The sequence below is a fragment of the Lepidochelys olivacea genome, assembly GCF_965140295.1.
Source record: "Lepidochelys olivacea isolate rLepOli2 genome assembly, chromosome: 15".
NCBI lineage: Eukaryota > Metazoa > Chordata > Testudines > Cheloniidae > Lepidochelys > Lepidochelys olivacea.
Genome location: NC_140425.1, coordinates 17,349,331 through 17,493,509, shown reverse-complemented (window position 1 = coordinate 17,493,509; position 144,179 = coordinate 17,349,331). Strand labels below are relative to the sequence as shown.

General features: G+C 39.7%; 2 protein-coding genes across 6 annotated transcripts; both read right to left on the bottom strand.

The window, feature by feature from the left end:
* Positions 1-11,601: 11,601 nt before the first annotated feature.
* YPEL1 (yippee like 1) lies at positions 11,602-51,427 on the bottom strand. Of its 4 annotated transcripts, none has more exons than XM_084649211.1 (6): positions 50,804-51,427; positions 43,186-43,680; positions 34,659-34,741; positions 19,321-19,364; positions 17,656-17,764; positions 11,602-16,154 (listed from the first exon to the last, which is right to left on the bottom strand). In XM_084649211.1, the coding sequence occupies exons 2-6, from the start codon at positions 43,244-43,246 to the stop codon at positions 16,065-16,067; spliced, it is 387 nt and encodes a 128-aa protein (XP_084505337.1). In that variant the 5' UTR covers positions 43,247-43,680; positions 50,804-51,427; the 3' UTR covers positions 11,602-16,064. The 4 variants fall into 4 exon arrangements, with proteins under 4 accessions (XP_084505337.1, XP_084505338.1, XP_084505339.1 ...); XM_084649212.1 differs by lacking the exon at positions 50,804-51,427 and adding an exon at positions 49,876-50,793; XM_084649213.1 differs by lacking the exon at positions 34,659-34,741 and having other exon boundaries at positions 43,398-43,680; positions 50,804-51,412.
* A 25,012-nt stretch (positions 51,428-76,439) lies between these two features.
* On the bottom strand, positions 76,440-126,146 carry MAPK1 (mitogen-activated protein kinase 1). 2 transcript variants are annotated; one of them, XM_084648877.1, is made up of 9 exons: positions 125,820-126,144; positions 98,821-99,003; positions 96,847-97,036; positions 92,411-92,527; positions 90,269-90,383; positions 89,176-89,307; positions 84,292-84,401; positions 82,683-82,810; positions 76,440-80,447 (listed from the first exon to the last, which is right to left on the bottom strand). In XM_084648877.1, exons 1-8 carry the CDS (start codon positions 125,960-125,962, stop codon positions 82,694-82,696), a joined length of 1,107 nt encoding a protein of 368 aa, XP_084505003.1. In that variant the 5' UTR covers positions 125,963-126,144; the 3' UTR covers positions 76,440-80,447; positions 82,683-82,693. The 2 variants fall into 2 exon arrangements, with proteins under 2 accessions (XP_084505003.1, XP_084505004.1); XM_084648878.1 differs by lacking the exon at positions 76,440-80,447 and adding an exon at positions 82,302-82,414 and having other exon boundaries at positions 125,820-126,146.
* Positions 126,147-144,179: the final 18,033 nt, after the last annotated feature.

Genomic DNA, 144,179 nt, shown 5'->3' with positions numbered 1-144,179 from the left:
TCAGAAATCCACAGGAATCATTGTATGTTACAGTATGGACAGCTTTGGTGGATTAGACCCAAGATTAAAGGCCTCAGGAAGGATTAGAACCTACTATTTTGAGGGTTCCCCCCACCCCCACCGTATATACCTTGTAATCTCCAACCTAAGCTGGATGGATTTTACTGTTTGTTTCTGATACTGAGACAGCTATAGGTTCCCTGACCTCAAAGAGGCCCGACAAGGCAGTAGAGAGTTTTGCTCTCCTGAAAGGTATTTGTTTATATGTTATGTGGAGCCTGTAGATGGATAGTCACAGCAAGTAGAAGCAGGTGTCTGCTTGCTCAGTGTCTCAGGATTAATGTAGGTGAACACAAGGAAGATAGTAATAAAAGTTAAGTATTAACAACAATGTAAATTTTGGCCAGTAAGAGGTATCAGATCAAAGTCTATGTTTAGTGGCCATTGGAAGAGTGCTAGGGTAGTACTGGTTCTGTTTAACAGAGAGGAGCAAATAGTTTCGAAGGAATAATACGAAACAGATTTAGCGTCATTTTCTATTTGGGGGTTTCCTGGCTGATAGCCCACAATTTCTTTAAAACTTTGTGGACGGGTTGCAAATTTTCTCTTGATGGCAGTGGCTGTTCCAGCTGTATTGTTTTAGTTGCAACTGGTCAGATATGTATACGAATGTAAAATTCACTTTCCACATAGGTCACTTTGAAATATTGCTCCTGCCAATAAAGCTTGATTATTGGTGGAAAGTAAGAGCACAAAAAGAGACGAACGTGAGGCTGAAACAAGTACATTAAAAACAGGAGGAAATATTTGCAGAAGAAATTTTTGTAGCATTAACCCAGCTCAGTCATTTAGTTTAGAAGTTGTAGGTCATTCTAAATCATCACCCTGGCTGGGAGACAAGCAGCTGATCCCCAGTCACAGGGGCCACAGAGAGAGCACATTAGTAGTGTTGACAAAGAGCACAATAAATTATTTTCTCCATCTCCTGTTAGCTAAACAAGCAACTCTAGCACAGCAAATACTTATACTTTTGGACTATTGAACATTACAGACCATCAAGGCCATATCAATAAACATACCTTTAAAATATTTATTTACTGTTAGAACTGTAAAAAATAAAAATAAAAACCCAGACTCTCCACTCTCATAACCTGAGGCTTTGACATAGCTAGTTAAAGCATACTGCATTGCCAATAGTTGGATAATTCTCAGAATTCCAACGGCAACCACTAACTAAAGAAACATACCCTCTCCTCTATTTGATCCAGAGTGCTGCAAAAGGCCTGACCATTGGTGGCCCCATCTGGGGCACTTTGTTTCAACTGTGCTTCAGGGCACCACAACTTTGAAAGCTCTCTCTCAGCTTAGATTGAGAAAAAGGGCTGCCTTTGGACTAATGGGAGGGGAAATAGGAACAGAGCACACCATAGATGTATGCCATTTCCAGGGGATGGAGGGCCATTGTTTTGACACTACAGTAGATCTCACTTTGTTTGATTATGGCACGACAGGACAACATTCACTGTATAAATGATGGGCCTGAAAGTTTGCAATAAGATTTTAATGACACATCAGCCACAGATCTGTTGTAACTGTGCGAGCACATTGCTACATACGAGACAGGAATTCCGGTCATAAAGACAACATTGGGGCCCCTGGTGCTTGGGGCTGACTGTGCTCAGCTCTGGCATGGATGTGAAGTGTTTCTTATCCACTGGGGGCAGAGTGCAGATAGCGCATCACTCCCCATCACCTACCATCAACCAGCTAATGGACCATCATTAAATTCTGGTCTCACAAATATCCATGAATTCTGTCCTTGGTATGACAATGGCGTGAAGGAGGATGATCCAGGAACAGCAAGGAAGTGGAATGTTGCAGACCTTGGATTATTAGAGACAATGTCAAAATCCGTGAGGGAAAAGCTAGATGAAACCGATAGAAACACAAGCAGATTTCTAGTCATAACCGCCTCGTTAAGCAGACCATCTCATCCAATCAGAACACAAAACCACTAATACATATTTGCCTGCCAGTGAAAGACAGATGATTAATTCAGGACTATAAAGAGATTAAGTTGTGTACGTGTAGAAATGTCTCCAGCCCAAAAGGCAGATGTTCGGAGAGTTGTGACTTTATCAGGCATGCCAGGTTCAGCCATTGTAAAACAGTCAAACTGATCTGAAGCAAACATTGCCTAATTTTCCAGTGTGAGCCTGTGTCAGCATAGTTACCAGGATATGTGAGCAGTGGGCTACACCCTTCTGTGCAGGGTATACACAAAATACACACAAGGCTTGGTCTTGTGTTTAAAACAACTGTGATATATCACTGTCTGGGTTTGTGTGTGTATTTAAAATTGAGGTAAGCTTTTTTTAGACAGTTGTGGATTTGGTCTTGCAAAACACCCCACAGCACTGAACGTCTATATATGGTAACATTCAATAGCCTGTCCTGACTTCTGGAATTTGCTCCCACCAGAATTACATCTAATCCCCAGCCTGGCCATATGCAGAGAGTGCTGTGAATGCACCTCTTTGACCAGGACTTCTGCCAGGTGTCAGCTCCACCACCCCTACCCTCCAGTGCATTTAGCAAGGTTTGCACTCTATCTACCCCTCTAGGTGCTTAAATATTTTTGAAAGTCTGACCCTATGTCACTTAAGAGCTTCTGAAAATATTACCTATCATATAATATGAGCAACAAAAATGAATAAAGGTCTGGAAAACATGACCTATCAGGGAAGATTGAAAAAAAATTGGGTTTGTTTAATCTGAAGAAGAGAAGCCTCGGGGGGGGGGGGGCATAAACAATTTTCAAGTATGTAAAAGGTTGCTATAAAAAAGAATGTGATAAATTGACAGGACAAGAAGCAATGGGTTTAAATTGCAGTAAGGGAGATTTAGGTTAGACATTAGGAAAAACTTCCAAACTGTAAGGATAGTTAAACACTGGAACAAATTACCTAGGGAGTGGAATCTCCATCATTGGAGGTTTTTAACAACAGGTTAGACAAACACCTGTCAGGGATGATCTGCAGAATACTTAGTCCTGCCTCAGGGCAGGGGACTGGAATATATGACTTATTAAGGTTGCTTCCAGTCCTATATATCTATGATTCTATAGATTTAAAAAAGAGGGCTGAGTTAATTCTTTTGTAATGAATGGAAACAATTCAATGGCCATTGCCACAATAAATACTCATTTCAGCTGGGGAAAGTACAGTGCATGACAGATTTTTCTTGTGCATGACAGATTATTCCGAGAGGGAAAGAAGTTAATATTTGTTTACAAAGCAGAATGGTTTTGTGCACATCTATCTGTGGTCCATTCTACAGCTACAGCCATCCACTCAGATTGTGAATAAGGAGCAGTCTCCAGACTATTTCGAGAAAAAAAGGTGAGAGAGAGTGAACAACAGTTTGAGAGTGCTCTGGCAGACGCATTCCTGCCATGGATCAAAAGTCTTGGGACATATGACCAAGGGGCCTTCTATTGCAAGACGGAAAGAAGCAGCTGGCTATGGCATACCTGCTATATAATTCCCTAAGCCCCTTTTGCATGTGCCTAATTACATACAGGGGAATAGCCCTCTTGGGCCCAAATTTTGTTGAATTCATACTAGTGCATAGTGGGCACAAAATGCTTATTCTCATTTGGGAGTGTTTTACACCCATTTTGCCCTGGTGCAAATGACTGCATAAAGTGTCAGGTGATAATTAATGGGGCTCCTTGAACTCAAGGGGACTACACATGTGCATCAAGTCAAGCACCTGTTTGAAAGCTGGCATGACTGAAGCGTTAGCTAGTGAATGGCAAATAGATGGGAACAGTGATTATTTTGCTCCCCTTAGGCCATAGCCCGTAGGGGTGATTGCTGAGCAGTGAGGGATGCCAAAACACTACCAACAGTACATTATTTTATGGGAGTCTGGAGAAATACTGTAGCACTTTTCCTAAACCACAGTGTGTGCTGAAGTAGGGAAGGAGTCTGAGAACTACTGGGAAGTAATGGGGTTTTGAGCTGGTCCAGAACTCCTAAACAACATTCCAGTCTCTATTCAGGCAGGGGATGGGTCATTTTTCTAATCTGAAGCTAGGAATATGGCTGGCTGCAGGGGGAAGCAGGATTAATAATATGGACGCTTTCACCTCTCAGCCTGCAGATGAACAAGAGAGTGGGGGACCTGTCTCAGAGATTTAACACTGTCCAATTATTCTTCCCACTAATGCTCATCACACTGAACAAATTCCCTTTGTCGCACAACGGGGTTTAGAGTCCATAACACACCAACTCCTGAAATACAACTGGTGTGCGGAGACGGCCGTCTAGCATGCGGATTGTTCCAGGGTCACTACATCCACAGCATGCCCCTCAAACTGCAGTACCCCTACCTTCAGTTTCCCCTTCTCAGAGCTGTTCAGTAAACTCTGCTCCATTCTTCTGCCCACCCTCTGGGAACGGACTCAAAGGGACTATTCTGAGTCTGGCTATGTCTGTTTCCAACCTAAATGTATGTTGTATGATCAACATACCTTTATTATAATTTTGATCACAGCCCACCTTCCATAATAGAATGCAGGGGAGAGGTGATCAGTTGTATATGTTCACACACCAAAAGAAGTACAGACCAGAATAAAATCACTAACTAAATACTACTGCTACTTAGATGATTGAGATCTTACGTATACAGCACACTTGAGACTTTAAGAGCAGGAAAACCCTGTTTGTCAGAGGGAAGTACAAAAATCCTGAACAAAAGGTTGTCAGATTCTGAGGAGCAAGTCATATTATGGATAGAATCGGCATGTTTATATGCAACACAACACAGAAAAGGGAATATCAACATAAGCTGGGCATACTGCCGAAAGAGTGGTAGCTCTTTGGAAAAACAGCTAATTTCTCCATCTTGGTTGAATATCAAGAATGCTCAGCGAGAGAGTGACAGATGGGTGGAGGGAACGAAGATGCTTACTTGGGTCTTGTTAGAGAGATTTCTCCAGTTAGGAGATTAGATCAGACCACACCACTGTATTTTCCCTATGCTTGATGATGGTGAAGTGCCACGAGCACACTGAGTTCCCAAATTGTGATCTGAAGCACCTGTGCTCCACACAGCACTTGCTGCTGATCAGTAGAGTCCTGGCCAGTCACATGGTTCTGGTTCTTTCTGAGTCCAGCCATTGTATTCATAGGTGCCAACTTCTTCTGGCGCTGGTGGGTGCTCAACCCTCCTCTGGCTCTGCCCCTGCCCTGACTCCACCCCTGCCCTGCCCCCTCCCACCCCATTCCAATCCCTTTCCCAAAGTCCCCACCCCCACCTCCTCCCCTGAGCCTGCCACGTTACCGCTCCTTCCCCCTCCCTCCCAGCGCTTGCTACAGCTGTTTGGTGGCAGCAAGCGCTGGGAGGGAGGGAGGAGTGGAGACACAGTGTGCTGGGAGGAGGTGGTGAGGTGGGGTGGGGAGCTTGGCTGCTGGTGGGTGCAGAGCACCCACTAATTTTTCCCCATGGGTTCTCCAGCCCCGGAGCACCCACGGAGTCAGCACCTATGATGGTATTGCATTAAAAAGTTGCTAAACATATATTTATTAATATTACTGTCTAAGCAATTGCTTTAGTTGTCATAGGGATGTTATTTGATTGCCAGTGGAAAAAGAGGTGGTCTGCTCAGTCATGAGTGGGAGACAAGCTTGCTCAGTCTCAGTGGAGGAAAGCAATCCACAAGCCAGTCTTTAACAAAGGGTGATCCACGTTATGGAAAACTGTGAGAACCCATGCACTAAGGGATTCTGATTTTTGCCAGGCTTGTGTGAAAGCAGAGTTATTTAAGGGACGATCCCAAGGGTAAGCAGATGAATCAGCTTTTCCAATACCACAGGAATAGCTAATACACAGTGAAGTATGGGATTGTCAGCAAGAGCTAAAGGTGAACTTGAGCTTCTGTTCTGTGACTCGGATTACAATTTAGGAGACTTCCTTGAACCCAGGAACGTATCATTTGCAACCCTATTGGCTCTGGCATATGGTTTATATTCAGAGTGAGAATGGTGGCGAACTTTAGAGTCTGCCTCCTCTCCAGTATACTAAAACACACAAAATACTTCAGAACCAAGAGACCGTAACAGCACAAATGAGCAAATATAAACCCAAATAATAAGAGACAGGTCAAATGCATAAAAAGAAATATTGCTTAAAATATCATGACTAGCAGAAGACCCTAAGAACTTGTACATTTTTGCTATTAAAACATTTCATATTTCTGAAGACTAGTAATGCACTGCAAGTAAAGAGGCTGAGTTGGAAGAAAAGGACAGGGAAAAAGAAACCCATGTTTAAGCCTGGCTCTGACATCAATTCCCTATGTGATCATGGGAAAGCCACTTATCTGCCTAAGTTTCCCCATGTGGAAAATGGAGATGGTAATCATTCATTTCTATCTTATAAAGGACATTCTGAAGATTGTCAAGTTTTAAGGTCAAGTGATACACATGCTATGTATTATTATTTATACATACCTTTCAAGGCAGAGCTCTAGAAATCTCTAACCTAGATGCCATCTGGCCCAAGACTGAAGTTAAGTAGTAACATTTATCTATAGAAAATTTAGATTTAATGCTCAGAAGCCAGAATGTCCACAACAACAGCACATTATTTCATGCAATCGTGACATGAAAAGAGGAACATATATTACCTATCTCCCACAATTATTAGTCTGTACTTAAGTCAAATTTTTTGACTACTCTAGTTTGTAACTTAACTTAACCACAGACTAGCCTGCTTCTATGTCTGTAGAAGCATCCCAGAGCCTAGTCTGCCTTCACTGTGCTCGGCCTCGGAGTCCCAACCAGTGACATCGCCAAAAATGAATGAGCAAATAACCTTAAGTGGGACAGTCTTTACAAGAGAAGTAGCAGTTAATATCACCTTGTTCAAGAGATGCTCCACAGCCAAAGAATTACACTGCTCAGAGCCAACAACTCCACAGCTGTCTTGCTCACCAAAGAGAGGCATTTATGTCGGTTGCAGACGTAGTTGCACAGCCTGTGGAACAGCTGAGTAAGATTGGGAAATCAACAGATTAAGGCAAAAAAATGGTAAACAACACACTTGGACAAGATTAGCCTTTGAGAAGGGCTCTGACTGGGTTAACTGCTTAAGCTGTACTGACACTACTGACACCCCATTTAGAATAATCAGACCTTGTCTGTAAATAGAGACCTTGTCATATTTTACCATAGGGTAGCCTCATGGCTGAGATTTTTAATGTGTAAAGACAAGGGCTTTCCACCAAGCGACAAATGCAGGGGTTCATTTCTTAAGATGAACAGTCTGCATTCTCATAAAAGTTAGTGAAAGGTGATTGAGTTCCCTACCCTCTAATGGCTGTCCAGCTGGAAATCAAATATCCTATGTGCACTTTTCAAAGAGAATAGAGAGTAACATTCCAGTTCTCTTGGTGAGGTTGATCTGATTGCCAAAGTGTACTATAGCACATTGTTGAGCATATAATGACTGGTGTAGCTGCCTATATAAAGTCATTGCACTATCAATATGTAAATGTGTTATTACTGTGAGGTGCCTGGAGTATGAAAAGTCCTATATTTGCTCCAAATTCTCTTCCAAATGGACCCTTCCATCATTTGGTAACATGTAGGTAGCTCAGATTCTCTCTTTTGCCAAAATTAGTATACATTCTATCAACTTTTATCATAAAATTCTGTTGCGCCCGTACAAATAGTGAAAGTATCGAAGTTTCAAACATTAATGGCATTTCTAAACCAGTTTCTCAAAACACAAAGGTACTTTTTCTCATTGAGGACTGAATCCAGGAAAAGTTATAAAGAAGCTGTTTGAATTACTCTAAATTATATATGCAGCAGTGAAATAGTTTTTCCATTATGAGATCAAACAGAATTTTACTCAAATGTAAAGAATCCCACACCCTTTTGTGAGACAGAATGAGAGATTATTGGAGAGGTGCAGAGTGAAGCTGAACTGAATTCATGGTAAGTAGACATTACTCATTCTTGTGCAGTTCAAAAGGGGTTATATCCTGATCCAATGTTGTAGCATTCAGCTATCACTGTACTTTCAAAGTTGGCAAAGCTACATACGGAGAAAAAACATCTATGTAAGAGGTTCTGGCCTCTAGCCTCAGCAAGGACACAATGTCACTTCCTTTCCACCACCCAAAGGAGGATGCACAAACTGGAATAATTGAAGGATGGCCGATAGCTTTGTATTCAGTAATATGCACTATGCATGATGACACTAACAGGTTACATAGAGCCATGGAGTTTAAAGCCAGAAGGGACCATCCGATCATCTAATCTGACCTCCTGTATATCACAAGCCGCTAGCAACAATTTACAATGCTAAGGAACTAGAACAAGTGGGTTCAACTGTATATTTTCGCCTATTTCAAATGTAGGCAGTTTTCCAGAAAGGATGGTATTTTAAATCCTTCACACTCAAAATATTTGCATCTAGCACCATTGGTGTGCATCTCCCCTAGTAATGAAAAACAAAACAAAACAAAACACCCCACACCAGAACAAAACAAAATAAACATAAAGCCCATTCTTCATAAGCCTTGAAGAACTGGTAGCTTTCTTGAACCATCCACACTTTACATTCTAGGAAGCATATTTTCCAATTCCATTAATACCTTATATAGATAAGACTCAGTCAATACATGAAGGGAGAACCCATTTAGAATACATAGAAGAATGGACAACTGTTCAAATCAGTTGATGCATTTTTGAAAGTTTAATTAGTTTAATCAACTGGTTGATTAAAGGAATTTTAAGAGATTTCTTACTGACTGTGGGTAGGGCTCTGCAATAGGACAGCCCTGCCTTGCGCGCCCTCATGTCAGACCCTGCCATGACAGGTGTACCTGCCTTAGTTTCCCCTTGGTCCAGCCACAAAAGAAGCAGTCTCTCTCCATGTCCAATTCTAAAGCTTGCCTTTAGGGATGATTTATTCATTCCTCTGCCTGCTCAATAATCCATAGAACCCTTGTGATAAAACCATTCTCCTGAAATTCTGAGTAAAAAAGGCTCTAAATGGACCCTTTTCTGTTCTCCCACCTGCAGTGTCACTTACAGCTCATCTTTTGCAGAGTCATTAACCCAGCAGTCCCCAGATTCTTTCTGTCCTAGTCCCAGACCTCCACTCTCCAGGCCATTGCTGGAAAGCTCCCAGAGTTGCTTTGTCCTTGTGACACTTTTCCAGTAGCCCCAAGTCAGGTTTCCCACAAGAGAACTTCCCACAATGTACCACTTACCCAGGCCTCCCTGCCTGTGATTCCTTCCCCTGCTTTGGGAAGAGCCTCTTGTTCTGGGCTCCCATTCCCACAGTCCTCCACTCAGGCCTGCTGCAAGGAGACTTTTCACAGTGTTCCACTCATTCAGGCCTTCCTGCCTGTTGAGTCCTATGCAGCTCTTAGGATTCACCCTCCAGCTCCCCGCTCTTGTTTCAGGCTTGGCAGTTTCTAACCAGGTGGGGTCTTCCCCTTGTTCCTAGAGGCTTTTGCACAAGCTCTCCTGTAAACCAAGTCTGGGGAACCCCAGCTGAGAAGTCCTCATCAAAAATGTTCTTTACCTTTTGTTCTTCACAATGTCTTTCTATACTAGATCTCTGCTGATCCTGTTTCACCCTTTCCTCTTCAGGCAGCTCTCTCCTTCTCTTCTCTGTGTTTCTGCCCCTTTCCTGACTGAGTCTTTATATAGCCAGGTGCCTTCTTTTAATCCCAATTGGAAGGCAGCTAATCAATCACAGATGCACTGGACCTGCTTCCTCTGAAAGAGGCCAGTAGTCACCCTAGTCCAGAATCATCCTCAAAGGTATTTAACATACCTAAATACCTTTGAGGATCTGGGCCTCTGTGATAGGCTCATTTTGATGAATACATACTATTTATTTCAATTAAGGTGTTGATTTTAACCAATAAAGCCTCAAATGGGTGGGGTCCTGGTTTCTATATTTGCTTTTGTGGTAGCCATTGAGATGATGGAGCTAACCAGGGTCAGTTTAATTATGAGGGGAGAAGAAGCTGGACACTTTCTGTTGGTGTCCTCAGTTAATTAATTTGTTTTCCTTAACAGTTTGCCAAAACCTAAACAACATCAGCTGACCTCCAGACCACGCTATAGGTCCTATTTAAACTCCTAAAATTTTCCCATGAAGGAGAAATAGGGGTTTGATGAGTGTCAGATTATAATCTACATCTACACATCTAGATTATAATCTAGATCTACATACAGCATTCTAATCAACTATTGAAATAACCTCTGAATACTCCTTCCATAGAACCCATAAACAATGACTGATGGGAAACTCTGAATGATTTTTGGGATCAAACTCCTATAAATCCCAAAGAAGCTCAGACACTGCCAGGGCATATTCTCAAAAGAGAAGCCAGGATCTATCTAGGCACTGGTATAGCCCCTTTACCATAGAATAAGAGTGCCTCAGATATGTTAATTGAATTTATGCTGACAGCACCCCGTGAGGCCTCATTTTGTAGAAGAGAAACTGAAAGAGTGACTTACCCAAATTACAAAGACAGCCTGTGGATAAGCCAGGAGCTGAAGCCAGATCACCTGAGTTCTAAATGAATTTCTTTCATCACAAGACTACATCTTCCTCTCCAGTTGTGTGGTCAAAACTTTCTCTTTGTTCAAACAACTTTTCTGCTGGAGCTCCTGAAAAAGTAATCAACCACCATCTCAGGCACCCCAGAAGAGATGGTGGAGGGTGTCCTGCCAGCACCTGTGGAGGTCTAGGGAAAGAGATTAGCAGTTAATGGCATTAATGCTTCAGAGTCCTTCATTACTAGGAGATGCAGCATACTTTCCAAGTTCCTTGTACATACATGCTAGCTTAGATTTATACTTTCCACAAAGTCTATGATGGCATAAGCCCTCAAATGGAGAAGTCTGAGTTGCATTTCACAGAACTCCATCATACCCGTTACTGACTCAAAGTTGAGATTTTGTGTAATGTATATATAAAAAAGTGACTCCACTCCAATGATTAAGTGCAGAGACATGTGAACTCCTTCAGAGGTGTTTTCAGCGGCTGTCTAAATTAATGTTTACTATTTAAAAACTTTTCTGATTAAAGAGGAATCACAAAAGCTCCTCCTGACCAAAGAAGAAATACAGAAGAAAGTGTCTGTGTTTACTGCACTTCCCTGAAATTCATGACTGCTGTGTCAGGCTGGCCAAATTTACTAAATAAAATAAAGAGGCATCATCAATCTGTTTAGATCCCCAAATTATCCTCCTTCAAAAAGAAGGCAATTCCTATGCAGAATCTTTTGAAAATAAGTTTGTTATGCTTTTAGCTTCTGAAAGTGCCATTAAGCACTCTCCACTGTTGTAAGCAAGAGGTTTGAGACTCACTGACTAGGGACATATCCTAACTTACCTTTAGAAAATATATTTTTATGAAGAAAAAGCAAACGTTTAGCTTGACATTATAACTAAAATATGTATTCACATAGCGTAACACAATTCCCATGACCACAAATAGCACAAAGTTAAAAAGTAACTCAACAAAACCATTAAAACTTTTATTGTGATACCTCAAATACAATATAGTGAAACAACAAATGATATACAGTATTGCTAGGACAAAACAGCAAAGCAGCCTGTCATCTTTAAAAGAAAGCATTTTAAAGAGTTTAAGAAACAATATGAGGCACAACTCAGTTGCCATTTATGACTCATGCTTTAGGCCTTAAATGATTTATAACAGTCCTTCTCAAAATTACCTCTGAAATTCCTGTTCCTTTACAATAGATACTGCTGATTGGCTTACACTAGTGCTAAATGAAGTACAATACAATATCCTACAAGTTTAACAATAATTTGACAGCTTCCTTCCACTCTTGTCCCATTATCATACAACTGGGATGTTAAAATTTGTCTCTCTTTGTGGCACTCTGTTACCTCAATCTAGATACAGGTCTTGCAATCTGACTGTATGATCCTCTTATCTGGAAAAAAAGATCTGAGAGAGCAATATATAAAGGAAAATGTTCAAGTCCATTGGAAATGGTACCAAGCACCCTACGTTAGCACAAACGTAGTTTACATTAGGGAGCAATATGGATATATTACTATTCCATAATCAAAGGATTAATTGCTTCTGTTTGTTACTTTGAGGTATCGTTCACTTGAAATAAAATTAATTTCAATTCATGTCTTCCACAACCTGCTATAAGATTAGATGCATGAAAATTAAGCCAGTTACAGAGAGGCTGCTGATTATTTTTAAACTTGCCAAATATTTAGTTTGCAATAGGGCATCAGGACTTTATTAGTACCCTGTTACATTAGTACTGTTACAATTCAACCTACATCACTATATAGTTTATAGATAATGAAAAAGCTCACATATTCCAGCCGCATTGAACAACAGGCAGAAACTAGTCAGAAGAGGTTATGGATTGTTAGGAGGGTAATGAAATACTGTATATTAAAATGGCAACACAGTGAAAGAAAGAAAGAAAATCCAAAACAGCAAAAGTGGTAAGGCTGATGTGTCAGCAAGCCCTCCCTAATTCTGTCAGACAGTTTACAGGAACTTTTACAACTTAACATTTTGTAAATGACAGTATTGCCTTTCATTGGTTAAAAAGGTGTCCATAGTTATAAACCAAGGAAAGAATACTGGCATTTGAAGCGGACTCTCAATATTGTAACACCAGTGTTACAGCCACTATTTAGGGCCTAGACAATGAAGAATGTGTCACCAGATTCCAAAATCATGTCAAATTATGATGCTTAATTATTTTTGGACAGCCATTGCTTTTATGGGTTCAAAAGAAAATCCTTTCAATACATGTATATTTTTCGCTAGCATATTCTTATGTATCCCAATGAACATTCTTTCCAAGAAGCCAGCTCGTAGTTGGTTCATTTGGTCCAAGAAAGAGCTAGCATGAAACAAGAGTTCACAAAAGCTTTTTGTTACACTTTATAAAAAAAAAAATACAAAATAAATGTTAAGACCAACAATAAAAATAACCAGTACAAGTAACAAAAGTGCTCAAGTGGGAGAGGAAGTAAACTTGCCCAGATTGAACACACAAAACCTTTAAATATAATCTTAATATATTAAAAAAAAATAAAGGTTAGAGGGAAAATGCTTTGTAGAATTCTCTTCAAGTAAGTTTTTCTTTTTAATGTACTGCTGGAAGGTTCAGTGACCAGACTGACCTCTTCACATCAACCAGCAGCCATTAATATCTGGAACCAACTTTCACCAAAACCATTAGGCGTAATTCTCCACATCTTTACAATGGGAGAATTGTTTCAAAGAATCACTGCTCAAGTCAAACAATAAGAAAAAAACGTTCACATACTCCCAGATATCACAGCAAGCATAAAGAATTATTACATAGTAGTGTGCAGTAGGAATTTTGTATTAGTTATAGCTCCTTCTCTACTGCCTCTTACCCCCCCCCCAAAAGACTAATAAGAATATTGCTTCATTTGGTTCTCTTAAAAGCCATAACATTATACATAACTCACATCAACTCCTTATGCCAGTAGCTGAAGTTTTAGGTGCTAAGCACTTAATGAAATCCCAACCTTTGGCATCAAGGGTAATTAAGGTTTTGGTGAAAATGTCCAGTTTGAAATACAAATAAATAATGCACTGAAAAAAGAGGTTGAGCATCTAAATAAGAAAATCTTTTCTAGTTTAAAAAAAAAAAAAGCTCATTGATATGAAACACCCAAATCCACTATTTAAAATATTACTACAGATTGTTCTCTCTTGTAAAAAGAAAACATTAACCTTAAATTTGTACTCTCATTTTTATAGTGAAGGGTCATGGTGTTTTTTCCTTCAACTCAGTGTAATTCTTCTTGAGTCTGTAGCCAGACAAAGAAAATATACATTTTCTATAGACATCTCCATGGGTGTTACATTTAGGCTTTGAAGCCAACACAAACCCCTTGTTGATGGCTGTTTCGGTGCTTTCATTGTTGGCAACGGACATTATACTAGAGGAAAATTGAAAAATAGCCCAAACAAAACAGAATTCCAGGTTCTTTCAGATTGAACAGATGGCAGCAACAGATGACCATCTTGTGCCAATGCCATTCAGATAAAGGGGACTCCTGGGTCCAATCTAATTCTTGATTATGGAGGAGCAATATAAGCCACCCCACAAAATCCATATTGGACCCAGTTGTACTAGACCAGTTCTTTGGACTTAAGCCCAAGGGTTTTTCCTGTTTCTACTTTTTAAAATTTAACTTCTGTAGGTTCATTATCACAGCTCCTGATGGACAGCTTCTGTATCGCTCCTAGCCATTGGCATGCTTGTAAATGAATGATGTCTGGTAATAAAGTGCAGTAGAGTTTTGAAAGCCTGTCAGAGATTTACCCAAAATGTAACAGCAGCAGCAGCAATGGCACACATTGCAAACTTCACAAATGCCATGTTAAAATAGTTATTAAAAGAAAACTAACCTCTATTCTATTGTAAGGCTTTCATATTGTTCATTCCATCATAGTACTTATGTAGTGTTAATGTAAAAGACGCTACCAACCATTTTGTCCTCAAGCATTAAGGGAGCTAAGTACAAAAGGTCCTCCACAAATACTTTTCATTTGATAACAAAGTTAGCAATGAATACAAGACACAAGATTAATTTTTTTAAAAATTTCTCTGAAAGTGCATGCACAAAACCCAATAGTAAATTTTGTGGATACACATCTACAGAAGGCTTTCTTACTAAGTCACTCCAGTTAAGAAGCAGCTGGAAAAAAACAAAAAACAGAAAGGATGTGAGCTTTATATAAATTTTATTATGAAAATGTCTTTGGGGATGATTTATCCAGCAAACCAACAAACCCCTTTTTATTTTTTTTATTGTAAAAATTATCTTGCTATTCTATTTTATGAAGAAATGAAGTCAACTTCACACTTTCCTGCCCATCTACCCACCCCCACTCTTCTGCAGGTACTGTTACTAACTTCCATCTCATAAGCTCTGGCCTCTTGTCACACAAAAAATAACTATATTTTTGTTAAAGTGTAGCAAAAGCAGAATATTTCAATGAATTTTCTTTATAACAACCTCTTTGTCCAGTGCATTAGACTACACAACTACATGGAACCAGCCATAAAACTTCACTGATGCACAAGTCCTTGTTACTGTTAAAAGGTGCATTACCAAAAACTTGTTTACACTGACTAATTTTTTATAAATACAAGATGCATATATTTTTGTGCCCTTTGATCTTGCAGGCTGTAATTTTATCAACTTCTCCCTTCAAGACAAGTTTGCTGGGTAAGGAATGCAATTATGTTGATTAAATACATTCTACAGTATCACTGCCTTAGTATCCTTGTAAATGAGTTGCACTAAAAATATTGAACCATTAATGTACTCATTTTTGCAAAACTTAAGATCTACTAAGTTGAGTCAGTGCAACTGAAAGATTTCTAAATGAGCACTGTATCTTTAATTTACTTGCCTGCAAGATGTACACAGATTATGGTACTCCCAAATTTTAAAAAGCAATTAATGAATACTCTAATACTGCATCCCTTTTACTGCCAGAGATCAGAAATTGCTACATATAAAAAGACACCCGCAGCCCATACATTCTTCAGGACTACTCATATCAGTCTTCTGCTAGATTTGGTGTAGGTGTTTAGGCAAGAAGCATGCACAGCAAAGGTAGCATTAAAGGCATAGGTCAAATAAAGATGTTAACTGGTAAAATTCATTTGCAGATAGTGAACTGTTTCTCTAGAACTTGAGAGTTTAGAAAAAGGTCATCCAAAATGTTCCAAAACAACTGTTCACACAAGAATACATATACAAAAAGAGGGAACTTACACAAGGAGAAAAAGGCAAACATGGCCTGAAAGAGCCACATAAACTACACTATTCATTTGTGAGGTTGCAAAGTTCAGTGATATTCTCAGAGCCACCTCAGCCAAAATCCTCCTTTCATTTGCATTAGTCTGTATAAAGCATGTTCCACAGAATATTGTCCAAACAGAGTGAAAAAATGCTTTTAATTTACTCCCAGCCATTGTCTTTGATCATATGGGCAAGTTCAATGATAAATTTTCCTTCTTTGTATTTCTGACTGCTCTCAAAAGCATGTTCCTAGAAACAAGAAAATAAAAATATTTAAAATACTGAGTTAGAGTTAGGTTTTCACATTATTTCATTACCAATTTTGACATGCAAATAAAAATGAATAGATAATTAACATCTGTAACATATATTAAGGCTTTCTGGTGATATTTTATTTGTATGGATGTTTTCTCTTTCCTGCTTGAAATATCTAATTTTTAGCACATATGGTGTCCTTTACATAAAATCCACACTAAAATGTTAATATAAAATTGCACGTGCCTATGCATAAAACTATAATTCAACATTTATAGTACATACATATATCTATTTACCTAGATATTACTATGACCTCCATCAGTACAATATCTTGAGCAGCTCTCAAGGTACATTAGACATTTAACATGACTGTCATTTCTATGGAATGCCAGGATTATCATGCTGATACTTTATTTCAGAGCCAAGACAGAGTGAGTGAGAGAGAGTGTGCGCGCGCACACCTGTTTTTACATATTGTCAACTACAGGTCTGCTAAGGCCAATCTTTCCTCAAACTACCCTTGGGATTGCTGGATTCAGACTATGATTTTTGCCATTTTTTTGTATTTTGTTAAGCCACAGCTTAATTGTAGGTGATTTCCTAGAAGCAATTTAAAATTTTGGACAGGTGTTGTTTTTCATTACTTTAAAGAGTGTGGAGTGTGTTTATCAGAATATCTTAGGTTCTTCTGAGTTCCAAACCAGTCTTGCATGGTAAGAGAAGGAATGACAGAAACCAAAGTTGGTATCTGGAAATAAAACCTTCTAATGTAGCTGTTTGGTTTCTTTCATTCCATGACTGGACAAAGAAAAATCGTCCTTTTACAACCTCAGCTCTGGATGTTCATTACTACTATGAGAGGGAACACATGTAGCTGTTTTCCAGAAGATTGTGAAATTCAGCTGAACCGAGTACATCCTACAAGTGGAAATATGTAAAGGTCACCTCAAAGAAGAATTCAACATTTTTACAGTGCGAAAACTGTAGCATGTTAGCAGTCTGGATTACTTTTCAGCCACAAAATTGAGTTAATTATTGTGATTATTTGTAGCATAGAGTACAATATATTCACCATTTATCACTATAATTATCTGGCATTTTAAGAAAACAAAGAAGAAAATAAAGAAATCTGAAAACTTGACATCCAAAGTTTTAATACCAAAATGTGTGTGGCACTTAAATACCAAGGTAATAGGCACTATAGAAAAAAAACCCACCCTACTATAATGGGGCCTACAGCTTATACTGGCTTTATTATTCTCAAAATGTGAGACATGGAACCTGCTATAACATTCAAGTAATATAGTTTTGTTTGTATTACGCACACTAGTTATAAACGCAGTATTTTTTTTCTGCTAGATGTGGATATAATGGATTAAGAGTCACTCATTGTCACAATAATGAATGGTGCCTCAGTAGATTAAGGACAACTTCTATGGATTGCTACATATATGAATGTTTGATCAAGAAATAAATTATATACATTACTTACATATTTCCATCCAAGAGTAGTTTTACAGTTTTCACAATAGATATCTGCTACAGCATGTAAACCTGTCAAAAGAACTCTCTCCTCTGCTGGACCACAGCCCACATTTACCCTATAACAAACAACAGAAATAGTAGTATCTTAAACCACAAGACAGATCTTGCTTTTTGTTTGACAACATCCTACTTTCCTCCTGGAGATGAAATCTGAGACCAAGTCTCCAAGATATATATGCCACTATTTTTAGTCAAACATTTGTGAAATTAAGTTTTAGGGTTATATTTAAAGAGTCAAGAGGAAAAAAGTGTAATCATTTTGTTTTTCATTTTCTACCATGAAATGGTGTCATTTGTAGCATGAGTTAACTGTCACCCATATCATCAAGTAACATAAAACAAAGCACAATAAATGGGAAACTATTTAACAGTACTTAAAACAATATATTAATAAAAGTGACAGATGGCTAATAACTTAGGCCTTGCCTATGCTGGGAATTAGCTGCTTTCAAAACAGGGGTAAGGTCCACCAGTGCCAATTACAGCTTTCCTTTTCTACGCTAGGGATTTGTAACAATGCGACTACATTAATGTAGGAAAGGCTTTAGCAATATTTCTATGCTATAGACCATAGGTTAAAATACAATAATCACTGACAGTGAATATTAAAAAACAATGGAATGCCTCTTGCATATCTAGCTATGGAGTACTGCTCCAAAAGGAAACTTTCCCAAGTAAAAACATATGCCTAAAAGACTAGTCAAATAGTCATTCTAGGAAAATCAGGCAACATTTGGTTAAAACTGTTATACTACCCAGATCAGTGGTACTCTTAACTATGCCTGGCATCTCAATTCTACATGAAGCAACTACAGATAAAAGAATAAAGATATCTGTAAAAGGCAGAGTCACATCTTTCAATCTTCACCATAATTACCTCGCCTATAAAAATAAAACAGACACATCTGACTTGCATTCTACTTATGAATTGCTCCGAGCAATTCAGCTAGTTAAAAATAGAGATGCAATCCAATGACAGCATATTACAAAATCAAAATTAGTTCACGATCTATAAAAGCAAGGTAACAAGCATGTATGTAGGACTGCAGTGTTAAGGGGCTACTGCAAACATTGGACCCTCTTGAGATAAGTCTGGCTTCTTGCTTCTGACAAATCTGCAATTTTCAAGGCCAATATTCAAGCATCCTAAAGGTTAACCTGAAAAAATAATGGCTTTGCTTTGGGCTATAGTGATGATGTCCACCAGAGTAAAGTTACAGTAACATAATTTACTTGAATGTCAAACCTTACATGGTTTTCTGGAATAAAACAGTTTAGTGTCACTTGCCTCAATTCAGTTAGAATCAGATGCAGCTGAAAGTTTTATTTCTAATTAAGAGTTAAATGTGACTAATGATAGGATTTCCTAAATAACTGTAAGGAAGGCTCAGACTACGAGTTGCACAATAGTAACGTTCTCCTGAGAAAGGCCAGTTATTCCAGTCACACTTATCAACAGGGATTGCCAGTATAAGGCCATAGTCCATTAAGAAAAGAAATTGAAAGAGCAGATGAAAGTGACACTCTTACCAATGTTGAGTATTTTGCCCATTTGAGGAACATACCAAAAGATGATACTTCATAGAAAGTATGTAATTGTAATAATACTTACACAGAATTAAAGAGGTAGGCTCTTCCCTGGCTTCCCTGAAAAGACTGTAAGAAAGAGAAAAATATAACTTTTAAAATGAAACAGTTTCAGAAGTGATGCATCATAAAATAATATAGTGTTGCCTTTAAAGACATTAAGGTTTATACAGAAATTACTTTTATTGCACAACAACTTTTAACCACATCTGTATGTAGTATGAAAATAATGAAATATTTTGTACCAGCAAAGAACAAGGAAACAAATAAAAAAGCTTTACCGTAAAGGCCTCAGTTTGAAAAACACAATTTTTTCTCCAAACTTCACATTTTCCATCTTACATTTTTTTAAAATTGAAAGGGTTGCATAATGTATTGGCTAGAAATCCCCTTAAATGTCCACAAAATGTATTTAACCAAGTTCCATGGAGTGTGCCAAATTACAATTTTTGTTAGGGTCCATAGACTGGCCTATGTTAGGGCCATATGCTACACTTGACCCAAAGGAAATGTCTCACTGATGTCATCGTGAGTTTCCCATCAAAAGTGCAGAATATGACCCCTTAACCAGAAGGTAGAAAAGTCTAGCAGAAGCAGGTTTCCTTCCCCAACCATTCCTGGGTAGGGACTGTCAGAGGCTGAGAAATTTATCAGGCTAATCTCCATGTTATTCCCCAAGCATGCCTGTCACAGAAGAAATTCCTTCATAAAAACTATGTTAAGATGTTGTTAAGATTGCATGGTTAAGCCCTCAAAAGTCTAAAATTATCAGAATTAAGATGGCACGCACAACCCTTAACTTTGTCCCCATGTGTGTATGCATTACAATTCAGTCTTTTGTTATGCAGTTACATGCCATTTCTCAATCATCATCATGTGATTTTGCAGTCTTTTCTACAGCCTTTTAAAGTACCTTTTACACGATGGGCAGTGAACAAGGTGCATCACACACACCCACACACACACACCCCCACGCTTCATTGCTTCCCTTTGATATATAAAGTAATGGACTACACTGTACATTTGTATATCTGTTTGTAGGGAAAAACGTATGCAACACTATTTGAGAAACAGTATAAAATCCTACAAAGACTGTAGACACACTAAGAGGCATGCAAACTTAACAGGTTTTTGGATGTAATATATATTAGAATTACCTTTATGGTCAGGTCACCTACTACTGAAATGCAGCCACATTGGTCAAAGAATGAGACAGAGTTTAACAGCTACAGCAACGTTACTGCTCTGTTTAGATAAGGAACTGAAGAATATGATACTGAAGTGAAAGTATAGAGGGAATTTAGAATTGAGAATGTAATAATCCAGGTTGGATGTTATTATCCCCAATGTCCTGACCAAATTTCCTTTTCTTGGGAAAAAGGACAAAAATGACTACCGTACTCAGGATCTTGATTTTAAATCTCATAAAAAACAGTACTTCCAAAAGTACAGTGCACACATCCCTCTTACACTATTGTGGAACATCTATTCAGCACTCATTCTGTATCACCAGCACAGCCTTCTGGGTACTCTGTGTTTTCTTGGGGTCTAGCCAAAAAACAACCAACTCATCTCACCACTTTCTATTTCAAATGCAGGAAATAATTCTTTTGACTTTGCTCATATAAACCCATAGCACATCATACATACCAAATCCACCCCCACTCACTAACTTCAACAAAATTCCATATATAATTCCTATCCCTATCCCTCCAAGGGGGAGAAGAGAAAAAGAAGGAAAGAACCACAGGACAGATGCTATTCAGATCACTTACTGCACTTTGGGATAGTGCTCAGATACTACGGCGCTAATGCACTATAAAAACTTGAATAGAATAGATCCAACACTATGTAGTTCACAAGATTACAGCCCAAGATGGTATGACTACAATCATCATTTCCGCCACCCCCCCAACAACAACAAAAAAAGCATTCTCATGAAAGGTTTTACCTGAAAACTTGAGTACTTTTTATTATTCCTTGAAAACTGTTTTATGGCAACCCATCATTCAGTGTACAATGAAGTATTCAAAATGCTCAGATGGAAATGCATTTTTCCACTTTTTAAAACTGCTAAATCAATTACGTTATCAGGTTTTATGGGCCATCTTGAGAAATATGGATAGGGATAAATATTGTAATAGTAGAGATTTCATTAGTTATTGAAACAAGTTGGATATTTTTGTTAAATTATCCTCATTTTCCCTTACATATATTACTTCAAAAGAAAATGAATCATAATCATGCAGAAACGGCAGTGCAATTTGTTTGCAGATTGAGGGATTTTTAAGAATACTCAGCACTGACTTAACTTTGCTCTGACTGAATCAATGGTAAAACTCCCACTGAACTCAGTGAGAGCAGAATTAGGTCAGAGTGCATTTGAAAAATCCCACTGTAAATATTTTCTTTGAAAGACTATGTTCATGTAGATTATACATAACACCATTGAAAGGATTTCCTGTTACACAGGATCTTTTCACAGAAATTTGCAGTACAGATTATTTACTTTTTATAATCTGAAACCATTTGAATTATAGGTATCACAGACAAGTCTCCCAGCCCCTCCCCCAACCCTAATAACTCATGGCATTTCCTGTATCATTAAGGCTTAAGACAGAGCGTTTGTCATGAAAGTTCTAAATTATGTGCAGTAACGTTGAGACTTTTTCCATACAAATTGTTATGCACTTGATCTAAAGTTGACACCTCTATATACTGTGAAAGAGCAGAAGCCATTGACTAAGTCAACGTAGTATATGTATGTTCTTACACACAGTCTGAAGATGACACAAAGCACTGATACTAGTATTAGCTTTGAAATAATCTTGCCTCATACATCCTATTAAAATACAGTTAGCAAACTAGGATGTCAGTCAAAGGAAAAGGTAAATGTGAATTATACCATTTTGACCAGGAACGGCCAGTGATTTGGGATGCAATTGTGGCCACCTAGCAATTGAAAGGAGAAATCTGCCACTTTGGAACACTATGGACAGTAGGCCTGTTTATACCTGCTCCCATGGTTGCAGGGACAGATTACAGAGCACATTAGAGAGGCAAGGAAGAGAAGCCATGTCAGAAAACAATCCATACTGAAGTAGATGTAAAACTAATCACAAAATACTGAAAGGAAATTAGATTTTAAAAATACTGTTTTTTAATATAAGGTGACTTTGGTAACAAAGGTTTGCTTACAAAACAAAAATCCTCCTATCCTTAGCAACTTTTTGCCATTTTTTTAGATTTATACTGTCAATCAAAAGGAGCACCAAAGCAACTCATTTTAAAAACATACAACTACATACAAGGAATAAAAATGCTCATTTTATCCCAGACCACGAATACCAAAGATATGGAAAGAAAGATGAGCTCTCCAACAACAAAAAACATCTGAATATCCTGCCACTAACCAGCATCACAAATCTCACCACTCCTCATGAAAGAGAGGAGAGAGGCTGGGCCTTAGAGCATACAGTGAAGGTTGGCAAACTCAAGCCATTACCATGGAGAGGAGTGTTCCAAAAAGGTCTGGGGGCCTAACAGAGAGCTCTCCCTCTTTTGTACTAATTGGACTCCAACTTACTAGTTACCTCTGCTGACCACACCTACGGCAATATAGAAACAGAGAAGGGTTGTCTTTTTGTAATGGGGCATGATGATCCCAGGGCTTTTTAAGTTAAAACCAATACCTTACAACCCAGAAACAAAAAGTACGTAGTGAAGATAAAAGAGTATAACGTATTCACAAAAGGAAACAATACTTAAGAAATGGTTGCCAAATACTGTACCAGCCCTATTTAAAGTGCACTGCAGTACTCCAGTCCTAAAGTGACAAAAAGCATGGCCAATAGTGGCAAGATCCACATCCAAAAGAAACACTTATGAGCCCAGCTGTAAGTAGATTTAAAGAAATAACTACCTGGCTATTGCTGCTGTTTGATCTTCTAGTAGCAGCTGCAAGTTTAACCCCAAGTCAACCCACAGCAGTCACAAAGCCTCAGTCTGAGGAGGAAGACTATTATTAAATCACACCATGCAAAATAGTATTTTTTAAATTACCATGAAAGCATTTAAGAGCTAAGTACATTTTTAAAAAAATCTCATATTAAAAAGGGAAAGCATTGCATGCATTTTCCCCCATTTTAAAAATTGCAGTTGTGCTTACAATTTTGTGATTTAGAATTGTGTGGAAAGTTCAATAAGAAATGCACAATGGATAATAATTCATTAAAAGGGTATTTTTTGTCTCTGAAAATTAGTTATTTTTGCTGCTTGCCCATAGTTGCCACTATGCTTTGACAAACATAAGTACCACCTCAAGACATTGGAATGATTTTTAGCCGTATTGATGCAGCACTGGTACTAAGATGCTCTACCTCTGTACTTAGCTTCACAGTGAAATGGACTAGAACAGGTTGTGTGATTTGAGTAATTTTGACTACACCTCCTCCCATTCCTGGCTGTCTCTTCAGCATTCATGCATGTTTTAATATCCCTATCCTTCAAAAATGACCCTTGACTTCAGTAAGAACAGTCCCATCTCCGATCAGTAAGTTTCTTGAATCCTGTATACAACCGTTGCTTCTACTTCTCCACTGGATTCTCTTTCCACTTAGCTTTCATTCTTTATGCTTCATCAAAACTGTCCTCACCAAGGCCTCCAATGACTCATCATAGACACATTTCAGGGCCTTTTCTCTAACCTCCTCGATCTTTTCCCCTTCTTTAACAGATTGTCTCATTCCCTCATCAACTCTGACCCTCCCTGGTTCTTTTCTTCCCTCCAACAAACCCTTCATTGTCTTTCAGTGGTCCCTCCTCCTTCCATCTCCATCAATGTTTCTCAAGACTCTATCTTTGGTCTCTCTTTTCCTTGTAACCTAATAGCAGAACTTCTATCACCATTTTAGTCTGTTTCTAAAAATCTACCTCTTAATTATCACCTACTGTATTTCTGACACAGGATGCTGTATTGCTGTGTCACAGCTTAAGCTCGATATGGTGAAAACTAAGCTCTGCATCTTTCCTCTCAAAAACTTTATTCTTCCTCTCTTCACGCTGCTCCCTGTACCTTGCACTCATTCCTGTACCAGTCATCCCACAGGTCATTCAAATCTCTCTTTAAAAAACTCATTTCTTTTGTGAAGCCCACAAACATTAATCCAGGATGGCAAAACATAAGTGGGTTTCTAGCTAGCCCCATCTTCCAGATCTTCTAGTACATTTGTACTGGATATGTCTAGGCTATATTTCTCAGGGCATGACCATGTCCCCCTTCCTCCTAGATATGAGGGTAAGGCACAACTGACAGCAGCAGGGTGGATGGCAGCAGAGCCATACTGACCAGGCTGAGGGCAGGCATCCCCAGAGATGCTCCCCAAAGTTTAATGAGTGTTCTGGTGTTTGGACCCTATTACCACAGAGATCCTTAGATTCTTTAGTTTGAAGTAGCCTCTACTCTCCCTTATCCAAAAACCCTTTGTGTGGTAGTGGTAACTCAGAAGTTCTCGCCACTTTTCTACAGCAGGAGAGGATCTAGGATTTCTACAGGAGGAAAGGATCTAGGCACAATCTCCAAATGTGGGTTTCATAAATTCTGCTAATTTATCCTATATACTCAATCATGTGTCAGTCATTTTAAGGCTAAATTTCATAAGACTTTAGCAAGAAAGGTACAACTTAAGTAGATAAGTATTACTGCATCAAAGTCAAATAAATAGACTAACACTTGTATTTAAAGAATCCATTTATTGATAATCTCTAGCATTTACATAGTGCATTACAGCTTCAAAACAGCATGCAAACATTATGTAATTAAGCCTCACGATACCATGTTTGACAGGTAAGACATTATTATATGGGTGAGGAAAGAAATGTCATTACTTACCCAAGCCACACAAAAAGACAATGGCAAAGCTGGGATTGGAACACATCAATTACTAACTTCTAGTTCCATGGCAAATTAACTAAACTATATCATCTTTTCCATGAACAGATTTTGCTGAAATTATTTTAAAAAATAACTAAGCTAGATTTAAACTGAAGGGGTGAAACAAGCAATTTCATATAAACATTGTTCAGGAAATTTTACCTATTCAGGAACTCACTCTTAAAGTTCCTGCTCTTCTCTTTCCTCCTTATAGCAGAGAAGTTCAGACAACTGAGATAAGCAGTTGCCAACCTCTTCATCCTATGATAGCAGTCTTTCTGACATCACCCTCAACCTGACTGCAATTAGGCCTTTTCCCCAGATGATGTAGCAGCTTTCTTGAGATCAAGACATGGCAACATTATGAACTACCTATGTGGCAAGTACTGTACCACAGACATAACTTGTAGATTGTTACTTGATTCTTAATGTTTGACTAGTTTTTAATAACCAGAGAATGGGAGTTGCAAGGTCCCTTAAAACAGTACTATCTTACAATTGATTTCCCAAAAGTAACAGCCTCAAACTACCATATATTTAAGAAATATTGTGCTGCAAAACTGTAAGCCCCATCAAAGTGCTTGGATATATTTTGAAAGCAGAGTTCCAGAAAATGAAGTTTACTTACCTACAACTGGAGTTCATTGAAAAGGACTCTGCATATTCCCACTCATTGGATGTGCCAGCACATGCAGCTCTGACAGTGAAATTTTCTCACAGCAATGGCTATGGGAGCACTCCTGCCCCTCCCTACTCTGCCGTCTCCCTGAAAATTGTGATGGCAAGGTTATAAAAGGGGTATCTGGCACTCCTGGTTGCTTTTGTTCCTTCCACTCTTTTCTCAGGCATAGGATTTCATTAGGACTGTGAGGAAGAAGGGAAGACTGGGTTGGGAGCATGAATGTGCAGAGTCCATCTTGAAAAATTCTGATTACAGGTAAGTACCCTTAATTCCTTCTCTCTTTTGTTTACTGCCACTCGTGGGATAGTTTGAGAAGCAGTACCTTACGTAAAGAAGGTAGAGCTCAGAGTCCTGACTGAGTAAGGTTTGAATTATTGCTCTAGCAAACTGAGGGCCTGATTTGGACACTAGGTCTAGGGAGTAATGTTTTGTAAATGTATATATAGAGCTCCAAGTAGCAGCTCTACAGACTTCTAAAATAGGAAAATATCTAAAGTAGGCCTGTCAAGCGATCAAAAAATTAATTATGCTGTTAAACAATAATAGAATACCATTTATTTAAATATTTTTGGATGTTTTCTACATTTTCAAATGTAGTGATTTCAATAACAGAATACAAAGTGTACAGTGCTCACTTTATATTTATTTTTGATTACAAATATTTGAACTGTAAAAATAGAAATAGTATTTTTCAGTTCACCAATACAAGTACTATAGTGCAATCTCTTTATCATGAAAGTTGAACTTACAAACGTAGAATTATGCACAAATATAACTGAATTCAAAAATAAAACAATGTAAAACTTTAGATCCTACAAGTCCACTCAGCGCTACTTCTCGTTCAGCCAATCACTCAGACAAACAAGTTTGTTTGCATTTACAGGAGATAATGCTTCCCGCTTCTTGTTTACAATGTTACTTGAAAGTGAGAACAGGTGTTCGCATGGCACTGTTGTAGCTGGTGTCGCAAGATACTTAAGTGCCAGATGCGCTAAATATTCATTTGTCCCTTCATGCTTCAACCACCATTCCAGAGGACATGCGTCCATGCTGATGACAGCTTTTGCTCAATAACAATCCAAAGCAGTGTGGACTGATGCATGTTCATTTTCATCATCTGGGTCAGATGCCACCAGCAGAAAGTTGATTTTCTTTTTTGGTGGTTTGGGTTCTGCAGTTTCCGCACTGGAGTGTTGCTCTTTTAAGGCTTCTGAAAGCATGCTCCACACCTCGTCCCTCTCAGATTTTGGAAGGCACTTCAGATTCTAAAACCTGGGATTGAGTGATGTAGCTATCTTTAGAAATCGCACATTGGTACCTTCTTTGCGTTTTGTCAAATCTGCAGTGAAAGTATTCTTAAAACGAACAACATGTGCTGGGTCATCATCTCAGACTGCTGTAACATGAAACATATGGCAGATTGCGGGTAAAACAGAGCAGGAGACATACAATTCTCTCCCAAGGAGTTCAATCACAAAATTTAATTAATCATCAGCATGGAAGCATGTCTTCTGGAATGGTGGCCAAAGCATGAAGGGGCATACAAATGTTTAGCATATCTGGCACGCAAATACCTTGCAATGCTGGCTACAAAAGTGCCATGCAAATGCTTGTTCTCACTTTCAGGTGACACTGTAAATAAGAAGCAGGAAGCATTATCTCCCGTAAATGTAAACATACTTGTTTGTGTTAGCAATTGGCTGAACAAGAAATAGGACTGAGTGGACTTGTAGGCTCTAAAGTTTTCCATTTTGTTTGAGTGCAGCTATGTAACCAAAAAATAAATAAAAATCTACATTTGTAAATTGCACTTTCACAATAAAGAGATTGCACTACAGTACTTGTATGAGGTGAACTGAAAAAATACTATTTCTTTTGTTTATCATTTTTATGGTGCAAATATTTGTAATAAAAAATATAAAATGAGCACAGTACACTTCATATTCTGTGTTGTAACTGAAATCAATATATTTGAAAATGTAGAAAAACATCCAAAAATATTTAATACATTTCAATTGTTTAACTGTGCAACTACAACGGCGATGAATCATGATTTTTTTTTGAGTTAATCGCGTGAATTAACTGTGATTAATTGACAGCCCAAGTCTAAAGACATGTTGTGGAGTTGCCATTGATTTAACAGAGCATGACTTAACCCCTACAAGTTGTGGAATAAATGCTACTTTATAGCTTTCCTCTATGGCAGTGGTTCTCAAAGCCGGTCGCCACTTGTTCAGGGGAAGTCCCATGGCAGGCCGGGCCTGTTTGTTTACCTGCCGCGTCCACAGGTTTGGCCAATCGCGGCTCCCACTGGCCGCGGTTCACCGCTCCAGGCCAATAGGGGCTGTGGGAACGGCGCCCAGCACGTTCCTCAGCCCGCGCCCCTTTCTGCAGTCCCCATTGGCCTGGAGCAGTGAATTGCGGCCAGTGGGAGCCGTGATCAGCTGAACCTGAGGAAGCGGCAGGTAAACAAACTGGCTTACCCCGCCAGGGGGCTTTCCCTGCACAAGCGGTGGACCGGCTTTGAGAACCTCTGCTCTATGGACCGTGTAACTCATCTAGAGAGCGTCTGTGCAGTGACTGTGTGTCCCTTATGGTTGTCTGAATATGAAATAAAGAGATTAGGAGACTTGCAGCGTTCCTTGGTTCTGTTAGGATAGTGAGTGAGCCAAATCTCCTTTAACATTCATTTAAAGTATGCAGCTTTGACTCACCCATAAGAGCATGAGGTCTTGGGGAAAAATACTGGCAGATTAATAGTTTGACTAAGATTAAATCAGATACCATCTTGGGGAGGAATCTAGGATTAGGATGAAGCAGTACTTTATATTTGTGAAAGACATTGAATGAAGCATGAGCAATGAAGCATGTAATTCAGTCATTCATCTACTATGATGGCTATGATGAAAGCACTTTTAATAGACACGTAAAACAAAGAATACTCTCAAAGAGATTTCATTAACTACATAAAGGACTAAATTGAGATCTTGTGATGGTACTGGACCCTTTATCAGTGAATACATATTGACAAGTCCTTTAATAAATTTCTTTACTGTATCATGCACAAAGACTTGACTTATCTACCAATGCAGTGTGCAGCAATAGCTGCTAGGTAGATTTTTCAAAGAGGAAATAGACATTTCTAATAGCTTTAACTGAAGTAAGTATTAAAGAATAGATTGAACTGGTACAAATGGTGGATCTATAAACATATCATTTGCCCACTTTACAAGGCCTACTCCATTTGAGATCATAGCATTTTCGAGTTGACTGGTACAATTAATCAGTATTTGCTGCTCTTCTAATAGGCAAGATTTCTCAAAATTACATCCAGATACCCCCACACAGTGAAGAGCTTGTCTATCACTGATTTCTTTAATGACCATTCATTCAGTTCTATTATATCCCTGCTATCAGGATGCTGGGTATGGGGCATGGGTAAAGGCTGGGATCTGAGTTGCAGGGGACTCAATGTAGTCCGAGTTCAGTCTAGATGGTCAAGACCAGAAGCAGCAGCCTATACTAGTGTCATGCAAGAGGATCAGGTCAGAGTAAAGGTCAATGAGCTGCATCAGAGTGGAGCCAAATTAATCAACCAAGGTAGGGTTAGTGGAAAAGAGACCAGGAGAGGTGTCAGGAGGAGAGTGGGGTCTAGGAAAACATGAACTGGGATCAGGAGCAAGGCAAGGTATCAGGAACAGGGCAGCAGGGTCCGTCTTCAGCAGCAAGCTGGGGATCTGCCTAACTGTACAGACAGCCTCCAGGTGATTTCCCTAGGCTTTAAATACAGTAGAATCTCAGAGTTACGGACACCTTGGGAATGAAGGTTGTTCATCACTCTAAGCAAGTCATTATGAGATACTCCTCAGGGTAGACTGCTCAGAGTGGGGCTCACAGCTGTGCCTGCAAACCTTAGCATCTTCCCCTTCTACCTGATTGTGGCTGCCCAGCAAATGGGGATGGGGACAGGCAGCCGGTTCTAGCCCCCTGGCTGCAAGGGTGATGAGTGAGGCACTCTGGGGCACTGCAGCGTCAGTGGTCGCACAGTGCAGGCTATAGCCCTTTAAAAATGAGCCACTCCTCGAGAGCGCAATATACAGGCAGGAGCTCAAGCTCTGGCTCCAGCAGATCACGCTCCAGGCCAGGTTCCAATAGCAGCTCCCACCCCAGCACTGGCAGCTTCCTTGCAGCATCAACAGCTGGGCTGGGGAAGTTTCTTTCCCGGACTCGGACTGAGCTTGTAAGCTTATCCCCTTCCCAGTGCAGGAAAGCGGCACAGACCCAGTGCTGCTCCTGCTCAGGCGCTCAATGCTGTGCCTGTGAACCTCAGCATCATCACCTCCTACCTGTAAGTGGCTGCCCCACGAGTGGCAAGTAGAGGGTGGGGGTGAGGACAGGCAGCTCAGATGTGCCTACCTTTAAGATGCAATACACATACAGTACAGTACTTGCTGGTTTTGGGTGGTTTTTTTTTTCGTCTTTGCTGCTGCCTGATTGCCATGTGTCCAGTTGACCAGTCAGTCTGTAATTCTGGTGTTCGCATCTTAGAGGTTCTACTGTAGCATGAATGGGTTAAAAAACATTCATAAATGATCTGGAAAAAGGGGTAAAACAGTAAGGGGGCAAAATCTGCATATGATACAAAACTACATGGCAACAGTCAAAAAAGCAAACAGAATGTTGGGAATCATTAAGAAAGAGGTAGATAATAAGACAGAAAACGTCATATTGCATCTATATAAATCCCTGGTATGCCCACATCTTGAATAATACGTGCAGATGTGATTGCCCCATCTCAGAAGAGATATACTGGAATTGGAAAAGGTTCAGAAAAGGGCAACAAAAATGATTAGGGGTATAGAACAGCTGCCATACGAGGAGAGATTAATAAGACTGGGACTTTTCAGCTTGGAAAAGAGATGACTAAGGGGGGATATGATAGATGACTGGTATGGAGAAAGTAAATAAGGAAGTGTTATTTATGCCTTCTCATAACACACGATCTAGGGGGTCACCAAATGAAACGAATAGGCAGCAGGTTTAAAATCAAACAATAGGATGTATTTTTTCACACAACACACAGTCAACCTGTGGAACTTCTTGCCAAGACTATAAGACGGTTCAAAAAAGAACTAGGTAAGTTCATGGACGATAGGTCCATCAATGGCTATTAGCCAGGATGGGCAGGGATGGTGTCCCTAGCCTCTGTTTGCCAGAAGCTGGGAGTGGATGACAGGGGACAGATCACTTGATGATTATCTGTTCTCTTCATTCCCTCTGGGGCACCTGATATTGGCCACTGTTGGAAGACAGGATACAGGGCTAGATGGACCTTTGTTTTGACCCAGTATGGCTGTTCTTATGTAATCAGAGAATGCAGTAGGGACCAGTTCATCATGATCTCCATGGGTAGGACACCCAGCATGCTTGAGCACACAAGGGGCACAGACCATTGTTTACCACTTCACCGGGGCTGTCAAGTGGCAATGTGGACCCAGGCTCCAGACCTATGGATCCTCACACTTGCTCAGCTGGTCCACCAGGCTGTTGTCTCAGGCACAGCTAGGAAGGGTCAATCTCTCCCTGTTTGTTCATGTAACATATTGCCATTATATTGTCTATGAAGATGTGCACTGCCTTATTTTGGATCTGAGGTAGAAAAGATTTGAGGGCACAATAGATTGCTTTCAACTCAAAGATATTTATATGCAGTAACTTTTCTTGAGAATTCCAATGGCTGGCTACAGCTGTTAATTTGTTGAAATGTGCAGCTATCTCTGGTTGAAAGCACCTGAGGCAATTTTCTAACGGGGATGGCGGGTTTAAAGCTACCCCTCTTAGACTGTTGCAACACCAAGTCTACCATGTCATGTCAAGAACAGAAATATCTTTTATGGGATGGTCAATGACGTATATATGTTGTCTGCGTTTGGTCTGTAATTTAATGCTGCGTTTGATCTGTAATTTAACGTTGAAGACTTCTCATCCTGAGCTGAGAGTAAGAAGTTATCACAAGTGATTGAAGCCATAAGGCCCATGAGAACTGTAAAAAAATAAAAAAAATAAAATTTTTTTTTTCGGAGTAGGATTCTGGTAATGCACTGCTATAATGCATTGAAGCTTCAGAAATCGGTCTTCTGGCAGAAAGGCTCTGCCTACCCTAGAACTGATCCTAGAAAGTGAATCCTTTGAGTAGGCAGCAGAATTTTTTTTTTAAATAAGCTATTAACATCTTGAGGAGGGAACAGGTATAAGCTATGTGCTTGGAAAGGCCTTCTTCTGATTAGGCTTTGATCAGCCAGTTGTCTAAATAAGCATAAACAGATATACCCTGGCATCTTAAATGAGCTGCTACTATGGATAGGAACTTTGTAAATACCCAGCGAGCAGCAAAAATGTCAAAAGGAAATGCCTTTGTACTGGAAACGGTCTTGTTCAATCAGAAAATGAAGGTGCTTGTGGTGCCTGGGTCTGAAGGAGATATGGAAGTATGCATCTTTCAGCTCACAAGCTGAAAACAATCTTGGGTAGTTAGCGAAAGTATAATGGATACTAGTGTCAACATTCAGAATTGGTACTTTCTGATAAAGAAAATGTGCTTCTATAGATCTAATATGGGATAAAGCCCTCCAAATATTTTCTGATATGGAAGAATGAATTTTGACCTCTGAATTCCCTTGGCACTTTCTCTATGCCTCCTGCTTCCAAAAGGGAGTGAACCTCCAATCTTAAAAAGGTCTTGGGAGAGGGGAAGGAGGAGGGAACTGAATTGAATGACATATCCATCTTTTATTAGCACCAGAATCTATTTGTCTGATGTAGTTCAGAAACGCCAAGTGTTGACAAAGTGGGAAAGGTGGAGACGAGGGTTAGCTAAAGCTCCCCAACCTCACATAAAACTTGAGGGTTGACATTCAATCCTGAAGACTAAGCTGAAAGTTCCTTCCCTTTCATTCTGGGTTTAAAATACTTTCTCCTCTTCTGTGGCTGTGAAGAAGGTGGTTACTGTTGTTGAAACTCATGCCTTTGGGAGAAGTGAGACAAGGAATCATAAGGATCTATTACGATATCTGAAGACAGATCCTGAGGTCCTTCTTCTTGCGGGTTGGGAGTCAGCTAATGATCTTGCATCTTTAGTTTTCCATCTGTTTTATTACTAAACAAGCCATCACCATTAGAAGGGTGATGGACAAGAGGCGCACCTCTTGAAATCAGGTCTTTTAGCTATCATATCCTACCATGGATCTGGGGAGCGGAACCAAAGATATGAACTAAAATATTAAACTTTTAGAAACAAACAAGAAATAGACTAACTAACCTTAACACCAGAACTAACACCTAAGAATATTAAGCTATGGCAATGGCTCTCTCTTAGAGAGAAGATCTAGATCTGATGGATCTAGTCCAGTTTATAGCCATCTGCTGCTGCTGGAATGAACTGAGGCAGCTGGGGTACCAAGCCTTCTTTTATAGCCTCACACTAAGAATATTCAGGACCTGAGAGGTAAAGTGTGGGAGGGGCACACAATACTCCAACAACCATCGCTACGAGACGGCTCCATCATCAGAGCTGCACCTCCCAGCACATCCCAGGAGTGGGAATATGCAGAGGACACTCAAAGAGCAACTTATTTTAGCACTGAAACTGCAGATAAATTACAACTTTAGCAATTAGTGTGTTTGCTCACAGGTAGTAATTTCATTATGCATAACACCATTAATTTTATTCTCTATTGTGTTATCTTTTTTCATGTTTCTATTTCAAATATACAACAATTTTACAGACTGGGAAGCTGAGATGGAGGGAACTGAAGTAACTTGCCCATGGAGAGAGAAATGACACTTCAGTGGCAGAACTAAATCTATACCTGTAAATGACTAATCAGTATATAAACCTCACTCTATGGAGGATACTGTATCAGTGCACTGTAAACATATAGTCCGTAATGCTTGTTCAGCACTTTCAAGATGTTAAGTACCATACATATGCTATTCTAAACAACTACAGTATTTCCTGTTCAGAATGGTCATGTTGGCATGTTCAGCTTCTGATTTATTCAGAAAAGATGGATTATAAGTGGCAGGAATAGATGGGAGCAGAGATTCATGGTAAAGTGTGCCATCAATTATGAGATAGTACTCAAAATCCTGCCAAAGAAGTCAGCTATTTTACTTTGCAGCTGGGAAACTGTTTTTATTTAAACATTACTGAAGGTTACTGTGTAAACGTATTGCAACACTGCTTTCTGATGGTCCTAGACAAGGACAACCAAATTTATAGTTGGAGAACTTCCAAAGGAGATTGTGGAATACCCGTTATTGTAGATTTTTAAGAGCAGGTTAGATAAACATCTATCCTGGATGGTCCAGGTGTACTTGGTTCTGCCTTAGTGCAGGGGGATGACCTCTTAAGGTCCCTTCCAGGCCTTCATTTCTATGATTCTATACTGCCAAAGCTTTTTCATGTTTTGTAGAAAGTCAACAAGAGCACACTTCCACACACAGTAACTCCATTCAGTTCCCTCTCTCTTCCTGTTTCATAGTATTTGGAAGGCCTAAGATATGTCCATTAAAAATAAATGTTCAATCAATAGTAAGATTTTTAAAATATATTTAGCAAGCCTACTACAGTCTAATATAACTGCTTGTTGTAGCCATGTCATACAACTGGTAAGTACTGCACTACATAGTCAGTACGTTATAAAGCAGTTCTAAATGTTTTCACTCTTTAAGAAGGGTAGGTACATACCTTCAACTGAAGCTCTTTGAATGCAGAATTAGGTATGAGATGCACTCCTAAGTCACATAACCTCTGTTGTAGCATCAGGTTAACTATTTTTGCCCAGGAGAAAAGGAAATTGCAGTTAAGCAAACAATTTTATGTACACCCCTCAAGGCAGGCCAAGTGGCTTTATCCTGATGCAAAAAGCATATCAAGCTAGTTATTGCTCCACAGACAACACACACTAGACTAGGTCATGTGACTAGAGAGTTTGGCTGCACAGAAAATGACTTTAGGGGAATGACAGATGCCGACCAGGTCCTACCAAGGACTACTGCAGGCATTATGAACAATTCTGAAGTTTGACAGAGGAAGTCATTAAACATAGTGGCACTATCTGATAACAGTGTACTGTTAGTTATTCATACGTACATGTTCCTCAATTGTTATGCAGAATTGTAAAGAACAGGCAGATAAGAAATGCAAAATTTTAATCTGTCACATTATTTTAGGTGGTGATCCACTAAACTAGGCAGAGTCAATGTTCTGATACAACACAATCCAGAGAAAAAGCATGTGTTGCAAGAAATGAAACTTGATAATTCAGTGGGTGGTACTCTTCCCTTTGAGTCAGCACTGGACCAATAACTGACTGATCCTGGAAGCAGTATCTTCTGGGTAAGCTGTAAAACAGAGGTCTTTATCACTTTTGGATATTAAAGATTCCTTGGCACTTCACAGAAGTAGTGAAAGCTACTCAGAGGATTAAAAGTATTAAAAGTCTATAAATCAAGTTGTTTGAGTTATGAGGGGAAAGGAAAATGTGTCATACTGGTTAATTTATTCTCTTATAAAGATTAGTTGCTAGTACTCTCTAGATATAACTCTTTCTTCATACTATATCGAGGCAAGTGGAGATAGCTCTGTTCTAGCTGCTTTTCAGGGCAGATTCACCACAGGACTTCATATCAAATGGATATACTCCAAAGATTAATGATTGCTTAATAGAACAGTAGATGGAATTACACTGAGAACTAAAAAAGTCTAATGAAAAGCTGATTTTGCAAAAATGAATTTTAGAAGAGGTCCACCCTTAAAAACTATCAGTGTACACAGGGTTGGCAGACAGTATTTCTAGAAATAGGCAAATTGATAGGCAAGACAAAATTATCTTCTTAAGCTAAAACATGTTGGCGTCTTCAGAATTAGCTATGACAACTCTCTCTCGAACCTTCAAAAAAAAAAAAAAATCCTTGAAGAAATAAACCAAAGATTGATTTGGGGATTTAAAGTCATGCCTCTGACAAACAGCGGTCTCCCTTTCCCCCAAAAATAGTGCATCCGGGGAGAAAACTCCAGTTTAGAACGTTCTGAATGAGCCCTTTATGGATTTTTTTAGTAGGTGCAAAAGGTCTTTTCAGCCCACAAGGTGACCAATTATCTTTTAGAATATTTCTTATACCATAAAGGAGGGGGACAGATAAAACTTCCTGGCTTGGAACATTCTAAAATGTCACATTTACTTTGTAATAGTAGAATTGGGAAAATTCTCCTCCCACCCCCACCAGCCAAAATGCAAAGGATGAAGAAAGCAGCCTTTTAAAATAACTTGGGATAAAACTGTTTTCCTGATATCCAGTTTATGCCAAGACTTCTCCTTCTCATGAACCATAGTAAGGTAGAAGTACTAATTCCTTGGAAGAACTGAATTCTGTATTCACATTGGGATAAAATCCAGGGGCTCTATTTTCCCAACACAAGATGCAAGTAACTTCCACTGAAGTAAATTAAATGTGTACTGATTCCTGGAAATGTACATATCACTGTCTTGTCGTCGTGTCTTATGCAACAATGATGTTCAACCAACTGCAAGAGCAAAGCATACCTGAGCAAAAAGAGAATCATAAAGGGCAGTTTGGATAGTCAGATGATAAAGTAAAACTGAGCTGATCAGCTCAAACGGATACAATTAGGAGGATTAAAAACAAAAATTAAGCTTCCAAGCAGAGTACTCAAAAAAGCTTTTGAAGGCTTTTATACTTAGTCTTTCAGCAATGCTTCACATGGGGATCTTTGCTTAACTTTGCTGGTCTTGAACAGAAAAGGAAAACATTCAACCCATAGCAGAACAGTATTGAGGCCCCATTTGAATCATGTAAAATTATCAGCCTGATAACTGATCTGTCAGCAATCAGGCTTGTCTTTATGGCAGAAAAACAAAATCTCCAAATCTTAGTATAGTCTGGCATTGTAGATGATTTTCTAGAAACAAAGATTCTAGATTTTCTATTATGTAATCAGAATAATCTTGCTTTTCCCCGCCCCCACTGTCTCTCTTTCAACAACCATGCAATCATTTTGAGAAAGATTAGCTTCTGATGAAGTACTAGGTCTTCCATGAGTAGATTTCATCTGTCAGTCATCCTGAACAGCTTTACTAAAAAAAGTCCTATTTTCCCAGAAAGCCTTATCTTTTAAGCAAGTGGAAATCTATTGTTACCCTCAGCTCCTTCTTCCTGGATGAATGAAAAAGCATACATAAGTTGACATGACCTTTTCAGTGATAACTTGTCCTTAAAAAAACTCATCACATTTTCATTTTAATCAAACAAGTCTACCTAAGGTTTCTCCTACAGATAACTATCTGATTTAATAGTGGTCTGTTGGGACATTTCCCTTACATTATAATCCTCCTCCTTAACCAGTCTGCTACTACGTTGGTCTTCCCTTACATGTGTACTGCCCTTATGGATGAATTTTATTGCTGCCTATTTAATTAGAACACTTGCCACCTTCAGTAGACAAATGCGCTAAGGCCCAGATCCTCAAGGGTCCTAACTCCCATTGATTTCAACAGAAGTTTGGAGTCTAAATACCTTGAGGATCTAGGGCCAAATACTTCCTACTGGACAGTACATCCAGTGTCGTATGTGAATGGATATTATCATTATAGGTTTTTGGTTTTTTAACCATAATGGACGGTCATAAAAATGACCATGAATTATTGATTTTCTTTCAAGGAAATAGGCACTTGCTATCTTCTGGACAGCTCTTTCAATGAGCTTCCTCACCCTATAAGAATGCACTGGTTGAGCTAATGATCCTTGCTTTGATCTACAACAGGAGAACTCTTCAGAATACTCCCCTTAATACATCCAAGAGAGCACATAGATGACCTGTTCTATAATAGCAACAGTTTATGAAAGGTCCACGAAATTATCTATAGCCCCATAATGATCACTCTCAGAAACCTTATGAAAGGCCAAATTAAGGCTCTAGGAGACTGACTGGTCTTGTAGATTCCTTCAGCTCCTGTTCTATTGATAGGAAGGCCCTTCCCCTCTCCGAAATGTATCAATATTCCAAGCTAAAAGTATAGGTTACGGTTACGGAGCTTTTTTTCCAAATTCAGAACAAATACTGGAGCTGTTTTCTATGAGCTTTGCTTAGGGGACCAATAAGTGTCTGCTACGATTATGGACCGATAGAGATGAGGGAGACAGACTGTAGGATGACTGAAGGGGTGTTAACAGGCCACTTCACCTTGAACAAGCCCTTGAAATATGTGCTACTTATACTAAACAATCTGTTCCACCTTACATTTAGGAGTGACAGCCTGAGTACGTTTCTGAGACCTGAAGAAGAACTGTTTAAGCTCGAATGTTTGTCTTTCACCAACAAAAGTTGGTCAAATAAAAGATATTACTTCACCCACCTTGTCTCTCAAAATTTTCATCAGGAATTTGTACCTCTTCGTGCTTCTAGTGAGCCTTCCACTTTTGTTTGTGTATGTGTGAAATCCAAATCACTTGTGAAATTCCAAAAGAGTATGACCCCACAGAATTTCTTATTCTTGTGCCCTCCATCAGCAAAGATTTTAAAGTGTTTTACAAAGGTGGGAAAAGAAATTGGAGATTCCAGGAACTTCATTCTTGGAGGATTAATCATTACAAAACATTAACGTAAGCTTTTACATCCAGTATCTGTTAGTCTGATGTAATTTAATTCACTGTGCAAGTTAATCAGATAGCTCAGTTCCTACAGCTACAGATTGAAAGCCAAGGACAGCCCAATTAGTCTCTTGTCTTCCTACTGAAGTGGTTAGAAGAGTGCTTGAAAAACCTTTAGTCACTTCTGTTCTCCAGGTGGCTTGTGGTAATTTGTTTGCCACACTGGCTGACAGGAAGATCTGAGCTAGGTGTATGGTTTGATTACTCCATTTGATGATGGCGAGACATGCTTACCTAAATTTCATCTAGGTTTTCACCAAAGTTCTGCCTACTATAATCTTAGCTCATGCTAGAAGCCATTCTGTGCGGTCATCAGCTTTTCAAAGCCACACCAATAAGAAAGTTCCTCAATAAAGCTTTATACAAAGCATCTTTGCACTCAGTCACCTTTCCTCAATTGTCTGCAAAATGGCATTTAGGTACTGATCTCCACATTTAGTTTAAATCACTAGACAAGATGAGATGGTCTGTAACTAATCTTGTGGAAGCCACTGAAGTTTAAAAATCTACAGCTGAAGCTTAAAGTTTTGAAAGACCTCTCTATTGTGTCAGTCTAGTCTTTTGGAAGATTATCCCTGGAGAAGATCAGCATGTCCTTGACCGAAAAAGCAAGTCAGTCATATCTACATTACCTAGAATGTGGTCTAACTTGTTTTTAGATTTCTTTGGCTTTGCAGAGATTTTCCTTGTTTGTGTGTGTTTCCAACACCCACAGTATAGCGAAAGGACTCATTACTGTAGGAAGGGAAAGTGTTTAGGTCTTTTAGCTTTTCTATCACAGTGGGGCTGAATTTAAAAACAAAAAACCAAAACTACAACCACCACCAACATGACACTCTAACACCTTAGAGTAGGGATCCCTAGTTGTTTCATAGCATGGACCACCTTCCCTCCCATTTTGTATGAAGAAGCATAACTGTGGAAGCTATAACAATTGATTACCCAGGAAAGAGTAAGAGGAAATTAACTATAGCTGTCTTTAATCTATTTGATTTTTTAAAAAGAACAAGACATTTCACAATCTCCTCTCACAAGTATTTCTCTCTGCTGGAAACAAGAGCCACCAGCACCACATAGCAGTTTAGAAATTACTGTGTTTTGATTATCGAGTCTCGCTTGTCCTGTTTTCACTGAGGAAGCCTTGGAAAACTAGTGATGTGGAGTAGGATTGTGTAGCCCTCAAAAGAAGCACCAGGGAGACAGAATCTCTTGCTAGGCTAGCTTTTCTCTAAAGTTAAAAATAAGTCTCAAGAAAAAAAAAAAGAAAGAAAAAAGTTCAGCTATTTATCTTCTCCCCACCACCAATTTCCTTGTTTCAGTCTCTTGAAGCATCATAATCCCATGAGTTCTAGTACTTAAGGAACAGAAAGTCACAACCAGAAAATTTCAACACCAAAAAAAACAGCAGGGGAGGGTTTACAAGGTTTCATTTACAGTCTTTTTTTAATACATCCTAAGACAGCACAAATATCTATATGTTTCCCATGGATCACCTTTAAAATATGTTCTCAGAAAAGAAATGTTAGAGTAGACAGTATAAGGGTTAAACTACTATTCCTTCTACCTAAACAGTCTAACATCTCTAATGTTATATCCACAACTGAGTAGTATTCATAAAATGATAGCTTACATTTAGTTTTCTATGAATGAGGAAGTGACAATTTTAATGGTTGGCCTTTAAGTCATGCACTCTTTTCTTAGAATTTCAATCAAAGTACTATTCTTCAAGGCAATTCATAGTCTGCAGTACAGCATATTTATTTATTGCAATTGTATACAATCAAGGTCAAATGTATACCAACAGCCTCTGGAGTACAGTGTCACCCCTGTTAACTTTTTGTTTAAAATATCTTCACTGTTGCCACACATACCAGATATATTCATGTTCCCATTATTTTAATGAATACATGTTTTAAGAGGGACTACACTGGAGAGGAGGGACGGTTTGTAAGAATGACAGAAGAAAATTCAGAATTACAACTATCAATTATGTTTGGGTATAATTCTAAATACAGTGCCTTAATATATAATTCAAGTATGTTAACGGTCTGTTTTAAGATAGCATCGAAGGTTTAAAATTCTAACAGTACAATTACAGGGGTTTTTGTTTGTTTGTTTTTGTTTTTTAAAGTTAGTAGTGAACTCTTCATTTTCCTAGTGGGTGCACTGTGTGTCGTAGAGGCTTACAGGTAGGTTACAAGATTCCACATTAGGAATTAATACTCTGTGCTGAAAGAAACCCCCCACCCCAAATGTAGAAGCGTTCTCATAACATTATATTTGTCTATGCACTCTTACAAAGTCTCTCTCTCACACATGCTGAGCTTTAAATAATTGAACGTTTTCCCTTTCATTTGCCTTTATTGCCCAGGTCCCAACTATAGCAGTACAGTAGGTCAGAAAGCAGCAAAGACTCAAGTACATTTTTATTTACAAGCAAAAATACACCTCACATTTAATGCATTTCTAGATTGGACACACAACATTTACCAACATATTATGACAACATAAAGGCAGGAAATTCAGAGTTCACGGAATGTTGGCCATAAATGTGATTTTGCTGACTTGCCAATCTGCAAACATTTGAAAGTTTGGTAGCTTGTTTTATGAGAAACCTTCACTGGAGAATAAGAAACCAGTATTAAACAAGAGACTTTATATTATATACCCGAATCCTTCCTGGCTGGAAGACATTGCTTAGGCTAAATTTATTTGAACACATGGGACTTAGATCTTTTATTGAAAAAAAAAATCTCTATACACTCAATAACCCCTCTTCAAAGTTTTACGGTCTCAGGTTTTTAATCCTTTCTAGACAATTTAAAGTTGTAGTACGAACCTATGATCCAACTGGAGCATATATTCAAGAGATATTCTTATTATCAAGACCTCTTTCAAAACCTTTATACATATCTGCCTGTCTGGGAATTATGGTAAACCTTAATACTGTCAAACTAAAGAGCTTCTTGTATCACATTTAGATGACTCTAGAAAAGTCTACTGGATGAGAAGTTAGATACCAACCACATGTGGGGGATCTCATTTTTTTCTTGAAAGTTCAGTGTTCTAGCTTTCTTTCTGAACTTTGCTGGTAAAGTTTGCCATATTCCTCCTCCATTTGTTTAGTATGAAATGTGATTCCCAGTAACTCCATAGGTCTGGAAAACATTCCCCCGCTCAATTATTCAAATCTAACCTTCCACTTACTTACAGTGTGTGTTGAATAATGAAGTCATGTCTCCTTCTTGAAATTTATAGTGGAGTGTTGCTGAAGAAAAGGTGATTCTTACCTTAATATTTTTCTTTGTGATTAAAAGAAATTTGAATCACATTTCTGCCTGTATTTTCCTACAGTTTTTTTTAAACCAATATTTATGATTACTAGAACTAAAGAGCTTGCATCTTTTCTGAATTTAATAAACGTATGCTTTTGACAGCACTTTGTATATAGTCAGTTTCAATGTTTTGCATTTGATCAGTCACACTTCCTGCTTTGTGCATTAGCACAGCACATCACTCACCCTTTCTTTTGTTTTTTTTTTTTTTTTTGGGGGGGGGGGCAGAGGAGAGGAGAAGAACAGGAGGAAGGGAAGAGAAGAATAGGCCTGCAAGAAGATATCTACAAGCAATACTGCAGCAAAACTGCCGACATTTGTGTGTGGTGCCAGAAGTGTCATCTCCTCCCAGGAGATGAGGAGTACAAAAGGTTGAAGTGGAAGTTAAGGGGTGTGTGGCCCAAGGAACCTCCTTCACTCCTCAGGCCTCTGCACAGGACTAGAGAACAATGAAGGTACTTAAAAGGAGTGGCTTCTTTACTTCCTGGGACTCCTCAAGGAAGCAGCTTTACTTCAATGCTGCTAAAGATACCAGCAGGCAGGAGCAACAGAGGGTGATAGCAGGGAACAGAGAAGATGGAAATAAATAAGGGATGGCCCCAAGAAAGCTGTTCTCTGGCTCAACCACTCTACCCCCATCCCCAACACACACCACCATTAAAAACAAAAAACACCAAAGTTTGAAAATTGAATTGCATTTTTTCCTTAGAAAATATTTATAGGGTGCTCCATCAGAAACCTAATTTGACTTAAAGCACCAACTGTCACTTTATATTTTCCCCTGGATATTAAATTTTACTAACTGATTATGGAGTCTTAGTTTCTTTCCACAATTGATATAAAAGGACAGGGCTAGATCATTTCAAAAGCTTCAGAATTTCTTTTTGAAATTTAAACTTGAGACTGCTTGAACATTCCACAGAGTAATCCATTTTTTAAGCTCCACAAATTAACCAGATGGTATATAATAATGAGAGCGAAGAAAGGGTTTAGATAACGTAGTGATGAACTTCATGTTGATCCACTGGATTGTGTAATACAAGCTAATTTTGTGACCTCTACTAGATTAATCTTTTTAATCAATTTAACAAGAATAATTTCCCAATCCTGAGCTCTGTACTTCCCTCAGACAGTTTCCTTCCTTAGCAAACTTATCACATCTAATCCTGGTCTGATAAAGACCAGGCACATCTCAAAAGTAGCACCTACCTCTTATTCGTGGGGGGTTACGAAGATGGGGCTTTACACGAAGTTTCCAGAAAACATCCATTCCTTTGTATAATGCACCTATGACCCAAGAATGGAGCTCTTGGGAAGATACTTTGAAGTATGCATCAGATTTATACCACTTATGTATTGGAAGTACTGACAACAATTTTGGTTAAAAAACCCCACATGAAGTCTCTAAACAAATCACTTGCCTTGGAAATCAATTCATCATGATTGGCTAGGTGGGCTCTGCAGTGGATACAGCTGTAGGTTCGGTGACAGTTTGGCAGGTAAGCCTGGAACGTTTTTGATTTTGTCATTTTTACCATCTCTGCTGGTGGCTCCTCACTCAGCTCAGGGCTGGCACTTGAAGAATTACAACTTTGCTGAACTCGCTGACAAAAAAAACACTGGAAAATGCAAGCAAAAGCCGTTGTTGTTCTGGAGCGTGTGTGGCACTTTCCACACAGATGCCACAAGAGAAACAGTCACAACCTGCAAGTAAACAAAGAAGACAACTTTTAAAAAGCCAGGAATACAGTACATTCAACTATTCTCTTGGATTTCAGAACTTTAACCTCCCTCCATCTCCCCTTCAAAAAACTCCACAACCCATTAACACAATGGACATCTTTGTTTAGCAGCCTCAGCAGAAAGGCAAAATATTAAAAGGAATGGAGACTGAACTAGCTTTTCAACAACTTTGGTAGACACTAAAATAAGAAGTGGAAATAGTGTGGGAAACCTGCACTTGCTAAACTCATAAACCCATGCTAAACTCCAGAACACACAGGAAGTGGGGAGTTGTGTCTATTTTTCAATTTCCAGGGCATTTCACAAGCACTGGACTTGAAGTCAAATGTGATACATACACAAAACAAAATCTTGACCAAAAATTTGCACTATTTTGAGATCAGACTATTTCCCAGCTATAAAGTTCAAGCTTTTTAGACCAGTCTCCTGTCCACTCCGACTATTCAGTTCTTTCAGCTATTTTCCCCCCTTACTCTACCAAAATAATCTTAATATCTAACAAATTTCAGTAGTGGAGAACAGATTCTACAACCTACACATAAATATTAAGAATTCTGTTTTCTATGTTCAAAATGCTGTACACATTCTTGATCCTCAGATCTCCTTGGAGGAAATAACATATTACATACACTGTGACATTTTATATAAATATACAAAAAATGAAGGCTTCACTTTTCTATCATCCTCTACCTTGAAAGTCAAATTTGCACCTGCACGCTACAGATCTGTTTACTAAAACATTACTTAATAGATTACGTGACTCAAAGCAACTGAACAATCCAAGCATGAAGACTACTACAGTAATTCAGTGATACTGTACAAAAGATCACCTATTATGCCACCAATCATTATGCGGCTGGTATGGTGGATCAATAACAGAAGTATTGAAAGAAAAGTGCCAATGTAATAGTTCACTGTATTTCTGGTCTTTTCTATTGGCTTTATGAAAAGTGAGAATAAAAAGCACAGGTACGGTTTACTAGCTAGATAATATGAGAGTTAAAGAAAAAAAAAGTCTACTCTTTCCTGTTAAGCAGTAGCCTATGTATAGCTGGTAACTAAAATTGATTTGTTCATCTGAGTTGATGAACCAAAAAAACCCAAACAAAAAGTTTAATGCTGCTATATGGAAGAAATAATCAACCACCTAGAACTCAAACTATTTTTGTATAGGTTTAAATGAAATTTGGTTTGACAAAACAATGAAACAAAAGATATCAAGCATAAATCATGTGTGACCACCATGACAACGTGCTTTCCATTTAAAGCCACCCACCCTTACATAACTTTGCATTTTATTTTCCAACTGCTTTATTCAACAACTGGAAAAAAGAGGCACCACCTGAAGTATTGTTAACACTTCAAAATGCAGAAAGGTGATTTACTTCTCATATTGCCACAGAATATAAGTTTAGCTATGAGTTTACACTCCTGAATTACATGGATTCCACTGACTGCTTTGAGGAAGCAATTTATAAATAAATCATCACAAATCTTGAGAAACAACCATATGAACATATAATGCCTGCTTCAGGAGGCATAAAGACCACATGCATCAGCTGTTTTTGAATTTTTACCTCAAGCTAATAAAAGGATGGGTGCATACTTTATAAAAATTAAAGAACTTCAGTGAATTCTATTTGTATAGTACATAATTAACTGTAAGGAAACAGTCCTCAACTAAAACTTAGAGGGATGTGTACATTAAAAAAATAAGTAAGTAATGGGAACATGTTGCCAATAAGGGCACATCCTCTGTTCATAACAAGGCCTACCTGCTTTCCCCAAGAGTTTTTAAGGGGGGGCAGGAGTGGAGAAAGATGAAGTATGAAGAATGGAAAGGATCTGGCAGGTAACTAATTTCACAGTTTTTGAATGTTCACCTAATATGCACGGATTTTAGAGTGAACATGCATCCAGAGCCCAAGATGGGTACATTTGAAATCAATCTAGACAAATAAGACACATGGATAAACACCAATATTGTAGACCTAACCCCAAAGGAAAATGTTTTACTATAAACCTATTAAGTTGTCATACATTTTTATATTTCCTTTCCCCATCCTTGCCAGCGACAAGGACGTGTGTCAAAAAATTCTTTATTGTAGGCTGCTACTCCTGTCAGTTTCAATACAGGATGAATTACAATGCACATCACTATGGCATCATTATATTCTCTTGGCATAGCCATCATGAAATATCATTGCATTTTAAGATCTAAGGATAGTATTAGAAGTATAAAACTACTATGGAGAAATGCAATGTATATGCAAAGAAAGAAACCACCCCTCAAAAATCCATCAGGGCTTGAAAAATCCACTACCCAGGTAGCAGGGAGAGGACCAAGCCAATTTCTGCAGATTTAGTAACCTGCAAATGGAGGGCAGGGGGGCTTCTGCTCTCTCATTTCTCTATGACCTCTTAAGAAACCCTGAAAGTTGTCCATATCCCTACCCCCTCAGGTTTGGAGACTTTAGACCTAATCCAAAACCACTGTCTGGGCTTTGTATCAGGTCCCAAATCTCCAAGACTAAACAGGATCTTAGTTTCTAAAGTAAAAAATACACACAGAAATTGTAGGGCTTTGGATCAGGCCTCTTAGGATGATGACTGAAGAACTAGTGAAATAATGACATTACAAGAGGTAATCAAGTGAAAGTTAACCAATTTAAAATATCCCTTCTACTCTAAAGTCAGACTGTTTAAAACTCTAGTTTGAGTTTCATTTAAATCCAAGTGATGGAAACTTGAGTAAAGGAAGTCTTTTGTTAAAGACTTGACATTTTTACCCCTTCAATTAAAAAGTGTTGACCTCAAACATTCCCAAGACCTCCCAGAGCTCCTTTGGCAAAGCCACATTCTCCTCATCTCCAAGGAGAGAGACCCCACAGGTTTTTGCACATCATAAAGCAGTCCTTCCTATGTTGCTTCAAAACAAAAAAAAAAAAAAAGGGGGGGGGGGAGGGAGGCAAGCAAGCTTCCAAACCTGAACTAAGTCAATGCAATTTTCTCTCCCTAAGCCTGCAGATAAAAAGTGCCAGAGAAAAAGCATTACTGCCCATAACTGTGCTAAGAAGTAAAAAAACCAAACTTGTCCAGGGTCAGTTTCCAGAGCTGCTTCCCACAGGGCTCTGAACTGCGGTGACTGTCAAGAACCATGACAATTGCATATTATTGCTACTTAGACCACAAATGTCTAGCCAAGACCATGACCCACAGGTTGCCCTGAAAATCTGAATTTACACAGAATTCTGAAGTCAAAAAATGAGAAGTTTTACACAGATTCCAAATTGTGCAATTCAAGATACCAGCCTCTATGTGCCCTTCTCTTCAGCAATATGAGTTTAGGGAAGGAATAGCAGGAATTTCTGATGGAAAGGCTTGCTACTTGCAGGCCTCTGGGAAGCAGGAGCTGCAGCAATACATTTTCAGTTACTGGACAGCAGTGATGTCATCAGATCTGCACTTTCAGTCTCTTCTGACTGGCTGTTTGCCTTCTCCTCCTTCCAACTCCTCCCTCACTATCTCTCTATTAACAGCCTTATTTCCCCTGCCATCCTTCTTTCTCTCTCCATAACACCACATTCTCCTCCTCTTCACCCTCAAGAGTGTTGTTGATCTATTTCCCTCATCCATTCTCCCTCACTCTAACACATAAAAGTAGCAAAGGCACGTAAACTATCATGATATAGCCTGAACCTCCTCCCTCCCCCCAACAATTTATCTGGTCTTGTGGCTTTTAGGCTTTATGCCCTTCCAGGCAGGAACGGTCTTCTTGAATGTTAGTACAATTCATGACCCAGTGCTCCCCACATCCTGACTGGGGCCTTGGGGCACTCATTCAATATGTGATTAGTAAAGAATACCATTTGCTCCTGATTTATTTTGGGTTTCCTCATTAAAAAAATTATACACAGCTCATAACTTCAGTGTTAGGTGGAATTAATTTTTTTTAAATTGGCAGATTCCTTTTATAAGATGTGTCATAAAAGAACTTTATCAACTCAAGCTCCTTTAGCTGTTGTCCAAAAGGGAACCAAACATTAGGTTACAGGCTTACTATCTGTATCCCTGAAGGCATTAACTGAGTGACTTAGAAAGTTCTGAATTTTACTATCACTAGTTTTCAAAATATAAATCATGTTGGGAAAAGGGAGAGTTAAATAACAACACTCAGAGCAAAGCCTTTTATTTGCTAGTTAAAATAGAAATTGTTTCTCTGATGCCAAGATGCAGAAACCACATGACTTCAGTGTATTTTTTCCCTGTTAAAATAACTCAACACACTCTATTTCACTGCTGTCAAAAAGAAAAAAGCCACTAAATAATAACGAGAAAATATAAAATTGTATCCATGACACATGATGAAAATTAGAAAAAACAGCTCCCAGTCCCCCAAAAAGCACATAATCCAAGAACATATTGGAGTACTTAACCTCTTTTCTTGATTGGAAAGCAAGAGATTACAGAATAACCACAAGCATAATACATGAAAATAAGTCTGCAAATATGTGCAGTCTAACCATCTTTTAAACTATGGCATATATGACTCAAGAAGTACTAGCCTTAAAGATACTCCAAAAGTTAGTTGCTTATTCTAGGTTACTAATAATTATATTTATAAAATTCATCAGGATCAAAGATGTTCAGCATTGTACCTTCCTCCTTGCAGTGTCAAAAGTTACAGCTCTTAGATACCATGCATAAACTAGCTTCGTGTTGAGCACATACAAACACCATGACAAAATCTAGCAGTCAAACAATCTCAACAGTATCCAAATTTACTTTAAATGTCTACTTATGGGTTAATATCTCAACTCTGCACAATCATCTGGCAACAGAAATAAGAGGGCCAGTTGCAAAAGGGTTCAGAGTTAAGAGGAATGATTCTTACTATTCAAAAGTATTAAAAACAAAATAAATTTCCGTATTAGAGTGCATGTTGGAGGGTGTGGTATAGGAGATGGAGCTTCAGAAACTAACATTTTAAAGATAATTCTCAGTTTCACCTTGGTACACTGCTTCTTGATCCCTCCATTATTGGAGGCTGACAACGTTTACAATTCTTAAAACATGCTAACTATTTGAACAAAGAAACTTAGCATTTAAATCTGAACTTACAATTCATAGATTTCATCATGTAATTTCAGTTCTGCTGCCATCTAGCAGCATGACATCACTGAATGGGATGTCCAAATATGGTAGCCAAGTATCAGCCAATCCTAATGAAGTGGGCAGTCCCCAACCATGCTCCCGGATGTGTAAACAAACAATGAGAGGAAGCATGTTAAAGCAGATGTAGTCTAAGGACAGTACGATTATCCACCAGGTAACCGACATTAGTACTGGAATTTCAGATCTATGTAACTGAACATTTTAGTCTATCTTGTTTAAGAAGGATAGCAGCTGACTTGTAGCTCAAAGCTTTTAACATTTAATAAATATGCCATCTTCGTAACATTTCTCATTGTTATTCCTAACAGCTTATTTTTTGGAGAGGTTACCTTATAGAGTTGTGTGTAAACCTTTGACTCCCTTTTCATGATTTAAAACAAGAGACTTCTCAAACCTATTCCTGATTTGAAATGTATTTAAGTTTGGCACCTAACTCAGCAACAAGGCAACTACAGACTAAAATTCCCAGTCCTTAAGAAATTCATAGCTAAGTTAGATATATTAATTCAACCAAAATATATCGGTTTCTTGACAACTTAGTAGTTAATTCAGTTGAATAACTGTCTAGGCTGTTTTCGCACCACTCTTAGTAAGCTCAATTCAAGACTCATACCGGGAATTGTAATGACAAAAATAAAATAAAGTAGAAAATAGTTAACTCAAGGCTCCTGACTATTTAAGGGGCCTCTCTCCTAATCCATTCAATACAAAAATGCGGGAAGGGGGGAAATGAACGTTTTGTCTGGCACCAACAAGCCTGACACGGTTTTTTGTTTTAAATGCACAAACTGCCATTCGAGTACACTTCCTTTTTAAAAAAGAAACGCACGAAAGTCAATTTAATCAGATACGGTTCCATGTTTTCAGCTCAAGCAAAACACACTGCAATACATCATATCGACAATTATTAAATCTCATTCCTGATTTTTAGTAGCCAGTGTATAGATAAATTAAAACAAACACAATTAAGCTGAAAGTTACCTCCACAGATCGATCTTGGTTTCCCCCCTGGAAAGTTTTAAATAGTAAGCGATTATTCTTCTGTTCCCATTTCAAGCTCGTTTTGCAAATGAGTTTTCAGCCTCAGTATCAGCGCGCAAAGTTACCTGTGTAAATGCTGCTGCTTTTCGTTTGCAACAGTATCTACGAGGCTTACAGAACAATGTAACTTTTCATAAAAGCCGCAGCAGCGAAGAAGGCAACAGAGATCAGTCCCTTCAGCCTGCCCGCGCCTGAGCCCTGGGCACGGTTGTGCAGCAGCAGCAGCCGGGGGAGGGGGAGATTTCACAGGGCTTTGCATGCAAGGTTGGGGGGGGACCCTGATCCGTCAGGGCTCTGCAGTCCGGCCAAGCGACCTCCGGCCCCAGCAGCGATCCCTGCAGCCTCTGTGCGCCGCGGCCTGCCCCGGATCGCACCGCAGGACCTCGGAAAGGGCTCGCAGCGTCCCCACTGTTTACAAACAAAGCCCCGCGCCTGGCAGGCGCCTGCCCGCGGGGGCTGGCCGAGTTAGCCCGCTCCAGCCGGGGAGGCGGGTCGGGCGCTGCGCTGGGACAGCTAGAGGCGAACTATCGGGAATCCGCCGGGCTGGGAAGGGGCGAGCCGCCCTCTGGAGCCGCGGCGCCCTCTGGTCTGCTACCCCCGCAGCCATGCAAAGCCTCACAATCCGCCCGGTAACACGGCGGCTGCAGCCGGTCGGGCAGCTCTGCCGTCACTTCCAGGCGCTATAAATAGAACCCGAGCCCGCCGGGCCAAGCCAGGAAAGTTGCCTCGGCTTCCCGCCTCACCAAAAGCCGCCGCCGGGTCCTTGAGGCGCGGGGAGGCAAGGCCACGGCTGGCTACGGACCGGGGCGGCGGGTCCCTCGGGTTGGGGGAGCGGTTGCCGGGTTCGCTGCGCGGGCTGGGTACTCACCGGCGGCTCGGCTGCCCGGGCCGGACCCCCGCGGGCTCCGCGCAGCTGTGGGTCCCCCCGTTCCCTCCCTCCGCGGGGGGCTGGCTTGGCGCGGGGAAGGCGCAGCCTCCGTCGCTGGGGCCAGGGGCGGGTCTAGTGTCACTGGCCCCTCATGCCCCGCTCAGGTGGCGGCTCTGCGTGCGCCGGGGGGGGGGGGTCCGTCCCCCTCCCCAGGCTCAGGGGCGTCTTCCCCGCGGCGGCGGCGGCGGCGGCTGCAGCGCCCAGGGTCATCAGGGGAGCCGGGGGCCGGGCCCGAGTCTCCTCCCCTCGGGACCGAGAGGCGGCCGAGGCATCCCGCGCCCGCTAGGCTCCTTTGTTTTGTTTTCCTCGCCCTGAGCCTCGCTGCCGGGCTGCTGCAGTTAAACCGTCTCCGAAGAACGGTGGCTGCGGCCAATCAGAACGCGCGTGCCGGGAGGGGGAGAGCGTGAGAGCCAGCGCGCTCCACCAGTCAGCCCCTAGGAAAGCGCGCGACGCCAAATCCCTTTCGGGGGTTGGGGGGAGGAAGGGGAGAGCGCGAGACGAGGGAACGCGTGGTCGAGCCGTTTGCGACCTGCGTTCCCTACGTGCAAAGAAGTGGAACGCTGTGGGTGTCCAATGGGAATGGAGGCCCCGCGCCAGAGCGAGGCTGCTGCGCGCAGTCTGGCCCGGGAGACGGGGATTATAAATAATAGGCGGCGCGTGCGGGGTCCTCCGGCGACCGCGAGCCCCGCCCGGGGACTCCGCCTTGCTACACTGTGTCCCCCTCAGCTCGCGTCGCTGGGCGGCTGCCGTCTGCGCCCCCGAGCCGCTTCATTCGCGGAGCGGCGGCGGGGTTAGCGGTGCGCGCAGAGCCACGCTGCCGGGCTGGGACTGGGGGCAGACAGAGCCTGGGGCCCTGGGCCATTGCCACGGAGGGCGGTCTTGGCCCAGGCTCAAGGAGAACGTAACCGCCGCGAACCCCCGTCCGCCCAGGGAGATCCCGCAGAGGGCCGGTGGTAGCAGGCTCGGCTCGCCAGAGGGACGGTGGCGACCAGGACCAAGGGCCGCAGCCCGCGGCAGCCCGACAGTGACAGCCGCGCTCTCCGGGGCACGGCGGAGAAGTGGGCTCAGTGAAAGAGGGCGAACACAAGAGCTGCCCAACAGGGCCCCTGCCACACGCAGCGACTCCTCCCTGGGGAGCCTCTCGCCGGCTCTCTACAATACTAATGGTTGTTTCCACAAAGCCCCAAAATACATCCTCCCCCATACTAACACTTGTTAAAACTTCCAGATTCAGTAAGATGAGGGGTAGGTTGGGGATAAGAGTACATCGGGGCCCCTGGAACTCCTTGGGGACAGAAGCATTCTGCCACCGCTAGTGCCAGGAAAAGGGGATCTTAGCCCCCTTCATTTCTCATTTCCCTTGGTGCTTGCCATGGCCTGACCCCTGAATTATCGTTTCTGGGGACAGCTCCACCTCACTCCAGCTGACACCCTGCACGCTTTCTCGCAGGCAGGATTTTTTTTAATCTTTCCTTTTCCTGTCTTGTTTTTGTTTCTGATTAGTACACACTATTGTTTAAAGGAGACAAAGGAAAACAATTACATTTCAATAGACAGCGAGAGATAAGAAAAAGGCAAGGTAATCAGTAGTCCAAATTCTAATTCTAAGGTGGCCCCAATAATTATGATGCTAATTACAACATTTTGCATAGAGAAAAATGGGTGGGAACAGAGAAGTTTGTTTTGACACAGGAAAGAAAAAGCAGCAATGACTTATGGTTGATTTTTTTTTTCAGAGCAGTCTGAGGGATTTAGATACACATCTTCCATTAATTTTAATGGAAGATTTGTCTAAAATGCCCTGTGCTATTTTGAAAGTTTAAACCTATTCCTCCTCTTTGTAAATTGCTTTGAGATCTAGAGCTGGAAAGTGCTCTAAAAGAGTTAGGTATGATTTTTATCATTATTTATTTTTGCCTTCGATCTTCTCTTTCAAGAGACAAAATAAATACAAAGGCTGGTTTGCTTTGGTTCTGCACTCTTAACTCCTGAGGCCAGCAGGAGCTGGGAGGCGTGTACTCAGACTAGGAGGAGCACTTCACCATAACAAGCTAAGACTGACCAGAATCCCTCATTCTCCCATTCATGGCTTTAACCCTGAGTCCCAACCTATGTTACATAGATACTTCACAATAGTATTTGCCCCCCTCACCTCATTTATTCCTAACCAATACTGAGTCATTTGTTTCTTAGGACCTCCTACTGTACATCTTTAATTCTTACTGACTTCAGTGGGAGGTAAGGGGGGCAGTAGAGTTTACGAATTAGAATAACATAATTCACTTTTATAGTTGCCCTTGAGATGATGGGTTGTAATCAATAAATCATGTGTGAGTTGTGGTTAGTCATAGTTCCACATTTCAATATCCAGAAAACTAGTGTGCATTTTTCCTGTTGTATATTTCCACCTCCTCAGTGCTGATTTAAGTGTTATTCTCAGCTAGTTGTAAGTACAAGGAAAAAATCAAATTTCCATGATAAAAAGTTAATGCAATGAGAAAAACACTAGGAAACAGCCCTTTGTAAACATTTATGGGGCCCATACAGTAGATTTTTTTTGCCAAACATTTCCTATTCTTGATATAGTAATTTCAGCTCCATCATGGGTAGCAATGGTGCAAATTTCAGAGTAACAGCCGTGTTAGTCTGTATTCGCAAAAAGAAAAGGAGTACTTGTGGCACCTTAGAGACTAACCAATTTATTTGAGCATGAGCTTTCGTGAGCTACAGCTCACTTCATCGGATGCATACTGTGGAAACTGCAGAAGACATTATATACACAGAGACCATGAAACAATACCTCCTCCCACCCCACTGTCCTGCTGGTAATAGCTTATCTAAAGTGATCATCAAGTTGGGCCATTTCCAGCACAAATCCAGGTTTTCTCACCCTCCGCCCCCCCCCCCCAAACTCACTCTCCTGCTGGTAATAGCCCATCCAAAGTGACCACTCTCTTTAAAATGTGTATGATAATCAAGGTGGGCCATTTCCAGCACAAATACAGGTTTTCTCACCCAAATGTTAGCATTGACAGGGCACAGATGGTTACTTTTTATTTAAGCGTCTTGATGTCTATCCTCTGCCACAGTGCCCCAAACCAAGCACCCTAATCCTGTCGTCAGAGGAATCAAATAAGAGAGGAGAAAGGTAACAAAAAAGAGGGGATAAAAGAGTGATATATAAAATGAATGGGACAAAGAAGGTAATTTCGGTGTGGCTCTTTAACAAGAACAAGAGGACAGCTGATTAACTTAAAGGCAGAAAATTTAAGAGATAAAAAGGAAATACTTTTTTTACACAATGCATAATTAACCTAGATAACTCATTGCCTCTAGATACCATTAGCTAGAATGTAGCAGGATTTTTTTTAAATGGATATATATATATATATATATATATATAAAATCTCCATTTAAATTTATTTTTTTAAATGGACATTATATATGGAGAATAAAAATCATAAGGTATAAATCCTCATGCTTCAGGTCTAACTGAACCAGTAGAAAGAAATTTCCTCCCACGGGATGGTTATTGTAAATTGTCCATGTCGTGTTTCTTGCACTTTACTCTGACATATCTGATACTGGCCACTGTCAGCCCGATAGATGTCATAGATTTTCTGGTTGTCATAGTAACCATCAGATACTGGATGAGCTGGATCACTGCTCTAATAGGTTATGGCTGATCTATGTTCCATCCACTCAAACTCAACTGCCACTCTGAACTACCCAAAACCAACTGCCATGGAAAGTTTATATTCCAACATTTGCCCAAAACATTTTGTTGAGTGAAAAAATATCCCTCCGTGTGTACTCCATACATGCACATTACTCAGCAGTGACCTCTCTGCCTGTTAATACTACTAAACACTTATGTTGTGCTTTACCTATTCAAAGCACTCTACCAGTCTTGAGTCATTAATCCTTAAAACACTTCTCTGTGAGATAAGAATTTTGCAGATTGGGAAACCAAGGCAGAGACATCAAGTGACTTGTCCAAGATTACGCAGCAAGTAAGTACAACACTGATCAATAGTTCTGAAGCAAGTCCCATCCAGCCCTCATCTTGGAGAATATGGTTCTGATGCTAGGTATTGAGGGTTTGTTTCAAACGTCAAGTTCCATCAGGAGGCTGAAGACACACACCCCAGAAAAAATACCAATTGCAATGAATCTCTCTCTCTTTTGTCTCCATCTCTTCATGTAATTGTTGTGATCTGGATGGGAGAACAATTAGTCACAGGGGACTTCATCGTATGCTCATTGAAAGGAGCAGCCAAGCTCCCATTGACTTTGACAGTACAGGATCACGGGCCATAATTTAAGGACAAGGCACAATATTTCATACATACTTGAGTTAGAACGCTAATCTTGCACTTACATAGTACCTTTCATTGACAGCAAGTACACAGTGTCCCAATTTTGCATCTCATTTGAAATATGGCATCTCCAACATTACAACATCTCCCCTCCTAACGTCCAGCTGATGCATGTTTCCAATACTGACTCACAGGGACGAATAACACATACTGAATCACCACCAACTCCTGAGCCCTTCTTATATAGCATAAAGAAGCAAAAGAGGGCACAAGGCCAACTTCTTCCCTTTGCAGGTCACCTTTAAAAGTTCCTTTGTATCCCTTACTGCCCACCATGCACTCATTTTAAGTCCAACTCCTCTTTACCGGTGTCCAAAAATACTTATTAGCTTCGGCCCTGATTAATATGAGACATTTACCGTGACCACAGTTTGGGGGCGTTGGAATTCATTGGAAGATGGGTGCATTGCACACTGCCCAAGGATTAGAAAATATCAATGGTTCTCCTCTGAATACATAACTGAGTGGCTCTCCTTATGAGTGACAACATGATGGGGAGAAAGATATGTCTGTCATCCAGTGAGGACAGCACACAGCCCTGAAGGCAGAACAATGTCTCCATTATTTTAACACAGGCCCTGTTTCTAGCTGAAAAAAATCTAAATGACAAGAACACTGAGGGTTCCTTTATTTTTGCTGTTTGTTTCCCTGGTAACACAGACATGCTTCCCTGGTGGATAGCCATCCATTCCCCTTTGTTTTAAGATGTGGACAGGTCAAGGATGCATTCAGTTTTTCCCTTCAATGGTAAGTTAAGGCTTTTACGAATGGACCTGCATTTCTGTACTGATACATTACTTGGTTGAAAATACTGTGGATTTTCTAATGAGACTTTGGCAATGAACAGGAAATAGTCTGAATAAATGGAAAACAGGGAAGAGACGAAACTCTAAGTAGTATTCATTTCTATACTAGTTAGACTATGAGTGCTTTAGGGCAAGGTCTGTCTCTTACTATGTTTTTGTACAGTGCCTAGCACAATGGGACCCTGATCTTGAGTGGAGACAGTAGGTGCTACTGCCAAAAAACAAAAATAATAAACTCCGGTGGTAATGCTCTAGATATACCACAGCCACCTATTATCTTTGCTATGATAATACTCAGTGTTTTAATGACAAATATTGATTTCTAGAGTGCGGCAGCTCCTGCCTCTATATTTATTATGGACTCTGCATTGTGAGAGAACTTGTTAAAGGTAAGTTTAGAGAAGGAGGGTCTCTTATTTTTACCGGACTCTCATCAGTGCAGTAGGGTGTGGTTTACAGCCTTGAAATTCAGTGGGTGCAGGACTTGGAGAGATGCCATGCAGTCATTACACTGCAGTGCGGATAACGCTTTAGAAGTAGCACTGGTTTGTGATTTATAGCCAAAAGCATAGAAAGTCCTTCTATAAACAAGAATAATAATAAATAGAATGTGGTGAGGAGGAGGGATGTAAAGGAACTTTAAACATGGCCTACAAGGGGAAGAGAATTGGGCTTGTACCCTCTGCGGCTTCTTTATGATATGTGAAGGTGTCTCAGAAATATTGGGATTTTTAAAAGTTCTACTTTTTTTTTTTAACTTTACAAATATAAAATTTTGTCTACCCTGTTTTGGGTAGAGGACTCTTTGAAGGACTAAAGAATTGGAGTAAGAGCTTTCTTAGCCCACTATTGAAAAAGGAGGGAGAGTTTGTTTGAATGTTTAACAAAAAGAACTTTTCTCCAAATGTTAGTCAATCATTAGTGTTAAATAGGTGTTAACAAAAACAAAGCATCTGCCTAAAAAATCCCATGCTCACTTGCTCAAATTTATGATACCATAATCTCACTAGTTCATATTGTTCATGGAGTATTTCAACAAAAAAAAGTCCCTTGAGAAGCAATATGAGGGGAGTCAGTGCACAACAAGCCACGTGCATAGTGTTTGTTTCTAAAGTGGGTGTGCGGAACAAAACCAACTGGTTCTTCACAGTGGCAGTAGTTATAGAGGGAAGGAAGCTAATGAGTTATCAAACTGTTTATTACATCACAAAGAGAAAATGGCTTTGTACATTAATTGTAAATCTGTTTATTCTCCCTTGAAGCGGATAAATGAAAAAAAATGAACTGAAATGTCACTTCTCACATTTTATTCAGTTGAAAATGTGTGTAAAGTAATGTTAAGGGTGACTCAGTAGATCAACATTTTAGCACGTTAGATAGCAATGATTTTTTAACAAGTTCTTCCTCAGCTTGATGTATCAGGAAAAGAAATCTTAAAATGCACCATATAATACTGAATGAAGACTTTACATACCCCAACCAACACAATGATGCCATTACATATGGGGAATATGACCAGAACATAATGCAACATTAAATGTCATTCTAATCTGTCCTGAAAACATGATGGGTTCTCACAGCTATCCTGAAATGGGGTAGTGAAATATTTGCAGAGAAATCCATTTGCTGTCTATAAAAGTAGCAAATGAATGTTGTAAGGTGACTTTTAAATGGGCACACATACACATCTGCCCTTACACCCACACTATATATACTAAAATGCTGCTGAATGTTGACTGAATATTTTGCTTGTCATTCAATGAAGTGATTCTTTGGTAACTTTACTTTTATCTCTGTCTGAGGCTATGCAGTACCAAGAACATATTTTAAACTGTACTTTCTTGATATTCAAATTGACAAATACATGCAAACTTAAAATAATTTTGGCAAGGGAAAATGTCCCACCTAATGCAAAGAAGTTCTCCAGAGTTAACCAGCCCTGTACACAGAGATGTGTTGACAGCTTAAAGGCTTCTTAACTATAATTTTTTCCATACATCAACTAATTTGGCTCTTGAATTTGTTTTTGTAGCACTTACCAAATGTCTAGTTTAACTAGAAAAATCTAGACATTGCACTGACCGATAATGGTAACAACTTATTAGAGCTGAATGTTTGTTATATACAGTGGGATATGACAGCTTCCTGCAATATCTTTGGGAGACCTTGGTGAATTAAATTTAAGTATCTTTGGGGTCCATTGTATTAAATGAATTGTTTATATATTATTGTGGGCTAGCATTGTATGTAACCTCCAAGGGGGGGGGGGGGAAGATGTGACAGATGTGAGACCTGGGGGGTTCAAAGGACTATATTGAACAACGTGCCAGCTAAGAATGGACTTTTGGAACAAAAAGTGTTAAGTGGCTTCCATGGGAAATATCTATGGGGTGATGAATGAAAACCTAGACTTTTGAAGCTACACCCTGAGGAATGGGCCTTTGTCTGCTGATCACAAAGCTAAGATCAAAGACCCAAGCTGTATAAAGGAAAGACTAAACTATTCATGGTTGTTCTGGTTCTGAATATGAGATAGTTGTGAACTTGATAAAAATCCATTTGTGGGTTTTGAAGGACTGACATCTACCAGAGCTCATGGTTGGAGGTGGAGTGACTTCTAGTAAGATTTTTAACATGCAGACAGGTTCTTTAAACATTTTTAATATGTTTTCTCTATAATGCTTTCACCTTAAGAATAAGTGTGCTTGCTTATTAAGAACGAGGTGCTAACTTTTAACTATGGGATATTTATGCTATTCATAGTCTCTGGAGAGAAAGCAAAGCGCAGGTGCTTGCCTTTTAAGTGGTCTGGCTTTCGGAGGATATCACAGTGTAGGCAAGGAAGGCTCCTGGTGAAGAGGGAGTCAGACAGTGGTCTCTGCCTAAAACAGTAATAGCTGAAGATCAAAGAATCAAGATTGCCCTTGAAGAATCACAGAGGAGAAATCCAGGTACAGTTACCCTGAACTGTGACACATACTGTAGTTGCCTTTCTGTAAAAAAACAAAAACAAAAAAAACCCCCAAAACAAACCCTTTATATCTGCAATAATTGTCTCCCTGTGTCTTTTTGATCTAAATACATTAATGAGGGGGTACTATCATTAGGACAGGTGACAGCCTTAGTTCCTAGAGTTCATCTGCAAGGTGTGGGCACTTGCCTCTTTTAATATCTGATCTTTGGAAAGAATGAGATAAATGGATCCATAAAGATCTAATTGTCCTTAAAACCCAGGACAGGTGCAGAAGCCACAAGCAGCTGGCTGGCTGAGCAGAAGTGGGAAGCCCTGCAGTTGATCATTTGTCTGCCCTCCCTGGTGGTTGACATTGGCATGCCAGACATTCTTTCAAGGGACACAGGAATAATTCAGACATTACTTAACGAAAGAAAGCTATCAGCAATTGTTTTCCTAGAAGAGAAGCTATGACAGGACTTCGCTTGTGTCATATGTATCCCATAACCTTGTATGATTAAAACCCACGTGTACTGTAGGATTCACTTTCATAGAAGACAAAAAGCTAGGATAAAAATGTTAAGTCATAATAAAGGTAAAGGCCAAAAGTTAAAAAGTTCTAATACACTTCAGAATGCTAGCAAATGAGATACAGGAACAAAAATAGTTGTCAAAGCAATAATTAAGAGTTGACAAGCTTTTCAATCTTAATTGGCATTATAGATTTAGAACGAGATCTAGTCTGAACATAGAACTCCGGAGTTCCTGACTCCCAGTACTAATCCTGACTATCCTTGAGCAAATCACTCACATTCTCTGCCTGGATTTCCCCCTCCATAAATTGAGAATAAAAATATTTATCTACCAAATACATGTTTGTTGTGAAGATTAGTTAGGGTTTTTTTTAAAAGCATATTAAACATGGACAGCATCATGTAAGTGCTAAGCATTTTTAACACATTTTCTGTGGTCTTAATTTCAGAATTCAGCATTTGGAAGTAAATATTTTAGTTGTGAATGTGGATTAGTACAACACTGGAATTGGAGCAAATTTGTGTTTAAAATGGAGGTCCTCTCTCATAAAGAAAGGAGGTGGACTAACTAAAAGGTGTACTAGTGGCACCTTAGAGACTGACCAATTTACTTGAGCATAAGCTTCCGTGAGCTACAGCTCACTTCATCGAATACAGACTAACACGGCTGCTACTCTGAAACCTAACTAAAAGGTGCAGATTTGGTTAATCTGTCAGAGGGGGGAGGGATAGCTCAGTGGTCTGAGCATTGGCCTACTAAACGCAGGGTTGTGAGCTCAATCCTTGAGGGGGCCATTTAGGGATCTGGGGCAAAAATTGGGGATTGGTCCTGCTTTGAGCAGGGGGTTAGACTAGATGATCTTCTGAATTCCCTTCCAACCCTGATCTTCTGTGTGTGTGAGCTAGAGTCCAAGTCTTGCAGTTCAGGGAATTTCCCTTGCAATGGTTGTGTGCTCTCTCACCTGGAGGAGTAGCTGACTTCATGCAGAACTTGAGGATGTTGTTCCCAGCTGCAGTGTTGCTTGGAAGCCGTGGGAGTGGCTGTGTAACTTCAGAATGAGGAAGGAGATTTTTTTCTGTAACCCTATGATAAGCTAACCCTGACACTGCAAGGATCAGAACTCCCTTCACCGTGACAAGAATGGACAAAATCTCACCAGTTTTCCAATTATTCCCGTATAGAGTGTAATTTCACTGTACAAAAGAGCATTTGGACCTCAATATAGTGTGCAAATAACTGAGTGACAACATGCAATTAACTAGAGCAACAACATGTGCACACTAATTGGGCCGTAGCAGGACCATGATATTTAATGCACATAAACAGATTACAGCATGCACTGTAGTAAAACTAACAATGTATTTAGTAATCATAAAGCAGAAACCAAGCACTTTAGTTCAAAACGAAAAGGAAAAAAACCCAGCATATACAATAGACACATGCCCATTATATAATCAATATTACACTTTATAGGGACTTGCTCTTCTTTCTCCAGCTATAGCCTGCCATTGCTTGCTAAAAGTTAGGCTTGCAGTTTGAGAGACATGGAACAAAACTGGTATTCATTTTCTGTTGACATGTGTCTTGTATAAACGTGCCTCAAGTATATGTGCACAGGTAGATATCTGGTATACGTAGCAACAGGCTAAAGGCAGGGGAGTCAAGTTTTGTTCAATAGTTATTCAGAAAAAGGTGTGTTTCTTGGTCATTTTAAAACCTAGAACAAAAACTTGTTACCTTTCCCGACATCCTGTCCTGGCCAGGAGGAAGCACTGAAGTATTTTACGTGAAACTCATATTGTAAGAGTTGAATATTTTCATCTTCCTGTCTTTATGTCTGAGCAAACAGATCTCCAAAGTTAAAGGATTGGAGAGACAAGAGATAGCGTTGTGAAGGAGAAGTTAATGGAGATGAAAATGAAATCTTGGAGAGACTGAGTTGCCTCCCCTGCATCAAGCATATCTTTTAAGTCAGAGAAGCCACTCTAGTTTTTAAAAGAATTGTTATGCTGTCTCTATTGATGTAATGTATGAAACATGCACAAGGGCCTGCATAAACATTAAAGGTTAGATTTGGAAGGACACTAATGTTTAAGTAAATTTATTTTCCTTTAGTCTACCTACCCCACGGGCAGTATTTATTTTAAATAAAATGTGTTTACATTGTTTCTAATTGAATAATATTAGGAATAAACAGTATTGGAAAGATAAAGCCACCCTCACAGAAGCTGTTTAGCTATTCTTTTTCCTCAAAGTGTTACCAGTTATGCAGTAAGATTACATGTAAAAAGAGAATGAATACATTCCCAGCTCAGCAAAAAGTGTACAAGCCGTGACTGGTTTGTTCCTAAATTCACCAATACTTTCATGCTGGCTACTGCTACTGAGAATTTGATAAGGGGAAAAGAAAAAAAACAGCAGCTATTTGGCTGGCCATCAAAAAATGTCTTACTAGACATGCCTACACCTGGTGTAGTACACCAGTCAAAAGCTCATCCACCACCTGTAGGCATCAAAAGCAGCTTTGGCTTTTCAAACCAATCGATGAGTGACGAGCTGCCATGAATGTCCAACAGGTCATGTGGATTTCTTATCAGGAAGGTAGTTTATTTACTTCATGCAGCTAGCTTATGCATGAGTTTCCTTAGCAAAGCTGTAGACAACTTATATACTAGGAAAAAGAGATGACAGGTATTTTTACAAAGAGATAGCTAACACAGCATAGGATTTTACAATGTATTCACTAGTGCAGACAAGGTAGTTTTACCATTGATGGTAAACATTGTAATTTTACCTTGATGAGTTCACTTTGACCAGTTACATCAAGATAAAACTACAGTGTGCCCTGTCTATGCTAGGATTTTTCATGTTAATCTTGTTGTTAAAAATAATAATAGTAATGATAATCACTTTCCCCCTTGGTGTGGCATGGCCAGAGAAGGTGCTAGTATGTGGAATGTTCTGCCAGTTCCTCATTCCCTGTCCTCCTTTTGGCAGGAACAGACAGAAATAAGATCTATGTACAATTACTCTGAGTTAAGTAGGACTTAAGCCAATTTCTAGATGGGAAAACAAACACACAAGCACTCTAGACACTGAATGGTAGAAATGTGATTTGATGCTCAGGCAGTCCATAAATGGAAGGTTTTGTAAATTACATTTTGTCATCTGAAGGGTCCACAGCAACTCTTCTCTGTTCCAGTGCCCTGAAATATTCCTCTTTGACTTTTACACTGGCAATAATTTCTGTTGTCCTCCGAGACTGCTACCAGATTCTTTACTGTTCTCTCTCATTTCTACTGATCCACCTGATTTTAAGACTGACCAAACCTTCCTAATTATCAGCCCTTTTTTCTCTTCTCTCCTCCTCTTTCCCTTCTGCTTCCTAATTTGACCACTCAGTCTACTTTTAACTTGGTGAGCAGAGCAGAACCCAAAACCCAGCTAAACATAGAAGGCTATGAAAGAAGCATCACTGGACAGGAGCTTTGTGATCTGATTATCTGAGAGGTTTTAATTTGTAGGATAGTGTGATTTATATACAGAAGTTGTAGGAAAAATGGATTTCCAAATGTAAGAAGATATTTCCTCTATTTCTTTGTCCTTTGTGCTTTAGCCTATACTTTGTCTCAGGTAGGTTTGGGAATGTGACCTAATAAATGGGGAGAAACTAGTGATCAGCGCAAAACCCCTATCCCTTTTGAGGATGCCAGAGAGAGAGAGAGAGAGAGAGAGGTGCAGTAGTAAAAATGTTTCATCAATGAAACACACCTCTAACAAGGTGTGTACAGCATTATTCTAGCTCCATCTTGTGGCTGAATCTGTAATCTCTTTTCAGTACTAGGTCTGATCCTTACATTCTTATTATAGTCCCTATAGACATTAGTAATATTAAATAAATAAAAATCCTTGCTTTTAAAAAAATGACGTGAATTTTTATTGGTAATGAAGGGATGACGACATTGGCAAAAGACAAACCTAGTGCAAATCGCCAACACACCACTATCAATTTTACCTCAGTCACATCACACCCCGGCCATTGCTGTACAAGCTAAGATGAGCATAGTGTAGGGAACCAGTCAAAGGCAGATCTGTCAATGTATCTTAATCCCAACCTGCAAACACCCCAGTGTTCCAATCTGGGGGCTTGATATCACCAATGAATTGAGCCTAAGGCGTCTACTTTAACATCAAGAAAATTGTCACACGCTGTCAAAACCTGAACAATGATCTACGGTTGATTTTGGTAATGCTTATTTGTTTCTCTAAAAACAAAATTCTGGGAAGTTATAGAATAGATATAAATCATGCTGAAGAGTATCAAGATTCACAGAATAAAAAAGACCACCAACATGCATTACTACCCTTTGAGCTGTAGAACTCCCCCTCCCAGACACACCCTGAGAAGTACTGTCACCAGCCATCCCATTCCAAGGCTCCACAAACCAAAACATGATCTCACCCTGGAAAGGAAGAAGTCACTGCAAATTTGCAGAAATCACACAAGAGAGCCCATATCCTGGATTCTATGACAGCCTGGCTCAGGCAGGTCTATACGTATTTCCCCATATATGTGGGTCCACATTTGGAGCATAACACAGCTACGGTGCATATACGTTTTTGAAGTTTTTAAAAATGAAAGTAGTCATATGATTAAATATTGCTAAAGCTAAAGAAAAAATGTCTGAACGTATAGAACACAATAATACTTTACACTTAAATACCGCTTCCAACCAAGAATCTCAAATCACTTCACAAGGAGTTGTCATTGTTATCCCCATTGTTTTACAGATGAGGAAGCTGATGCCCTGAACTTGCTCAACAACCCACTAGTTGGGGTAGAGCCAGGAATAGAACCCAGGTCTCCTAACTGCCATTCCCCGGCTTGAATTATGCTCTCTCCCAAACAAATACATAAGGTGGTAGAATATTTATACATCGAGAACTGCTATCTCACCCCTCTAATCATATTTTCTTCACCTCCTCATTTTGTCAATGTACTTGCCTGTGGGAGATTCCCAGATTCAAAGTTAGGGTGACCAGATAGCAAGTGTGAATGGGGATGGGGGATAATAGGAGCCCATATAAAAAAAGCCCCAAATATTGGGACTGTCCCTATAAAATCGGGACATCTGGTCACCCTAGTCAAAGTTAGCTCTGCATCTTTATTCACTTTCTAGGAGTTCTTTAAACGTTTGCCCCAACTTTCACATTGCTGTTAGATACAGTAATTTTTCTTCCCTCTCATCTCCAACTCTCTCTTCACCCCTGCCCCAAGACTTTTAATTCCTTTTCCCTAGTTCAAATAGTCTCCCCAGGCCTGAGTTTAGCCTCTTTGATTCACATGCATTTAAGAATAAGGTGAAAAGATCACTTAGCTCTGCAGTTAAATTTTGGCTATGTGCCAAATCACATGCTCTGCCACAGAGTAGCCCCAGATGTGATTGCATTGTGTGAATTTGCAAGGTTTGAAGAATGCGTGGGGTGCTGTACTCAGGGACTGTTGGAATTGCTAAAACCCATTTAAGATCTCAGCAATGGTGATTGGGGCAAGGAAAGGGGGCACATAGTGAAACTAATCCAAACCAAACAAAGATTTAAGTTTGGGATAATTCTTATTTCTTTCTAGCTTGGCTACTCCTACTTCATATGTGCAAAGTGCACTCAGTCTGCTTCCTAAACCCAGTACAATCACGTAAACAAATCTTTCTCCTGAAATTTCAATATGGCATCCTTCACTTCCTGCACTAAATTGTTGTGGTGGCATTTCAGTGATGAGCTCTAGTTTATAGAACATTTTGCAAAACCCTTTAGGAGCTATTTGCATGAAAGGTGCAATAAAAATAAGTGATTTTGTTAATTAGCTTAATTCAGCCATTTTACTGTTTAAATAAATTGCATTAATTGTAACTTTTCACCAACAGATGGCATAGTAACAGACTGCAACCTACACTAAGATGAATTCTAATAGTTCTGACATCATTGAATACACTAGAGATTTGTTGATCACAGCCGTAGGACACACAGTATTTTCCTTCCTTTGACAGGTGTATTCAGATTTTTTGGGGGAAGTTAAATAAAAGCCTTCATTATATGCTTAGCTGGTCCAATCTGGGTTCTTTTGCCCTTTGAGGGCTGCATGAATCTGTTGATGAAAACTATTGTCTACAGACAAAATTAACTAACAGCAAGTGCTACATGAAACACTTCTCAGTCTTCATACATTTTCTTGGTTTCTTTTTATAGTGCATGTGAAATTTAGTGCTTGTGAAAGGTGGTAGATGGACAGTCCTGGAAGAATAAAAATCCTCTTGGCCACAGAGCAGCTACAGTATAAGCAGAGGGAGTGTCAGCTTCTCCATTGTACTCAACTCCTGGAAGGACTACTTATACAGATGGGAGTATATTATTTGTATTTCACTAGTACCCAAATGCCTCACATTGGGACCAGGGCCCCATTGTCTCTAGACACTGTACATACCATAAAATAGAGTCTGTCCCCAAAAACTTACAGTATACACAGACAAAAGACAAAGGGGGTGTGAGAGAAGGGAGAAGGATGCAACACAATCAGAGTGATCAGCATGATAGGTGGCCACTATCATGTTAGTTCCACATTAAAAAGAAGATATTTAATTACATAGTGAGAGATCAGATGCAGAAAGGGAAAAGAGGGGAGATGAGTTAATAGAACAATGGGCACAGGAGAAAGAAGGGCAACGTAGAATTGGAAGGGATGACAAGATAGATGGAATGGGTGGAGGACTGCAAGAATGAAGTTGCAGCAAAGAAAATGTGAGGAAGAGTGGGAGACAACCACCAATGATGAAGGAAGAAAATATGTTCGGAATCAAAACATAAAGGGAGAAAATAATTCAGTCTCCCTGCCCATTCAGTCCCTGGCCCTCTGCCAAGATTGCTAACCAGATTGCCAATGAGCAATGATGATTTTGATGTAGGATTAGCAGAACTGGATTTTTTTTTTTAATGATTTTGATGGATATCAATGTTTATTTTTAAGCATTTTTTATTTTTATCAATGTACATTTTCCACAGTTGCATGAAATTTTGGGTGTTATTCCCCATTTTAATTTAATTTTAATTGATTTATATTTTAACAGTTGCAGGATATTATGGGGGTGCTAGACAATTATTTAATGACAGCCTTTATGAAGCATTCAAACAGCATTTTTCTTACTTTGCCTATCTCTAAATTTTTATTATCGATGGAAATATTTTTTCGTTGGTTTGTGGGTGTCTGGCAAAATCAATGTTTATCGACACTCATAAAAACTGAATCCTTCCTAGCCTACTTATATATGGTCATTTGTCCATGCAAACTAAAATGAACCCACCATATTCACTCTACCTCGACCACTGACTAGCTACCATGTAGAAACAAATTTTGCTTACTACAGCTCTAGGCTTACTTGAAGTGATGATAGAGAAGCAAAAGGGTCTAGAATAGATCCTATTACCAACCTTCTGAGACATTCAGTTGCCCTGTTTCTGAGGAAACTCCATTTCCCATACAAGCTCCTTTTGCTTCAAGCCTCTGAAGAAGAGCTGTGGGAGGTAGAAAAGCAAACTGGAATCAAGGATCTTCATCTTCTTCTTGCTAAGATGAAGGACTGCTTCTCTCTTCAGGTAGCAACACTACTGTTGATATCATCATCTTAGACACATAAGCTGAGAAGCCCTTGGTATAGCTGCAATGGGCTCTCAGGATGTTTTCAGGAAAGAATCATAGAATCATAGAATGTCAGGGTTGGAAGGGACCTCAGGAGGTCATCTAGTCCAACCCCCTGCTCAAAGCAGGACCAATCCCCAATTTTTGCCCCGATCCCTAAATGGGGAATGGGAAAGGTTCTTCCATTTTGGAACTTGCTTCCTTCCTTGGTCCAACACAGAGACCAAGACTGTTGTCCTTAGAGGCACACTGCAAGACTTATTTTCCCAGGCTTTTGAGACAGGAAAGCGGTATGGAGAACACAAGTGGGTTCAAGGGGTGTGAGATATTTATTACACCTGATAAGCTATTGGAGGGGAATATCATTTGTTATTAGCTTATTTGACAGATCTATTGTTCTTAGGACACATGTGCCCAGAATGCTGAAGGGGGGAACTTAAAAAGGGGGCAAACATGAGCAAATCTATTTAATTAAACACTATTTCTCTCGAGCGCAAGTAGAGGTAGCAAGTAGTTGCAAAGTATTTTCACCGAAACCAAATCATGCTCCTTTTCATTGTGAAAATTACTAGCTATTCGAGTGATTCATAGGTTTAAGTAAAAACAAACTACATACATGCCAAATTTCAGTTAACAGAAAAATGTCATTATGAATCCATCCTCTGAAGAAGCTAATGCCAAGGCAATACTTGCATGTTTTGAGTAAGGCACCTTAGAGGCTGAAATGGACACCACTCGTTAATTGATTGCTGCTATCTTTCTTCAAGGACGTGTATGACAATTTGCAGATATGAATATTTATACAAGTGCCACAAACTTCATTGTTGTTGCCTAGTCCTCTATCCAATCTAGCCTAATTTGAAAACTACAGTGGGAGGAGAGGCTGCCTCCAAGGGAATTTGTGGGTAGTAGGTCAAGACTTAAGAAAAACTCCACTTTAATTGGGATTGCTTATGGTCAAACAGGGTGCAATTTTCCCCATCAAAACAAAAACCAATGGGAGGTAGCTGCATGGGCACAGAGGTGAAGACTGTCAAGCCACTACTAGCAAGTGTCTATGTCAGGTTTTAAGGACTGCATATTTTGAACAGTACAGCCTCCGCTCCGGCTCTCATGAATCCATGGTGAAGAGAACTTGCTTCTGTTCGGAGGGTCAGTGTGCTCCCTATATATGCACACATGGAGATCCCAGGACCAGGTAGCTTTGGGTGGGATGCAGTTTATCCTTCCTCCATCACTATGGATGATCTACAGACAATTCAGCCTACCCTAATACCATATTTAAGATATTAGATAGCTTCCCCAAGGCAATCCTGTCTCATCAAAGCACCACCCTCAGAAACTTAGAATTATTAATTATTAGTACTGTGGTAGTGCTGAAAGGCTGCTATTGTAGTAGGCCTTATAAACATACAGAAGGCAGTCTCTGCCCCAAAGAGCTTAAAATCTACTTTAGGCTTATGCTAGTTCTTAATGCAGTTTTTTTCTGGAGTTAGAGGTGATCTAGACCGTAGACACCTCTCCGTAGGTCCCACCTTTCTTCCTGCTACCATAACTCTAGCAGCAGCCAGACCTTCCGGTCCCCTTGTGGGTACACAATAGCAGCCCCGAAGAGGATAAAAGGAAAATAGCACTGCTATATTTGAACTAAAATGGAGTGTTTTATTTTTCTGAATTCATTACACAGGTCGACCCTTTTCTCTTTTCTGCTGATCCCTCAACTGTGTAGAAAACTAACAATACCCTGCTGCAGCTGCCAGGTTCCAAAGACAATATGCTACCACAGCAACAGATTGCTAACCACAGCCTCCATCCATAAACTATGTTGAAGTATATTCTCTTTCTATACAGAAAGCTGGAGATAAATAATAAAGAAGTGCAACTGCTACATCGATGACCAGTTTGACATTAGTGTTGATGTGTTGCATCGTCATCTAGCAAATTACGTTACAAAATTACTGTCTATAGAAGTGATTGTTTTCAGTGTGATGACTGCCTGGAATCTATTACTGACACTGGACTGCTGTACAGGCAGCAGTCATAGAAAGATTTTTTTCGTAAGAGCACAGTCCTCATGCTTCATATAAATTTCTTAGAGCAAGGTACACGCCCCAAACAAGAGGTTACAGTGTGGCGAGAGCTAGGAGTGTCCCAGCAATGACAGATATGAACAGGGTCCCCAAAAAAGCACTGTACTTTGTGTCAGACTTTATTGTCTCACTGACATCACCAATAACTTGGCCATGTACATGGTAATTTGGTTTACAACTCTACTCCAAGGCACTTGGAATACTACACTATTTAAAATGCTATGAGCAGCAAATATGAAAAAAAAAGTGAGGTGAAAAGAGGGAGGTAGGCAGGCTCACGGTGGATTCTATGGAAGCTAACTGGTTAAAACTAAAAATTTCTCTACAAAAATAGTTTTCAGATGCATTTAAAAGTAGTGAGGAAGGATGTGCGGAGGCAGATGTGTAGGGGGAGCAATTTTCACACCCTGGAAGCTGCTACAGCAAAGAAACGATCATGAACTGACCCTTTGATACAAATGGCAGAATTACAAGATGTAGGAAGTGGGGAGAAGATACAATCTCTTTCTCTCTCCCTTTAGAGCAGGGCGTAAAGTGAAAACAAAACCACCCATCATGTAGGAAAATTACACAGGACTGCCTTGCTACATGGCCAGAAGCAAGTCAGGAATAACTGGAAACAAAGGGGTGGAATTATATAGCAACAGAGAAGTCACAAACACAATCAAATAGTTACCTGGCTGAAAGAACATCACCCCTGTGACAGAGAGTCATGTTCCATATTCGCAGGAAACCAGATGCTCAAGCTGTTTATATGAGGGGCTATTTATTGGTTCAAACAAAGAGAAGTGCAGGCATTGATCACCGAAATAAATACTCACAATTACTGCATAAAATTATTCCTTTGGGTAATTCTAGGCTCTCAGAACTTGAGATAATTCCTAGCACTCCATATTGCCTGTGCATTTTCCTCCAGTATCAGTCCAACTGAGATTGTTTACAAGCTTGTAACAATGTCCCATGACCTTTTACAGCCCCACTACTTATACGTTTGGAGTCTATGTTTAATGCAAGCGGAATCCCAAACCAAAGAAGAGCAGATTCCCCCCTCTTAAAGTAAATCCAAGGCCCACCAGTGCTGGGCCTGGCCTTCTTGCAGAGGAAAGATGGGTAGGTACAGGTCTGGAGAAACTCTACAGACCCACTAATAAAGTTTAGTAGCTACCTTAAGACTGTTATACCAGGAGAAACAAATTTAACATAGCACCAGAAGCCACCACTGTGTGCTGTTAAACACTATTAAATGGTAGTAGTAGCTCCCTAAAAACCAAACAAAAAAATGACAGTGAGGACACTCTCTCCCACAGCTGTAATAGCCTGGAGAGGCTGTCAAACCAACATAGTCTGCACTGGTGACAACCAACTAAACAATGGAAAGGCAACTTTTAAAACAGAATTTGCACAGTAATTATTATTTCCACTACTAACTGCATGCAGAATATCTTTGCACTTTTGCTTTTGGTACCATACCACTTATTGTCACAAGGAGAAAACCAGTGATTAAGTTTATCACACTTGAATCATGCAGACCTTTGGAACACTAGAACACCACATTATGCCTGAAGGAATGTGCAGTGAAACATGTCAGCAATTCAACTGTAAATAGTTAATACAGTTCTCCTAAAATACCACCTTCACCAAGCTACTCTTTTCAATGACAGAAAAAAAAAAAAAACTTTTGCAGCTGAACTCAAAGTTATGACCTGACTCTATTCCCCCACATTTGGTCACAGTTCCCCTTTCCCCATATGGAGCATCTTGTGACCTCATGTTTAGCTTCATAATGTTTTCCATAACAATCTACTTATAGCCAAGTTACCTGAAGTAAAAACAGAAAGCTATCCACTTATACTAGCAGAATTTAGCAAAACTCATCCAAATATTTAAGCTTAAAAAGTGGCCTACAAAGGATTTTTTAAAAATTTGGCTTATGAGTTGTTTTATTTCTTTAAAGAAAGCCTGAAAGGTTTTTATGTTTTAGAAAAAGGCTGAAGTTTTTGCTTAAAAAACCCTAGAAACAGTAGGAGTGTCAAGTTTGGCCTTCCTTTGTTTTGCTGGTGAACATCCGAGAGGTCTCAGAGATGTTTGTTAGTTTTAATACCTTCAACTGAAGAGCCAAATGAGTTAGAGCTTTAACCAACACTTCCTTTACCAAACGTGTCAGTCACTAAAGCGAAACAAGGGTCAGTTAAAAAAAAAAAAGTTTTTAAAAAACAGTGGCCACCTGACTGTTCAACTCATTTTTGTGGTGTGTCTATTTCACTAGTTCTCAAGTCAGTATACTCCAGCCTAGACAGAGTCTGACTTTCTAATTTTTTTTTTAAAAGGTAGGAAAAAAGGATCTTTCACGCCTTAATACATCACAACGAACCAAAAAAGGCATATGCCAAATCTTTAAGTGATCATAAATTCAAGTTTTAACATATTTTGCATGCTTTTATATTCCCTTTTTACCACAGAAGCATGGTTTTCAAAGGTCATATATCAAACATTGTGGCTAGATAGGAAATGCACTGACCTGTCTTCTCTCTGACTTGAATAGAAGCCCAGCATTAGCTCTAATAAAATTAATGATAGCTGCAGCTCATATTCCCCAAGTAAATAAGGTATAATTAAATGTCTATGCTAAAGAATCCCTCCGCCACCTGACACAGAGCCGAAGCTACCTACCATCAAAAGAAAGGGCAATCTTACCAGATGTACAGTGGAAACAACTGTCAATAATACTCGGGACTAGTAGTATTTACTTCCATTTTAGAGATGAGGAACAGAGGGCAGGTGAGTTACTCAAACCTACACATCAAGTTCTATGAGCAGAGCTAGAATCAAAATTCTATGTTCCCATCCCTATGATCTATCTGTCCACTAGATCAAGCTGCCTCTATCTGGGACAAGTTTTCAGTGCAGTGGCTTTAAGCTATTTAAGTTTCTATGGCTATTCAGTCTTTCACCTACACAATAAAATATTAATTTTACAACAGCGCCATTTAAAGCAGCTGTAATGGCACAGTCTGGACTATGCTAGTGTTGTGATTTCTCAAGAGTGATCAAAACAGACTAGTGGTGTAGGAGAGACATATTAAAAAATGTATTTATATACATACAAACACACACAATAGTGATCTTGGGGCCAATGATATCTTTTTGCATGGTAGGGCATAAGAGTTTGAATGTTAACCACACTAAGAATTTCAAACAAAGAAAGTTCCCAAATGTCACTCAGCATGCATGCTGCTGTGTCTCTTCACATTACTGATGGATCACAAAGCATTCTTTGCTTCCCAAAGCCTCCATTTCAGAGCTTTGTGACACCTAGAGGAACATTATGCGGTTTTTAACTATGCTCTTCAGTGACATACTGTTTGATCTAGGAGGAATCTGAAAAGCTATTTTGTAAAAGCTTTAGCCACCACCTTTACCAAGATGAGTCTCAAACCATCAAACAACAAATTCCCCCTTTAACAGAAGTGGGAATCCATCAAAATGTCTTTAATGCAGTACTAGTGGAAAACAATTCACCACTATTCAGAGGTTATAAAAGTGTTAGAGCAGAGGCTATTCTGGCACTTGGAGAAAGGAAAACTACTTACCAACAATCTAGCTAGAGTTCTCTGAATGCAAAATCTCTGCAGATCCCCACTGTAGGAATTGCATGCCATCTCTCAAGTCTTGGAATCATTCAATACACTTGTGGGTCCTAACTGCAGATCATAGTATTCTGAGGCAATAATAGCCTGTGGCCCCAAATGCCCTCAGTTTCTCTTTGTCTGTTTGATGTCTAGGGTGAAATCCTAGTCCCTCTGAAGACAATGAGGGGGACAGGTTTTCACCCTTAATCTTAAAATGCTGAAAGAGCATGGAGCAAAAAGGTCAGTGTAGCTCTGCAGAGAGCCTTCACAAAACTCACTGCAGAGAACTCAGAACTAGTTACTGCAAAGTAACCTTTTCTTTTCCGTGTAATTATCGCTACCAAACTCTGCTGTAGAAATTGGTAAATTGTAGAAATCCTTTGGAGGACTGCTGGTGAGAGCTTAACTGAATAGAAACAGGACTGCCCTTCCAAAATAAGCCCCCAATCTGGCTCTACCATTATGAGTAATGTAAAGAGCCTCCTCCCAAATCCTTTTGGGGAAGGGAGTTCTCCCCGCACCCGAAGCCCCCTCCAGAAAGGTGGCGGAGAGCTCTTCAGAATTTTTTCATCTGAAAGAGCCTGAGTGAGAAAAACATAAGCAAAAGTTTCTTACACATGGTCTTCATTGTCTTTTCCTTCTGAAGATGCTACGGCTTTCCAGATGACTAGTTAAATATCCTCCCCTCTTTAGTCCAACGTGACATATCAAAGGCCATGTTCACGAATCCTAATGAGTAGATTTGTCCTTTGTCATGACAGTAGTGAAGCTCTTGCTCTGGATGGATACCAGTGGGAAAGCTCACCCTGTTCTGGAATGATCTAAAAGTCCTGCCTTTGGCAAGTAAGGTGGCAGCTGTAAAAATTCTCCGATAAATATGTTAATCAATTTTTATTAGCACAGCTCTAGCTATGAAGATATGCATGTAATACCAGTCATTATGATTGCTAGGTGCTACTGGCACCTTATCTGGGGTGGGGGAGAATACGCTTCCCCAAAAGGAAATACAACCTTCTTGTGACCACGAACTAATTCTGCACATCTTGACATATGAAGCTGCAAGGACTGTTTGCAAAGCTACAAGGACTGCATGTAAATTGACTTGTCATACCAGTACCTCACAAGGAAGGGGGAAAAACAAGGGGGAGAAGATGGGTCGAGAAGATGGGTCTTGAAAATGCAGAGAAAAGTGAGAGGTGGTGGTTAGGAAATGAGCAGCTATTACCATTTTCATAGTTGTTCATTACACACAGGATACTCAAAGATTTGAAAGGGGAACATTTGAAGCAGAAGGCCTTTTCAGAGTCTAGTTCCTCAGAGGCTAAAGTTCCCAACAGCAGTGGGGAATCTCCCAGTGAATAGGAGTGCTGAATACAAGGACTGCTCCAAATTCAAGAAACGTTAGAAGGTTCCATAATATTCCTACAGAACATCACCTCCATCTGTTGAGTTGGTTTCTCAATCAGAACAGAGATGGATTTTGGATCCAAGTGTCTTACCTGAACTTATTGGGTCAATAAGTATGCCAATATTGACCTGTGGATCTGAATTGCTTGCAACTCAGGGAGGCTCTTTGCACTAAACTCTCCCATTGAAGGGTTTGTGTGCATTAGGGTGTATCAGGATTTGTCTATAATCCTTTTCATATAATGAAGACCGATTCTGTATGTATGGATCAGGATAACGAATGTTCTGTCAAATTGGCTAAAGACTTCAAAATACTCTTTTTAATGAAGAGGACAACTGTAGAGAAGATTTGAGATTTAATGGAAATAACCAAATTCAAATACTTTGATTTCAGATCAGAATCCTACTGTACTGAAGACACTGATCCTACTGATATCAAAAGGTAATCAATAAAGCTTCCTCAGAGGATAACTGAGCTTGTTCTTTCCCTTACTGCATGCCTGATGAGTAAAACTTGTGCAAGCTGAACAGTCCTGAAGGAAATCCCTTCTAGCTATTTCAACCATCTGAAGTGCTGATTATGGACATCAGATTTACAGAAAAGATAGCGCACCTCTGAATCTTAAATAATTCTTTGGGTCTTTCATCTAATTATCTTGCTAATACAAAAAAGAACAATAAATTAAGATTTGATTTAATTAATATACTGCCTATTTCACCAGCGTACACTTCTAATTCTTCCCATTGCCTGACTGCAAATGGGACGTTACCTCTCGCTCCCTGATCCCCTGCTGTCTGCTCCATGGAACAGCACAAGGAGCATGCACGGTAATTCAGCTAACTACTACTTATGGAGATTATCTTGTTTCAGGCTCTCTGCTGACAGTCAGGCACAACTGCATATTTATACTCATGTTTTCTAAGTTATCTGAACAAACTAAAAAACAAGAAGTGAAAGCTGGGATCCAGGAGCGGCTTCCATGCAGATTCCTTTGCTAGGTAATCACAAAATACACTGTGCCAGTAGAGCAGGCCAGGTCTGCACTACCGAGTTATGTCGATTTAAAGCAGCTAAGTTCACACTGCCCTCACCAATGTATTTCAAACCATGACCCAACTCAACTCCCTTTTACACAGGTAAAACATTAAAAAATATTAATGTTAATAAAGTTAAACTGTATGATTAACAAAGAAAGATTAAAAAATAAAGCAGTAGGCATTAGGTTAACCAAAACAGGCTGAAGATAAGAGATCTGAAGGAAAATGGAATTGGAATATAATTACAACTCCTTTGCAACATGTCCATGATCACAAGCAGAATTACAAGCCTGGCTCTAATTCTACATGGAAGCCAAAGAGTGGAAAGCAAAAGTAACCTGGATCTGTTTTTCTTGTAACTAAAGCTAGTTTGAATAACTTTCACCCCAAAATGCTAGGTGTTGAATGTAACAACAAATTCCTCAACAGAGTTTCTTATATAAGTGTAAATCATGTATTAATATCAAGTATCTGAAGGACTAAAGAATCCTCATACATTGGAATTTATTTGCACCACCATGTATTCAACATTTACTTGAAAGCCCCGTTGCCTTTTTAACCCTATTGCTGTAAGCATTAAATGAAGGTCTGCCTACTGCTGGGGAATTTACCCTATCAACTGTTGGATGGTCACAAGTTCTCATTTCAACCAGGTAGATAGTACTTATGTATTGGGGGGCCCCCAAAAACCCAAACATCAGTTTCCTGTATATTTTAAACAATATTTGATTAATGTAGGTTACAGTCATCAATTAAACGCTTAAACTGATAAAGTCAATTTTTAAATAATAAATAGCAATTAGTATTAAAAAGTGAAATTCCAGTCATTCTATATATGCACAATACTATGCTACATTGGTAATACAGGGACACAATTTAATGATTTTCTTTGCATTTGTTTTTACAAGAGTCAGATGCCAGAAAAAAACAGAACATTCAGTTAACTGATTTTGAAAAAAATTATGCATGTTTACAACATCAAAAGAATCAAGACAAAATATAAACCTTTGCTACTTACAATTGTTCTATACAGATTAACCAAATCACAAATCTGTCACAATATAAATGTTTAATTGTTACAATATAATGAATAAGAACATACAGAAAATGATTTTTATAAAATTTTCCTTTGTTGTGTCTTTTAACGTATCATTGTAACTAAGTTAGCTATGCAGGACTTTTGGGGTACATGACTAAGAAGGCACCAACAGTACAAAGCAAATACAAAGCAGTTTGAGTATTTTTTTTTGTTTTGTTTTTTTTAAAGAGTGTTCTACACTGATACAACACAAGAAAAGGCAACAAAGTAAGTAAATCTCCTGGAAACTTTACAAATTTGTTCTGGATTTACAAAGATATTCCAACTTTTAAATTTCTTCCAATGCATCACATAGTTTTGATCGCAGCACATGCTACAAGTATCACTGTAAGCTTAATTTTACTAAATGTAAACTTTTCATTATTTTAGCGTGATGTATTTCAGTCACCACCAACTAAACCATTTGAAAGACCAATGTGTTCAAAACTTATGCAAAAGGATTGTTCAGTGCCTTTTTTAAGCCACTGCATTTACAAAAATATTTCCCCTAAAATTTGGGATTGCTCGAAGACACTGTTGTATAAATATAAAAGTACTATGCAAGGGACCCAAATCATGTGCGTATCTGTGTCTGCGAGGACATATATTTATACCATATCACTGGCTGTAAAATCAATCAATAAGTTTATTGATAATCAGGGGTCTACATAAGCTACACTAACATAAGCAAATATATTAATAAAAGTGTATATCTACGGTATAGTTATTCAGCAGATTGTTTGTGACATGGTATAAATATATTGTAGCACATTACGGTGGCAGCAATAACAGGGTTTCCCCTCATTCATTCACTAAGGATAACCATGCTTAACTCATCTATGGTTTCATTTGGCCATGTAATCATCCCCAACTCCTGAAAGCAAATAGTGCATTACACTGTTCACCCTGTATTGTGGATTGCACACTCCAAATTTTATATATTATCTAAAATATTGATATGAGGAACTTTGATGCCAAAGTCATGAAAGCAGAGCTCAAAAAGTTTATCAGAGCCACCAAAACAGAATTTCCTTGAATTACATGTTTATGTATTTGCATTTCTTTATCTATAAAGGTTGGAATGTTTTTGATAGTTCCATTTACATTCCTTATACAAAAAATGTCTTTACTGTTAATAGGCATATCATATGTGTCACATCAATAACAATATGCCTTTCGGTTCTCTACTAGTCTATGGGAATTTCCGGAAATATAGTCTACAAATACACAGAATAGGCAAGAAAAATCAAGCATGAAATGATGAAATAATTCACATAACAGTGTTATTATAGGCACCTTCTTTTAAAATATTCTCCAACCTGACAAAATCATGCTTCTGCAGTTGAGACAATGAGTTCAACTCAACATCATCCAATGACATTTTGATGAAGCAGTTAGTGGTTTCATGCCAATCTGATTCAGCAGTAATAGCTAAGGAAGAAAGAGCCAAAGCACCAGATGTTAGTAAATCAAACCCATGGCTTCTCTTTTTTAGGGATGCAACTTGATGGTAAATTCGTAAATGGTAAAAAAAAATCTAATATTAAAAAGAAAATAGTCAAAAGATAAATGAGAAAGGGGTGCATGAAATAAGCTGCCAAAGCTCTTCCTTAATAAGTTAAAGTTGAGGTGTTACAAACTAAATGTTTCAATAACAGTCTTCTTTCCATATTTTTCCAAATCAACTCCTGTAGTGACCATGATCATGCAAGTGACCAAGAATCTAGATATAGTTTAGCTTTTAGAAACTGAGTGAGGAAAGTGTTTTGGTAAAGATATAACGCGCAGACACGTCAAAAGAGATTTTTACACTAGTATCAACAGTCGAGTGCAGTATTGTAGAAAAGTTGTTAGCATAGGCTCTATACCAGCAATTCAACGATCAACTTCGCAGTGTTCTGATACTGCTCCTAATATATATTGTATTCATGGACCACAGAATTTTTCTAACAGAAAATGCCCTTTGAAGATGAATCCTTGTTTATTAAAAATTAGTTTTGGCAGACTACCACCACCTACAACAAATAAAAATTCAGAATTCTATATCTGGTAAGCACCCTTATAAACTGAGAATCTAAGTTAAAGGCTTTCTAAATTATCTTGAAAAGCAGACAGAGAAGTGCTATGAGGAAGCCTGGGATAATATACCAGCAAGCATCCTTATATACTACAGTAACAAACGGAACCTGATTTCCATTCAAACACATTATCCAAAAGGAAACCAAAAACTAATTCTTAATATTAATGTGAAGATGTAAGATTTAAATTTATTTCCATGAATTACAAGTGCATTTTATTCATATTAGCAGGCAATCTTTATACAATCCATTCTTCACTGCTGCCAAAATAAAGTGAGAAAAGACAGCAGAGAAATGGAAAGCTAAAAATAGAACTAGTTTTCCTAAGTTATTTGTTGAATAGCATTTCAGTTGAACACAATTCAGAGGTAACAATAGATTTTTTTCAATCATAGGCATGTGGCACTTAGACAATCATCTTTGCACAGAAAGCTTTAACAGTCATGCGAGGGCACAGTAATTATTTTAAACAAGGCAAGTTTCTCACCACAGAGAGCAGTGGGGAAAGAAAAGGAGGCACTGCACTGGAACAGAACATCTAAGAAACTCCACATTATACAATTTCAGTAACAAATACTTGAAAATATCATTAAAAAGGTATACAGTTTTAAACATGATTTAGTGCTAGCTTTGTTTGGCTGTCCTAACTCAGCATCATCAGAAAAGTTTGATAGTACTTGACAAGAGAACAGTACTTCACGTCACGAGCTCACAGAGGCTTGATTACAAATCATCATAACGTAGGCTGCAAGAAATTAACTTGAGATGGTGAAGTGCAGTAGTAGCAAAAGTAAATTCAAACTTTCTCATTTAAAGATGCAGTGTTTCTCTCAGCAAGAACCCTGAATGTTATTCGTTAAATTCAAATGTTATATAAACTAATCACCCTCATTTGAAGTGTATATAGTACATTGGTATATATAGTAAGTAGACTGAGTTTAGTAACAGCACATTTTGGTTTCTCTGCTTACTAATGCATATGGATGCCTTCTACTAAGGAAAACATTCATAATTAGGTAAATATGCCATTGTGTTCTTTATTAATCTTTCAACACACAGTGAATAAATATATTAGTGAGCTGCCACTTTCATTCTTTTTGCATAAATCTTGTAAACACTACATAGAGCATGAACTTTGGAAGTACTATACCTCCAGAATGGTACAAGTATCCACGATCTTTTTAGAAAAGGCAGGGGAAATGTAGGATTTTTTTCACTACATAGGAAAAAATGTTCTAGATGGGTAGATGAATTCTGTTAGCTAAGTTGTATTCCTAGATATTCACTAATATGCTGTGCAGAATTTATGTACAGAATAAGAAACCTAAATAAGTGCATAAGCAAGATTAATGCAAATGTGGCCTATGCTGTAATCTGTAATTGCGTATATATGAATGAGTTCCCATTGTGAGTAAACGATTACTGTATAAAGGTGAAGTGCAAAAAAATTGGGATGTCACTGACTTAAAGTGCCCTGAATAGTAGCTTTCCCTAAAAAATGCCAGTGACTTCAGTAAATCAGAAAAACACAGTTCATGGTGCAAACTTCTATGGGTTAATGAGTTATCTGCTTGGTTAATGATACAGGAGTGAAAGGAACTACTGCATCTTTCAAACCAGAAAGCAAGCAGTTAAAGTATGGTCAGCAGTGGGTGCACTTATAGTACAGTACTGCAACAGGTCAACAATGGGCATTATGGATAGGACTGTCAATAACAATTCTTCAGACTTAAAGAATTAATTGAAAGCATAAAAAGCCAAAACTACCAGTAACTGCCCTCCTGAATGGCTCAAAGGAGTTAGTGGATAAGCTGAGATAGGCCATAAGACATGACCAAGGATACAAGAACTGGGAAGAGGAACAGCAACGTTTGAGCATGCCCAGTCCTTTAAGTCCTTGTCCTACAAAAAACAAAACAAAACAGGTTTTAATGAAGCAGATCTGAACAAGAAATTGTAATTTAAAGATAAGAAAAATTACCAGTGTTTCTGTATCTCACACACATAAATTCGGACTGACAAGTTGCAGCTAATCACAAAAGTCAAAGGCAGCAGTACCAATATATTCGTAAGATTTTCAAATCCCACCCTCTTTTGCCCTTGTTCTATAGAAGCTTTCCAGGGGTTCAGACAAACTGTCTAAGAGAGAAAATTTTCAGAACTCTTAATATGAATTGATTTATTACCCACAGGAAACATACTAAACTACCAGGAGGATGTTCTAGATTGCTGTACCTAAGATGCAAAAATATTTACAAATAATGAAAGATTAAGAGAATCATATTTCCGTACCCTCAGATCCACCAATCCAAACTGATGGAATCTTACTAGCAGTACTAAAAACAGAATAGGGAGGGAGTTCAACAGGAACCAACGTTCTTAAAATGTATCACCTAACTGGAGGCAAAGCTATCCAAGCTTGCAGTACTCGGTTAAAAGGCAAATATGGGGAAACTATAGTTCTGCCGAGTTCTTTCAACAAGCCATTGCCTTGGTGGAATGTCCTAACATTTGCAGGACAGTCACCTTGGTAAACCTTCCTCAAGGAAGTCTAGCATGTACAGCAGAGAAAAAAGTTGATAATGACTACTACACAGGAAGAAGATTTTTTCAAGTAACAAACTACGTACATTCTTTTGTGAATTGAAGAATATCAGCTACTTTTATATAGGCTGTCAATGCCAGAGACCAGTCTCAAGACAGTAGATTTTGAATCTCAGGGAGTAGTGTAGGCTTGAGAGAGAAATTTAGACTCATCAAGACCACATACATTACAACAATGGGACTGGATTTGTCTTTCTGAATCATCCTTACCACTTGGCAACAGATGCACAGACACAACTGTAAGGGAAAGATGCCTCTCTCATTGCCACTGCCCCAGACAAGCAGGGACTCCCTCTATGGATAAGGATAGTGCTCAGGCTCAATAAATCCTTGGACTCTTTTTTGAGGCTACCAACAAGGATGCCAGTTGTGGTGGACAGCTGTTGAACTGGACTCAGATCAATACACTCAATTTTAATCAATCAATACCCTCACAGGAGCACAGAACAGACAATTTGAGCTGTATTCACATGTTTGATCCAGAGGTAAAAGTTTGTGTTTCATTTCCACTTCCATGATACAATCCAAATCTTCATTCAGTGGCCTATTTAAAAGTACTTTAAATTATCAGTATCAGAGAAAAATTTTAGTCAAGGATTCTGAGTAAATCTGAATAATTTTGCAGGAAATTGAGACTTGCCAATTTCAGGGTATCTAAAGAAAGGTTTAAAGTATATTAATGTAAAACTGTTAAAAAAAAAAAAAGGACCATTACAAAATAAGTCCAAGCAAGGAAAGATGTAGATAAAGGAGAGTGGGCAAGATTCTATAAACAAGTTACACATGAGGTGGATTGTTCCTGCAAATTTCAGTTTGGGTGGTTTTGGGGGGGTTTAATGTGCTATTAAAAACGATCAATGGAGAGAGTGAATAGCAATCAGCACAAAAGTACTTTGGACTAATCTTAATGATTTATACCGTCTTCATTTAATCAAAATGAAAATATAAAATCTTTTAGATGTCTTTGAATAACATACTCATATATTTTGGAGGTATTTTCAAACAAACTGGGATGACTATCAATAAAACGGTCTTGTTGTGTTTAGGTCAATAATCTCTCCTCTTTACATTATATTACAACAATAGAAACATTAAATGTTTATTTTAAAATAGAAACAATCTAGAACAAATTTTTGAAATATTTTAAGTTTACATTGATATTATGTTTTAAGAGATCTTTTCAATAACATTTGAATATCAGTGTTGCCATAGCTTTTGTTCAAGCAAGCTCCATTTCAGTTTTACTGTCACTCTTCTAATGTAATCTAGAAATTAAATAAAAAGCATGTCAGAAATTGCTTGGATTCCCAGTAGGCATTTTAACATTGCAGAGAAAATTAAACCCATTTCTTTAAAACAGTATGGCTGAGGTCAAATCAGTATTCTAAAAGCAATGACTAGATGCTAAAGGGTTGCTTTACAATAGTAATGAAATGACAAGCTACGAGTTTTGCATTAATGATAACTACATGGAGTTCTATCATTCCTCTTTATCTCTTTTACATGGTTCATTATGATTACGGCTTTATGTACCTATGCACAATTTAAGATCGATATCCTGGCTGGAATCTAGCAGTTTCCTCAAAAATTAGTTCTTTCAGTTTTTCCTTCGGCAAGTCATCCAATTCCATGTCAAACTTGAAGGGTGCTTCAGCTACAGGCTTTGAAAAAAAAAAGACAGACATTAATATTTTTTTTAAAAAAACAAGAAATTGTCAATAAAATGTTAAGACAGCAATTAGTCTGAAGTGGGTAGCACAACACACAGTCTCAATTAATTTTTATATCAGATTCTACCAAGATTTAAATAATTTCTTAGTGAACAGCTATTCAAAACTTAAACCATATTGAAATATTTGAGTAAGTGAAAGCTTATAGCTGAGTAGCTACCTGAAGACAAATTACAGAGAGACACTTAACCTTCCATTATAAACCTAATTTTGACTTCCACTCTCCCCTATGTCACCAAAACTAAGCTAATCTTTCTGAAATTTCTCTGGCAAGGTCTTATGACGAGGTAGAGTTTTTTCTGGAAAGTTGAAGGCAAATCTCAGCTACCTTGTTTCCCACCCCTTGGATGCATTGTAGTTCATTATGGGATAATAGTTCATAGTAGGGGTCTTAGGTCTTTTTTCCTACTGTCTACCCAATATATGTTTTTCATAATACATCTAGAGAATGTGACAACACCACTGAAAAAAAGCTAAAATAAATGAAAGTGGGAAAGTCATAGAAAAATTAGATTGCAAAAAAGTTAATCTAACTTTTTCCAAGCATTAAATATAAGTTCTAAATTAGGATTGAAGTTAAGTAGATCTTCCATAATGAAAAGTTAGTAATACTACATTTCTCTAAATACAAGCAAATTTGCTTTCATTATAGCAAGATTAAATCTGCAAATATACTACACATACTATGAATGTGCTCACTACCAAGACACCATCCAATTCAGAGTAAAATGAGTGAAAATAACCAAAATCTAACAGTCCTTTTGTTGCTTTTAATTTTGTTTTGATAGAAAGAAATACAGACACTACCTTGAAGGGTAAACTTTAAACTCAATTTGCAAGTACTCACCTAAACGATGAAATAGCAAGGGATTTAGTTAAGTGTCATTTATGGCTCTGTTTCTGTAACTATACTTTAACACAAGCCCAATATAATTTTAAGTTTAGGGTTTGATTTATCAGACAGTGTTTTTCATTGTCTAATAAAGTCATGCCTAAGTGTGACCAGACTCACGTAGTATTTAAAGATTTCTGACAAGCTTTCAAATTTAGGTTTCCAGAATTAATCTACTAAATCCATACTAAGATCCCTAAAGAAAAATACCCAATTTAAAGTACCCACGCTGTAAAATTTTACTCTACATTATTCGCCATTTATCCACAACAAAATATGCTTGTTCTAAAGTCCCAAAGGAAACTGCAATTCAAATATTTCCTGGTATAAGCATTGTGATTTTTTTATCTACACAAACAGTGTACACACACAATTATAACAATTTGTAATATAGAACTGATTTATATAATTTAACTATTGGCAATTTTTCAAGATCCAACTATACAAACTGTATCCTTAAAAGGGCTTCTCTGATTTCTTTAACAATCATCTACAGTATTTATGTTAAAAAATCCTTTACCTCATCACTTGGATCATAATACTGCTCCAGGTATGGATGGGCCAAAGCTTGCTCCACTTCAATTCTCTTGTGAGGATTAAAGGTCAACATTTTATCCAACAAATCAAGTGCTAATAGGAGAAATAATTTTTTAAACAAAAAGTCAACATATGCTGCAAGTTCTATCATATTAAAAATAATACATTCACTGGTGTTTGGGATCTAACACAAATATTGCCCTTTGTTTTAAATGCTAATTGTAATGTGAAGATGTTTCAGCTTACCCTTAACAGGAGCAGAAGAATAGTCAAATGTAGTTAACAGGAATGCCAATATTTTTATTTTATTACCCTTTCCATATCCTCAATTTCCTATTCTCTGATCACTGACTTCCTGTTCACATTGAGAAGTCTCAGAATGCATTAGGTTTGCAATATTCATATCATCACAGGCCAGTACTAGAATAAAGAATGTGTCTCTAGGGATTCAGGAAGTCAACTTTATTCAGCACTGAATTCTTGAAGTCTTCCCCTCTCCGCCCACCAATGTTTTAGGAGCACAGATCAATGGTTTTATGGACTTCACAAACCTAGCACATTCTGTACCACTCAGAGGGAGTGCAAAGCCAATGAACGCGGAACAACCACTGTGAGGACATGCAAAACAGAGGGATAAAAACCCCTGGGTTTTAACTACAAATTTCTTCTGTAAAACAGTATGTCTGAATTCTGTATGCAAGTGGGTCCTATCCCTGAAGGAATGTTAAGGCAATTAGAACTGAATTATATGGCAGGCAACATTAGAAATTCCTACCAACTTTATTTCAGATTAACTTAAATAGCTGGTGACACTATAAAAACTGGTTAATAACCTAAATACTAGTCCTTTGGTAACACAGGCCCAGCATGCTTTCCACTTAACCAGTTCTCTTCTCAAAACTATGGTTCTGATTCCTGATTTGAGGGTGAACCAGGAATTGACCAACATTGGTTCAACAAAAAATGTACATGTAATGACCACATTTTTCTCGTAATTGCTCTGGCAATTATGTACATGTGGGATGTAACTAGCAGGATTCAACAATAGGGAGAGAAAGAATCAAATGGTCTTTCTACAAAACTAATTTTAGGACTTTTACCAAATGAGTCAGATAAATCAAGCTTAATATTTGGTAAACATATGGATTGAAACATGTAGCAGTTTTGCTTATTTCCATAATTAGTGCATGTCAGCAATCTTATGAAGCATGCTTTGAGCTCTAGTGAAGGATAGTTCCTTGTTGATTGAATGTCTCTCATATACATATATTTTGTAGTTCACCTGGTCACTTTGTCATTAGCTACTTTCTTTCCTTTACACCAAGTGAATTGGATAGACTGAAGTTCAATTGCCCATACTACATCCAGGTTACCAAAATTTTGGGGGATGTGATTAACTGGACCAACATATAACCTCCTGAGCTGTACTAGGATATTGGGCTAGAACATTTCTAGAGTTCCTGTGTGCATAATTGTCCTTGTGAAATATACCTGATTCAATACTGAGAATATTTAACTCAGACAAAGTTCTGGCAAAAGTTAGGGGAGCTAGATTCCATCTTCACAGTTAAAATAGGGGATTGGCGCATACTTGTAAACCCAGACTTAAATTCTAAAATGGATACAATCTCAACTAGCTATTGCACTGTGTTCCATTTTGGGAAACTAGCCCTACACAGATGCCTGGAAAATGCCGTTTCCTGTACCATCTGATTATTGTATTCAGAGCTGTTAATCGTAACCCACGGTAACTCAGTTTCCTGTCTGCTGACACTGTCTCATAGAAATTTGAATCTGTGGTCTGGAGGGTTTGGTGATTCATTCTGCACTTTGTGAACTTATGCTGAATCTAAGCTATATCCACAAGGATGCAACTGATTATTTCCTACCTTGCCCTCCAAATTTTAGAAGCATGTCAGTTATCTGTCTAAACAAAAATCCTTGACTTTTCAATATTACCTTTAAAGTAGCTGGACTGCTAAACTTATGAAGAATGGGTCTGGATGACAAACTGGTCTCAGCAGTGGTAAATACGACCATCAAGTTATTAACCATTAAACACTTTTTTTTGGAGTAGGACCTACCCTACCTGGTCATTGTCAGATAAGTGTAACTTCTCTTCATTTTAAGTCTTCTTAAACTGGTGGAGACTTGGATGGCAGTTGCTAAGCCCAGATCTGCCAGAGCCTGTGTTCCCTCATTTAAAGTAAATATTTATTTGCTTGCTGTTTTGGGATGATGCAAAATGAGTATATCTTGGGGTCCTCTCGAATGGATATTATCCTTTGTAAGGTCTCATTCAAGTCCCAGTCCCCTTGATTTGTGGATTACCTGCTCTACTAATATGCTCTGTAGTTTAGTCTGCCTTTTAGGACACAGTGTTTCTTCTGCTTCCTGCATTAGAAACTGGCTTGTTCTCCTTGTCTGTTTACTTATATAACCTTGAAGTTGTCAGGTATGTCTGAAATCATGACAGAGCCTTGCTGCCAGTAGCTCCATCCTGTTTCTAATTCTATTGTTCTTGTGATTGATTCACAACTCTTGAACAGAGTATCTTCCTAGATGGACTCCCCCGTGTGCAAGTTTAGCACCCATTGTTACATTTTCTTTCACTGAGATTTGGGAGTGGAAACTGCATAATCTGCTGCTCTGATGGCCAGTCTGAAGAGGAGTGTACTGGCAGCGAAGCAGCTATTCCTTTTTCCAGATGCTCTTAAGATGGATCCTAAAGGTCAAAATGAAGCAATGCAGTTTTTTCAAATGAAGAAACACTCAGGGATGCTGAGGGAAAAACTTCCAGCACCTGTGCATGTGGCAAGCAGACACACCTAATATGGAATGGACATGAGTAAGTACTCGAAAAAGAAAACTTCATTCTGACAATGCATCTCTATCTTGAAACACAAAACAATAATATTTAAGGTATTTTTAAGATGCCTATCACTTTGGTAGCTAAGCAGTTCTGGGTCAGACAAAATCTGCCAAACTGTACAATGATTTTGTGATGTACACAAACATCCAACAGGAACACAGATGAGATTACCAAAATCCCTTTCATTTGTGACCTCCAGTGAGTTCTTGAACTGGGGTCTCTGGGTTCAAATTCAATTCCAACACTTAGACAACTAACAATTTTTAGCATATTAACTCCTTGGTGATGGAAAATTGGGATTTCAATTTTATATACTGAAGTCAAATTCATTGAAACCAATTTTGGGAAATATGGACTGCTACAGCCAATGAGTTTAAAAAAAGAGGTCATCATCATCATGTTCTTATTACGCTTCTGGCTTTTAGGGCAGCGTTGAAGCTCCTCCACTCCTGCCTGTTTCTGGCAAATCTTTCAATGGTTCCCCAACTGTGCCCCAGGTTTTCCAGCTCGGCTTCCACAGCTCTTCGCCATGTTGTTTTCGGGTGGACTCGATTTCGCTTGCCTTCAGGTGTCTATCATATTGCTACTCTGGTGATGGAATCAGTTTCCATCTGAAGCACATGACCGATCCATCTCCAACGCCTCCTGGCAATGATGGTGCTCAGATCCTCTTGATCTTGGTTTGAGATTGTTCTGGGCCAGAAGATGCAGAGGATTTTTCTGAGGCAGGTTGTATGGAATGAAGACAGTTTTGACATGTCATACTTTCTCATTCCCCAGCATTCTGCACTATAAAGTAGTATTGCAAGTACGCAGCTCTAATAAACCTTGAGTTTGGTTTTGGTGTTGTATTTTGATGCTTTCCAGACTGTATTTAACTTCCTAAAGGTGTTCCTGGCTTTATTGATTTTGTTCTGGATGTCCTGGCTTGTTCCACTGTCCTGGCTGATGGTGCTGCCCAAGTATGTGAATGTTTCTACATCGGTGAGAACATAATCCTCTATCCGTGGTGATGGTGAGGCAATATTAAAGGTCATGATATTGGTCTTATTGCGGTTGATTTTCAGACCAATTTGCTGGCTGAATGTGTTGAGCTGAGTTGTTTTTTCTTGTATATGGTGTTGGGTAGGTGATAGGAGAGTGACATCTGCAAAATCCAGGTCTTCGAGGGATGAGAAGCATGTCCATTTAATGCCTCTTGGCATGTCTTCTGTTGTACACTGCATTCCCTAGTCGATGGCAATATTGAAGAGGGTTGCAGACATGACACACCTGTGACGTACTCCTGTTTTGACTTCAAAACTGATCTCACTGTGATCAACACTGCATGTAAAGTTGAAATACAAGCTTTTGATGATGTTGATTATATGGAAAGTAATTCCATATGCCCGCAGAATGCACCATTGGCTGGTCCTGTAAATGCTATCAAAAGCCTTTTCAAAGTCTATGAAATTTATGTAGAGTTGCCGTTGCCATTCTAAGCACTGTTCTATTATGTTTCATAGAGTGAAGATCTGGTCTGTGCATCCATGCCCTTTCTGAAAATCAGCTTGCTCTTTTCTGAGAAAGCTATCAACTGCCTCTGATATACGCTGGACTATGATCTTACACAATACTTTGCTTGGCACAGATACAAGTGTGATACCACGCCAGTTATTACAATCACAGAGTTCCTTTCTTTGGTATCTTCACTATGACCCCATTTCCTTTTCCCAGACTGATGTAAATAGAGGGGCCAGGATAAATGCTGCTAATTTAAGATTAAAAAGGAGGTAAAAGTTGATAAAAAAACCTGTCATGCTTATCTAGAACATTAAAATGAGATTTTTTTCAAAGCAGTTTAAGAGATTTGGATGCCAAATTCTCATTAACTTTACTTAGAACTAGTGTACAAATCCCTAAGCAGTTCTGAAAATCCCACCGTTGGTTGCTTTTTGTGCTGCTTTCCATCTTTAAAAATCAAGACAAGTGTAAGGGAGCAAAAATATAAAATACCTTTGGGGTCTGCATTTGGAAACAGCCTGTTCCATGGTACCTTATTTTTGTGTGGCAGAGAAAGCAAGTAGTTTCTGGCCTTTAAATTGATTATACAATTCAAGTCTTCTTGAGAAGGAGATCCAAGTATACCTAAAAAATGCAAAAGAATTTCATTCATATGGAAAGTACATTGAAACAGCCACATTACAAGCTTTTGATAAGACTAAAAGATTTCTGCTTTTACTCTAATATTACTGCTCAGATTTATTTAAAAAAAAAGTGATAGATGAAGTAATTTGATATAAATAGCTTTCACAAACAATTCTGACCAGGTTTCATCATCACCCACAGACATTTTTATATTAGACTTGTATCAGTCTGTGATGGAGAACTGATTTTTGATCAGCTTACAGAAAAACAGGTACTATCAAATATGAAATGAGCTACATTTGATTCTCAACAAATGAACTAAAAATGAACCTCAATTTTGTAATATTCAATTTAATATCATCATCAATACAATAAAGAAGAGATCATCTCTTCATTCTCCAGAAAGGTTATCTGACTTAAGCAAGTGGCTTGGACTGTTCACTAGTAGAGCGATACTGTATGAACCCTTCTTTATAATTATTATTACTAATTTATATATGTGATAGCACTGAGAGGATTCAATCAGGCTAGAGGCCCATTACCCTAGATACCCAATGTGATTATAACAAATAATGGGAGGGAAGAGAGAGAGGGAACAAGGATAACAATAAAAATATCCCACATTTACATAGGCTTATAACATGCAGAACTTTATGTCTGTAAACCTGTTAAAAGTATTTTCCGATATAAGTAAGATCTAGCTATCCTCAACTGCCCTTCAAACTAGGTTGATCATTTCTAGTAGGCATCACAACAGAAGTATGTAGATGGAGAGAGTAGTGGTCTTGCAGAACACTTCAGGAAGAGTATTCCATACATAAAATACAGTGGAAGAAAGCATGGAGACAGCTGTTGGAAAGGTGGATAAATGGGTGGCCAAGCCTGGTATTGTTGGTAGGGATCCACCAATGAGGTAAGAGACAACTGTGGAAACAGAAACTACTTTTTATAAAAAGCTTACCAAGGATATGGTTCAGCTGATCAAGGTAATGTTTTCCTGGAAAGATGGGTCTGTTGGAGAGCATCTCTGCCAGAATACATCCTACAGACCAGATATCAATAGACTTGGTATAACCCTGAGGGGGAGGAGAAAAGAAGCCCTTTTGATATTTCATTGTATAATTAACACAGTAACAGGTTATATGTGCTAAAGTACTGTGGTTTTGAAAGATAGGGTACCAGTGTAATTTAGTGATTTAGATGAGTCATGCTTAAGACATCATACTGTTATATAATTATTCTTGTTCTAATAATTTAGTTGTAGCTGTTGCCAATTCAGTTTGAGAACTGTGAGTGTATTTTTGTGAATTCTCTGATTTCAGGGCCTGTCTACATAATAGATTTTAATAATGTTTAGCTGTCATAGAACACCTTGTATCAGTAGATCATACCAAGTTTGATACTACCACAATTGTAAGTAACTTACACAACTACGTATCGAAATGTAAGAACCACAGTGCCCAGAAGCATGTTGCATACTTCAAATACACACACACGGTCCTTTCCCCAAGCTTCTACAATCAAAGTATTAGGCCACAAAATACTCAGAGTAACAAGCCTTTGGGATGTGAGTTGGTAAAAAGAATAAGGAAGGACAAAAGTTACAAAAATAAGTTTACCTGGTTACTTTAGAGCGTATATCTGGATAAGCGCCATAGTATATTTACATATATATACACAAACATGTATAAATGTTTTGGGTATATAGAATTTTGTAAAGAAATCATGTGAGATGTCTTACACCATTTAAAAATTAATTAGCAGGCTTTTAGGAGGGTGAGGTGTGAGAGGCAAGAGGAAATTGGGAGGATATGGCAACAGATAATCAGACAGCTATTGTGCCTTGAAGTGTCCTGTGAGGTGCTGATATCAGCAGGGTGAGCGGCAAGGATCCAGCTGTTCTGAAGCTGTGCTACAGTTGAACTACCTGCTTCTATGAGTCACTTGGAGAATTTTGGGTTTTGAAATACCAGCCTTTGATGGCTGCTAGGACTGGTGCAGGAGAGATAATATGGGACATGGTCTCCTCAGCTCATGGGGGAAGGGCACTGAACTGGTTCCACTCACACATCGCTACTTCACTTCTGCTGTGAGCCACGAGGGAAGTGTACCATGTGTTTACTTTGCTAGTGATCTTGACAGATTTCCATGCTCTAGAAAGCTTCTGTTATGTTTCTTCTGCTGTGTATATAGGACCTAACCAGGTTAGTTAGAGCTAACTCTCAGGTGTCTGCTTAGGAAGACACCACAAAAATGTGAAAGACCACCTACAACCCTCTGCCTCTGGCACAAGCAGATGGGACAAGAGGTAGCCCAGACTTACCCAGATTGCACTGTTACAAACATGGCTGTGCAGCATAGGAGGTGTGGGCAGTACACCATGGTTGATACATAGTTGTGCCAGGAAAAGTCCTCCTGCACAGACATATTGAATCATGTTAGCTGTAACCGTGTCAGATAAACATATCAAAGCCTGGTTACACTTAACATGGTTCTGTCTACAGAGTAAAGTAACTAATGTGCTAAGCAATTAAATTCCATGAGGAATGTAATATGTCCAAGAAAAAGTGCTATATGCATATTTAAATTGGAATCTGGTAATCCTCTTGTTATTAAATTGAAGTTCTCTCTGACACATGCTAACACAATTCTGCGAAACCTCGACTAGCAGTAAAAAGGGTAAAAGGAGCAAGTGATCATTTGAAATATTTGGTTTTCAAACTTAAAACAAAAAGGAACTGAAGTCCTACGGCCTTGCTGCTGATATACCAAAATTCTAACAAACTCTCACCTTCTCTCTTGGAAAACTAGAAAAAATGTGTACTGAACTACATAGAATATAAGCACTTCATATATAAAGCAGTACTGTATACATTCATGCAGGCGTTTACTAGCCTGCACAAACAACCAAGTCAAACCCCTTACATTTAAAATCTTCTATTGGTTCTGGCAGTCTTCTTGGTGAAGACATCTTAACCACTATTTAAGTTGCTCAGTAGCCAGCAATGACATGAACGATATGATTTAAAGGGAACTCTACTGTAATACAAATCTAGGCTATCTTATAGCATACTTTTCTTGTTGGTCCATCTACAGTCCTTACCTTAGAATTCAACATAATTTCAGGTGCTCTGTACCAACGCGTGGCTACATATTCTGTCAGGAACCCTGTGTGATCATGATCTGGATCTGCGACACGAGCCAGTCCAAAGTCGCAAATCTGGTTTTAAATTTAAAAAAACAGTATTAGAAATACAAATTTTAGTGTTATAATTCACCTTGGTTACTACCCAAACTATCTTCCCTCAAGCCATTGTAAAGCTGTAAGCCATGCAATGATAGGGTAAATTTAACATGTAAATTTGTTTTCTCCATATCTAGAAAAATATATAGATTAAAAACATAATTTAACTAATCTAAACAAAGAAATTATGAATATTTTGCATTCACATGCTGCCCGGTCATTAAAAGATTTCAAAGTGCTTTATAAAAATTGAGTTAAGCTTCATAACTTTTGTATGAGATAGGCAAGTATCCCCATTTTGAAGATGAGGAAATCAAGGCACAGATGTTCAATATTACTTGCTCAAGTCACACAACAAGTCTGTAGAAAAGCCATAAATAGAACAGAAATTGACTAATTCCTGAATTTTAGGTGCAGGCCTATTCTTATCTTGTAGCTGGGTTGGAAGAGAGAGAATAGTTGGATATCAGCAGAACCACTTCCTGCTCATTAATGGTTTTCTATGATCTATCTACTGCACACTGCTACTACTTCCCCTGCACAGTTCAGTACTTCTCTTTTAAGAAACTACTGCCACCACAATGCAGTCAATGCAACAGAGGGATACTACTGAGCCATGAGATAGCGGTAGACTGAGGAGAATGTAGACTGCTGAGGAAGAGAAAAGCTGTAAAAAGATGATCAACCCTTTGGGCAGACACACCCAGTGCTTAATTTGTGCCAGGGCTAAGCCCCAGTACCTCTAGGCTTGGCATTTCACAGCCTTGGCACCTTTGGGCTTGCCACATCAGTGATGAAAAAAAGATTGCTTGAGCCCTAGTACCTCTTTCAAGACATATTAAGTATTGGACACACCTAGATCACAACAATGGGAAGCAATTCTTATCCAGACTGGCAAATTCAGCAGAAAGCGGGAGATTGCTTTTGTCTATCCTCTGGTGAAGACACTGTAGAAAGTTGAGCTCTAGCTGATGGAGGGACTGGCAAGCCTTAGGAATGGGGGAGGTCATTCCAGGCACATTTTGAAAAGGATGGTGCTTGCTACAGACTTCTTCCCTTTTCCAAGGCAGGGGAGGAGAAGAAAAAAAAGTGAAAGGGCCACTTTTTGTTTTTGTAAGAGAATATGGAAGAAAATGGAAAATTTAGAGACAGACAGTTCTCTGGGAAACTGGCCAACTGCTAATGTCTATTATCTCACTGGGCAAGTGGCTGGCTCATTGAGTGACTTGAGATTCAGCCACATGAGTAAGCTTTCACTTCTCCTTCATGAGGAACAGTTTACAAAATGGAACAGTCTACACAAGAAGTTTATCACAGAGGAACTTTCTCTCCATCAGAAAACCACTATGGCTATGGGTAGAATATTTCCTCCCAGATAAACTACCAAGATACAGAACGTGTAGGATAATGAAATAAAGATAAATATAGACAATGAAGTGGGATTTTTCCCTAGAATTGTTATAAAGGGATAATCATGCTGTATACTTAATTGTGAATTCAAGAAAAGGAAATGGCAATTCCTTACTTTATATCTTGTAGTCAAAAATAGATTATGTAGTATCATGTAGAAACTCAGGAGGCCTCATCAAGGAGAAACATCTCCCTCACCAGATGCAAAGTGTCAACAATAATCCTAAGAGTATTTCTTCTATCCTTTATTCTGCTTTTCCATTTTCTGATGGAGGCAGATTCTTGACAATTTAGATTTTTTAAAATGTAATTCTAAATGTATTCACCTACAAAATTCTCCTTTTAGGATTATATCAAATGTTTGTAATAGGCTGGTGACATTTGGAAGTAAATAGTAAAGTATGTCAGGAGAATCACATATGGTCAGTTACAAAAAACAAATTAAATTACGCATTGTGGCACCACAATACAGACCCTAAGTTCTCAGCAGTAAAAACAGAAAGGAGTTTTTCAAGTAAAAAAGTTGATAGGAAAAAAGAATGGTTGCAGCAATTGAAAGTCTCACTTTCATCGATTAGAGAGCCTTTGGTAAGATGCTTGAGCAAACAGTATAAATAAATAGGATTGTCTCCAAGAGAAAAAAGCCGCAGTTAAGTTCAATGGCATGAGTTAAACCATATTTAAGGGCTCAATGAAGTTACTTTGCTAGCATAACCTGAAGAAATGGTAACTGCTCTAAAAGCTTCATTTCACATTGTTAGAACCCCAGTTCCCGAGAGAAGCTACTAAAGATGTCTCTCCCTCCTTTCGCTATTCAAAAATATCCAAACACTGCTATCTCCAAAGGGGATACCTTATATGTCTTATACCCTCCACCCTAGAGGGAACTGTTCCTCTAAAAAAGTTTGATTTTTTAAAATATAAAATTATTCTATTTCATTTTATCCATGATTTAAATCCATCATTTTACAGATGTTTAGATATAAAGACACAAATAGGCCAAGGGTCAAACTGTCCAACAGTCATGCCCATGATCATGCTAGTCTGCTGCCAAATAGTTGTTTTCTTTCATGGCCCCGTTGTTCAACCATATACATAGTAACTGTAAACATCAAAGCACCCTTCTAGTTCAGAAGCATGCTCTTTGGAGCTGGACTGTCTTCGGTGTTTGGAAAGCACATAACAGTTAAATAGTCCTGTAGTGCCTGAAGTACCACTGGGAATAAATAGGATTAGTGCTCACAAAAGTCACATTCCATGTATTTCTCTTGGCTCATGCCTCTCGATTTTCTTTTCTGTGACTTTCTTTCTAGGGTCAAAATGGCACCTGTTATCCCTTGAGGATATACGCATACACACGGACTCTTCTACTGCTGCCAACCTCTACCTTATAAGAGGCTGAAGATTTTTACCAATGCCTGTTACCTTCCTTAAAGGAGAAGGTGCCTCCAAGGGCTGCTGAAACCCCAGAGCAGGGGGTCAGAAGACACGGGCATAGGACCAATATTCCAGTATCACTTGCCTCCCATGCATTATGGGACTGGGAGGGGCCGGCCAACAAAAGCAAGAACTCAAGGTAAGCACTCCAGTAACCAGTGTTTGGGATGAGCAAGTACACAGCTGAATGGCAGAATGATTTTTCCTAAAACTAGTTGTGACAAAGTTATAAGCCTAGTTATTGGGCTTATATTTTGAAGACTGCCTTTATAAGACAGCTAGAGACATTTTCAAAAGAAAGCTTAATTAGGTGGAGCAGAGCTTGTAACATTAGACCGACAGTTTAACATCAAAATAGAGGCTTAATTTTTTCTATACTCCCATAATTCTTGATGGAAAGGGCATTTTAAATTAAACTCTTTCCGAGAAGTTATTTTCTAGGCATAGACTACTCATGAGAGTTTCAGGTGCCAAAAAAAGAGTTCCTTAGGAAGTTAGTGGGAGAGTCAAAAATCTGCCTCAAGGTGGCAACAGTTTTTTGGCCTTAAATATATAGTTATTACTTGTGGTTCTACAAATTGAGGACTTCAATAGCACAGATATAGGTGTGAGGTCTTTTTTTAGGAGTGGTGGGTGAAATTCTGTGGCCTGCATTGTGCAGGAGGTCAGACTAGATGATCATAATGGTCCCTTCTGACCTAAATATCTATGAATCTATGAAAGTGGCTGTCACAGTTTTCATTTGATAATTTTAAGGGGAAGTGAGAAAAAACAAATCAGCGCATCTCTGTCTGTATACTACAGGACACATTTAAGATTACACTAATTAATAGGGGTTACTTGAAAGTAAAATGAATGTGTTTATGGAAAGGATAGTCGATTCACAGGTGAGAAAGTTACAATCTATTACGCAGAAACCAAGTCTTGCACTAGTTTACAAAGACTGGTCTTTAACAAAAGCTGGTTTAGCAATGTTATCAAGAAAAGCTCACATTATTCACCACAAAAGTTTCATGACTACAGCAAGTAGTTTATTAAGTCAGGGGTTCTCAATCTTTTTCTTTCTGAGGCCCCCACAACATGCTATAAAAACTCCACAAACCCGCTGTGTCACAATTTTTTTTCTGCATATAGAAGCCAGGGCCAGCATTAGGGAGTAACAAGCAGGGCAACTGCCTGGGGCCCCACACCACAAAGAGCACCACTAAGCTAAGTTGCTGAAACTTCTGCTTCAGCCCCAGGGTGCAGTCCTGCGCAGGAGGACTTCAGCTTTCTGTCCTGGGCCCTAAAGAGTCTCGCGCTGAACGTGTTGGCAGACCCTCTGAAATCTGCTCACGGTGCCCCAGGGGGACTCAGACCCTTGGATGAGAACGACTGTATTAAGTCATTGTACAAGGGAGTTTAATTTGGCTGAAAAATGACTAATTTGCAAGAAGGTTCCAACTAACCTTGAGATCACAAGTGGTGTTAAGCAGCAAGTTGGAGGGTTTGAGGTCACGATGCAGCACATTGGCTGAATGAATATATTTTAACCCTCTCAGGATCTGGTAAAGGAAATAACAAATGTGGTCGTTGCTGAGGTGTTGAGTCTTTAAGAGCTTGTAAAGATCTGTTTCCATGAGATCTTGCACAATGTATCTGTAAGCCACTGGATGTAAGGCAGCAAACAAATCCATAACCTCATTTTAGATATCCATGTAACGTGCTATATGAACTACTCATTTTTAATTTCAGAATTTAAAATTACTGCCAAGCCACAAATTTTGTCTCACGGTTTCCTTTATTTTCACTTTAACAATCACAAAACAATTTGGAAATTTTCGATTTTAAGATTTGGTTCAGATCAATCTGTTCAATGATTCTGTTGTTACAGGATTAAGAAACTGGTACATAATGTGTCAGCTAATCATAATAAAACTCCTTCATATAAGAAGTTTATTTTATTTGGCTCTGAACATGAGAAACTGTATGTCTTCAGAGGATTCTTCTCTCTGGCAAAAAGTGAATACTATAGTTTAACAGGTGATAAAACTATGAGGAAAAAAAGACGTTTGTATTCAGTATTAAATAAATGTCAAAGAAATAAAGCTTAGAAGATACCAATTTCTGACCTAGGCTTCTCATGTCCAGAAACCAAATTCCCTCTTGTATTGTATATTTGTCATGCTGGATCAATCAATCAAATACCACATCTTTTACACCTAGTACTGCATTTTCAAGGCAGATTCTTCCATCCCAACCTGAATTGCATCTCACCTGCTCCCAGTTCATCCCCCCTTAAGGTACCTCTTAGAGAGAAATATCTGGATTTGTAGATCAGAACCACATAATCCCAGTGCAAAAAACTGGCCTTTGTGTTACAACAAACACAAGGTCAAGGTAAATCAAATAGCAATAATTAGTTTTCTTTCCCTAAATCAACATATCCCTTTGAATTCTCAGACCCAGATGGAACACTACCTGCACTCAAAGTACTGTCATTCTATACTGCTTAGAGGAGAACTGAAGACACTTTATACTGATGTATAAGTCTTCCAACTTTGGCTTCACCTCATACTAAACACATTATTAAGCCAAATTTTCCAAGGGGAGGCAAACTGGGTATAAACAACAAAATCCAGTTGCACATATCAAGTACATTTAACTGCCTGTGAACAGATGCAGAATTTTTCATATACAGCAAGTACAGCTGAATTTTTGCAGACTTATCCTTTCAGCTCACCTTTGAAACAGTCTAGATCATTTAAGGCAGGGGACTCAGGGGACTTTCCCCACCACAAAGTATACAGCTACTCTGCCATTTCTGTTCCAGAGGTACTAGGCTTTATTTTAGGATCAATAAGGGTTGAACCATTCAATCTAGTTTTAAGATAAAGTGGCTAGATAAAATAAAGACAGATGGCAATGCCAGAATCTCTTGATCTAGGATTTAAAGGAAAACCATCGGAACACTATTTTTGGACCTGTTCATGTAAACGCTGGTGTTCCCCTTAGGAATGAAACCAGAGACTATTTGAAGACTTCTTACTGTGTAGTATCAAATATAAAATGCAATGCTGGATATTTTGACATTTTCTGAAATACTCTAAACTGGCCAGAGGCACACTAACACTACAGACTGGAATAAATAAGTCAACTTGAAGAAGATATTTAACTATTTTTATATTGGTTGTAGGATGAGATATATATATTGGTAATAACGTCATTACAGATTGCAAACAGAACTCAAGTTTTACTAATGTGACAAAGCTTTCCTTTCAGTTTACCAGAGCACAGCAGGTAAATTCTTATCACAATTTAATAGCATGATGAAGGATGAATGAAAAATAAAGTGTAACTGCCTCAACATGTAAAGCAGAGAACCAGAACTATCAAAGAGAAAAAAGTGCAATCCATCATTATCTTACACCTTTAAAGGATACACATCTTTCATTTGCTCAATAGTTGGAGCTCTGATAATGTCATTAATTCCAATAATATTCTCATGTCTGAAGCGCAGGAGGATTTTGATCTCTCTCAGAGTTCTCTGGCAATACGTCTGGTGCTCAAAAGGGCTGATTTTCTTTATAGCTACTCGAACTTTGTTGATGTTATCATAGGCAGAACTGGAAGAGAAATTCACAACATTAAATTGCACAGAATATTAAATCCACTTAGTCCACAAAGTAAGAATAAGAATTCTGCAGAATCTAGGGACTGCACATCCCTTTTACATTCATGAAGTGTATGATGGTCAATATGACATGCATTTTAATTTTTCAACAAATACTTGGTTGTATTGCAGCAACTGTTAGATAAATCTGGGTTCTCTCACCAGAATATCTGATATCAGAGGGGTAGCCGTGTTAGTTTGGATCTGTAAAAGTGGCAAAGAGTCCTTGCTGCTTTTACAGAGTATCTGAATTATTCCCATGTATTTAAAATTATAATCAACACCAGGAAGTATCTTACTTTCTTATCAGCCTGTAAGAAAAGTAGGGTTAGGGTTATTTTATTTTGTGAGCATAAAGACCTTACTGAAAGAAAGGTCTGTCAAAGAGTTGAGGTTTGCATTTAGTTCTGAACACGGAAAGGCCTATGGCAATTCTCTCTTGAAGCAGTTACGAGTTTTACAACATAGGTCCAACTTCTATAAAAAAATATCTCCCACACTCACAAGCCTCTTTCACTGATCAAAATTTTCACTGTTCCAGTGAAATGCAGCTGTCATGGAAGGTCTTGATTGTAGGAGAGAGATGTTTTCACACGCAGAAAGATACAATCCCAAACAAGGCTCTGAGTAAGAGGAAAAAGTTCTTGGACTTCATTCAATAGAGAGCCAGAGCATGAATCAGAGAACCCCCGTAATGTGTTCAGTGACTTATGTTTCTAAACAGGTAAAGTGATGTAAATACACCAGCCTGAGCTTTTGAGAGCATGTAGCTTCATTTGGAGATGTATCTATATAGAGTGTCTGTATTCCTTTTTAAAGTGCCTAATGTCTACAAATTATGCTTTATGTATTGAGATGGCAAACAAGAAGTCTCAGTGAAACTTCCATTATTTTCTAAAACCCAGTTTTATATTACGTTGCAAAAAGATATACGTTTACGAACATCAGGATGCTTTCTATGCTCCTATTATAAAAAATGACAAAAAACAGAAGTGTCTTATTACAGTTATTTTTGTGTGAAGAAAATGTGTAATCAAGGGGGACAGTTAACTCATAATTTGGTCAAAAATTAATTTTGTAAAAACCTCTGAAATCCCTAAGACAAACAGAAATGGTTACACAGTAGGGTTTTTTGTTTTTTTTTTAATTCCAATTAAAACAATGAGGGGTTAAACAAGTTGTGTTACATCAGAGAGAGCTGCTAAAATTTAGACCACCCAATCAATAGGCGCAACAAATTTTTCATAAACAAACAATCAGAAAGTTCCTTGTGGTTCTCATCAGTAGGCCCACTCTGCTGAGAGGCCTGAATATCTTTTGATCAGGTAGAGTAGAGCTACATAGAGGAGATGCTCAGGAAAAAGGACCTCAAAAGGAATTCCTGAAAATGGCTGGCTATTTGAACCACTCTCCTACCCCAAGAGAGATTACTTGGAAAGGAGGGCGGGGGGGACGAGACGACACATTTCAGACACTACAGTACTATTGCATATAAAACACTACATGAAATGAACATTATGTTTGCAAAAATCAAGCACTTACAAGATATTCAGTTTAGGTTACCATTACCAGTACAACCTTAATTCAGCCCTCTTGTGTGAATACATCAGACTGAACCAAAAATTTTGAAGACTGAATGAGCCTATTTAGGAATGAACAGAAGAAATCTTAGGCTGGTTCATTTCATCACTGTACACAGACCACCTACTTCCCCCTCTGTATTTGTTCTCTCTCAATAAAGAGCCTACGCTTATTTCACAGCTCATGGATGGCAGATATGTGACAGAGAAAGAGGAAGCAAGTTGTTTTACGAATATTTCATGACCAGTATTAGGCAATTGATGTTGCTTAAATATATAACAACACTTTCTATTTATGAAACACACGTTTCACTCTCAAGCTTTAAAAAACAGTACTGATGTTTTTGCTTTTTCAAATGAATACAAAGTCAGTTATTTGTGGGATAACGATATTTATTCTCCCAGAAAGCAGAAATTCCTTCTTTCCTTTCACAGAATCACTAATTTTTATCAATTCAAAATATCAAATTTTGATATGTTGTAGTTCAATAATTTCATTTACATTTCTTGAAAATTTTCCTAGCAAGTTGGGCAAGAAGTTTAGATTAGATTTAAAAAAAAAAAAAAAAAAGTAAAAATACAGTTCTGCCTTTCAGACAGTACTACCTTGTACTGTATGAAGGCAGGGTGGAAAAAGCAGGGTATATGTGGTATAGATGTAATCAGTTTCCTCTTTAGTGTACATCTTGCATATAGTCATTTTTCTCCCTTCAGATCAAAGGATCTCATCACACTAATGTAATTACTAAGTATTCATTTCTGTTATTGCCACAAAGCCTGTGTAAGCTCACAAAAGCACAAATGTAGTGGAAGCTAGTGATAAAGGAAACTGACTTGTGAGCAGTTACATTGTCTCAAACTTTGTTTCATCCCTGTGCAATTCAGTGTAGCAGGATTTTTTTATTTTTATTTTTTTCTTACATTGGCAACCTGAGTGATAACGCTACTCTAGTTGTACGAGTGGGTGCACATTTGCCTCTGCAGCATATTGGTAGTAATGTGAATAATGTAGCTACACAGAGAATCTGTTGAATGCCAAGTTAATACTACGTCTCTCACACAGAAATGTGTCCCCTTTGAGTGATTATTGCAAAACAAAGAGTAACAGAACTTACACAGGAACATACCAGAGCCTCTTTACTAGACATGTATTCTAAGACAATGAAGGACTTTAATATTAAAATTGTTGAAATAGGTACATGGATTTTCCAGTCCCTTAATGTTTTCACCAACAGCTTATTTGTCAGCATATACAATAGAAGACAGAGTCCCTACTTTAAGGAGCTTGCAACTTAAGTTATTAACTTAATACTAGTAAACAAAGCTCTATCTTGGGGCATTGGATTGAACACCTGGCCACTTTCACCTCTAAACTGATTCAAACACAGCTTGGGTTGGCTCAAGTAAAAATGGATACCTACTGCGAAATAAGATGGTGGTCTCCGTCCATTGCACAGTGGACTAGCATAAACATTACAAAATTACCATAGTTGGAATTCTTGTTGGGAGTCTCAGAAAATAGGCCAAGGACTGAAACATCTCCTCAGTTCTTAAGATGGTCTCTACCCCTTACCACAACTACCTCATTCCTCTCTCAGATCATTACTTAGGCACAAATTGGTGAAGAAGCTTATGCTGATGATGCCCATGCTGTCTATTTTAGTGGATAAGGATCATCATCTTCAGAAATGACAGTCTACAAGTATTAATTAAATTAACAAAAAAATTCCATACAGCAGCTCACTTCTTCAGTGAGAAACCACCATCATCATCAACTGTTTACATTTTCTCCAGACTAGATTTACTGAGACTGCCTTTTGAAGAAGAGAACTTGTAGACCACCACTAGCTTTCATCACAGGAAAAACTAGGATGCCTACCTGCAAAATGGGGGCAATATTTAGCATACCAATTCTCACAAGGGTTCTGTGAGCAATAATAAGTGTTCAAAGTTTTTTGGGGATTCTCAGGTGAAAACTGCTAGTCTATACCCTTGAGTTCTTAAGATAGTTTATCATTGTTAGTAAACTGGAATAGAGTTCATCTTCATTACATGTAGTGCAAACCTTCTTCCTGTAATGGTTTGTATGTGTTATTCATAGTTTCAATGAACCTAGTTATTAATTCTTTAAACACATTCAAAGATGACAGATAAACAAACCTTTTTTTCCTGTTAATGTTCAGCTTTACAAGTTGATGCAAGCATATGGCTGTGAGTGCTCTTTAACTGTATCATGATAATTTTAAATACAGATATTTTGCAACTACTGAACAATGTTCCTAATTTTATACACAATGTTATTCCAATTTCCAGCTCTGGTTGGATTTGAATACCTTTATATATTTAACACTACATTCCTTAATATTAGAATCTTTTTTAAAAGGTGAGTATTAAGTATTTTGCAAATATCTAATCTATATTGATCTCAGTTGAAGAAGCAAGTTTCAGTTAGACAAGTAATATTTATAACCCAAGTAGTTTTATAATGCCATTTTTTAAAACAGACTTTTCACCTTTTACAACCTTTAACTTTTTTTTTTTTTTAAAAGCCTAGCCTTAGGGCACCCCTCTGACAATGTACTGCGCAAAAGCATACACAGCTCCACATGCGGGGCTGACAGAACGCATCCTCACTACTAAGCTGGGCCTCTGACATGTACCCCATTCCTCATTAACTCCTGCTCAAGTAGGATGGGCCTACTACTAAAACTTAGCTCCTTCCACCACCAGCAGTGGCAGCATGTTCACCCACCATTTCTACTCCTCACGTGTTTCTTATGGAGCAGAACTGGAACAAGTGAGAGCACGTTGCAGCTGCCACTGGGAAGGAAGCCAATTCCTGGCAGTGGTCTCACCCATACAGAAGGTTGTTTCCTCCCACAACCAGAGATAAACTGCCTAGTCTGTCAGCACCCTCAGTCCTCCTTCCCCAGCTTCTTCACCTCACCTTGCCTTTCAGCCCAGCTTGGATCCTTAGGGAAGACGGTGTGGGAAGAATATTCACCCCACACAGAGAGTTTTGCAGCCCGGATAGTTAAGAAGTTATATACACACAATCTACAAAGCTACAGGTGACACACACTGTTCTAAACTCCCAATCAGCCTGTCATTTATTTAAATAATTATACAGAAAACTAAACAAACAGCTGATTGGGAGTTTAGAGCAAGATCTGTTTTATCTGTAGCCTAGTGCTACCTTGGCAACAAGACTCCAAGGGCATGTCCAGTGATAAGAAACCCACTGAAATATAGAATGACACTGCTAATAACTATGATAGGAAAACTGAAAATAATTCCAGCGGGTCAAGCCATTCTTGGGAAAAATGGAAACTGATCTTTTACAAATACATTTATCCTTTTGATTCAGTCTTCATTTAACTCAATCCTAGGTATCTCTGCAACACTGACATTTAGGCCAACTTTCACTGTAAAAAGATTAAACTTAAGACTCTGCTTGTAAGAAAAAAAATAATACTGTATTCTACCCATGGTACCACACAGAGTTGTTTCATGGATTTGCTACAAAAGTTACTCAAAATTTTTAATTTAGATTTGTCAGCCTTTTACACTTATTCAAAATATTTTATTTATTATAAAAGGAGCTAGTTTTTATTATTTGTCTGTATACATATTTCCTCCTCAGAGAGTAATGAATGGAAGATGACAAAAGTGTCATGGAAAAAAATATTTCACACTTCTGAAAGAGTATTTGCAAACTTTCTATATAAAATTGAATAAAGTTTCATTATATCACTGAATGTGCTTTTTTGTCCACATCCCTAAATGTCTAATGTTAATTAATGTTAATTTCCCACCTGTTCATATCAACTTTGAAGATAAAACTTCAGTGTGAAGGATTATATTACTTAAACCATTTTTATAAGCATTGCTTTATAGAATCAGTGTCTGCTTTAGAAGAAAGGAATGTCTGAAAATGTTTGGATTTAAGATAAACTTGTCTCATTTAAATGGACTTCAGTTTGTAGACATCAGCCACACAGTGTTCACTTAAGTTTGCATTTTAAAAACTTTAATAGGTTATTTTTAGAGATAGCTAGTAAGCTGTCCTTTAAGCTCCTTTGTGAAATTTGAAATTAAATACTGTAGTTTTGCATTCAGAAAGAAATTGACTAATGCTAAACTATACAGTTAACATTAATCTACCCTGTTTAGATTTAAAAAGTAAAAGGAATTGTTGTGAGAGAGAAAGTGTTTTCATAATAAATTTTTTTTTATCCATTGCTTATATAAAGCTGTTGGGAAAGGACAGGGAAGAGACGAACAGATAGCAGCAGAGAAAAGTTGGTAAATTCATATTTAGAGAAGCAAGTTTAAAGTTCACCTTTAGATATTTACATTTGTTTCCAGATTAATGCAAAAACTTTCAATACTATTTCATAAATATATCTGGAGCATAAATTTTCAAAGGTGTCAAGCACTCACAGTTCATTAGCTTCAAGAAGAGCAACAGGCGCTCAGCACCTGTGAAACAGGATTAATTGTGTAACTATAGAGCAAAAATAAAACTGACTAAAGATAAAAACATTAGCAGTCTAGTATTAACTAGAAACTTTTAATATAGTATATTTAGTATTAGCACCAGTCACTTCTCCAGAGCAACAGAGCACCACCAAAGCTGATGTTTTTATTGCAAATATGAAAGTATAAAAACAAAAATATTCTAGAACTGGAGCATTGGTTATTTGATACAGTTCTGCTTCTTCCTCTTTGAAACTGATATCTAGGCATACCACGTGGAAATACTAATAGGCTAATCAATAACTCTGAAAACGGAGCCATTGAAGAGTACTAGCTTCTAAAAAATCTCAGGCTTGAGGCTCCAGTTAGTCCAATTACATATACATATTACATAACCACAGGAACACACATCTCACATAATTTTACATTTCTTCCAGAGGATACAAAATCAAAAAAATTATAATTCAGCATATCTGAATCATCTATTGATGTGTGTAATTATTGCAGCTCCCCCTTCCACCATCCTCCACACAGGTTACTGAAAGCCAATAGTATATAAACCGGATTTTTTAATTCCAGTGAAAAACGTATACTGAATATTTACTAGCACTTGCTGGAGAAGTAAACACTAGAAGCATGAGAGCACTTAAAATTCAGACTACGTTTAAGCCCCATACTTTTTTTTTAACAGAAGTGATTATATTTTTTGAATTTCTAAAATGAAAGTTTTCAGAGTAGCAGCCGTGTTAGTCTGTATTCACAAAAAGAAAAGGAGGACTTGTGGCACCTTAGAGACTAACAAATTTATTTGAGCATAAGCTTTCGTGAGCTACAGCTCACTTCATCGGATGCATTCCAAAATGAAAGTGTGTTTAAGGAGAAAAAAAGTTCGCTTTTAATCATACAATCATGAAGTATGTAAGATTTTCTGCCCTGCAGCAGTAAAGTTTTCAATACTGAGCCAGCACAAACATGAATGCACATTCCATAGGCCCTCCTGAGCATATCTATTAATTCAAACATTTGTCTTTGTGCAATTTTGCATTACTACAAATACAAATTACCATGCACTACTTGAAGTATTTACATTTTAATAAGATAAGGGCCAAAGATTTATTTTAACTCTTATCCTACACGGAGCCCAACCGGGGCCAAGGTTTCTCACTACACTGGTAGCTCTACCCCACAGAAGATTGCTAGTCTTTGGGTATTCAGCAATCTACCCATCTTCTGCTATCTCAGGGTGAAACAGGAACTTTGGCTGCAATGATGGCAGCAAAGGAAAGCTGTAGCACACAGAGCTTCAAAGTAACTGCAAAGCAGATCTGGTCCCTTCTGTGGTAGTCTAATCTGGCCCCGCTTGTCCCATACAACTTTCAACCTCAAAAGTCAGGAACATGCCCAAAAGAAAAGCCCTCCTCCCCAGACAGGCAGCCTACCCTACAAAGAAGTACCAGAAGCTGAGGAAAGTGATCAAGAACAGAGTATCCTCTGATTTGGGGAGGGAGGGGAGAAACAAGTATTCACACTTTGCTCCTGGTTTAACCCTGACTCAGTTACCCTCCTGAATTCTGACCTGGAGTTTAAGAGAGAGTGACCAGGCCCTTCTCACCCCTCTTCCAAGCTCCAAAACTACTGTGATTTTAGGCAGGTAGTGGGGCTTACTACTCCCCCAGCAGGGTTTGTCAGGCATCCCCCATAACTGCACAAGGTGTCACAGTCAGACTGAGTTGGAAGAGACCTGCCTCTTGAAGCATTAGGGTAGTTGGTCTCAACTGTCAAATTCTGGGCATGCCTCTCTGCTTTCCCCAGAGAGCTCAGATCTGAAAGTTAGGGCAGTCTTTTGCCTTAAGGCATCCAATGGTTCTACAAAATTAAGAGGAAGAAGGAATATACGACTCAGTAGAAGATTCCTCCCCTTCCTCCGGAGTAGTCAGGGTCTTTGCCAAAAAGACAACTTAGGCACCTTTGCGGAAAAGATTTCTTCTACGCTGGATTTGTCTGGACAAAACAGTACTAGCTGACAATGGGTAGGTAGGTGACAAGCCATAACTAATGTTTACTGTGCTAAGATATGGTTGTTTTACCGTTACCTTGCCCCTCACCTGTCCTCCTCTCCATTTCTTTCATCCACTTATAGCATCCAGTTGTCACCTATTGTAAGATACTTGCCAGTGGTGATTGTGAAGCTTTCCCTGCAAATGTGGAGCATAGGAGTTACCATGCTGGATCAGACCAGTGGCCCATGTATTCCAGTACCTTACCTCCAACAGTGACCAGTATCAGCTGCTTCAGAGGAAGAAACTCTGCAGCAGGCAGTAATGTGATAATCTGCCCCCAGGGAGAGTTATTGCCAATAATTAGAGATTGGGTTACTCCCCAAAGTTTGAGGACTTATATCCCTTCCAAATCTCTCTTTTTAATATTTACTCTTACAACAGCAATAGCTAGTTATCTATAAAAATGTCTAATCCTTTAAAAAAAAAATTCCCGCTAAACTCTTGCCTCAATGATTTCTTGAAGCAAGGAATTCCAGTCTGACTGTGCATTATGTGCAACAGTATTTCCTTTTATGAGTTTTGAATTTACCACTTTCTAATTTCATTGATGTCCACCTGTTCCTATACTGGGAGAAAGAATAAATAGAAGTTCCCAGATAAATCTTCTCTATATCATTCATTATTTTGTATCCTTTTATCATGTCCCCTCTTATTTGTCTCCTCAAGAACAGTACCAATATTTTACTCTCTTCACATGAGTTTTCCCAATACCCCTAATTCTTCTTGTTGTTCATCTCTAAACCCCCTTAATTTCTGATCCACCGTTTTTGAGACGGGATGACCAGAATTGCACACAGTATTCCAGGTGATTTTATTCTTCGTCCCATTCCTTATGCACTCTACCATTTTGTTCATTTTATTGATTACTGATTCATTTTATTTGATTACTGATGCATTAGTCCAGGTGTATTATTCTTCATCCCATTCCTTATATACATTCTACCATTTTGTTCATTTTATTGATTCCTGTTCCCCCCCCCCCCCCCCCGAATTGATGCACATAATTCAGAACCCACTAAGGTAAGCAGTTCAAATAGTTTCCCCACAATGGGCATTACTCTGAATTTCTCAACTTTGAATTTCATCTGCCGTTATGTTGACCATTCACCTATGTTGACCATTCTGTTAGACCCTTCTGAAGTTCCACAGTATTCTCCCAGTCTGGACGAACCTAAATAATCTGCGAATTTTGCCACCTCACTGGTCTTCCCTTTTTCCAGATCATTAAACACCAGTTCTAGTGTAGAAACTTCTGACACCCTTCTGATGACATTTTCTCATGATAGAATTGACCAATTATCTTTACTCTGTTTTCCATCTTTTAGACAGTTTCTGATTCATTATTGTATATTGTCTTTCAGACCATGTCTACTTAGTTGCTTTACCCTCTTGTGAGGGATTTTATTAAAACCCTTTTGAAAGTCCATATAAATTGGGTCAGTAAGTTGTCTTTTATACACTATTTTATTGTCCTGTTCAAAAAAGTCTAAGAATTCTAGATTCAGTAGGCAGGGTTTTCCTTTACAGAAGCTGTGCTTGTCAGGCTCCATCAGAGCTGGCTCTTCTAGCTGTTAGAATTCTATTTATGATTATTATTTTAACCAATTTATCAACTACAGAAAAAAGCTTACTGGTCTAATTCCTCAGATTGCCCCTAGCACTTTTTAAAAATAGAAGTGCAATACTGGCTACCATCTGAGATAGCAGCTCATTTGAATGAGAAATCATTTTTACTAGTAGCTCAAGCATTTACTTCTTAAATTCCTTCTTAACATTGGGTGTCTGGGACCAGGTGACTCGTTGCTTTCAGTTCATTTGTTCCAGAAACTCCTTGACATCTCAATCTCTGAATGTGCCTTATCACTGCTACCAGAAAAGAGTTACATCACCTCACCATTCTGTTATGAAGACTGATACAAAGAAATCAGTTAGCTTCTCTAGAACGTTTGTCTCTTTCTTAGTTGATCTCCTTTCTCCAGGAGACATATCAAATTCTCATGCAAACTTCCAGCACCATACATAAATAATTTATTTGTTTCTATACCTTTAGCTATTTGCTATTAAAATTCCTTCTTACTTTTTGTCTGCTGTAGCTTATACTCCTTTTAACTGATTTCATTAGGTTTTCCATTTTCTGAAGGATACCTAGCTTTAACCTCCTGAACCTTTCTATTTAGCCATACTGATTTACTTATTGCCTTTTTTGTTTAGAGGTTTATATGCCTTCTGACACTATTACTGCTTCCTTAGAGTAGTACCTATGCCAAACTTAAGTGTTTCAACTTCTTTACATTTGATTTTAGGGCCTTTTGCCTAGTTTCCTCTTTTTAAAGACCCCGTTATGAAGTTAAACATAACAATACTATATTTCATCCCTCAATGAAAGCCGATCAGTTTCTGCAGAAATTAAGCTTCCATTAAAAAAAAAAAGAAATTAAGTTTCTCACCATTACAGTTGTAAAGAACACCTTCCAAATGTGAAATGCAGTGCTGACTTCCTCCGCCTGCGTAAAGATTGCTCCAGTGCCTCTGCTGCTTTTCTTAGATCGGCCAAGTAGCAGAAAAGTGATATCAAGTCACTGGTCAGTTTCATAACTATGATTCCATACCCATGGAAAAGCTGCAAGCAGAATCAAGGGCAGGCACTGGAGTTACTTGGAGGATGCCCACACACAAAAAGGGTTAGAGTAGTAGAGCTCTTCACCTCTTGCACAATCCCCATCATCTTTTCTATCTACCTTCAGCTAACAGGCACAGTTCTTCAGCTGATACGTCTACTAAATTTTCAAGCCCAACTGTAACATCTCCTTGGGGTAGCACACACATTTTGGAGTATCCAAAAGAAAAAGGGGACAAGATTAATTTGTATATTCTATTTTATTTAGGTCTCATAACTGAATTGTGCTATTTAAAATCCAAGAAAGTCTTACTATAGCAATTTTTAAAACTTAATTCTATAATTACACAATCTTTTTACATTTATGTGTAAAAATATTCACAGCAATTCCATACAAAATGACATTACAGCACAAGTATGTGTGTTCTGTGAATAATGAAAAAATTCCATTCAGTAATTTAATTTACGAGAGTACTTGGGCTTTCCCCTCACCCCATTATCATTATCTCAGAGTAAGAGGCTAGACATCACTGAATGCAGCCTAAGAATGAGTCTGCCATATCTACACTGACAGGAAAGAAAACTGTGTATTACTGAATTAGCTGTGAAATAACTGCCACTAATCTTCCACCTGCAAAAATCAAGAATGCCTACAGTATTTAAAATGTATCTCTCAGCATTCGTCTTTGACAGAAAACTTATTTCCTTTTACTATATATTTCACTGTTTCAAAGCAGTCAGATATGCAGAGACATTCAAAATACAATATTTAAGAAATGTTTTACTGTGTCATGTGGTACATTCAGGGCTGTTAAATTCCAGAGAAAACTGGGCATGCTGATTTGCAGTACTCAATCTACTTCATGGCACTTAATTCAGGATACTACATCAGTATCTGCCAGAAAGGGAGCTACTTGCCCTCCAACTAAGCAGGAGGCAAGGTGCTGCAATGACAGCTGCTAATTTAGAGAAAAGGGAAAACTGGGAGATGAACTAATTACATATTGTACACTGCATATCTAATTGCAAGTTGCCAGTACTTAAAATATACCCACAAAAAAACCTCAGATGAATTACTTTACCATGCAACAGAGATTCTAACTCAATTCTATTTACTTTACTAGCAACAAAGTATTTTTCAATATTTTGTGAAAAATATCAAAATAAGTAGACTGAATTTAACAAATTCCAGAAAAAAAACTTTATTTGTATATGATTTTGGTACAACTGAACAACTGAGTCTAAAAACTTGAATACTTTTTTTATTTGTTTCCAAATGAACAAGAAGATAAACTTAAGCTATCATGGAAAATTCTAAAACTTGACTATCTGAAATCTGCTAAAAGAAAATTCTATTAATGTCCTATTACAAGCTATACCTACAAACACAAATAATTTTATCTACCACTGAAGTGCAGCCAGCTCTGAGGAAGAGCCCAGCAACTGTTTTATGACAGTGCCCCTGGATCAGTATGAACAGCATAGTAGAGCACTACAATCATCTATTGCACAAAACCACCCATGCTCTTATTCTTTAGGAGCCTCCTCTCTCCGCATAAGCCTCACAAGCCACCATTATTAACCAGCAACTTGAGACAGAAATAAGAGGACACCGGAATGTTGTAGACAGATGTACGAACATGGAATATGAATAACTGAAACAGAACATTCTTATGCCAGAGCCGCAAGGAACAAGATGTCTTGCTTCTCCATTACTGCATCCACAAAATCTTGACAAGAGAAACTATTCCATGTGATTAGTCTGATTAACTCCAGTTGTCTTCACCAGGTCCAAGTTGAAACTATCTCACAGCAAGGGGCTTTCAATATATCTCAGAAACGAGAACAATTTGTTTAAGGACAGTCTCTCCACAGCTGGGAAGCTATGTCAAAGGAAAGAAACAAAAACAAACCACTTTCCATCCCTTACTATCATCCAATTTTGAAATTGTGGAGACACTAAAGTCCACCCAAACATCTGAGTTAGAGCTATAGTCTGTTAGGCCAGAGAAAGCCAGTGAAGAACGTTTGAATTTATTATTTGGAGGGATAATTATGGCCTCCCTAGGGGAGATAAAGTTTCCAGTGAATAAACATGCTTTCATTTGGCATGTACTCAAAGAACTATTCTTTGTTATTCGTGTTCTTGCCAATTATCACCAAAGATCTGACCTATTCTTTCTGGAAGTGGTCACTGAGAAAGTGATGGCCGACCAAATCCAACAGATCTTAATCTTCCAAGCGTTTGGATCCCAGACAGACTTTAGATCTGGCCACAGCAGAGAAACAGCATCAGTTTTAGTGGCAATTAACGGGCTTCTTTACACATACTACTAGATCTTTCAGCTGCTTTTTATGGATGGGATTTTCAAAAGGGCCTAAGTGATACAGAAACACAAGTCATGCTGACTTACAATGAGACTTACCCACCTATGTCACTTAGACACTTTAAAAAAAAATCATACCCTATATTTAGGCTTGGAAAGATTACATTTTTATTGGTAAACGTTGATTTCACTGTACAGAAACAAACTGATGAAAAAAATATTTCCATCGATAACAGAAGTTTACATATTGATGAAGTAAGAAAAATGCTGCTTGAGGACTTAAAGAGTTTGAATTAAGGATGCTTTGTATATTTTGACATATGATGTTACCAATGTGTTTTTTAATGGTTATAAAGCTTTAAATTTTTTGAATCTTGGTGTCTACTGTCATTAATTAGCTGATTTCCCATAATTTCCTGCAACTGTAAACATTTGAATTGATATAAAGAAACAAACATTGATATCAACCACTGAAATTACAAAAGAACACCCTCCAAAAAACAAAACAAAAAACAAATTATGCCACGCCTGCCTTTATTGTTGAACATGACGAACACTGACGACCATGGGACAAAGGACAGAACAGCTTTAAAAGTTGTTCCATTCATTCCTTACCGGAAAAGCCCAGCAACTGCTGAGCGGAAAACTGGCCTTCTGCCTGAAGGCTGTAAGTTATGATGTACCTCAAGAATCAATCTTGAAACCTCCTTTCTTCAATGCTTATATATAACTAGGGATTGAGAGATGTAAGAGGATCAATTTGCTGATAGCTCAGCGCTATATCTTCTTTTCACCTCAACCACACTAAGTGGTTCCCTTTCTCTTTGGATGTCGGAGATAGAAACCTGGATGAAAGATGGTTGGTTTATGCTCACCTTGGTTAACAGAAGTGAGGCTGAGCAGAAGAGGAAGAATTCTGAGAACTTGAGGTCCACGACTATTCTCTTAAATATGGCCCTACCTCAGGGGTGGGCAAACTTTTTGGCCCGAGGGCCACATCTGGGTATGGAAATTGTATGGCAGGCCATGAATGCTCAAAAAATTGATGGTTGGAGTGCAGGAGTGTGTGAGGGCTCCAACTGGGGTATTGATTCTGGGGTGGGGCTGGGGATGAGGAGTTGGGGGTGCAGGAGGGTGCTCCGGGCTGGGACTGAGGGGGATCAGGGCTGGGGCAGGGGGTTGGGGCACAGGAGGGAGTATGGGGAGCAGGCTCTCAGCGGTGCTTACATCAAGCAGCTCCCAGAAACAGCAGCATGCCCCCCTCCGGCTCCTATGTGGAGGCACGGCCAGGTGGTTCTGGGCACCTGTGTGCAGACACCACCCCTGCAGCTCCCACTGGCTGCAGTTCCCTGATGATGGGAGCTGCGGGGGTAGCGCTGGGGGTGGGGGCAGTGTGCGGAGCCCCCTAGCTGCCCCTACGCGTAGAAGCCGGAGTGGGATTGTTCCGCTGCTTCCGGGAGCTGTGCAGAGTGGGACGAGACCCTGACCCCGCTCCCCAGCTGGAGCGCCAGAGCAGGGAAAACCCTAGACCCTGCTTCCCAGCAGGAACTCGAGGGCCAGATTAAAATGTCTAGAGGGGCAGATGTGGCCCCGAGGCCGTAGTTTGCCCACCTCTGCTCTACCTACTACTGAGAGTAGTTGTATATTAGGGAGAGATTCCTGGCTGCTACTAGACTGTAAACAGATGCAGTGACTAAGGCCTGGTCTACACTACCAGTTTATGTCAAATTTGGCAGCGTTAAATTGAATTAATCCTGCACCCGTCCACACAACGAAGCCCTTTTTTTCAACTTAAAGGGCTCTTAAAATCGATTTCTTTACTCCACCCCCGATGAGGGAATTAGCGCTGAAATTGGCCTTGCCAGGTCAAATTTGGGGTACTGTGGACGCAATTCAATGGTATTGGCCTCTGGGAGCTCAGTTGTGACCGCTCTGGACAGCGCTCTCAATTCAGATGCACTGGCCAGGTATACAAGAAAAGGCCCGCGAACTTTTGAATCTCATTTCCTGTTTGGCCAGCATGGTGAGCTCACCTGCACAGGTCACTATGCAGAGCTCATCATCACAGGAGATCATGCAGTTCCAGAACCGCTGAAGAGCTCCAGCATGGACCAAACGGGAGGTACGGGATCTGATTGCTGTATGGGGAGACGAATCCATGCTATCACAGACGAAATGCCACAATATTTGAAAAAAAACTCCAATATCATGGAGGACAGAGGCTATAACAGGGACCCGCAGCAGTACCGCGTGAAAATTAAGGAGCTCAGGAAAGCCTACCAAAAAAACAGAGGCAAACGTTCAGAGCCCCAGCCATGCTGCTTCTATGATGAGCTGCATGCCATTCTAGGGGGTGCAGCCACCACTACCCCAACCCTATGCTTTGACTCTGTCCAAGGAGTGGGAGGCAACACGGAAGCGGGTTTTGGGGGCTAGGAAGATGATGATGATGAGGAAGTTGTAGATAGCTCACAGCAAGGAAGTAGAGAAACCAGTTTCCCCAACAGCCAGGATCTGTTTATCACCCTGGACCTGGACCCAGTACCCCCCGAACCCACCCAAGGTGGGCTCCCAGACCCTGAAGGCGAAGAAGGGACCTCTGGTGAGTGTACCTTTGTAAATATTATACATGTTTAAAAGCAAGCGTGTTTAATTATTAGTTTGCCCTGGCATTCATGGCCAGTACAGCTACTGGAAAAGTCTGTTAACGTGTCTGGGGATGGAGCAGAAATCCTCCAGGGACATCTCCATAAAGTTCTCTTGGATGTACTCCCAAAGCCTTTACAAAAGGTTTCTGGGGAGGGCAGCCTTATTCCGTCCTCCATGGTAGGACACTTTACCACACCAGGCCAGCAGCACGAAGTCGGGAATTATTGCAGAACAGAGAATTGCATCGTATGGTCCCAGTGTGCGCTGGCATTCAAAAAACATCCATTCTTTATCTCTCTGTGTTATCCTCAGGAGAGTGATATCATTCATGGTCACCTGGTTGAAATAGGGTGGTTTTAGTAAGTGGACATTCAGAGGTGCCGGTTCCTGCTGGGCTGTTTGCCTGTGGCTGAACAGAAATCTTCCCTGCTGTTAGCCACGTGGTGGGGGGAGGGGTGAAGCCATCATCCCAGAGAATTGTGTGTGGGTGTGTGTGTTGGGGGTGGGGGGGTTAGTTGGGTTTCTGCTGCACGTGAACCCGGAAACTGCAGCCCCTCCTTTTAAATTGCCAACCCATTTTTAATAGCCAACCCAATGGCTACTTTGTATGGGAAATGAGGGCGCTGCTGTTTGAAACCATTCCCACATGTTATGAAGGTTAAAGAAGCCAAAAGACTGTGGCTTACCAGGGCTGCCTGCAAGTCGAATTCTGTTGCCTGGCCCTGCGTGAGTGATCTCCCACACCAAACCGGCATACCCTCAATAATAGGCAAAATGCGACCTTGTAATGAAAGCACATGTGCTATGTAATGTTAACAGCAAGGTTTACTGTGAAAGAGCGTACCCATTGTTCTATGAAATGTGTCTTTTTAACTACCACTCTCCCTTTTTTCCCCTCCACCAGCTGCATATGTTTCTCCTTCCCAGAGGCTAGCAAAGATTAGAAGGCGAAAAAAATGTACTCGTGATGAAATGTTCTCTGACCTCATGCTGTCCTCCCACACTGACAGAGCACAGCAAAATACGTGGAGGCAGACAATCTCAGAGTGCAGGAAAACACAATATGACCGCAAGGAGAGGTGGCGGGCTGAAGATGGTAGGTGGCGTCAGCTTGCGGAAAGAAGGCAGGAGTCAATGCTCAGGCTGCTGGAGGATCAAACTCATATGCTCCAGCGTATGGTTGAGCTGCAGGAAAGGCTGCAGGAGCACAGACCACCACTATAGCCCCTGTGTAACCAACTGCCCTCCTCCCCAAGTTCCATGGCCTCCAAGCCCAGACACCCAAGAATGTGGGGGGGCTCCTCCGGCCACCCAGCCACTCCACCCCAGAGGATTGCCCAAGCAACAGAAAGCTGGCATTCAATAAGTTTGAAAGTGCTGTGTGGCCTTGTCTTTCCCTGCTCCACCACCCCACCCAGTGCTTCCCTCCTCCTCCACCACCCCTCCTGGGCTACCTTGGCAGTTATCCCCCTATCTGTGTGATGAATAAATAAAAAAATGCATGAACGTGAAGCAACAATGACTTTATTGCCTCTGCAAGCGGTGATTGAATGGGGGGGGGAAGGGAGGGTGCTTAGCTTACAGGAAAGTAGAGTGAACCCGGGGGGGGGGGGGGGGGTTCCATCAAGGAGAAACAAACAGAACTTTCACACCGTAGCCTTGCCATTCCTGAAACTGGTTTTTAAAGCTTCTCTGATGCGCACCTCACCCTCCTGTCCGCTTCTAATCGCCCTGGTGTCTGGCTGTGTGTAATCAGCGGCCAGGTGATTTGCCTCAACCTCCCACCCCGCCATAAACGTCTCCCCCTTACTCTCACAGAGATTGTGGAGCACACAGCAAGCAGCAATAACAATGGGAATATTGGTTTCGCTGAGGTCTAACCAAGTCAGTAAACTGCGCTAGTGACCCTTTAAATGTCCAAATGCACATTCTACCACCATTCTGCACTTGCTCAGCCTGTAGTTGAACAGCTCCTTACTGCTGTCCAGGGTGCCTGTGTTTGGCTTCATGAGCCAGGGCATTAAGGGGCAGGCTGGGTCCCCAAGGATAACTATAAGCATTTCAACATCTGCAACAGTTATTTTCTGGTCTAGGAAGTAAATCCCTTCCTGCAGCCATTTAAACAGACCAGAGTTCCTGAAGATGCAAGCGTCATGAACCTTTCCCAGCCATCCCACGTTGATGTTGGTGAAACGTCCCTTGTGATCCACCAGTGCTTGCAGCACCATTGAAAAGTACCCCTTGCGGTTTATGTACTGGTTGCCCTGGTGGTCCAGTTCCAAGATAGGGATATGCGTTCCGTTTATAGCCCCACCACAGTTAGGGAATCTCATTGCAGCAAAGCCTTCTACTATGACCTGCACATTTCCCAGAGTCACTACCTTTGATAGCAGCAGCTCAATGATTGCATTGGCTACTTGCATCACAGCAACCCCACAGTAGATTTGCCCACTCCAAATTGATCACCGACTGACCAGTCTGGCATTGCAAACTTCCAGAGGGCTATCTCCACTTGCTTGTGAACTGTGAGGGCTGCTCTCATCTTGTTATTCTTGCGCTTCAGGGCAGGGGGAAAGCAAGTCACAAATTTCCATGAAAGTGCCCTTACGCATGCGAAAGTTTCGGAGCCACTGGAAATCATCCAAAACCTGCAACACGATGCTGTCCCACCAGTCTGTGCTTGTTTCCCAGGCCCAGAATTGGCGTTCCACGGCATGAGCCTGCCGCAGTAACACCATGATCTCCAAATTGTGGGGACCGCGGTTTTAGAGAAATCTGTGTCCATGTCCTCATCACTCTTGTCACCGCGCTGCCGTCGCCTCCTTGCCTGGTTTTTCAGGTTCTGGCTCTGCATTAAACTGCACGATAATGCGCGAGGTGTTTACAATGGTCATAACTGCTGCGGTGAGCTGAATGGGCTCCATGCTTGCTGTGCTATGGCATCTGCTCGGGCAATCCAGGGAAAAGGGTGCAAAATGATTGTCTGCCGTTGCTTTCACGGAGGGAGGGTTGACTGACGACATTTACCCATAACCACCTGCAACAAATTTTTGGCCCCATCAGGCACTGGGAGCTCAGCCCAGAATTCCAATGGGCAGCGGGGACTGTGGGAACTGTGGGATAGCTACCCACAGTGCACCGCTTGGAATGTCGACACTTGTACTGTGGACGCACACTGCCGAATTAATGTGCTTAGTGTGGACGCATGCACTCTACTTTATACAATCTGTTCCCAAAAATCAACTTCTGTAAAATTGGAGTAATTTTGTAATGTAGACAAGGCCTAAAACATACTAAATATCAGCCAACCCCTCCAAAACATACTCTACTATCAGACGTTGTATTCACACATTCTTTCACACCCATTATCTCTAGGCCAGAATACTGCAATGAACCAGGGATAATCTTGACTATAACTCAGAAGCTTCAGCTAACATAGCACATTACCATCTACAATAACATCTACAAACCTTAACCTTTCCTATATCTAGCCACACTAACTTTGACTACACCCCTTTAGTTGTAAGTTTCACCTTTATCAAACAAGATCTGGAGGCAGGTAATTCTCAATAGAAAGCCCTTGACCCTGGGATTCAGTCCAGGAAAAATACACCTGAGCCTGAACTTGACCTCATTTAGAACACAGTGATAGATACACGCACCTAATTTTTCCAGCAGGTGTAGTTTCTGGACTCTCCTCCCATTTGACCTACTGGCTAGGTTTTCCCGCAAACACCAAGCTTACTGTAGATTATATGGGAATGCAAGGTTGCATGTCTTACATAGTCTTTTGGGAAATTTTTGGTTTTTTAAATCTAAAACTCAAGCTATGCCCAGAAACTATAATGGTATTTCAGAAATAGCAAATACTAATACCCAAACTACACAACTGCTAGGTTTTAACAAAGCTACATACATGTCGGGGTTCTGTCTTTGCAATACAACCTGCACCAGCAAACATCTTCCAGTTTTAGTTATACCACCACAACCAATATCCATTAAGTACATATGTTAAAGCTGCTGTATAACTTGATAAGCAAAAAGACAAAATGCCTGCAAACTGGACCATGAAATTTAAAAAAAAAGTCAAGTATATAATGAGAAAGTTACTTGTCAATATTGTAAGTTATTAACAAAAAAACTCGCACTGAAATTGATTTTTAAAATAACCAGAAAATAAATATCCCAGAAGAACTGAAGAAATCCAAAAAGCATTTGATTCAACAGCTTTGGCTTCCTGTGATACTGGAGAAACAGAAATGACAGCATGTCTTTGCTTAAGAAAAGGCAGGAACTGGGAGCAAGTGTGTGTGAGCCACATCTTGCAAAGTGCTCTTTCTTGGCTGACCCATAAGGCAGCTCATTGATTATTAAAAAAAAAAAAAAAACCCACTACACAAGGCCCACTTGGCCAAAGGTAATTAGCACATTGCTAGCTGTAAGAGGAAGGCACAGGTAATAACGGTACAGGATAACAAATACAACAAGGGCCACAGCGGAAGGGTAAAAATGTTTCCTGGGTCTTTCCAACATAAAAGTCTCAATTTCTCATTCAAAATAAACTTCAGAAGAAAAGGGTGTGTGAAATATAACCAACAAGTTCCATATCTGTTACCTAGGTTTTGTTTGACTATCAGTTACTCTCTGTGGGGTGAGGGTGGGGGAGTGGAATCTGGTCTATTTAGATGGCAACCTCTTTGGAAGTGGGTGTACTTTTCACTCTGTAGTTATATAGTAGTGAGAGCAATGAAACACCAATACTGATTGGGGCCTCTAGTCACTCCCATAAAACAAATAATAAACTTCCATTTTTGACAAATAAAACAATAGAATAGTACTACTCACTGGTGGCTTTCATATAAATTCTAAGTTGAAATTGCCTTGGACTGTAACAGCCATCTACTACATTTCAGGTATAGTTCAAGTTTGAGTTGATGTGAGTAAAGTTTTATACTCTAACAAAAACCTTGTTTCTCCATTTTCTTTAACTGAGTAGCTTAGAAGGAACAATGCTGCTATAAATAAAACTAACTATTTACTAGCATACTCTTTTTAGATGTTTGTTATTTTAAATACCCTCCATTCAAATATCTGTTTGATATAAAGACACCTTTCAATGCCAATATTCAATAACAAGTATTTTCTAATTAAAGACAGCAACATCCAACTTTAATGCCAACCTGCAAGACACAGTGACAAAGAATTTTATGAAAATAATCAATGAATTCTAGTTCCAACAAAGCACAGTTGAAGAATCCGAGACTGCGGACCAGTATACAAGTGTTGTTATGTGCTAAGTTGATAAGACACTATTTTCAAATTTACATTAAAATTATACTCCTACTCAAATAAGTAGGAGGTATGAATTCTTTCTATACAAGCTTCACTTCCTCATCTTGAAAAAAGGTACAATGGTCTACAGCAGCAGGGTAGCCTGTGGCCCTCATGGGCAAATATATTAAGAAAATGTATATTTGATTATGAAACAAGAACATATTCCCTGAGCTGCACTCCTGACTTTTAAACTCAAGAGCTTGACCTGTTCTCTTACTGTGGACAGGTGGAAAGGGATGCTACTTTCCACCACCTCTCCTGCAGCATTAGTGGGCAGCGCTGATGTGGATAGAGTGCGCTGATGTGAATAAAGATAGCTACTGTCCCTTCTCTGCTACACCTGCCTCAGCAGCTCCCCACTGTCCATCTGCTACAACACAGGGGACAGAGGAAAGTAGTTCTGGTAGCAACTTTGCCTGCTTCCCTACCAGGCTGTGGGAACTCCAGGGACAACAGAATTTGCCCTCATATTTCTAGAATGGCACATACTTGTAAATGTTATACTCTACTGCTCTTGCAATGGTCTGTAAGAACAGAGTACCCACTTCAGTTTTCTTGTTTGATTTGTTTTTTGCAGTTTCATATCTAAAAGGTCCAAAATCAAAGACAATATTGCCAACGAATACGTTGTTCAAATTACCAAAGTGCAACAATTAACTAAAATTCTATATAATAAATTCTCAGGACTGTAACTCTGAAACAACTTTGAGTAAAGTAATCGTACATATTTATGATTGTTACCATTAATTAGTTCAACATACATGGAACTGTTTTATGTCCATTTTTCCTCATTGCCATACATGCCCTTCATCTTAAACAAAAAACAATCCCAGTTAATACTCCTTTTAAGTTTTAGTAAAGGGACACTGTCAATTTAAGTCACACTTCTGTCTGACTCTTTTTACCTAAGTTTACTGTAAATGAAAGTTTTACTGAAAATCTTTCCTAGTTTATTTATTGTCAAATGTACGATCTGTTTCACTGTTACCCACACAGGCCCTGATCCAGCAAGCATCTAGACACTCTGGTGAAGACAGATCATTGTAATGTATCTTTTTTAAATTTTTGAATATGAACTACACATTATTCACTTTGTCAATGGGAACTGACAAGACAATCATTTAACTGAATGTTTAAAATTCTTCTTTTTTTTATGTTTGGAAAGGACTGATTAGTGGCAATGCGTGTAGGGTTTTGTGTTTTGTTTTTTGGAAGCCCTCTATATCCCATCAAAATTTACCCCAACATCGGTGTGCATGAAGCATTGCCACAACCACAAACATTTTATGTCAGTTAAAATATAAATGTTTGTAATTGAGAATAAAGGATAAATATTTAAAAGAATGTTCAAATCTCATATCTGTTGGTTCTAAAAGCTTGGGAACAGCATGTTGTGATTGCAACTGCTATGCATACCTTTGAGTCGCTGACATCATATAGTCTAAGTACCGTATAAACTATTGGAACAACTATTAAGTTGAATGTTTAAAACATATATTCTAGTTGAGAAGTAATGATTATCAACAATCTCAGTTTAGAACAAAAGTTTCCTATTAATCCCATTAGAATTGACCCACTGGGAAATTTTATGAGGAGAATTGTCATTCATTTCATTTAAAATATCCATCCTCTTTCTTGAAGAAGTTGATTCGTAAAAGGATTTCAGATTTAAGATTTCTATTAGAAGTATTTTCTCTAAAAAGATGAAAATGGATAGATACTAGTACATTTTTCCTATTAGGATGGTGTGAAGCTTTAAGTCAACTTAGGCTCTGTCTACACTAGCACTTTTGTCTCCCACCTGACATAGCCACCACCATTCATTGGAGGTGGTTTAATTATGCTGGCAGGAGAGCTCTCTCCCACTGGCACAGAGTGGCTACACAGAAGACCTTACAACAGCGCAGCTGCAGCAGTACAGCTGTGCCACTGTAAGGTCCATAGTATAGACATAGCTTTAGACATAAGACAGTATCTGTAGACAGATGATGTCCATTCTGTTGAGCCAGAGGGTCAAAGTAATCTCAAAACAGTCCAGGGGCCACAATCAATTGTTTAGGATACATCTTCTGTCCTATGTGCTACGTGGGTGGCACAAAGGGAACATAAAATTCCTTCAAGTTTTCCTGCCGAGTATTTCTTCAGCATGGAGGAATACCCAGAAGAGGGAGAGAAGACCCCAGGGGGCCACAGTGCGGGAGCAGTGGGACTGTTTCTTGTTATCTCCAAGTAGTTTATGGTCAGCCCCTTAGGGACCACAGCCAGCAGGCAAAAGTGAGGCAGCCCCTAGTCCCCTTTAACCTGTGCCAGGATCAGGGCAGAGAATCAGGGAGCTGTAACTGGTGACTAGTTTTCAGCTTTCTTCCACTCTTGACTTCCCTGGTTGACTGTTGGGGAGGAGAACCATCCTTTGGTAAACATTTCCGCTATGCTCAGGCTGAGCCAGTCAAGCTCCAGTCCTGTTCTCCGATAGCACAATCTGAACGTGAATCAAACAGGCACAAGGACGGAATCTAGCCCTTGGAGACAACTGAGACAGAATGTGTTATGCTGGCAAAAATATAACCTTTGAAAATTACAGAGTTTAAATTTAGGGGCATAAGGTTAAGACACAGGTTCCTCTAAAATTACCCTTCAAATCAATACATAATTTATCCTCCTTTACTCTCCAGAATATTGAAAAAGCACACCTATAAAATATTACTTGACATACAGCTCTAATAACTCTGTTTTTACTCTAAATCCTGACCTGGCTATGGATGATTGAGTTAAAGGAAAGCATTTAACTATTATCTCTACAGTTTTTCATACTAGAGAAAATTTGAATGAGAGAACATTTATACAAGCAGCTTACTTGACCAGTATTTTCCTTTCTTTCCTTATCTATTGTTTCAGCTTTGTATTGATTAAGGCTTTGCTCCTGAACATACTCAGTTCTCTCTGTTTGACCCAGCTGTGAAGCCACAGTCCTCTGTTTACAATATCGCTGTCTTGTCATGGAAGGTTAAAGTGGTTGTTGCTTCAATTTAACTTCGCTAAAAGACTAACATGGGCCATGAGAGCGTGCTTGTTTAATTGAACTCACAGCTTGGATAATTTACAAATATAATGAGAGGTTATGAAAAACACACCAGGTAGCTTTCACAACTCTTCAGTCTTTTACATTTCTGCATTATGAAGCCATGGCACTATATACTGATAAATATGATCTCTCAAATGTTATATATTAATTTAGTCTAGAGTCGCAAGACTTTAGTACCATAGCTTTACTAATTTTATCTCACTGAAAAAATTATAAATCTACTTCTGAAGCTTTCAAAAAAAATCTGATGACATCTTCTCCCCACCCCCATGAAAATGCCTCCATAGTGTAAGAATTGCACACACAGCTTTGCAAGCAAGGCAAAGCATGAAACATCAAGTGTCAATCTGCATCATGAATATACTTCCAGTTGCTTGAAAGTAATCTTATGTAATCATAGTAGTTTGTGTTCCTACATGTTAAACATTAGTTGCTATGACATCTCACTAGGATACATGCAATCCAACACTTTCCTTATTAAATATGCAATACAAATTTATAATGTTTGTTTCATGTCCTTTCACACTTGAGACTGTACTGAACAACAGCAATTAAGAAATTAATACCCGATATAGCGAATGCTTTAACTTCTTAACTCCATAGGGGGAATACAGCAGCTCAACAAACCATAGTGCATTTGGAACAGTAGGGTCTAACATTTTTATTTTAGTCCAAAAACACTTGTCATTAATTGTATATAAAATATATTAATGTGTTGAGTTTTTAAGATAAAAAGGCTACCTTATACAGACATTGTTTGAGGTGAAATGGAAAATTTAAGGTTTTATCTCAAGTCACTAACCAGACATCCAGTCGAGGGAGGAAAAAAGTAATATGTTCCCTAGTCCTGCCCACAAACCACACCCCATTCACCTGTGAAGCCAAAATATTATGTTATTACCAGTAGACTGTGTACTCTTCGTAACATTTCTCGCAGCCTTTGATCAGTAGTGAAATAGATAAGTTTGAAGCTAAATTAAATTTCACCATTGTTAGCATCCCACTTCGATAAATGGGGCAGTATACATTTAGAAGTACTTAGAAGTACTATTTGAGGCTATCTTCAACCTCAGACAAATGTCAATGTGTGGTTTACATTCAGAGTCTATCTACACCAAGGGTATTTGTACTAGTGCAGCTACACTGCTCCAAACCCCTCAAAGTAGATGTTCTGAACAGGTGTAAAACTAGGCTTGCACTAGTAAAGCTTATTCTGGTTTTTGAGGTAAACTGCACTAACAAAAGCCTCGTATTAAAATCTGTACAGTGCATCCACCTTGGTGATTTACACCAGCGTAACTGCATTGGTACAAATATATATACACAAGCATAAACAGAACCTCAAATCACATTTTGAAAGTTATCACCACAACTAAAAGGGCTAATGTCACAATCCAGTAAAAGCACTTAAGCATACGATTAACTCCTCGGCGAATCCAGGCCTAAATGAAAGTTTAAATTCTGGAATACAAGGTGACTACCTCTCATGGAGCCATCAAAAGTCAGCATAATTCAACCCCTGTATTAAAGGTTATAGCTGTAAAAATTTTTTTTGAATATGTAACTAAAAAAGTGATAAATCAAATTTATTTCAAAACATACCCGGTCTTTTAAAAATGAAATGTCATAGAAAGACAAAGTGCATTCCAAAGGAAAATCAGCACAGGGTTTGAAGGAAAGTTATTAATCCTGTTTCATTTGCAGACTTGAAATCAATTCAGGAGGTAAATTTCTTTAATCCACTTTACAGACGGAAAGACAGACACAAATGGGATAAACGATTTAAGCAAGGTCACAGAGCAAGGCAGAGATACTCTTGTATCCTAGCCACTAGACCATCCTACCACCCACATACATGCATCAGCTCAACCCAAACTCACTACACTACTAGAAGATAAACACCTTAACTTGCTCAAATACATCTGTGCATTTCACATCATTCTTATAGCCCCTTTAAGACAGACGATATCAAATAGTTGAGTGCACACATTCACTTTGCATACATGTTTGCGTTTTACTGTGTTTCACTGGAAGTCTCTGATACAAAACAGTTTCAACTATAACGAAGAAAAATGTCACCAATCTATGAGGTTTACTAGGCTAGACAAAGTGACTTGCCATTACTGGAGGGGAGGTGTGGCAAATCACAACCAAAGAAGAGAGACTTGGGGGTAATAATTCCTACACACAGAGTCTCTTTTTTTGTTTACCCAGTGTGGTCTTGGGGCATACAAGGTGAGCCCTAGTGCTTATAATCAGTCATAGTCACGATTTTGGTTACCTTTTCCATTTTAAAAACACATCACCAAGAAGGGGGTGGGGGGAGAGAGTGTTAAACCAACCTAAGAGACAGTAAACGGGAAAAAAAAATTAAGCCTTGAAGCAGGACTGGAGAAGGAAGGGGCAGCGACTGGGGCTAGGAGTCAGAGAAGAGGGCAAGGGAAGCAAGCGGGGGTACGAGGCAGCAGCAGGCAGGGAAGAGGAGCAGGATGCAGAGATGCTTAAGCCCCGGCGGGAGGGCCAGGAGGCTGGGGCCGCGGGCTGTTCCCTAGCCCCCGGGAGAGGCTGCGGGCCAGGCTCGGCGGGCGGGGCAGGGCGCTGCCCCGGCTCGGCTCGGCTCGGCTCCCCGGCCGGTACTCACCAGACCATGCCATAGGCCCCCTCCCCGATGTAGGAGAGGTTGACGTAGCGGGGCCCCACATCGAACACCTGGCCCCGCACCATCTCCGGACCCCCGGCGTTGGCCGAGCCGGCCGCAGCCCCGGCCCCCGGTACCGCCGCCATGTTCTGCGTGCCGGGAACCGCTATGGAAGGGGGATGTGGTCGCCTCCGGTGCCCGCGCGGCCGCTGCGCTCAAGAGGGACCCGCTGCCGCCCGCTCCCAGGCCCGCTCGCCGCTGCTGTGAGGAGACAGAGGCTGAGGGGGGCGCGCGCGCACAGACGGGAGGAGGAGGGGACGGAGGACTCGCGCACACAGCAGGAGGAGGAGCGAGGAAACCAGGCGCGAGAGGGACAGGAGGGGCGGGGCTAAGGGGACTGCGGTAACTTCAGAGCCGCAGCGCCACCGAGGGGGCGGGGCCGGGTAGGTCACGTGGCCGGCGTGCCTGCTGAGCTGGGAAAGCGCTGCTGCAGAGCACCATTCGGCGTCCGGTGACGGAAGCCAGCCTGCCAATGGGCCGATGCCTGCGCTGCTCTGGGGCGCCACCTGCCGCGCGCCTTGTCAGTGCCCCTGGGCTGCGTCTCCAGAGCGGGGCGACCCCGCACAACTGGGGCCTTGAATTCTTCTGAGGCAAATTGTTGTCCGCTGTCAGTGAGTACAGTGGCCGGGAGGGTGCCCGTGCCTCTCACACAGGGGGCCTTCAGTTGGCCAATCCCTGACATGCTTCTTATACCAGGCAGAGTTAGGGCATTGACCGCCCCACACTGTGAATAGTAATTCCCTGTACTCGCCTACTGCTTTTCCCTGAAGGTGGATAAGTCTGCTCCGCCCGTGTCCCCTAGTTGGGTGGGGAGCTCTTGCAGTAACCGAATTTCCTTGGGCGGGTGGTTATCGCCTGACCGCTAGATGTCCCACCCTTCTGTCAAGGAGCAGAGCTGTGTATCAGTTCTTGGCCAGTAAAGACTCTATCTTGGCCAGTAAAGACTCAGAGCCTATCTGAGGTAGCTGTCAGGGCCCAGGTGTGAAGCATGTGTCTTTACGTGACGTCCTTACGGAAGGAGGTGGGAACAACAGCTCTCTGTCTTCGAAATACGATTCCAACCTGCATAATCAGCTCATCTTTCATTTGAAAATATGGTTCTGCACCTAGTGATACGTGGCTTTTGTCTTCTGGCCACCCTGCTAGTATTGTTCTCTTGACTGCTTATAGTTAGGTGTCCTTTTCTTGAGCCTCTTTGATCCCATCAGCTTCGCTGTTGAAACGGAGAGATAGTGCAGCACGTTCATGGATTCAGTGTCCTGATCCCCTTCCGCCAGCCCCCGATGCTGGCTCTATATGCCCTGCTCATGGTGTCAACTAACACCAGTCGTCATTCCCGGACAATGTCTGATCTCTGCCTGGTAGTGTTGGAGGCACATCAGCATGCGCTGCCATCTCTTTGGAGCACGAGGAAGGTACTTTGTCATGATTGTATCTAGGGGTTTGTGGTCTGAGTGCACGATTAGTGGATGACCATAGGAGTGCTGATGGAATTGCTCCACTCCAAATACCACAGCCAGCTGCTCTTTTCCTATTGAGGGGAGGGATAGCTCAGTGGTTTGAGCATTGGCCTGCTAAACCCAGGGTTGTGAGTTCAATCCTTGAGGGGGGCCATTTAGGGATCTGGGTCAAAAATTGGGGATTGGTCCTGCTTCAAGCAGGGGGTTGGACTAGATGACCCCCTGAGATCCCTTCCAACCTTGATATTCTATGATTCTATTTGGGCATACCTCTGTTCAGTTTCTGACAGCACTCTGCTGGCATAAGGAAGTGGTTGCTTCTGAAAAAGAGCTATACCCAATCCTCTCTCTGATGCATCACACTGGAGCATCAGTGTCTCTCCTGGCTGGAAGTGCTTCATGTGTCTCAGTGTATCAAATGCTTGCTCTTGAGGAACCGTCCAGTCCCACCCAACATCCAGCCTTGTGAGCTGACTTATGGGGTCTGCTCTGAAGCCAGGTATGGACAGAACATTTATCATTCTTAAGAAGCGCTCTAAGCACTAGAGCTAGCATGTCTCTTGCTGCCTTAATCTTATTGGGATCTGCTCTCAGTCCTTCTGCTGTGAGCTGAGGTCCAATTAATGTCACCTCACGTTATTTGAGGTACATTTTTTCTTGGTTTAGTTCTTTGTTCTTGTCCCTGCATTGCTGTAGAAAAGCTTGTAGTTTTCTGTCACATCTTCACTTGGGTGAATCTTCTCTTGAACACCTCTTGTACTGGGCTTATCCCCATCAGCACACTCAGCCATCTGTAGTGACCAAATGGTGTTACAAAGGATGTTAGCATGCTGGACTCTTTATGCAAAACCCATTTCTCACATCACAGACTGAAAAGTTCTGGCAAGATGTCATCAATTGTGGGCAGTGGATAGTGGTTTCTTTTCAATGCCTGGTTCAGTGGCTTTGGGTCTATGCAGATGCATAATTTGCCTGAGGGCTTCTTTACCACTACCATGCTGCTTATACAGGCTGTACTGGCCTCTGCAGGTGCTACAATACCCCTACTCTGCAGATTTTTGAGCCCCTTCCATATTTGATTATGTAGTCCCATTGTAATTGTCCTTTGAGGTAAGCACACAGGTTCCCCGGGGGAGGGAGGGGTCTACTTTCAGGAGAAGCATTCCTTTGCGGCACCTGTAGCCTTTGAAAAGATTTCCATATACATTTAAAATTGTCTCTATTATCCATGGGACTCTGCTTTTTGCTTCCTGCACTGCAGCTATAAAATTCTGACACTGTACCCTAATCAGATCTATGCCTTATACAGTAAGCACCTTAGACCCTAAGACTATCCACCACCACCAACTGCAGTTGGTACTATCTGTTATTTTTTAGCTAGTTACTGTGAGGTCACATTTTCCTATGGGCTGTTTTATGCTCTCATTCTACATTTTTAGATTGTGCCTGCTGTTTGTAATAGGTGTTTTTGAGTCCAATTCAACCCAAGGAATCACATTACAGTAGGCCCTGCTATCCAGTTGAGATTGCACAGGGCATTTTCCTATTAACATTGTTGCATGCATGGAGGTTGGTATTTTCACGTGTTGCTTTTCTGTCCCAACAACCTGAACCTAGTATTCTCTCGGACTTAAGGAGAGAATCATGATGTCATCGCTGCTGTCTGATGTCCCATCCCCCTCTTGTACAAGTCTGACTAAATCTTTCTGAGACTTTCCCCGGCTCCTGCACGCACTGCTAAAATGATTCAACTTGCCACATTCCTTACAATGCTGTGCTAGTGCAGGGCATTTCTCCTCTGCCTGCTCATGCTGTCTTCCACACTTAATGCATCTCACCATGGTCTGGAACCCATGCCATCTGCTCTCCTTTGCTGCTGTCTCACTGCATGCCCTTCTGGGGCTGTTGTGCCTCCTAGAGCTTTTATCCTTTCTCTTGAGACTGATGTCTTGTGACAGATGTCTAAGCATCTGTCGAACGTGAGATCGTCTTCTCGGAGCAACCGCTCCTACAGATTGTGTTCCCAATGCTGCAGACTATTCTGTCCCAAATTAGGAAGCCTGTCAACTCCCCTAAAATTGTATGTTGTAGCCAGTGTGCATAAGGCAATAGCAGAGGGGTCTAGCTCATCCCCTTCAGATTGGTCTCTAGGAAAAGCCTGTGTCATGTTACAGTTTCATTCTGCTTTGAGAAGCAATAACTCCTAGGACTGCTGTGAGGCTTGAGGCAGTGGTACACTTCCGAGTAGTGCATATCTGTCTGCATTGTTCCCCTGTAAGGTATGATAATAGTTTTACTTTACTGCTGTCATCAGCCTCCTGCATGGCCAGGTCCATCCACCAGCTCTACCACTGGGGTACCCATGTGTCTGCAAAATCCAGGTTTCTGGGGAACTTCAGATTGAGTTCCATGGCTCATGCAGCCAGCTGCAGCACTTCAGAGAACTCACAGCTCCAGTGCTGCCACCGTGTTTCATTTGCAAAGAGTGAAGCTGAATAGCCCAACTCCATCAATGTACCACGGTGTCCTATTATTAACAGTCCCTCCAGGGGACATGGGCCTTCTGACTTCAGTTCCGGAATACATCTTCCCTATTTTACGTACAAACACTAAAAACAAATAATTGATGCCCAGACCCTCTCCCCGCCCCTGTGTCCCTTCAGCCAGTGCTTGCCAGCACATGGGCGAGTTGGGGTCTCATCTTTATCGGAGACTCAGCTGGTTATATAGTCTTTGAAAAATAGTGCTTCTGACCCACTTTGCCTGGCTTCCTATTGGCATTCCTGCCCTGCCTATTGCTGTCTCTCTCCTCTCCACCTCAAGGGACTCCCTGCTTCTACCACTGCACTTCTTTGATAATTCTGTCTCTCTCCCACCACTGCCTACATTGTCTTGCCATTGCATATACCAAGTCCAACCCTTCTCCTGTCACCAATTGCCCCAAACCAACTTTCATTCCAACTAGCCCGTATCAGCTCCCCCAAACCAACTGTTATTCTCAGTGGCCACTCTCTCTCAACTGCTGTGGAACCTTTGGATTCTAACATGCCAGGCCTCCTCATCTTAAAGCAAAACATTCAGCTCCCTGTTTGAATAGCAGTCAAGAGGAAAAGAATATCCCTGTTGCAACTGTACATACTCTGCTACCCCAGCACTTCCATGGATCGCCTTCCATGCCAGAATGCACAGCAGGTGTCCCGGTTTCAGATGCAATACAATCCTCCAGTCAGTTTAGTACAGTGAGAAATGTTGTGTGTGACTGGAATAATCTAATGATGAAAAGCCAGTGTTTAATACTCATTCAGCCATATGGTTTATTGTATGTGTATTTAAGTGGAACAGTTAACATTGCTTTGTATGAGTTATTTTTTCCTCATGTCTAAAACTCTTTGTTTTTCACACTATTTTTTCCACTTCAGGAACCCGGCATTACTTTTCTCAGAAATTTTAGACATCTGTAAATGTGAATAAATGTTTCAGTAAATAAAAATAAGATTTAAAATGTTCCCTTAACACCTTTAAAAAACAAAATTATGCTTACAGTTCTGAATATATACATAAATAAATCTGTCATCAGCAAGTGTAAAACAAATGCTTATAGGAAAAATCTAACAACCAACCAGTAATAGCAGCTTTAATGCAAAATTTGATTAAAAACTAGTGTATATCTAATGTATTTCCCCCTTCCCTAGGATATGTCAGATCAAAAACGATGCCAATAAGGCAGACCAATAAGTGTTGGAAAGTCAGCCACCTCCCGACAGGGTGCAACTATGTTCAGCCTGGACATGTGTCCAAATGCATGTCTACGCCAATATATATAAATAGGATCATTAGCATTTCATGTATATATTTATTTTCATTACCTAGTAGTTCATACTGGGTCTTTCCTTTCATGAAGGCTGTCATAAATATAAAGGGAAGGGTAAACCCCTTTGAAATCCCTCCTGGCCAGGGGAAAGCTCCTCTCACCTGTAAAGGGTTAAGAAGCTAAAGGTAACCTCACTGGCACCTGACCAAAATGACCAATGAGGAGACAAGATACTTTCAAAAGCTGGGAGGAGGGAGAGAAACAAAGGGTCTGTGTCTGTCTGTATGCTGGTTTCTGCCAGGGATAGACCAGGAATGGAGCCTTAGAACTTTTAGTAAGTAATCTAGCTAGGTATGTGTTAGATTATGATTTCTTTAAATGGCTGAGAAAAGAATTGTGCTGAATAGAATAACTATTTCTGTCTGTGTATCTTTTTTGTAACTTAAGGTTTTGCCTAGAGGGGTTCTCTATGTTTTTGAATCTAATTACCCTGTAAGATATCTACCATCCTGATTTTACAGGGGGGATTTCTTTATTTCTATTTACTTCTATTTTTTATTAAAAGTCTTCTTGTAAAACACTGAATGCTTTTTCATTGTTCTCAGATCCAAGGGTTTGGGTCTGTGGTCACCTATGCAAATTGGTGAGGCTTTTTATCCAACATTTCCCAGGAAAGGGGGGGTGCAAGTGTTAGGAGGATTGTTCATTGTTCTTAAGATCCAAGGGTCTGGGTCTGTAGTCACCTAGGCAAATTGGTGAGGCTTTTTACCAAACCTTGTCCAGGAAGTGGGGTGCAAGGTTTTGGGAAGTATTTTGGGGGGAAGGACGCGTCCAAACAGCTCTTCCCCAGTAACCAGTATTAGTTTGGTGGTGGTAGCGGCCAGTCCAAGGATAACGGGTGTAATATTTTGTACCTTGGGGAAGTTTTGACCTAAGCTGGTAAAGATAAGCTTAGGAGGTTTTTCATGCAGGTCCCCACATCTGTACCCTAGAGTTCAGAGTGGGGGGAGGAACCTTGACAAAGGCCATGACCCTGCAAAGGCTTACATATGTGCTTTAAGCACATGGATAGTCCCATGAAGCCTATTCATGTGCTTTAAGTTAAGTACATGACTAAATCTTTGTGGGCTCAGGCCTTAAAGGGGGTACTTATGGCAAAATCTCCATTGGTGCCTGGAAGTAGGAAAAATACCTCCCTGAACAGATGCAATAATATGCTGCAAAAACACCATTAAGAACAGTAAAGCCATACAAAGATGCTGTATTTTTTTAAAAAGACACTGGGAAATGGTTAATAATTATAATAGTGAAGTTAAACACGCTATGGTTTGGACTAACTTTTCTGCCATATCCATTTCGCAGCTCACATAGGTGGGTTTATCCTAGAAGCTGGGTCTGGAAAGCCTTAACTTTGTCCTGTGTGATATGTCCATTTTAACAGCTCACTTTGTGTTAAGTGCAGTACTATTGAAAGTACCTGTGAGCCCTGGAGATTGAAATGGTTTGCTTATCCACAGAACAGCAACATGCATCTTCCCACTCATGTGCCTGGAAAGGTGGAAAGGTAGTTTAATCTCTGTGCCCATTCAGAACCATAGCCATCTCTCCTAACCCTGCCATCACTGGGAAGGAGGTTTGAGTTCCACATGTGCCAATGGGACAGAGCTTGTCTAAGAGTGTGATACTTTTGCTGGAGCAGATCAGAATGATCAGGAAACTCCACACCTTCAGAATGAAATGCAAATATCATATATTTAACATAGCCTTCCCCTGGTAATTTTAAAAAGCCCCAAATCTGTGTGTGGGTGTGGAGGGAGAGAAATGTGAAGTCTTTTAAAAAGATATATTTTAACTTGTAAGGCACTCAGATACCATGGTGATGAATGTGATCTAAATCTTAAAGACATTAGATATGAACACTGGTCCACTGGGAACTATCCTTATACTCTTAAAGAGCATCAGATGCTAACAACTTCTAGAGACTACTAAACTAGACTTGATTTAAACTGGTAATCTAGAGCTGAAAACCCCTGGGCCTGACTTTCATTTACACTAAGGCCACTTTACACCATATGACAAGTGTAAAGTGGCCTTAGTGTAAATGAGACTCAGTTCCTCTATATAGCCAATGCCCATAGCTGTCCTGTCCTCTCATACAGTAATTCAGTTAATACCAATATACAACCTGACTCAGTCTAGCCAACTGAAAACAAAAATCTGATTTACTGTTTTCCCAGCATTTAATTATACCTTTTTTAAAAAAAAAAATTTTTTTTGTCTTCCTTGCTCACCCAAAATGCTCATTGACTTCAATGGAAGTTAGGCTGTACAAGGAAGGCAGGAACAGGACCTAATTTGGTAAATATTTAAATTAGTCATAGCTGCACGTTAATACAATGTATCTAAACTCTGGATTCTTTTTATTTTCATGCAGGTCCCCACATCTGTACCTGAATGACTAAACAGAAGTTGGAAAACATAAAATCTTACCAATCATAGGACTATATGGACAATAGCAACCTTGTCTTAATTACCTAATAGAATTCTGTATATCATTCTTTTATTCCTTGTTCTAGGAGCAAGCTTGTACAGTCATATTTTTGTCAGACTCACTGCTCACAAATAAGCCATCAAACTGCAGCTTGGGAGCTTGGTTGCATTAGCAAGTCAATGATACATTTCCTAATTTTGTGTGAGTGGTTTACAATTATATTTTAAATATTAAAAAGATCCATTTTAATGCAGTCTTAAAAGCTTATTGCATAAGTCTCACCCTTGTAATTAATATGCTGATATTTGGCTGCCATCTGTATGAAATTAAGCTTTTATTTTACGACAGTAGCAGCCACAGCATTCAGGCATTGTCCTGTACTTCAGTAATGGAAATTTCCCAGCCTCAAAGCACACTCTGTCTCAGTCAGCTGCAATAACTATCTGAGTAATTTCAATATTGTTGAAGGTTTTGCTTGTCTTTAATGTTATCTAGATCTTCTAACTTCTGTAAACTGACTCCTTATGAGCCTTCTTCATCTAGAGACTGAAAATTCAGTAAACAAGCTGAAACTGATAAAGGAATTGAAACAGCCAGATAAAAATAATTACACAGGGCCAAGGAGAAAAAAAACATAACAATATGTATGTAAAATGTTATAGTGGCTCTTAATGTAACCAAGAATCTTGTATGTGTGTGTAGTTTTCCTGCACTGGAGTTATATGTTTGAAGGCAGCAAGATTTTAAAGGAAAAAAGCCTCCATTAAAATAATATAATGTATAAAATCAGCCTCTCGCCCTGTTTATCTCTTGTAACATTGTTAGGCAAACAATACAATATAAAAAAGGAGAAAAAGCTCTAGATTTGTATTATTATTGTTATTCATTTTCTCAATGCTACTGAGGGTCTGTGGGTTACAGACATATAGTAAAAGACATAGTCCATCCCCTGACAGTTGTCAGTCAAGAGGTAGACATGACAAGTGATGATCACAAGCAAAGGTGGGGGAGTACAGGGCAAGGATTGCAACACGAATGTTGGGTTTTTCAGGTTGTCTATGCATTGCATTTAAAAATATTTCTTGTTTGTAGCTGTTGGACTTGAAGGGGGGGGAAATGCGGGACTGAGTTAATAAAAAGGAGGGTGGAGGGAGAAGAGGCTGAGCCTGGTGGAGATAAGCTGAATGGGGGACAGGTAAGAGTGAGAGAGGGTAGTAGCAGAGATGTGGTGGTTGGGGAGGGAGGAGGAGCAGGAGGACCAGGCTGTTAGCCTCAATGACAGATTAGCAAATACGATACTGGAAGAGAGAAGATAACTACTGAAGCTGATTGCATTAGAAAGCTGCTGGTTTGGTGGATATTTAGTGCTTGTTGAGAGGACTGCTTGTGTTGCTGCTGCTCCCATTTATTGACTGCTTCCTTCAGGGCTGCTGCCGGATGGTTACTAATGGTGTGCCGTAAGGCATCAGTCACTGAGACATCTAAGGCCCCAATCCTGCATCTGGCTCTGTATGGGTGAAGCCCCTTTGAAGTCAGCAGCACTTTGCCTGTGCACATAAGTCCATCTACATGGAGCCAATTGTAAGATCAGGGTCTCAATGCTAAAACTTTTAAATAACTTACTGGAACTTGATTTCAAGTAAGATAAAGAGGGTGCTATCACCATTAACTGAGCCTCTCATAAATCAGTAATGTTATTTTATTGTCTCTACAGTGCCAAAGATGTGTATGGTGCTTGTCTCTTGCAGTTATATCTGGCTAAAGTGATAGGCACTCCCTGTTCAGAAACATACACAGCAGGATGAGGAAAGCACATATTGCAGAAGTGGGATTTTTAACCCACGAAAGCTTATGCCCGAATAAATCTGTTAATCTTTAAGGTGCCACCAGACTCCTCGTTGTTTTTGTGGATACAGACTAACACGGCTACCTCTCTAATATATTGCAGTAATGGCATTCACAGCTTTTCCCATACAAGTTATTGGGGTTCACATTCAGCTCATGGTGATATAGTGACAAAAGCTGCCACTTGACAGCTGGTTAGTAACCTATGTGAAATGAGTAGGTGAGCTTAGACCAGTTCTTTGAAGACAAGCTTCCACATCACAAAAACCATCATCACAACCAGTTTCCTTGTTGGCACCAGAATTCTAAGAAATAAAGTTGTGATATGTTGCAACCTTTCAGCATGAGTACTTATGTTTTTATCTAACTTCTTTGTGTGTATGCTCTGAACATAAGACATTGGCAAGTCCTTGCAGGGAGATGCATATTGCTGCTCTCCATGCTGCACTAGTTCTGTGGATAAATAGAAAATATCAGTCTCTTCTACTGGCAAACCAGCACTTTGCACCAGGACTAAATCCACACCCACTATGCTGATACCTCAGAGTGCATATAAGCACATTATATATAAATATTACATGCATTACAGATGTCAGTTTCTACACTCTAAAGTTGATAATGCACTGTTCATTTTCAAAGTAACAACTTGCAATTTTGCATAGGCTTAGCAGAGAGCAGCCTGGCAGAAGTTACATGGGTTTCCTAGAGGAAGTGATAACACAGTTTTGAAGAAAAAAAAAGTTTGAGCTGTTATCTTTTGGAATTCGTGTGGTGCTCTACTGGTAATGAAGTATATTCTAAGGCTTCCTGTTTATTGTGAGGAGATACAACGTTGATCACACTGTAAAAGCTTCAAGCATTTGTTAGTAAATGCTGCACAAGAAAAATAATATCCAAACACAAAATGGCCTGTGGTGTCCATGGTATTTATCAACAAAAGGAGATTTTCCTGCCACATCAAAGGGATTACTTGTGCAAGACAGACAAGAATGGAATGGGAGCCGTGCTTAATTTGTAACGAAAGAGGCATTAAAACATTAAGCACTGGGTGGGTGGCCAGAGAGCAGTGGCTTCTGGCCAGATACCCAGCTCAGAAGGGCAGCGGCACAGAAGTTACTAAGGGTGGCCTGGTATGGTGTTTTGCCACCCTTACTTCTGCGCTGCTGCTGGTGCTGCCTTCAGAGCTGTGCAGCCAGAGAGAAGCAGCTGCTGGCCAGGAGCCCAGAGGTGCTGGGGCTATGAACTGCCAAGCCTAGTGGTGCTGGGGCTCAGCCCTGGCACAAATTAAGCACTGAATGGGAGCCAATTCCACTCCCCCTGAAACCAATGTCAAATCTCCCATTGATTTCAGTGGGAGCAGGATTAAACCTCTGGCCGAGGCTTTTGTTTCTATATGTGAGTTGGAAGACTTTTGAGTAAGTGAATGTTTTTTTAATTTAATGTTTGTGGGGTTTTATACAACAATTGTGTGCAGAGAATTAAAATCGGCATAATTACAGGATAAAGTATCTAGAAATGGCACAAGATTTAGATTTAATTAAGATTTGTTTCGAACAACAATCCATAACAGTCCAAAGAGTGAATCAAACACACAGTATGTAGAGACATACAGAAGTATGCATACTTGCTATGTGGATCTCTCACTCAACAGCTTTGTTTTCTCAGTTAATTAGTCTTGCTAAATTAACACTAGCCCAGACCAGTAGATTTGTAAGAAACAGGGGGGCAAATTCTACAGCAGTACAGACTGAATTTACAGTGCAGCTTATCCTGGTGGCAGATATAAAATATTTGGCAGGGAAATAAATGAAGCTGAAATCTTGAAACTGGTGCAGGATGGTCTCTGTGCTTGTGGTCAAGTCATAAGTATTACAGAGGAAGCTAAGAAATTAGCATTGAGCTAGGTAATATAAAATACAATGAAAAAAAACGGTCCCTGCCTCAAAGAGCTTCCCGTCTAAGTAGGTTTGTTGACCTCAGTGCAGACTACAAGACTTATCTGTTTCTCCAGACTTCATTCAGTGGAGTGTTTGAACTGGGTTCAGGGGCTTTTTGTTTGGTAAGTGTGGTGGATGGAAGTTTAAGACCTGAGGTTGACTCGATATAATTAGTGCTCCTTTAAAGGACTAATATTCTGTGTATTAGAATTAAAAATCTTGCCAGCTGGAATGGTTTGGAGCCTGAATTCCAGAATGGAATGAGCAGATGTATATTGTCAATAAGGATCCACCCATTCTGCCAGCTCCATTCATTTTTGTTAGTACTTTATTTGTCTTGTTCTTCGGAGCTAGTTAACATCATTGTAGTTAATTAAAAAGACATATGGCTTTTTAGATTTTGGAAGACCTAACAGTGGGAGAATTACTCTGGTTGCATTTGTATTTTTTTTTATTTCAGATGTACATAGAGGATGATAGGACCGTGTGATAAATGGAAACTATAACTACACTATATGTAATGTAGATATATTCATACACACTACATCTCCTTCCTCCTGCCCCCTCCATGGGATGGATCATGGTCGAGTGTTTAGACCAACAGACCAGGAAGCAGGAGTTCTAGTCTCAGTTCTATCACTGACTTGTGCAACTTCGTGCAAACAAGGTAGCCTCTCTGCACATCAGTTTCCTGATCAATACATCCAGTGGTTGCCTTACAGGGGTGCCATGCAGCATACTCAGTATTCATAAAGAGCTTTGAAATCCTTGGACTAGCGCAGCAAGAAGTATTTTCTATTATTACGATAAAGGCAGCCCTTCTTTGAGGAGATTACAAACCGCCTGTCAGGTAGGAGTTATCACCCCCATTTTAGAGACAGGAAAACACACACACACCCCCCCCCCCCCAAGTGTCTTGTCCCAAATCATATAGCAAGTGTAGGAGAGCAGGAGACAGATGGCCTGATGCTCAGGCCTGTACCGCAACTACTAGACCCTAAGATGTAAACATATACAAATAGTTAATCAATTACAAATTGTTTGGATTGATGACTCTGAAAGAGTGCCATGAGAAATGAATAGGAGCAAAGTGAGTACACTCAGCCCTCCTACAGATCTCCAAAGTTCTCCATTTTCATATCAAACACTTTATACAAGGGCAGTGTACCACTACCATTTCCCATTACTTTCATGAAGTGCAGCTGGATAAATGCCAATATGCTAATAAATTCCCAGCCGACTCTGAACAGCTTTTACTGCAACTTATCTCAGATAATAAAAATACAGCAGTTGTCCTGTTAATGAAATCCCAAGTTTAGGGAAGTCCCCTCATGGGCGTAAACTAACTCCTAATGCATCCATCATGGGAATATCAAGGAGGAGTTCTTTGTGAAAGTACAGGAAGGAGATTTATCAGGGACCTTAAAAGAACCCCAATGGCAAAGCATTTTACAGAATGTTAAAAATACTTCTATGGATCTCAGGCCGTTTGATACAATTCAAAATGTATCAGTCACCATCAAAGCTGTCCAAGATAAGGCCCTTATCTACTGGTATTTGTTTGTGCTGAAACAAAAAGAACCCTGATGCATATACTGTGAAGCTGTCCAACAGTCAGGCAGCTGTGGAAAGACGTGGGTACAAGAGTTAAAACCATGCTCAGTTTAAGGAGCCAAATCTCAGTTGAAAATTTTGTCCTAGCTTGTTTACCTGCTCACCTGGGTTTAGTCCATCACAAAGACTTTGCAGCCCCCAAGAACCAATGATCACCAAGCACATGATTGTACACAGATGAAAAAGTAGGCTTATGCCCAGAATAGAGCCATGGTATTTGGACTTGTCTGAATTAGCAGCCAAAGAAAGAATAGCTTATCAACAGAGAAAGCAATTAAATGGATCTGAAGACATTTGGACCATGTTCTAGATACATTTGGCTAAAAGTGCTGAGATGGCTCAAGGAATGCTAGAGTTCATTCCTCCTAATCCCTCCTCTTATTCCCTCACCACCCGTTATACTCTCCTTCCCTTCTCTCCCTATTCATATAGGTCTTCTCCTATTTTAAATCAGTTACCGCCACTCGAACGTGTTCCGTCTATGTAGTATTGTCTTGTAACTTTGGAAAGTTGTAAAATTGCATAATTCTATTGGCACTATCACAAAGCATGCAGTATTTGGAAATATATACCAGCTGTAAGTCATTTATCTTTTGGTACTTTTCATTGTTTGTTTCTTTATGAAAATCAATAATAGATTAATAATAATAAAAATATTAGATAGCTAGATTGGATAGCTCAAGCTATTATTCTTGCATACAGAGTGCTTCTCTGTTCAACTCAAGTGCACTTAGCAGCAGCCTGTTCATGTGAAGTCACTTTCTTCCCTTCCTCCTCTTACTGTTGCCAAGACTACTATCCTCCCTGTCCCACTGGACCACAACCCCAGTGTAATTTTTTAACCCATCTCCACTCCGAGGACTGACACAAAGTCCTTCTGGAATGTCTCCAAAACCCCATCCATTACTCTCCCTTCCTACTGCCAGCTCCCCCTGTCCAGGTGCTGATTGTCTGGTTCTGCTATCAGTGATGCACCCACCTACAATGTTGAGGAGGGCAAGGAGTGGGAATGCAATAAGTGCCAAATCTGCACTTACGCTCAAATAATAAAATGTTGGGGGAGCACACATCCCTGATACTCTCCCTGGTGGTTACATCTATGATCTCGGCTACTGCTAACTACATCTCTCTGTCTCTTGCATCGCTCTTCTCCAATCTAGCCATAATGCAGTAATAAAATTCATCTACCATGCATATACTTTAATGGTTACTCCAACCTACTTCTCTCCCCCACGCCTTTAGTCCCATAGCGGTGCCTAAGCCACACAACCAACCACTCTTTCGTTGCCTTTCCCTGCTTTCCTTGTCATGCCTGATTCCATGCAGTTAACCATGTCTGGAAACCCTTCCTAACCCAGCCCACCCTGCTTTAGCTTCTTCAGATCTCTCCCTTAAAAACACACTGCTGCACTGAGGCAGACAAACACACACTAGTTTTACCTTCTTAATACTTGTATCCAAAAAGCACAACCAAACAAAACTGTACATAACCTGCAAAAGAAGGCATTCACCCAAACAATCCCATTTATCTTATTTCCCTGCCTTTCAATGCTTGTTTCCATCCTTCATCACATCAATGTCTTAAAGACAGATTCTGATCACTGACACCTGTACAAATCCAAAGTCACTGAGTGGAGCGACTACGGATTTTTTAATATACGTGTAACAGTGATCAGAATTTGGCCCTTTGACCATAAGCTTTTAAAGACAGGGATATTGTCTTTTGTTTGTTTTTAAAGCACCATGAACATTTATAGTATTATATAAATAACATATTTAAACCTGCCATGTGGAATCCATTGCTAGCTGTGATTCTTTGCTTTTCTCTTGCTGATAATATGGTTAAGTGTGATATTGTCCTACAAGACACAAAGATCCAGTGACTGAAAGGTGAAACTAAAATTCAAACTGGAAATAAGGTTGTCAAAGTTCCTTCCCCACTCTGAATTCTAGGGTACAGATGTGGGGACCTGCATGAAAGACCCCCTAAGCTTATTCTTACCAGCTTAGGTTAAAAACTTCCCCAAGGTACAAACTTTTCCTTGTCCTTGAACCGTATGCTGCCACCACCAACCATGTTAAACAAAGAACAGGGAAAGAGCCCACTTGGAGACGTCTTCCCCCAAAATATCCCCCAAGCCCTACACCCCCTTTCCTGGGGAAGGCTTGATAATAATCCTCACCAATTGGTACAGGTGAACACAGACCCAAACCCTTGGATCTTAAGAACAATGAAAAATCAATCAGGTTCTTAAAAGAAGAATTTTAATTAAAGAAAAGGTAAAAGAATCACCTCTGTAAAATCAGGATGGTAAATACCTTACAGGGTAATCAGATTCAAAACAAAGAGAATCCCTCTAGGCAAAACCTTAAGTTACAAAAAGACACAAAACAGGAATACACATTCCCTCCAGCCATTTTACCAGTTTATTTTACCAGCCATTAAACAAAAGAAAATCTAACGCATTTTCTAGCTAGATTACTTACTAACTTAACAGGAGTTGGACGGCTTGCATTTCTGATCTGTTCCCGGCAAAAGCATCACGCAGACAGATAGAACCCTTTGTTCCCCCTCTCCAGATTTGAAAGTATCTTGTCCCCTCATTGGTCATTTTGGGTCAGGAGCCAGCAAGGTTATCTTAGCTTCTTAACCCTTTACAGGTGAAAGGGTTTTGCCTCTGGCCAGGAGGGATTTTATAACACTGTATACAGAAAGGTGGTTACCCTTCCCTTTATATTTATAACAAAGGTGTAATTTTTTTAAATAACAGTGAGGTTAATTAACCATTGGAATTGATCAAGGGTCATGGAGGATTCTCTATCATGGGCCATTTTTTAAATCACTATTGGATTTTTTCCTAAAAGATATGGTCTAGTTACATCAGGAATTATTTGCGGGGGAGAGGGGAGTTCTATGGCCTGTGTTATGCAGGAGGTCAGACTAGATGATCACTTGGGTAACTCCTTCTGGCCTTAATCTATCAAATCTATAAAATGTAGGTAGGATATGTGCTAAAAAGTCTGATGCAAAAACAAACCAAAAAAAAAACATTCCTGAGACACTCTGACCTCCGAGCATTCTAAAAAACACTCTGTGGACTGATGTTCCCATTTGTAATAAATAAATAAATAAAGATACCAGGTAATTGACAAGAATAAGAATCTCAGAACTTCATTATGAGCCCTGGAGCAAAGCTCCCTGGTAATTTATTAAATAGAGGTGAACACTGACTGAGCTTCCAAAGCGTTGAAAGATACCACTGGCTGAGCGGGTTAGCGTTAGTTAACCATCTTGGTGTTTTGCTCAGTCCTGTCTTGGGACTCGAATGATTCAGCAACAGCAGCTGCATGTGCCATTTACCTTCCCAAGGCTAGAGCATCTTTCAATTGAAAGGAAAGGTTAACGTCTTTTGCAGCGATCAGTCCTTCATTCCATATGGCACAAGAATGTAATCTGTAATTATGCAGTGTATTATTTGAAGAAGTTAACCTATTTGTTCAGCTGAGGGATTGACAGGTGATATTGTTGTGAAATTCACTAACAGGATATTTATAGACCTTTTATCTCTACCCACCATCAGTCCTAAATGTCAAATAATATCTAGTTGTCTCAGTTCAACTTTCCTGCTCTGTTGCTTTCTGTTGGTTTTGCTTTTTGAGTTCACCCCCCCGCCCCAACCCTTAGTGCTTAGAACTTGGCAGAGAGAAGCAAAAGGGAATGTGACTCACCCTGGTGATTTCATTTGCTGTAAAAGACCTGAGTAACTGCTCTAGCCCAGTTACAGGAAAGCTGCCCCCCTCCTCCCCCAGCCTCAGAAAAACTTAGGCCCATGTTTGTAACATGAGCAGCCCAGCTGATCTCAGCGGTCATTATATCATTCCTCTTCTGTTCACTAAAGTTTCTTGTTCTGTATTCAAGTTAACCCCTTCTTGGAACTTGAAAGAGCCTTGAGATGAGGGGGCAGCTTCCTGCTACGAACAGATTTCCGATTAGTTTAAGAGTGGAGAGGTTTCAAGTTCTTTCACATGGAGCTGTAGTTCTAACAAAGCAGGATTCAAATGCCTCCCTCCCTTTCACTTTTGTTACTGCAACAATAAAAACAAAGCTTAGACATTAGCTAATCTGGCAGCAATTGGACGAGAGTAAAAACTTGTCGTGGGCTGGTTTAAAACAGTGTCAACATAGAATATAATAAAGTAGTTAGACAGCCCAAGAAAGCTCAGTGTGACACTGCTACAACAGCTTCATTACAGAGTTGAAGGGAAGCTGAAGCAGTTTCCCTCTGGATTTTTTTTTTCTTTTTTTTGAAGGGGAGGGATGGGTCAGGAATATAAGAAAAATCACCACAGATGCCTTTGCTGCATTCTACCAAAATATATTTTCATTTTTAATTATGTCATCAACAGGGACAGTGGCATTCGCATTGAGGGGGTGGAACAGATGGCCAAGGCTTAGTGTAAGTAAGATGTTAATTAAAACAACTTTGGTTTCTGCTCGAATAGGGTTTTTGTTCAGCTTCAACATGGTTAGCATGAGCACTTGTTACAAAGGACAAACCAGAATGCCCCAGCTGCTTCAAGGCTGCTCCACATCCATGTCAGGGCGGCAAGAATCCTCCCATAAATGCTTCAATGTCCCAAATCCTTGCAGTTACAGAAGCAAGTGCTGGGTCCCCCTCAGAAGCTAGGAATCCTCCTTCCCCATGGGAAAAAGCTCCTATTTCTAACCCAATGGGCATATAATGACTTTAAAGTGACAAAATTTTTAACATACCAAGGGCAAATGGAGGGGGAACTAAGGTGGCTTTAAGCCACCTTTGTGCCATCCTGCTCCTGGGCTGCTCGGGGGGCTGGGGCGTCCCCTGTTGTAATTTAGGAGACAATCCCAGCAACTTGTCCAAGTTAGGACAGCCCCAGGGAGGCTGCCCTATCAGCCTGCAGACCTGCCAGGGATCTCCATAATGGTGCATCCTGTGGACACACCCCTTATGCCAGATCTTGCAATGTGGTCCATAGAAGGCAGCTTTATGGCTGTGTCTGCACCAGGAAATTTCCCCCCTAGTCAGATACACGCTTTCAGGACCCTTTACACTGCTCTGGCCCTTGCACTTGTTGAAAAGGGGCCCTAATGGCAGCTACTTGAAG

What these genes read in the sequence shown, in the direction of transcription:
- YPEL1 (XM_084649211.1), bottom strand. Translation starts at nt 43,246, where the DNA reads ATGGATGTTTTCTGGAAACTTCGTGTAAAGCCCCATCTTCGTAACCCC. An exon ending in TCAAAGAGCTTCAGTTGAAG is followed by an intron (nt 19,365 to 34,658) that starts GTATGTACCTAC and finishes TCTTTCTTACAG; the next exon opens with TCTTTTCAGGGAAGCCAGGG. An exon ending in GCCTACCTCTTTAATTCTGT is followed by an intron (nt 17,765 to 19,320) that starts GTAAGTATTATT and finishes TGTTTGTTATAG; the next exon opens with GGTAAATGTGGGCTGTGGTC.
- MAPK1 (XM_084648878.1), bottom strand. Translation starts at nt 125,962, where the DNA reads ATGGCGGCGGTACCGGGGGCCGGGGCTGCGGCCGGCTCGGCCAACGCC. An exon ending in ACACCACTTGTGATCTCAAG is followed by an intron (nt 92,528 to 96,846) that starts GTTAGTTGGAAC and finishes ATTTAAAACCAG; the next exon opens with ATTTGCGACTTTGGACTGGC. An exon ending in ATTATGATCCAAGTGATGAG is followed by an intron (nt 82,811 to 84,291) that starts GTAAAGGATTTT and finishes TTTTTTTCAAAG; the next exon opens with CCTGTAGCTGAAGCACCCTT.